Source organism: Dryobates pubescens, chromosome 3 (assembly GCF_014839835.1).
Source record: "Dryobates pubescens isolate bDryPub1 chromosome 3, bDryPub1.pri, whole genome shotgun sequence".
NCBI lineage: Eukaryota > Metazoa > Chordata > Aves > Piciformes > Picidae > Dryobates > Dryobates pubescens.
This window is the reverse complement of record NC_071614.1, coordinates 24,586,629-24,730,807: the sequence shown is the minus strand read 5'-3', so window position 1 is coordinate 24,730,807 and position 144,179 is coordinate 24,586,629. Positions and strand designations below refer to the sequence as shown.

At 40.5% G+C, this 144,179-nt stretch overlaps 1 protein-coding gene across 2 annotated transcripts; it reads right to left on the bottom strand.

The window, feature by feature from the left end:
• Nucleotides 1-87,391: 87,391 nt before the first annotated feature.
• Nucleotides 87,392-143,964, bottom strand: LPIN1 (lipin 1). Of its 2 annotated transcripts, none has more exons than XM_009909475.2 (20): nucleotides 143,945-143,964; nucleotides 123,553-123,753; nucleotides 121,732-121,827; nucleotides 120,150-120,484; nucleotides 119,364-119,483; nucleotides 113,193-113,322; nucleotides 110,437-110,743; nucleotides 107,881-107,974; nucleotides 106,381-106,568; nucleotides 105,166-105,259; nucleotides 104,295-104,364; nucleotides 101,427-101,519; nucleotides 100,075-100,151; nucleotides 98,807-98,951; nucleotides 97,045-97,193; nucleotides 95,339-95,425; nucleotides 93,147-93,299; nucleotides 91,176-91,290; nucleotides 89,428-89,531; nucleotides 87,392-88,896 (listed from the first exon to the last, which is right to left on the bottom strand). In XM_009909475.2, the coding sequence occupies exons 2-20, from the start codon at nucleotides 123,742-123,744 to the stop codon at nucleotides 88,737-88,739; spliced, it is 2,709 nt and encodes a 902-aa protein (XP_009907777.2). In that variant the 5' UTR covers nucleotides 123,745-123,753; nucleotides 143,945-143,964; the 3' UTR covers nucleotides 87,392-88,736. The 2 variants fall into 2 exon arrangements, with proteins under 2 accessions (XP_009907777.2, XP_054035838.1); XM_054179863.1 differs by lacking the exon at nucleotides 143,945-143,964 and adding an exon at nucleotides 133,283-133,362.
• Nucleotides 143,965-144,179: the final 215 nt, after the last annotated feature.

Here is a 144,179-nt window from a genome sequence, read left to right as displayed (position 1 = left end):
CTCCCTGTACCACTGAAAAGCAGATTTTGGTAACTGAGTGGTTGGTTCAGACATGTTTTTTGGAGATATATTTTGGTTGCTAACATCTCTTCTTCTCAAACATAAACATCTGTGTAAGTGCCTGAAAGGCAGAAAGACTGCATAAATTACAGAATACCAAGCTTTGGTTTCTTAACTTCTACCATCTACAGACGAAAAATATTCTCATTAAGTTTTCCTTCCCTATATTTCCCCTTTGTAAACCAGCAGCCTAACCTAATTACAGCTGTCAATCATCAGTTTCCTCTGGAATCATGCATTTCTTTACTTCAGTTTGGCTCCAAATTAATTCAGCTTTAATTAAAATGTCTCACTATACTTCACCTAGAGTTCTAGCAAGTTCACTAGGTTGCCAGTAGGTGAGTGGCTCTGTAGAGCCCCATTTCACAGTCCTGCTTCCCTCCACTCCCCCTGCATCTCATGCACTAGCAGATGAGGTATCACTGCCTCCCTTCAGATTTGCCTGAATGTCCCATGCCTGGAGTATAGGAATTTGAGAAGTCCACACCTGTAGCCCAGCACCTTAACTACAATGAAATGTACTTTCTTTGAGAGCTTAGAAACTGATCAGTGACAAGCAGCCCCAGACCAAGGCGTTTGTACTCTCCTCTGCACAACTGAAAGAGAGAACTGCTGTAACTGGTAAGGATACAGTCATGTAGAGAGCAGTGTGGAATTTGAGGCCTTGACTCAAAATTTTTCAAAAATCAAAAGGTAGCTCAAAGCCTCTGTTTAATTTATTAGAGATGAACAATTCTCGAAGATTACTATCGAAAAAGCAAGACTGGCTCATGATAGACGGAGAGAGGTTCTAGGAAAAATAGTAACAAATGCTTAGCAAAACCAGGGTGGGCCAATCACCCACAATCACGAGGCTGTATTCAATGGCTCTGACCTTTTGTCTGTGCTTTTTCTTTCTAAATGCTCAGCTTTACACATCAGAAGAGATGCTGCCTTTCGCTCTCTTAGAAACACTGTGCTGCCTACTCAGCCCCACGCAAGTGAGCTCAAAATGAGCAGTTAAATTACAGATTATTTTACAGCTGTACATTTAAAGTAACTGATATTTTATTCTATTTTCTTAATATTTCCCTGACAAAACAATTCTAGATTGTTTTCTTTGGAGTTTTTTGCCTTATCTCTGTATACTGTTATAAAAAACCCCACCTGGAGTACTGCGTCCGGTTCTGGAGCCCCTATTACAAGAGGGATATGGACATGCTGGAACGTGTCCAGAGAAGGACCATGAGGATGATCAGAGGGCTGAGCACCTCTCCTATGAGGACAGACTGAAGGAAAGCTGAAAGCTGCACCAGGGGAGGTTTAGACTTGAGGTGAGGAGAAAGTTCTTCACTGAGCGAGTCGTTCGTCATTGGAATGGGCTGCCCAGGGAGGTGGTGGAGTCACCGTCCCTGGAGGTGTTCAAGAGGAGATTGGACGTGGCACTTGGTGCCATGGTCTAGTCATGAGGTCTGTGGAGACAGGTTGGACTCGATGATCCTCGAGGTCTCTTCCAACCTTAGTTATACTGTGATACTATGAATTGGGGCTGTTCAGTCTGGAGAAGAGAAGGCTCCGAGGTGACCTTATTGTGGCCTTCCAGTATCTGAACAGGGCCTACAAGAAGGCTGGGGAGGGACTTCTCAGGATATCAGGTAGTGATAGGACTAGGGGGAATGGAATGAAGCTGGAGGTGGGGAGATTCAGGCTGGACGTGAGGAAGAAGTTCTTCATCATGAGAGTGGTGAAGCCCTGGAATGGGTTGTCCAGGGAGGTGGTTGAGGCCCCATCCCTAGAGGTGTTTAAGACCAGGCTGGATGAAGCACTGGCCAGCCTGATCTAGTGTGGGGTGTCCCTGCCCATGGCAGGGGAGTTGGAACTAGATGATCACAGTATCACAGTATCACTGAGGTTGGAAGAGACCTCAAAGATCATCGAGTCCTTGTGGTCCCTTCCAACCCTGACTGATTCTATGATTCTGTGAACAAAAACTACAGCTCAGGCTAAATAAAAGGTGTTGAACCGATCAGGCATACAGGTTTTGATGAATAATATTGGGAAATCTACACTTTTCTCATAGGCAAGTCAAACACTTCAAGCCAAACTAAAGCTGATTTTCAGGAGGCAGAAGAATTTGTTTTCTTTTTTGAATAGAGAACTTTTTGACACGAATACATGTGGGATCATTCCTAGATTCAGAGCCAAACCTAAACCTTCTGTGGTTTACCCAATCCTGTACTTCCATAAATAAAGACTCAAAGCAGAGAAATTCAAAAGGCTGAAAACAGAGGAAACAAAGCAAATGCACAGTACGGTGATATGTCACTGTAAAATTGTCATTAGAGACACAGAATAGAAAAGGCATGTTGGGTACTGAAATTATAGGGAAATACTTTCAGTGCATTCCTGATTTTTTATATAACTGTACTTCCTAATGTTTCAAATTTCTTCTTTTCTCCTGTTACATTTAGGAGGTTTCCTGAGAAGATTCATTCTGAATGCAACAGAAATATTTTCTTTGGTGTTTTTGAAGGGAATACATAGAATACATAGAATAAAGCAGGTTGGAAGAGACCTTCAAGATCACCGCGTCCAACCCATCAACCAATCAAACACCACCCAAACAACTAACCCACGGCACCAAGCACCCTATCAAGTCTTCCATGAAAATAATTTCCAAACAACTTTGCTTGCTAAGGATGTTTAGATAGATCAATCAGATTTAACAATTTGCAGCTAACAAGATTTCCAAAGGATTTTAGACAAATGTCCCTTGCTACAAAGAGAAAAAGAATAGTGCACAGCAGAAACCAGTAGCTCAGCTCCTCAAAACAACACTGAAAACCTCCTACTGTATATGTTGATACATCTGCTGGGCTTACATCAACCAAGATATGAATTAAGTATTAATAGGAAAATGAAATGTTCTACTGGGGGGACAAAAAAAAAAAAGAAGCTTTTTTTAGAAGTACAAGATATATTATTTTGATGAATTCCAGTAAGTTAGATGCAATCATTCATTGTCATGGCTTGTGTTTGCCACATACACACATTTTTTTTTTTTCTGAAGTATTGAAGAGAACTCATAACATAAGTGCTGGCTGTAAATGGTAACTGCAGGAAACAAATACAGATATAAGCAGATGGGGATTATGCAGAAGCAGCCCTGTGTCGGTGGAATAAGTTACCATCCTCAACCTGCCGCCAACCGCTTATCGTGCCCTCATCTCAAAGGTTATAAAATCTTACAGCAGAGCTGCTGAAGGGAAAACTGCTGTACCTGCTTCAGTTGAGATAAGGCAAATTAGCAAAATCCTAGTCAGGTTAAACTCATTTTGACTGAGAAAGATTAGGAGCTTTGCACTAGACACATGTCTCTGTGGGCATGTAAAAGCAGTGGCCTCCAAAAGAAACACATTGGGAAGACCTTGTCTTCCTAATATATGCAGCCGATATTAAGAGGCAGAAAGGCGAAGAGTGTATAAATTGTCTCAGGGAAGCAGACCTGATAGACCATGTTAATATTCCACATACTGAGTTTAAAGCCATGTACATGCTGGTAGATTTTACTGTATAGGAATATTTGCAAATCCCTGCTGTGTTTGGAAGTCTTCTGGTATACTGATATAAACAGTTATTATTCTCCATCTGTATCAGACGAGCAATTCTTGAAGGAAAAATATCAGCTCTTCCCAGAGACAGGGAAGTGTTGCTAAGGCTTTAGATTAGAGGACTGTTTCACCAGACCTATACCAAGGATTTTCAGCACTGTAAGAAGAAATTAGTTATATCAATCTAAAGAAGAAAGAAAAGGCTTGGATGGAACAGAGCTTATACTGCCTTGGGAAGGAATAACAGAGTGGTACAAAGAGCAAGTGAAGTGACATTGAGAGCAAAGTAGTCTTTTATCTATTGATATAAAAAAGGTAGTTGGGATAAAGAAAGAGGAATAAAGAGGCTGCTGCTTCTTGTAAAGCCAGATGTCCAGCCTCTTCTACATGAACAAGGTTATGGGGAAACTAGAGGGACTTTGAGTCACTTCCAGATTCTTTACTCTGAAGAGGCAAGAAATAGCTTCCTTTCCTGGATGCCTCTCCACTGCCATTATTTTCCTCGACCCTTATACTGCTGTAAGAGTAGACAGCATATGTAAGGAATCTAAGTAAGGCCAGGAATAAGGTCTCTCAGCCAAGGACATCATGTCAGTTTTGACATTTTACAGGAGATACTTTAACTTGAAGCTTTGTTTCTTCAGCCCCAAATTTGTAGAGATTCAGCATGCAGCAATTTCAAAAATCCCACATAACTCAAGGGCACTTTTAGTCAGCATTTAATTACAGACCAAACTGCAGTAAGAGAAAAAGTCTAGCTGGCCCCCAGAGCACAGGCATCATCAGTTTTACGTCCCAGAAACCCTTCAGGAGCATATTCTTAGCCTCTCTGAGCTTCTGTAACATCCCTGAAAGGCATCCTGTTATGAAGTAGATAGCAAGAAAAAAAGCACATGCTGCTGACATGCAAGGGCCCAAAGCTGTTATTAAAAGTAAATCCCCCCTCCATCTCTCTCAGCAATTCCTCCCTCTCTCCTTTACATAAGGATGTGAACTCAAGACAGATTATTGCAAAAGTGTATACTGTTGGATTGTCAAGGCTGAGACATAGCAGACTATGACTACATCTACACTAACAGAATTAAATGGCATTAGAGTGAATTCTCTGACCTAGAAGACAACCAGCACAGTCTGGCCATGTTTGTATACTCAAAAATCCAAAATAAGGTGTCATCCAAATTGCCTCTTGGGAATTAGACTTGGCCCGTGCCATCTCCCAGACTATTGACTGGGAATAGTTTGGGAAGCCTGCTGGAAGTATATCTTGCTAAAAGTTTAAGATATTATTAAACTTAGTTGCTTGTGCTTGGACCCTACCACAGTTTAATATATTAAAACAGTTGTAATTAGAGTGGCCATTACAGAAATAATACAAAATTATTCTGGGGAAAAAATTGCAATCAGTCTGATTGTAAAATCACATGGACAACTGCATCATTCTTGTATCTAAATCGGGCTTTCCAGTTGGTTTTTATCTCCCATACTGTCCTGTAACAAAGGAGTGAGAGAGGAAACTGTGGTGACCCATGGGGAGTGCCTTCCAGCATGGCAAGTACAAAGTCAACACACAGAGATATGCGAGGTATCCAAAACACACCACACAGCTAAAAGAAATGTCATTAATTAGTGCTATGTATTATTTTAATCAATAAACCAAATGTTAATCTGTAGAGATATTCAGTCTGCAAAAAGCTTAATTTGCCATTAAAAATATTTTGACAGAAAATTTCCTGTTTATTTCAATGTGTCGTAGTAACTGACTGCCACAGGGCAGAATAACATTGCCTAAAGCCTTTCTCCCTGTGGCATCCATTCTGCATGCAAGGCAGATGAACATTTGCTTTTCACTCTCTCACATTTTCTGCCACATTTCCTTCAAACCTTCATTTTCCTGACAGTTCTAATTTGTTATATTTTAATCTTTATCTTCCACTGTGCAAGAAATTTTGCTATTTCACCTGGTAGAAGAAGGAATGATTATACAAGACATAAATTGGGCTAGTTTCAAATGAAGCACCTATCAAAATATTCTTGCCTCACAATATACACATCAGCTTTATATTGCTCTCATTCTCTCATTTCACTAAAGCAGTTAGATTCATGTCTCCAGCAAACCTTAAGTGCTTGTTTAGAATGGAGCCAGACCCAGCTTTGCTGAATAGAGATAAGCTTCAGTGACACCAAAAGGACTGTGGTTAGTGAGTCACAGAGGAATCTCCTTTTAATAAAGTGATTTCACAAAAGGTAATAGAACAATGTGAGTTCAGCATGTCCTCTATTGTTTTGGCAAATTGAGGCTCTAGGGTACTGTTCAGCTGCTCCTGTTCCCAGTGAAATGTCCTAGTCAACATACAATGAATCAGTGGAGCTATGAACATGAGAAATCTCTCTCTTTTCTTAAAGCAAATAGAATAAGACTAACAGCAAGCAGGAAAAAAATAGTACTCACTCTGCCCTATCGAAGTCAGGAAGAACTGTCATAATGATTTCCTTAGTTCTTCAAAACTTCCAGAAAACAAAGCTGAAAACCAAAAGCTGAATGGTAAAATGTCTGGAATTAAACAGAAATAAAATGGGAAGAAGGAGAGAAGTCCCATCAGGATTAAAGAATAAATCTAATCTGGCAACAATTTGAACAGACTTCATAAAAATAGAGAATATAATTAAGTCAGAGTGAAGTTCAGTGGTTCATAACACTTTAACAAGACCATAGTAAAAAACACTGACTGATAAATATCAGTTTATCCCTGAAATCTTTATATTTTTCCTGAGCAAGGATGTTGAGTGCTATTCCTTATACTGATTGATTTGTAAAATACATTTTGAGAGAGCACAGATAAGCAATGCAACACAGATATGTTTCCGTTTAACTTAATATTAAAAACAATTTAATTGTCATAAGCTAAATTCTGAAATTGCTTGGACTAAAAGATATAGTGGTGAAGTAGCTCTGGATTTTGACAAATTAGATATTTCCTTTTTAAAGCAAGTGGTTTAAAAATGGCCAGAGCATGTTTGTCTGGCTCCACTCTGCTTGCCTCTAAGTGAACCCATCTGCAAGTTTCAGAAGAGGTAGTGAGTAGATGCTGATCCGGGGGCAGTGGAAGAGACCACAGCCTCACCAACAGAGTCAAGAAGGAGTCAGGAAAATGGTGTGACACTCAGAATGTGGTAGTGCTGGATATTCCATACCCCTAGCTCACCAGACAAAGTATGAATTGTTTCAGTTGAAGTTCTTGATCCTTTCAAGGTATTGGGTCAAGGTACTGACTGCCTTGCAATGTCAGGGTGAAGCCTCTGAAGAAGAGGTATTACAAATCATAAAGACGCTTAAAACCCACCTGGATGAGTTCCTATGTGACATACTCTGGCAGAGGGGTTGGACTAAATGATCTTTTGAGGTCCCTTCCAACCTAAACATCCTGAGATTTTTGTATCTTGCTTCAAAAACCCACTAACTTTTCCAAGCCTTTTGTCACCTTTTTCGGTCACAGTCTACTCTTAGATTGCTATAAAACTAAATTTTTGCCACTGCCAATACCAAAGTTAAATTCTCTAGACTTGAGACTGTTTCTGTCCTGTCTTTATTTCAATCCATGAGTCTTCTCCCTCTCATCTTTACTATTTTCTTTCCTGCTCCTATCTCTGTGTGGGGGGAGTGATCAAGAGGCTATTTGGGTGCTTGGCTGTGAGCCAAGGCCAACCCTCTACAGTTGCACTATCCATCAAGATGACAAAATTCAATTTTGTCTACGCTCTGTAGCAGCCTAAGATTGGTTCAATATAATGTTCAATTACTGTATCTCCCATGTGGTACCAAGGTATTTGGTGATTCAAGTCTTTCTTATAGAGGAAGTGCTTTTAAATTATTTCAGAAGGAGAAATTGAAAACTCTTCTTATTTCGATGTTTTTGTGATGGAGAAGAGATGATCATACTTCAGCGTGATTGCACTGGGAAAGATGGGGTTATTCAAGATCTGACCACATTATCACTCAGTTAGGAATCTGAGTCAAGGTATTCTGTGCTAACAAAGACACATCATGGTAAAAATAGTACTTTCATGTAAAACAGGGGAAAGCAAATTTCTACATTAAGAAAGTTAAAGAAAGCAAACCTAAGGAATTAATATCTCCCCACTGTATCTTAAATAGTCCTCTCAAGTACTGGAATATATTTACAGAGTCACTGAATGGTAGGGAACTCTGAAGATTGTTTATTTCAAACCCTCTACTGGAGTGGGATCACCTAGAGCAAACTGCACAGGAGGGTATCCAGGTGGTTTTTGAACCACTCCAGAGACAGACTCCACAACTTCTCTGGACAGCCTCTCCCAGTGCTCTGCCACCCTCAAAGTAAAGAAGTTTTTCCTTACATTTATGTGGAACTTCCTGTGTTCCAGTATGTGTCCACTGCCCTTTGTCCTGTAAATGCACACCACAAAGATTCTGGCTCCATTCCCCTGACACTCATCCTTTAGATATTCATAAATATTACTGACCTCTGACTAGATTCTGCACCACTGACCACAGCCCTGTGAGCTCTATGCTTCACCCAATTCTCAATCCATCTCACTATCCAATCATCCAATCCCTATTTTTCAAGCTTGGGTTTGAGGATGCTGTGGGAGACAGCATTGAATATATTCAGAAACATGCAATTACTATACCAAATTCAGCTGCAGTATATGATAAATGCCAAGGTTTTAATGGTATATGCTGGTAGAAAATCTAATATTGGCTTATTTATAATTAAAGTTTATCAGTAACTAAGGTGTGAAAATTACAAGACTCTAAGCAAGGAGTTGAAATATATAATTACTTTCCTTGCCAAGTAAAATGCCAATACTAGATTATCTCACATCATCAGTGTTATATAGATGTTACATATTTAAATCTTACACAGTGTCTGAGCCCAAGAGCATGTAGAAATCAAATTGTTTCTCTGGAGAACTTATTCTTTAAATCAGTCAGATGCATATAGTTAGTGGAAAACAACTTTGAAATGACTCATTCTTCATCATACAGTAGATCAGTAATGGTAACAGATCTCTCAAGTCCATATCAATCACCCAGTCTCAAGAAGAACTTTTAGTTCCATTTTACATGATGTTAATCTAGTGAGTCTTCAATCTGATAAACACACAATTGCCTCCAGCCTTATTCAGTTATCTCATCCTTCTAAAAGTAGAAGCAGATCTGCTGACTTGTACTATTGGATTTTTTTCGTGTGGGCATCTTTTCCCAATAAACTTCACTGTGTCTACCAGCACATTTTACACAGGCTACTAAGCATCCATCAGATGGAAATGATTCACAGTCTCTGCTGATTAGGTCACATTTAAGCCAATGACCTAGAGTTGAAGAGCAATGACAGCTTAAATTGCTTTCCACAATACAGTCAGATGCTGAATAGTGTTGAAAGATGCAATTTTGCATACTTCAGTTTTATAACAAGCAGTTATCTGTTGCAACTCTAATTCAGCCAAAGTAAAACCTTTGGCAGTTGACTACTTACAAAGCACCAACCAGACATATATAGTTATGAGGAACTGGAAATGCAAGCATTTGCATGCTAAGGTCAGCAGTGATTTTGTGGATTTTTATTTTAAAGAGCTACAGAGTTTTGTCAGCACACCAAATGTTTCATTTCACTCTTTGATGTTAAGATCAGGAGAAAGAAGAAAATTCTGTGAAATAATTACAAGAAATGTTGTCAGAGTTGCAGCATTCTTAGTACAATCAAGTCAGCTTTTTGGGTTTTGAAGTATTCCCAAATCATGATTCTATAGGGTTTGGGGTTTTTCAGTTGATCCTTTCACAGACTGAAATATTAGACAGAGGCCAGCAACTGTTATTTACTGTATTATCATCATTGTTGCTAACAGTGGCTTTCTAGATGGTACGCATTGTAAATTGAAGTGGAAGGTGATGTGATCATATTAATAAACTTTTAGGGAAATTATTATAGTACCTTCCATGTGTAATATTATCTAGATCAAAAGGCAACAGATCTGCAAAGAAAGAACTTCTTTTCAGACTTCATTTATAGCATGCATTCAAATCTGATTTGCATTCAAGATAGCATACGAATTTTCTCTTATATTCAATTCCAAGGGTATTGAAGGAAAGTAAATTTGGTTCAGTTTTATACAGACCTGAATATAAAGCACAGCTGTACTTGACACTTCGTTGCTCTCCTACTGAAAATATTCTCATGCTGTTTGTTCAAAAGACTTTTTCTGCCAGCTGTTGTTTGCACACTATTTACAGTAAGAAATTTAAATAATAATAATAATTTAAAAATCACACAGAACAGCAGAAATCAAGTTGTAGTCCTCTGCAGCAGTGTATTCTGTAGCTATGAAGTGAAACTCTTGTTGCTGTCTCTCTTCACAAGAAGTTCTTCACAGAAAGAGTGATTGGCTATTGGAATGGGCTGCCCAGGGAGGTGGTGGAGTTACCATCACTGGAGGTGTTTAGGAAGAGACTGGATGGGGTGCTTGGTGCCATGATTTAGTTGATTAGATAGTGTTGGATGGTAGGTTGGATTCGATGATCTCAAAGGTCTCTTTCAACCTGGGTAATTCAATTTTATTTTATTCTATTCTATTCTAGCATTGGCAACTGCATCTACTCTAACAAACCAGACCACTGGTAGTACTCCTTATTTAATGATATTGGCTATACTCCCCGGTATACTGTTGGCAAGCATGTAGGAAAACCTTATTTTCTACCTTGAAGGCAAAGCATAGATTGTACCGGGGACACATTTCTCCCCAGGTATCTAAAGTAAAGTTTGTCATTCCAGTGAAATGCTGCATATTACTCAATAAGATGTGGATTAGGCCACCAAGAACAGTAGTCATTCAGAAGGAAAGCTCATGTAGAGATTAAAGCATTAGTTTGGTGACTAATTTCCTGAATGGTCATATGCCAACAATTAGTATATTTGTAAACAGATTCAAGAGTGTTTATTCCCACAGCACACTCTAGACAGACTCCAGATTTCTAACCTCTATAGAGTTTATGTACGGTATCCACACAGAGACTAAACCAAAAAAAATTGAAGGCTATGTTGGCATTGTGTTGATTTGGGTAATGTTCTCTCTCACTTTCCCCTTGTAAAAACATCATGTGTTTTGGTTTATAGTCTGCCAAGGTTACTCCAAAAACCTTCTCTACCATACAGCATATTGACTGTTCTACCCTGTCAAGTATCATCTGTGATGTCACTAACAGATGGTAGACTGACCAGCCTCAAGTTCCCAAGATTATCCTTGTTTAGGTGTGACAGTAATGAGCAGCATCCTCTAATCATCACAGTCATCTTGTGGTGACAGAAAGCAACTTTTCAATGACATGAAGTCAGTTCCCTGAGCACTCTTGGATATATCCCTTCTTAGTGCATTGACAGATGTATGCTCAATTTGTTTACATGTTTATTCAACCTTTCTCTACTGTGGACAGTATTTCACAAGCCCACACTCCACTGCTAAGCTCAGGGATGCTGAAGGCATGAAGGCATAAAGCAAAAAGCATTGAGTACCACAGCCCCTCTTAGGCTTCCTTTTTCTGATGCTGTATTTACAAAGCCCTCCATCGTAGTATCATAGTATCAATCAGGGTTGGATGGGACCACAAGGATCATCTAGTTCCAACCCCCCTGCCATTGGCAGGAACACCCCACACTAGATCAGGCTGGCCAGTGCCTCATCCAGCCTGGTCTTAAACACCTCCAGGGATGGGGCCTCAACCACCTCCCTGGACAACCCATTCCAGGGCTTCACCACTCTCATGGTGAAGAACTTCTTCCTCACGTCCAGAGTCATGAGTCTAAGTCATGATGTCCTCCTGTGCTAATTTCTGATCTAGGGAATGAGGCCACTTGCTTATAGCAGAGCTTGCTGCACCAAGATGCCCTGGCACAGCCCAGCTGTCCCACTCAATTACCGTTAGATAGTGTTGCCAAACCCCTGCATGAGCTGCAGAAGGTTCAGCAGTACTCTAAGATGTGGCCTGAGTATGCTGTACTTTGATCTTGTCCATGAGTGCATGCTGTGTCAGAGCCAAAAGTCGTAGACACACTTGTGTTTTCCATGCAAAAATAAAGCACCTAGATTAAATTTCCATAAGTAGGCCACTGACTAGCTAAACTGGGTGATTCAGAAAGAGCAGAAGACAGCTGTTCACAGTGCAGAGAGACATTCTAACACAAGATTTGAGGAACAAGACTCTGAGGAACAAGAGTATCACTTGCCTGTAACAAGTAATGGTGAATTTTAGAAAATAAGAGCCACAAGTATTTAGCAAGCTATGTCCATGCAATGTCCCCTGTGATCAACAAAGGCCTGGTAGATCAGGAATTTATACTCTTTCTAAATGCAGTAGTTGTAAATGCTGGTGTTGGATATGATACAGCATGTGCACAGATAACCTGTGCACTCTTACCCCAGGTTTCCTTGAAAACAAATGCAAAACCCCCAAACTCCCTCACTTTTGCTTCTGTTCCTTCATTAGGAAGCTGTGAATCCTACTCACTGTAGTTTTAAATACTGAATTTTCCCAGGCACCTAACATTGCTGTTCAGCACAGACCTGGAACTCCCTTTGTCTTGCCAGATATGATGCCTGCATTGCCATATGCTCTCAAACACAAAATGGAGTCTAGAAATGAGACCATCTTCTTTCTACCATTTTTAAGTGTTTCACAGGCATGCTCTAAGTGTAACCAGACAAAGCTGGTCACACACACAACAGATTTCTCTCTTCAAAGTTCTGCTTGCTCAAGATAGCTCTTACTGCCCATGCAACAATACTACTATGCTGACATGAAGCAATACATAATAAAAGCAAAACTGAGAGGGAGAAGGAATGGCAGTTAACAGTTTAGTACATCCCAAGCAACAATACTGAACAATACTGAAAAAGATCATGTCACCAACAGGTTTAAAAGAGTCTTAAGCATCTCCCCTGGCAATTCCCCTGGCAAGAACAGAAGACCAGTATTATTAGTTTGGGACAAATAAGTACAACAAAAACATCTTTGAAAAAGTCAGTATCTTCAGTAATAACACACATGCTTAAGAAAGCTTTCCTCTGTTCTCCCTGTCCTATTTCCACAGGCATCAATGGAAAATCTTACTCCTTCTTCTGTATTTCTCTGAATGGAAGTTAATCAGAGAATATCCCTGAAGCTGAGCATTCAGTTTGACAGTCTTACTTATGAATATGTTTCTCAGATGCTGAAACCCCACTGAGACTTGTATTTCAGTATGAGTCATATTTCATCACAGTATGTTAATTCAGTTATTCGTTTCCATTGAGGGATTGTCTTATAGAACACGTCAATGGAAGCCTTATTGTTTCCAAAAGAATATTATGTCATCTTAATGCAGTTTAGATCCAGTGCCTGCAGCTGCCTTCTGTTTAAGACTTGTTTCATTTAAGTTTATAACATTCTGAGAGACTTAATTCCCATTCATAGCTGCTTGGATCTAGGTCTTTAGTTTTATTATTGATGTGATGCAGCATGAGCTATCCCTCTAAAAGCTGTTCTCAGCTGAATGGTTAAGCAAAACATCAATCCGGCCTCAGGGCTCAAAGCTAATCTTTCAGCTCATTACATTTTAAAGATTGCAAACAGTCAGAAGGCCTGGAATTTATATAACTAGGGTTATATACAGTAAAAGCATGTAAAAGTTATATAACTTAATGTTCAAATCAGATGTTGAAAAATAATAGGTATATCAGACACAGGAACATAAGAAGAATGTCTCAGAGGAGCACTTAAGGTTATTCTTTGACTAAACACACAAAGAGCAATGTATTTTCACATATAATTAATTTTCTCACCCTTTCAAAATGAAATGCATATTTTTCCCCTATTTAACTTTTATAATAGCATTCTCATAAGTACTTTAATACTCTCAAATCCTTGCAAGTTTAAATTGAGTTTATGAAAAGGCTAATTAATTTTACTGTTCTCATTATGGAAACATCAAAGTTCCTATTTACCTGGGCTGTTAATATCTTGGCTGTAGAAGAGGATTACAACACCAAGTTTCATCATAAAAATATCTGAGGAAGCGCACAGTCAGATTTTGAAGTAGAAAGGCAAAAATTATACCAATTCAACAGCAAGATCAAGAATCACATTCTCATGCCTTTGTTTTTACCTCTTAGGACAGGTTGCAAGTTATGCATTCAGTGGGTAGAATTGCCCTATCAAAATAATCCAGGCTTCTTGTATTTAGTTTAGAATAGATATATCTTCTTTAAGATATGAGGCAGATGTAGAAATTCCTGTGTTGTCCTTGAGGCTGTTATTAAGGAAGCCAAGTGAGGAGTTTCTAGGCATCCTTTCTGACCTTAAACTCTATAAATCCCAGCCTGACACTCTCCATGCTTAAAATAGTAAAGATTTTTTTTTAAGTGCTTTTTTTTCTTCTTCAACTATGTAATTTACAAGTGATCTCCTATTTTCCCCACTGAAACAGCCTATTTAATGAGACAGATGAGTCCAGTCAGAGGAACTGGCAAGGCACCACTTTCAAGAGCCACAAGCTGGTGCCCACCTCAAATGCAGTACAGCACTGTTATATCTCATGTGATAGTTGGGCACTTGGCCTAAAATAGCTTATATTCCAGCAAGCAGGCTGCCACATGCATACCTGGACTACTCATTTCACCTGAATCTCAAGAACATGCTAAAACAGCAGGACATTGGAAAATAGAACAGTATAAAGGACGTGGGTGAAGCAACCATATTATGTTTACCCAAATAAACATCATTATGCTCCCTTTTTCATTTTTTAGATGGCACTAATCACAGAATCACCTGATCGAAAGAGACATTTCAGATCTCCAAGTCCAATCATTAATCCAGCACTTCCAAGAGCTGGTAGTCCTGAGCATATGCTTTAGTCACCACTAAACCATGTGCCTCAGCAGCACATGTATACATCTTTTAAATACCTCCAGGGATGATGACTTCCCTGGGCAGCCTGTTCCAGTTCTCTAGAACCCTTTTGGTGAAGAGATTTTTCCTAACATTCAATCTAGACCTCCCATGACACAACTTGAGGCTGTTTCTTTTTGTCCTACTCCTTGTTACTTGGAAGAGGAGACTAACCTCCACCTCAGTACAACCTCCTTTCAGTCCTTTATTCCTCTGAACTTTGAGGTCTTAACAAGAGCTAATTTAAACCTATCATCCCTGCAGAATCCCTACCTCCTCAATGTAAAGAAAGCGCTGCTACAGAGGGCAGTTCAATCCAACAAAAATCCAAACCAGTTCCCAAGATTCTGCCACTATATAAAGATTTATTATCAAAGAGCCCCTTCTGCTTGGAATTGGAAGCCTTTTTGCTTCTGCAAGACCTCCTCTAACAATGCCCAGTGAAGGATTCAGTAACGGATATTGTGGTTTTCAACATCTCCAGCATTTTTATGGCTGCTTGCCATTACGTTCACCTACACAGGCAGAAAGCACAACGTTCAAAAAAGGTTTCACTTAAAGTATGGCTCTCAAGGAATCCTTTTTTTCCTACATGGACAAAATGTATCTCTGTTTCTAAAGCATATGAACAGACCTGCCCACCAAAGACACACTCACAGCAAGCAGTTCTCCAACCTCCTACGTACATTAAAATCTGTTTCAGAGGAAATCAAAGCAGTCCTTTCATCATTTCAATCTTTTTAGATACCTGGGGAGGGGAAGAGTTTTGGACTTAAGGATCTGACTCTATTCCCATTGAAGTTAATGAGGGATTTGCTATTAATTTCCAGAGGAAGAGGATGAGGCCCCAGACCTTTAAGAAAATTATGTAATAGTGCTTAATGGATTGTACAGATCTCCTTAGTTGAAAATACCTTTGTGGTTCCAAGTTTCCATCTACCTTTCCTGGATAAACATGGACACTTAGTTCTTTATTTCAAATTGTTTCCAACTAACATTTACAACACAGTCACATTCCCTTTTTGTCTTCTGTTAAAAAAAGAAATGCTTAGCATGTTCCATGATGTTAGGAAATGCCAAGGAACCATTCCAGCAAGCAAAATTTCATACATCTTAGCTGGCTAGGAAGAATAAATAATGACCTTTTCCACATGCCAGCAAATATAAAACATTCATATTTTCACAGGCACAAGCTTAATGGCCATCTGAGATGTCTGATTCATTTCTGATTTAAGCAGTGTTTATAGAAGTTGACCAAAGAATTTATTTGATACCACTGAGGAATGCAAATGCATGAGTAAATTGCAAAATGCAGCCATCCACATGCAATTCACCGGAAGTGACATACAGCACATTTACACTTAAAACTAAACTTTTGCATGCACGTTTACATTTATGCAGTCATGTCATCCTAGTCTCCATCACTCCAATTCTCAGTTTTTCAGTTAGTATATTACTACATTACACTAGAAGCCTGAATCTAACCTGCCTCTTGCTTTCTTGAGTTTCTTCCCGTTCCACTACTCTCTGGCTCTCTGTGTTGTGCCTATGTTTACTACACAACAGCTACTGAGCACAGACTTCATCTCCTGCTGTAGCTCCTGATTGTATGAGGAGCATTAGACCTTTGTCCAAAATAGCCATCAAACCCTTGTCCAAAATAGTCATCTAGAGTCATTGGAAATTGGCTGCCTGGCTGGAAGATGCTGCTGCAGAAGGGTTTGGAGCTCTACTGATCATATGGCATATTTGTCAAACTTTAGCAGGTGGCACAAAGTACTCCATCTGTCCACAGGAAACAACGAACAGAGATTTATGGGTTTATGTTAAATAGGACATTTAAACTCTGCCAGTGTACCCATAGGGCCTCAGTCCACTCAACACAGGTACCTCCAACAACAGCTTAACCCCATTTATTGTAGATGATGCAATGAATTCATTTCTGGAAGTATCCATCTCTCTCCAATGTCTATGGTTAAATTTAAATAAAGAAAATCATCAAAGTTAGTGTACATGGTCTATTTCTGACATACAATTGCTCATACCACTTAATTGTTAGTGTGGTCCATGGTGTTGTTTTGACCTAGGTCAACCAGCACTCTTCAAAACAAAGTCTGGACATATTTTAGGAACTACACAGGAATTCTTCCCAGTAGTGACAAACCAATGCACCTGTCTCATTTTATTTACTGCAATACCTGTATCCTATGTAACTAGTTTGGATTATGTACTTACATGACTCTAGACTAGGTGAGATGAGGCCCATGTAGTATGACTGAAATATTCAGAGCTGGCCAGTGACTGCAGATATTCTCTTAAGGACAACAAATTTGATCCTGCAGTTCCAGACAGAGTCAAGAGTTTGCTATTTCAAAATCTTGTCTGACTCTAAAATGGTTGTGATAGCAGTTTTCAAACTTATTTAGAACTGGCCTTATTGCACCCACAAACAAAATCTAACAGAAAACATCAAAAATATACTAAATGAAACAAAGAAGAAAAGGTGAGGGGAAAGATGGGATATAAACTGATACAGTATTTATCAGCAGCAGGATGGACATTTCAGTTAAGTAGTGTATGTTTTATAGAATCACAGAATGGCTTGGGCTGAAAGAGACCATTAAGATCATCTAGTCTATCACCTACTCTAGGTGTGGCCAGGGACGTCATTCACTAGCTCAGGTTGCTCAAAGCCTTACTTACCCTGGCTTTGAACACTTCCAGAGATGGGACATTCATAATTTCTCTGGGCAACCTCTTTCAGTTTCCTACCACCTTCATCATAAAAAATGTCCTCTTTCAATTTAAAACATCAATTTAAAAAGCCTGTTGTCCTGTTCCTACAGGTCTCAGTATAAAGTCTCTCTCTGTCTTTCTTGTAAATACCCTTTAGGTGCTGAAAGGCTTCAATAAGACCTCTCCAGAGCTTTCTCAAGGCTGAGCCACCCAACCCTCCCTAAAATATATATGTCATGATAGAATCAACAAGGTTGGAAAAGACCTCAAGGATCATGGAGTCCAACCTGTCACCACAGACCTCATGCCTACTAGACCATGGCACAAGTGCCACATCCAATCCCCTCCTGAACACCTCCAGGGATGGCAACTCCACCACTTCCCTGGGCAGCCCATTCCAATGGCTAACAACTCTCTCAGTGAAGAACTTTCTCCTCACCTCCAGCCTAAACTTCCCCTGGTGCAGCTTGTGTCCTCTCATTCTGGTGCTGGTGGCATGGGAGAAGAGACCAACCCCCTCCTGCCTACAACCACCCTTCAGGTAGTTGTAGACAGCAATAAGGTCTCCCCTGAGCCTTCTCTTCTCCAGGCTAAACAATCCCAGCTCCCTCAGCTTCTCCTGTACCAGACACAATACCATGATGCACAAACAGGCACACCATCATGAAGACATTTTCTTGAGTAATCTGCTGGGTGCTGAAAATTAGGCTGGATGAATGAAGACTGCTGTGACTGAAGGGACCTTTTCATGTTTGTCCTTATATTAAGGATTGTCATGTAGTATGTGACAGCATGTCAAAGAAGTATGAGCAATATGCTTTCCTTTATGGTCTCTCACACTAACCATAATACATGATTTCCCCCATAGTGACTTCACCAAGGCGTTAGGCAATCTGTATGTAATTCATGGGGTTTACATTTTACAGGATAGTATTCTCCCATGTTACTGCTTTGCCAGAAAGGGACTGCATAAAGAGCAGCCCAGAACACAGACAGGACTCAGAAAGCAATTTTTCCAAAGCAGTAAGCTGGCTACTTATTAAGGCCTATTCTATGGAACACGGTCAAAAGGTACAAATAATCTGAGCATCTAGCTTCAGTTGAGCGGAGAGTGGGACTTGTTTCATGGTCAAATACTTAGACTCCCTGGAACAATTTCTTTGATTCCTGGAAGAGCTGACTTGGATGTTGAGATTTCCAAGGTTCCACTTGATGCCATAAAATTCACTGTGGGAGCAGCCACAGCCTACCAGCCAAAAAAATTAAAATCCTGAGGTCCTCTTACTTGTGGTAAACTTTACACACTGACAGGTTTCACATGTCTCGAATGAGTCATGATCCATGGCCAAAGAAGTACTTGTAGTCAGCGGTACAAAGTATGCCATTGTGGTTATCTGGCTACTTCTCTCCTCCCAGCTGGAGCTCTAGGTCAACACTCTCGATGATTAGTTATAAAATACATTTTAAGATCACCTGGGATAAAAATAGTTCTGAACTGGTGCAGCATTCAGAGGCATTGGTACAAAATGTCCCATAAACTTCACATGGGTTTTAGCTCAGGCCCTGTAGGGACATAAGTGGGTAAGGAAAGTCGGCTGTCAGGAGGTGAATATCATCTTCATATAAACCTCAAGTCTCACTGCTGATAGTAGGAATTCCAGCTGGGAATGTTCAAGCCACTGTCTATGTTGAAGCTATGTCATCAATAATGTAGCTCTTGGCTGGAGTAATTTCAAATAATAGAAGATTCTGAGTTTATATAATTGGATTTGGATATATATAAGACAGTCTAATGTCTCAGTGTTGCTCTCCAAACATCATCTTTCACTCTAAGACAGTTAAAGGCCAAATTCGCAGTGTGGCTTCAACCCAGATTCTAATATTGCAGCTGTAAGTTCTGCACAGGGTGAGTAGCCATCTAAATATTCTGTTCTTGAGGAGTGTACAGTTTAATTCACACACAACCAAGCAAGGCATGGCAATGGGTCAGCACAGAGAGTGAATGATCATAAATAAGTCAGAACATTCCTTTTGCTTTTTTCTTTTAAAAAATGTCAGGAAGGTTACTGGGGATATTTATTAGAAGGGCAGCTGGAAACAAAAATGCAGCAGATGAAACTAAAAAGAGCAAAATGAGGCTTTTCATGCATCATATTTCATAGTAAAGTTTAAACCAAGCAGAGAAGCAACATATGATGAGTCTGAGAGTCACTTGTGGAAAAAATAGAGTCATAGAAAGTGTAAGAGTGTCCTCTTTCCTGCTCTGTAGGAACTGTCAGTTCCTTAGGATTATTGCTCAGCTACCAGTGCATTTGCAGTATGTACAACCTTTGTTCTAACTTTTTGAAGTTACAAGCCAGTGTAGTATGCTGTAACTCATAATCTATTTCACATTGTCTTTGGAGAGGTGAAATGCATTTGATTAATCTCAGAAGGGATACAGTTTTCCTAATTCAAGCTATGCTTATAAGCCAAGCAGTGCTAGGGCATGGGCATGAACAATGGAATTCAGCCATACCTATTTGTTGCATGACTCTGACATGTTTTCAACCAGTAGTGTTCTTCCAGGCATAGTTCAGGCACTGACATGCATCAGGAACCCTCCCAGCAGGTGAAGTGTTATTTCAATGGGAAGACACAAAGGAATAAGAGACAAAGGGGCATGGCCTCAGAGCTGGAGAACAGGCCCTTGCTCTGCTCAGTTTATGAGCTTGGGTCTTGTCTTAAATGCCTGAAGGAACAGAGTTTCCTTCTCTCTCTTGAGGTGTTTCAAGCATCCAGCTCTCTGTGCAGGGGGCATTTGTAGCATTCTGTTTAGTATTCAGTATTTTACTGTGCAACCATTTCAATAAGTCATCAAGGTCCATACCTTGATTTGCTAGAACTGAGCCAGCACCAGAGACTATCTGCAGCTTCTCCCACCTCTCTAAGAGCATGTCATGTTTCCAGCAGAAAATGTGTGGAGATCTGATAACATCAATGTGCTCCTAATAGCAGTGATATTAATTAATGACTTATTAAATATTCCCAGCAGAGAAGAACATGTTCAACAAAATAATAAGTCTTTTCTTTGAATTAATTATTATAATAAAGTTGAAGATTTTTCTTAACTCAGAGCAAATTACTTGAACAAAGTGTATCATGTAGAATAATATAAGAAATGAATAATTCATTCAAGGCAGGAAAAAAACAACACTGCTTGTATTTAGGGAGCTATGATGTTATCTTTTCTCAAACCTTCAGAATCAAACTCACTTCTGACATAATCCATACTCTGCTTTTGACTTTTCAAAAGGTTCTCACAAGATTGAAGAATTTCTGGGTTTTATATAGAGGGCCCGAATGCAAACAACAGGTGGGGGGTTTAAAGTCATCTGTATGCTCTACCATCCACCATAAACTTTTCTTGGCATCACATACCTCCAAGCTTGTCTCAGCTTTAATCCCACTTGTAGCCAGGAGCAGCACTTTTAGCAGGTTTGCAGCCTTCATTAGCATCAGTAACTGAAATTGTCTGGCGTAAGATACCAGCAGTCCTCTTGTTCAGGGAAATGTTACTCTCCATATGTAGCAATAGGAGGTTTCCACTGACTTTACTGTAATTTGAGCACCCTGAGGGAAATTTTAAGAACAGCATTGTTTAAAGCCTGCCTTGTCATTCAGACAAATTTTCATGAAAGAATGTTGCTATCCTTGTTTGTAAGGCAGTAAATAAGACATTTCAAGTCTTTCAGCAAGACATTTCTGCAGAGCCATTCTCTGATCAAGTTTTTCCTGTGATATGCTTGAATTCACCTATGGGGATCACTCAGACCTTGTGAAAGGTAACACTAAAGACAAGGAAAAGTCTTGTGCTACTTCTTTGGCATATGGCAGCTGTGGTAGCTTAATAGAGACAGACACAGCGCTGCAGAGCTCTTTTAGCTAGTTGATACATCCTAACTCTTTGTCCTATCCCTTAAGACTCAAAGTGCTGACTCTATACCTGCTGTAAAACAGCAGTGTTTATCATTCAGAGGGATGATGATGGCAGCTGTGGAAGGCAGATATGCAGTATCCAGCATGTCTACAACTCTTTGAGAAAAGAAAGTAGAACAGAAAATCTGAGGCTGTTCAGTTAGTAAAGTTTAGGCACTGATGAGTGCAAAACAAATGAAATGGAGGGGAGATGAAGTCTATGTGACAGCTATTTGTCACACTACTCAATACAGTGCTAGATGCTTCAGTGATAAAGACAGATTGATTCTAGCTTACATATGCAAAGTGTTGGGCATCCATTCTATTTCTGCTGTATTAGATTGCTAATCTTTCTCAGCCTCCCAGGCTGATCTTGAGACAGCCCTGACATAGGAAGGGGTAGGCACAAAGTAATGTAGGCCCTCTTTCTTATGCACACAGAAAAAGCCTTTGATTCACTTCAGTAGCATCATTCAATCCTCAGACCACAATCAGGAGTGAACACTTTCTGTGTTCAGACACAAAATGGATGGTGATTGTAAGCAGGATGGTAACCATCCCACGTCCAAGGGGATTGAAAGAGAACGTACTGACATGTTTTCATATTTCCTCCTTTAGGAAAAATATCCCACCACACCTTTAAAAAGTTATTAATTGCCTGCATGTCAATTAAAGTTAATTGCAGGTTTGAGGAAGTGATTGTGTCCCTGTACTTAGCCATGGTGAAGACACAGCTTGAGTATTGTGTTCAGTTCTGGACTCTAGAGCACAGGGAAAACATTGAAGTCCTGGAGCATGTCCAGACAAGAGCAATGAGGCTGGTGAGGTGTTTGGAGGGTATGTCATATGAGGAGCAGCTGAAAGAGCTAGGGTTGTTTAGTTTGACAAGAGAAGGCTAAGGGGAGATCTTAGTGCAGTTTACAACTACCTGAAAAGAGGTTGTAGTGAGGCTGGTGTAGGTCTCTTCTTCCAAGTAACTAGTGATAAAACAAGACAAAATGGGTTTAAATTGTACCAGGGGAGGTTTAGATTGCACGTTAGGAAAATCATCTTTACTGAGAAGAGTGGTGAGGCATTGGAACAGGCTGCCCAGGAGGTGGTGGAGTCGCAGTCCCTGGAGGTATTCAAGAAGCCTGTAGATGTGACACTGTGACATATAGTTTAGTTGTCACGGTAGTTGGGTTACAGTTGGACATCATGATCTTAAAGGTTTTTTTCCAACCTTAATGTTTCTATGATTCTATGATTTGGTGTTCAAGTAGTTGTAAAGTTAACAATCCTTTGTGAAGAAAAGAGAAGTTCTCACCTTTCTAGATCCTCTCAATATAACCTAACCACAGAGAAGTTAAGTCTTTGAAAGAAGCCTGAATAATGAAAAATATCTTTATAATAACCATTCAGGATAAACCCTAAAAACTCCAACTATGCCTCACAGTCCTCTAATGTTAAACATAAACCCTCCCATGGCCCAGCTGCCCAGGCTGTCTCACAGGGGAGACTAAGATGCAACCTTGTCAGAAATTATTGATTATTAATTTATCATCATATTTTATTGTAGCACTCTTGCTCCATGATAGATAAGCTGTGTCAAGCAATTTATAGGTCTTTTGAACTCCCATGCTAAAGTGATATTGGCTATTAAATAGTGAATTTATATAAAAGAGGCTGAGGCCCCATAAAAGGAGTCAAATGGAATGAAAAGTGTCTCCACAGATCTTCATCTCATCTCCCATAGACATATACAACTCCACTGATTTCTGATTAATAGCTCATTAGGGGGTGAGGTAAATTTCTAGGAGGAAAGTAAAACCCATGTTAAAACGCCACAACTTGCCAAAAACAGCAGACACGATCGCCTTCTTCTAGGGGCAAGTAAACAAGCATTTGGTGGTGAATCAGTATGGTCATTGAGCAGTGACCTTAACTACCTTTATGCTTACAATCCACAGTTATGTGAGGTGAAATTGGAGAGATCTTAAGCCTTCCGTTACAAGTTATCAGCCTTCCAAGAAAATTTCTGAGCCAGATTAAATAAATCCCATTTTGTTTCTTTGCACATGTATGCCTGGGGGACAAAAAAAAATACAGAATTGCAGGTACATTTCATGTCACTTGGATACTTGAGTTACCACTATTTAAGGATATTCAGCACACTACATTCCATCAGCTGTGTGGGTGCAAAGACGGTATTGGCAAAATGAGGTTTTATAGGAAAAAGATGTGGTGCTTCATTTCATTTTATAAAGGAAGAATCAAAAGGGTTTGGGTTAAATTATTTTTTCCCTTTTTTTTTTCCTTTTTTTTTTTTTTTTGTTCCCTTATTGTTAAAATAAAACAGCTGGATATTTCTAGTGGTTTTTAGTTTGCTTGGTGGTTGGTTGGGTTGGTTTATTTGGTTTGGGTTGGGTTGGTTTGTTTGGTTAGGGTTGGAGTTTTTGCATTGAGAAAAAAAGAGACAGAGCAGCCACTGTTTTCACTTAATTTAAATTCATGAATACTTTCATGTGAGATGAGCCTGCATCTTTAAAAAATGTACCATTTGGTCCCCAAATTTGTCTTCTTATAAGCGACTATATCAGCACAAAAAAACAGCCTCCACCTGTCTCAATTTATTCATTTCTTAAAGACAGTGGATTTGAAATTAAGTTCATAGAACTATAGTCTAAGGGAGGCAAAATCAGAGTCCCACTCAAAATTAGTCATCTGAAGCATTCATAAGATTTACCTATTATGTGAATTCTCCAACAGACATACAATCTATCTCTACTGGCCCAGTGGCAAATTTAGCAGAATTCCCAAAGAAGTGTTAGTCAAAACCATACATATTCAAGGAGTAGCATGTAGAAGATGTGGAGGAAGATTGCATGCTGTGGTTCACTCCTGTGGCCATGTTTTAGCCTTCTTTACAAACAACCATTTCCACAAACTATGGAGGAGTCTGTCACAACCATTGTGCTCCCCCAGGCAGGTGTTTGGTTTCCCAGGCCCTCACAGGGGGCAGGGCACCCCTCTTTGCCCCACTTTTCCCCCCTCTCCCCCTCTCGCGATGTATGTCTTTCAGTTGCTTATGTGAATGCAAAACCATCCTAATTTTTCACTTTCATAAACATCTTCACTGTGAACACACACATATATATACATTTTGAAGTAATTTCTCTTTTACTAATTTGTTCAGTGCCTTACATCTACGCATATTTTAAACATCTAAAACTTTCTCAAATACCTACTGCATGACAAACCATCTCTTTTCGTTCCTTCTGAACCTGTTTTAAGTGGCTTCATTTGACAGCCCTTTACTTGCATGGGACAAGAGAATAGAGGTAAATGAAATTCCACCCTATATGACTTCCCTATGTTTGTTCAACAGAGGAGCAGCATGTCTGAAGAGGAGGCATTCTCCTTCTGTAAAGTACTTTCCTATTTCTGTAGAAAGGTCTATCTTACTTTTTTTCTGACTCATTTGTGAAGCTAGTGAAATTTTCTTCCTTTTTCAGAAACATTCCTTTGCCCAAAGACCTTCTTCTATCAATTAAAGGCCATCAAGGGCCCTTGCTTGCAGACTTTACTGAGAGGGAACAAGCCCATAGCACTGTCGCCATAATAGCAAAGCTGACTTCAGCATTCTGTTAAAGCAGTAATTGCAGCAATATTCAGAGTGTGTCTGGCTTTGCATTCACTTTTATGCTTATTCTCCAACCATGCATGAGCAGGAGCTGCTTTGGTCAGCACCAAGACACAACTCACCAGTGTTTTTGATCCTCATCTTACATGTACACAGCAAAGACACTGTCTTCCCACAGCGGTTTCTATCCAAACATCTTACGTTTGAGCCCTGCTGTTCATGTCTCTATGTGTTCATGTTTAAATGAAACCTCTCTTCATCTTCTTTGATGGTGTCCTAGCTCTGTGTTGCTCACATCATTGTGCCATATGTGCAGTATGGATGTGTTGTTCCTAGTGTAGCTGTTAAACCCCATATGCTTCAGTCTGTGGCAAAGAAAATATTATATACACCACCACCAGGCTATTTCTCAAGTAAGTTTTTCGTCAATGTGTTAAAATGGACTTGCCTGTGAGATTTAATAATCATTATTCTTGATGTATTCAAGCAACTTCTGCAACCACATTTGAAATTTGTTTATTTTTTTTGTTCCCTAAAAGTCAGGAACAGTATGTGCCACTAAGATGTGAACATTCCACATAACCAGTGACCAGTACACAAGATAAATAAGGAGAGCATGGTCTCTACAGTCAGCATGTGCCATCTGATATTCTAAATTGCTATCCACGCATGCTCTCCTTCTGAAGGTTATCCTGCTATTGCATAGTGTGGAATTTAGTGCAACCAAGTAGCAGATGATGTAACTGAAGTTCTCAATTAAGGTAGATCTTTACCTCTGGAATAATGTTTAAGTATAATTCCTTGTTGTTCCATAATCAAGCACTATGTAACCTAACACTCTTCCTGTGGAAAGAATATAAGCAATAAGACAATATTACAGTAGGGAATTTGTTGACATAGTTTAGTAGGCTGTGCTCAAGTCACTTAATGATAAATTGCCCTTTTAAGAAGTGATGACCTTAAAGCAGCAGAAGCTAAAGACTCTCAGTTGTCTTTTAGGGTGACCTTAACTGTAGACAGATTTCCTGAATAACCAGGTTAATATGACCTAAGTAATATGTAAAAGAACATTTGAAAATTTATGAACATATGTGATATTTGAGACCATGACATCCATGTTCCCAGTAAAATCACATGGTAATTGCTTTTCAAGCCTGTTCTTGATTCAGATTCTAGAAGGCACAAGAAAATATTATTTAAATGACCACAGTTAGATGCTCTGTTAAAGGGCCTGCTAGCTGCTCAAAGATACCAGTGCCTATTGTACTATTCAGAACAACCAAATTTTAAATTTCTTCCTTGATATGGCCCTCTTGGATTTTTTTTCAAGGATTCCTCCAATGTCTACAGTTAAAGTCTTCAAAACCATTCAAACATAGCCCATAAGAGAGACAGATAGCCCAAGCTTGTGTCTTGTAATCACTAGCAGAAACAATCTTAAGGGAAACAATCTCTTCCTTTAGCACATTGCTTTTGATCATTATTAACTCATGGATGATAGAATACATTTTAGAATCTGTTCCAAGTCCAATGCTATTTAACAGCCACCAATGAGGAACATCTATTTAATCCCCAAACTGGTCAAATTAACTGCCAGTCTGACCAAGAAGGAGGCTGAAACACAAGACTACCTAAAGCCTGCAGACTGCTTAGGCATGTGTGGAGAGAAAAATCAGCAGACCACTTGGGGCCATCATTTTCTTCTGCATAACCTAATGGTGTTAATGAAAATCAAATGAAAAGCAGCAGTGAATGAATGAAAAATTAATCCTCAATCTATGTCTAGTAAATCTAGAGCATTAAATATATATATATATATTTAACTTCCCACAATTATGCTTTCAGTTGTGATTTTTGGCTCAGGTCAGACAGGTAGAGTTCAGGAGCTAGCATGGGCCCGGCATCTTTCTCAATCAATAGCTGCATATGACACATCTTGTTTTATACATTAAGACATTGAGATAACATGGATTTGGCCATAGCAAAATGTTTGCCCTCAGGCTAGAAAACAGGTCCTGACACTTCTTGGTTTACATATCTCAGTTTATTTTAATTTACCTCTGAGCCACCTGGAAAACCTGATACACTGCAATAGGAAGATAATAACAAAGCAAGTTATGGTGTGTGAGTGCCTGTGTAAATTCACCCACCATCCCCAGGAAAGAGAGGAAAGGGAAAGGAATGAGATAGCAGCACAGTCCTGGGGAAACCATTTCTGAATAGAGAGCACCAGGAGGACTTTCACAGAAAGACAATGAGAGAGACGCCGTCACTTAGCTTCTCACAGCTCAAAAAGCCCATGCAGCTCTCACAGCCTGTATTCAGGCACATCAGTCAATATTTGTTCCAAGCACTCTGCAGGAAAGAGGGAAAAAATGGCTATTGAAAATAACTGAATAGCAAGGAAGATAAAGGTGACGATTTTCTCCCGCTCCATGACAATCGAGTTTTCCTCCAAACAATACAGCAAGAGAAAGGCTGAAATTCAAAATGGAGCTTTGTTTGGCTTAACCTGAGGAATTGATGCTTAGTTATTGTGTTAGGAGGAGGTTGTTTTTCACTTTTCATATCACATAGGGATTTATTTTTGTCAGTTTTTGTTTTTACTATCAGTGATCCAAAAAATCAGCTAATGATGAAGCACATTCTGGGATTCTTTGGTACTGAGCAAGCTGCAGAACTAGTGAATCATCGCAGCAAAAGCTCTGCATTGTCAAAGCAGGTCCACTTGGGCTCACTGACTCTGAGATTATAGTTCTGCAGTTAATGAAGGGCCTGATCTCTTTGGATGATGAGGCCAGACGGAGAGCACGTGAGCCTGCCTTGGCAGGGACTCTGGCCCAAATTCTGCTTGCATATTAGATAATTGTCCAGTGCCACAGAAGGAATTCTAACCTTCCGTTTGAAATATGTATGTCTGTCTCTTATTCCTACCAAACTCCTGGGGTCTCAAACTGACCTCTTTTTAATCTGGTCACTCATGTAGACCTCTTTACTGTAACAGGAACAGTGAGGGAATGAGCAAGTTAGAACACATACACGTGCATGCAGGTACTCTTTGAAAAGCACATTAACAGAAGACAGCATTTCAAGCTGTATGATAATACAGTGCATTAAAATGCACACCTAATACATTATTTGTTGTGTGACAGAGTAGAAACAGCATATGCAAATTGATTCTAAGCATGCAGAGTATTTCCCATGTATATGAGCTGTGCTAATGGGGATTCAAGTTTGTTATGAGCACTGACTGAGACATGATCTTTGCCTCTCTCATTTTTTTCCTAACTCTGAGTCATCAGTCTCACTGCCTGATAATGAATTTGAATGCTAGTCTGTATAATACTTTCTCATTCTCAATCACGTACCCTCCTGTCACCATGTCATTTCCAGGGAAATACAGTTCATATCACATCTCACAGTGATGAGGCGAGAGATTGCTTTTTCTGGAGGAGGAAGAAATATTTGTCTCCTTAATAACTTAAAAATTGATGCTTTCAAGAACTGTCTGCATCACAGTTTCACTGAGCCCAGGAACATTGTGCCATTTGCCTGGTGTGTTTCATCTTCATGGCAACTGAGAATGTGCCCAACAGGCTCACAGAGGGGAACACGATGTGAGCGAGTGAAGTGATACTGTATGGTATGCAGCCGTGAAAAGCAAATACAAGATGAATCATCAGTTTGCAGGATCCACTGATGTCTATGATGAAATGTTGAGCATGCTCTTTTTAAAATAATTCTGATGGCTTGGAGTGGACTCTTTCTGTACATCTCCTGTTACTCTATTTTTCCCCTCACAAGTTCTTTTAAGTGGGTTTGTGAATTTATGAGCATAAAGACAATGACTGGCCTAGAGTCACCTGTGGGGGATGTATGGCATATTTGCTACCAGAAAAAGAATATTGCAGGTGGGATGACAGATCTATGGACAGACTGTCTGTTCCCTAGAATAATCTGCTGGAATAATCCTTGGAATAGTCAGCTGCAGACAGAAACAGGTGCTCAAGTAACAAATCCAGGATATATTACTAAGTCTTGGAAGTCCTAGGTTTGAGAAGCCATGGAAGGCTGATAAAAACTGTATAGACTGCCAGCGAGTCTGAATGACAACGCTCTTTTTCCCTATATGCATATCCCTCTAAATTTTCTTTAAGAGCAGCTTAACCCATGATTTATCCTGCACAGACTAATCAAGTCTCCAGCACATTTCCCAATATTTCTAATGTGAAGTGGTGCTTATGAAAGGAGAAAAGCTGGCAAATTTAAATTGAAAAACTTGCTAGCAGTAAAGCATGCTTGGCAGAGCCAGAGGAACAGCTTCCCATCCCTAGTCACAGGCACTAAACCGCCTCTACCTCCTAACCACAACTGCACTTCTTGCAGCTGCCTGCAGACAGCAAAGATGACAATTTCTTCCATCTGTCTCCAACATCAGTGAACAGTAGTATCTGTGTGAACATGGAGAAGCCTCAAGCTGCCAGGTGGGGAAGGTCCCATACAAGATTATCCTGATGTGTTCTCTGGAATTCAGGATCTTCAGCTGACTGTCATTCCAGGACCTGGCAGTCTTATCTGTGATCTTCTCATCCGATTTCATACAGCAGCCTGAGCAGCCAGACAGCAAAAGGTCTAGGCTTCAGCCTTCCTCTGCCACAGGTCAAGATATTTTTACCATGGCCCAAACAGCTAAGGACACCCCCCACTTCCCCTGAAGAAGTTATGCTACTTAATACTGAAGTTTAGTGGTTACAACACCCAGGTTATGGAAAAGCCTAACTAGTGGCATCTAATTATGAATTTTTAATTTACTGTACCATGGATCTACACTTTAGGCACAAAAACAAGGACCCAGGCTTGGTTTTTTTCAGTGTCCTATCCACTAGCACAGATTTTGAAGTACCTTCTTAACTCTTGTTTTACTCTCCCTATGACTTTTGCATTTTTTGTGTGCAGGCCAGGGATGGGATGGGAGCAGCTTCCTGAGGAAGAGGCAGAGAAGGTGGATGGAGAATATAGAAGATCATGGAAAGGCCAAAAGCAAGGATGGGAAGAGAGAAAGTAGACCCCTTGGAGAATGCAGTTGATCAGGAATTGGAGACAGACCACATGCAAAAGGGCAGACCGTTAACTGAAGAACAGAAGATGGTAATAATGGAAAGGAAGGAATGTGGAGAACTACCACAGTGACTTAAGGGCCCATAATTTAATAAGCAGAAACCAGAGGGAAGGTATAAGAAGGATGTAATGGGAATGGTAGAGCAGTACCGCACTCTTCTTTCAATAACTTGCTAATTAATGTCTTATTCTTCCACTTTTGCTTTCTAACAAATTTTGAGACACTTGGGCAAAAATGTGTGTCTCCATCGCCCTCTAGTGCCAGGTCTGCTTTAGAGACGTGAGGAAGCAGGTCAGAAACAGAAGCTTCTTGGTAACTTGCATAAAGGGATCAAAATGAAGAAACTGGAAATTTTTTTCCCGCGTTATCAACAATAAACATAGGATATTACATCCAAAATCTGAAGTAAAAGATAATTGAGCACAAAGAGCTATACACATAACCACTTAACAGCTAATTGTCATTCAGTTCTGTGATCTTGCTTGAATTTTTACTGGGTAATATTCCTGTTCATTTAGCATTATCTGTATAGACATTGAACAAGATGCATTTGAGAGAGAAACTGAAATAACAACAAAAAATTTGCCCACTTTATTTATTCATTTATTTATAATGGACGTGCAAGCTGGGCTTAAAGGCCAACTGAAGAAACAGGAGGATGGAAAGTAAGCAGTGGAGGGAGGAGATTTGCAGACTGTTTAAAGGTCTTTGATCTTCATTTGGCCATGTTGCTTTGTTGATTTTCTTATTTGAATTCACTTTTATTTATACAAACTTGCTGCTAATCAGCAGAATACTGTGCATTCACATAAAATGCAGAAGTGTGTACTTTTGAAACTAATGTTTATGCATTTCAGGTAATGATGTGGAAACTTTAAGGAAGACCCTCTCTAAACAGGGTTTATTGCAACAGGTGCAAATTCCTGGTACTAAACACATTGCTGGGATTTGGGTTAGTCTAATCTAGTGAAAACTCTGCTAAATCACAGCAATTCTCAAAACACCTTTAAAACCTGTAAAACAACATGTTCCTTTATGCTTCCTCCTCTCACTCAGCTGTCTTACTATGATTGCTTAACCCATTGCACAGTGTCTCCACTTCTCTGAACCAGCTTAAATTTCTGCTCCTTGGAACCAATGAGCAATGAACAAATTTGTATCAGCTTGCAGTTTTGACCTGCTATATCAAAGGGACTCATTTCAAAACCAAGAAGTCTACATGGCCACTTTGCAGGACCAAAGCTGATATTCTCTGGAGGGAAAGACGTCTCCAGTGCAGATACACTGGTGGAAATGGACCTTTGTTTTACACTATGACTCCTGCATTCAAAATGGGAACGAAGACATATTAGTTTCTCAGGCCCAAAAGGACCTTTCAGACTTCCACGACTAGTCACACACCTTAGTGTTTGTTAATCATCACTTGTAAAAAGAAAAGCATGAGATTGACAACTGGGAGTCATTTCTAGAGCCCAGTATTCTAAGTTTTTATTCATATATTGCAGATGCTGTTGATTTCTGATCTCTACCAACTCCCCTGGGATGCTGGCATTCTTGATAGTCCTGAAGCTGTAAGCCAAGCTGGAAAAAAATAGTCTGAAAGCTACTGTTCTTTCCTACTTCCAATATCACAAAACAGGATAGCTGAAGTGGAAAGACACCCACAAAAATAATTTAGTGCTCTTTTGGCATAAGGAATGCTCTGTTTTTTACAAATATTAAGGAGTCACTATTATACTATGAAAAACAAGAAAACTATTTTCAACAATCTGTCTCTGAAATAAAAAGATAGAGAGGATTCTAAACACTGTGCACGCCCCCTGTGTGTGTTTTATGAAACTATGTTTAACACTTTATAGAGCCTGAAGTGGCCATGCAGACTTTATGAAGTATGTAGAAACAGCTGTTCACAATTTAGTTCTTTAGTCTTCAAATTCCTACTACTGGGCACAGAACTAACTGTCATATGGACTCCAAGTCAGTGATTTGTATCTCCATGTAGGCATACTCCACAGTGCTCTTAAACTCTTTCTCTTTATAATAATGTTCATTTTCCTGCATAGTAAAAAAATGGAAACTGAAAGACTCATTCTTCTCTCATTCTCACCAGCATGAATCAAAGCAATAGAGCTCTGTTGATTAAAACAGATGTAAAATAGGAACATGATCAAATTCCCAGAGCCCACTTTAATTTTTACTGGTTGCATATCTCAAACTAAACCAAACACCTAAGAAGTAACTACCAATAAAAAGGGCTACTCTTCCAGAGAGCAGAAGCACTTCTCTTTAGGACAGATATCCTTTCCAGATGATGGAGAAAAATGAAAGAATCTCTCTCCTATGAAAAAAAACTGAGAGATGTAGGGCTGTTTAGTCTTGAGAAGAGAAGGCTGAGAGGGGATCAAAGGCTGAGAGGGGATCTTATTAATGTCTATATATATCTGAAGAATGGGTATCAAGATGAAGGTGCCAGTGTCTTTTCAGTGGTGGCCAGTGAGTGGACAAGGAACAACAGGTACAAGCTAGAACACAGGAGGTTCCACCTCAACACAAGGAGACATGAGGATGACAGAACGCTGGAACAGACTGCCCAGAGAAGTTGTCTCCTTCTCTAGAGACTTTCAAAAGCCTCCTGAATGTGTTCCTGTGTGGCCTGCCATAGGTGATCCTGCTTTGGCAAAGGGGTTGGACTCATTCTCTGGAAATCCCTTCCAGCCTCTAACATTATGTGATTCTGTGAAGGAGGAATTAGTCCACCGCTGCTACACATAAACCATGGGAATGGATAGCATTAGCCTGGACAGAGAGCTGATTTCCTTAACTATACATACACCTTTTCCCTTGGCATTATTAAAATATGCAGCAATGGAATATTCTGTTACTTCTGCAGAACAAGATATGCAAAGGAAATGGTTCGGCAAACTTGTTTCCAAGAGTAAAGGGCTTTCGTAGTTTCCAGTAGCCCTGCCAACAAAATTAAAGCTCTTTAAACAACACTCAAGTTGGTCTTTCCTTAGGATGCATTTAAATGTTCCTAAGTCCACTAAGGTACTTCCTTTCTTTGGTATTCTTTGTGTCCAAATGTCAAGTAATGACTAAGGATGAATGTGTTCCAGCACATGTTTAGTATGAAGCTCAGGAAAGTAACTCTTTATGTGTTGGGACTCTCAGACACTGGAGGCTGACTAAATCGAGCAAGATATTTAAACAGGTGTTCAGTTTGAACAAACTCTCTTGTTTTGCCAGCCAGGCTATGCAGTGTTTAAGATTACACACACCTCTTTGCATAGCTCAGAGCAAGGTAATTTTACATCTTGTATTGCTGGTGCTTTAATGCTGTACCTTGTGAATTATTGTATGATATTTACTGCATTGATTCCCAACTTTACATGGATCCTGTTCTAGCTCAGACTTTAGGTTCTGTGTATAATTTGCCAGAAAATTTTATCCCAGAATTAAAATCTGCTATTAAATACACAGAATGTATGCTTGATCCTTGGAATCAAAGGAATAGCACTAATGTTCATGTGATTTGGCCTAATAACTATCTTGACATTTTAAAAGGATTTCTGGCAAGTCCTTCAGCTTTGCAAAAACTAGCACTGTCTGCTAAACAATTAAATCCTCAACAAACACCTCTTCCTTCTCAACTGGACAACTTTATTTATCCAGACAATTTTGATCACTTCCTTGATGAAGTGAATGGAGTCATAGGTACCACAGAACCAAATTTTCCTGTTCCTGCTAGAAGAGCTGCACGTGCACACGTGTATTTCAGTGTTAGCAGTTTTCTTCAAACAGTAGGAGTGCAAATCAGTATTGGCAATCATACTCCTAATCCACCACACGTAATTAAATACTTTGAATACCTCATCAAGGACAGAACAATTGAAGTTCCTAATGAACAATGGAAGAAATCAAAATCAGTCATCAAGAAGATCATTGTGGCATGGGAAGACAATTTCAAAATTCTACAAAGACTTGTGGGACATTTAAGCTTTCTACTACCTTTTACAGGTCTTTACAGTATCACAGTATCACCAAGGTTGGAAGAGATGTTCCAGCGGAACATTTGAAACCAGGGTATGATGCTATTGTACAGAAATCTAACGTTGCATTTTCTGAATCATACAAAGGGTTATACGTGTGCTGATAGGCTAAGATTACAAGGCAAACAATTTTATTCCAGCCCATGGCTGGCTACAGATGCCACCCTCGAAACTGGAGCTGTTTCCCATCTCACTGTGGTCTCATGTCTAGTTTGAGAAACAGAAACCAATTCATCCGCATGAATTACTGATGACACTAACAATGGTGTTAATGATCAGACCACTGCTACCTTATCTGATTCATCATTCATGTGCCATCAGAAATTTGGGACAAGAGTGGAAACCTGAATCCACAGTTTACAGAGGATGTGTGTGCTAAAACACACATCAGTAAGTGAGAGTTCAGTCACTTGTCAGCTTCTTAGCTGTGTCCAGCCCAAGACAGTAGTGAGCACCAGAAAAGCAGGTTTTGTGACATGCCTTCCCACCTGGGACTTGCAACAGGCCCTGCATCCAGCTCTCCTTTGGAACTTAATCTCCCTGGGACAGGATAAACAAAGCAAACACTGACCTAAGGAGAGATGGTTCCCAACCAGTATTCTCTGTGAGGTGTTCAGCTAGGGTTTTCATAGTGCAACACCTCAAGAAATCTTCAGCCCAGAGCATTTGAGATTTCCCACTGCAGACTGAGCAGATTGCTGTAGCAATGAAGGGACTACAAACAATACTGGTCCCAGTTATGGAAAACTCTGGATTAGGCAGGATGCACACTGACCATTTTAGCTATACTACAGCACAATCACATATACTTGAGTGATGATAGTTTAGCAGGTAGTTTAATACTAGCCAAGTGCTAAGCAATACAGATGCAGCTGCAAGGAGAAACATCTGGACAGAGGCATTGAGTCAGTGTCTGCCAAACTCACAGAATTTAACCATAGTAATGAAGAAAAAGAAAAAAAAAAGGATGTTAGCTCATGTTTTTCATGCTAATTTCCCTGATGAAACTATGTTTTAGAATAGTTAGACTAACACCTCTTTGGTTGCTCTGATGGGCTGAAGTCGTGAAAATTGGTGTTTCTTTGAAAGCTAGGAGGAAATTCAACATTAGCTGCAAGGTTCTTGGAAAAGCAACACAAATCTTCATTAGGGCAGTAATGAGCATTAATGCAGTGTAACTAAAATGGTCTGTTACCTCTTCTTGTTAGAAACAGGATGATAGATGGAGACCATTTCCTCTTTCTGATTACAGTTACAGTTCAAATGGCTTTGGTGAATAAATACATGATTGAACTGATCGTGGAAAAAAACAAGAGCATGAGGCAGTGATTTGGTCGTTTGGCCTTGCTCCCTCTAGAGACAAAGCCTTTTAATTTTAATGGCTAAGGACATGAATGTTACATAACAACAACAAAAATGTTCTTGTGTCTTCCTTTGAATTTTGGACAGAATTTTTTATGTCATATTCTCTCTAACATTACGAGATCTGTTCTAGACAGCAGACCTAAAAGGAATAAGCTTCATGTTTTGACTCTTCCTTTTAATGCTTCTTATTTCCTACCATTCTCCTGGTTCCACTTCAAAACAGATTTGCAATTGCATCTTATGGGGATTTCATTTAGTGCCCCCAGACCTAGTCCCATGCTCCACTAGTGTGTAGTGCTTTGTAGTACTTAAGCAAATTATGGGATTTTGACACATGGCAGTGGCTTTTGCATTATTCTCCTTTTATAGTAATTTTTTCATAACAACCAGAAGAAATAGGAGTTGTAAATAGCTGGCTTGCATCAGCTATGGTGTGACCAGCAGGACTAGGGAAGTAATTGTCCCCTGTACTTGGCACTAGTGAGGCTGCATCTCAAATATAGTGCTCAGTTTTGGGCCCTTCACTGCAAGAAAGACGTTGAGGTGCTAGGCTGTGTCCAAAGAAGATCACTTAAGCTGGTGCAGGGTCCAGTGCACAAGCCTTATGGGCAGTGGCTGAGGGAACTATGGGGTTTCAGCCTGGTGAAAAGGAGAGTGAGGGGAGACCTTCTCAATTTCTACAACTACCTGAGAGGGTGTTGGAGCTAGGTGGGTATTGGCCTCTTTTCCAGAGTTACAAGATGAAGGACTACAGGAACTGGCCTCAGGTTGTGCCAGGAGAGGTTTAAATTTGATATTAGGAAAGATTTCTCCACCAAAAGGGTTGAAAAGCAATAGAGTAGAGTAGAGTAGAGTAGAGTAGAGTAGAGTAGAGTAGAGTAGAGTAGAGTAGAGTAGAATAGAATAGAATAGAATAGAATAGAATAGAATAGAATAGAATAGAACAGAACAGACCAGACCAGACCAGGTCAGAAAAGACCTTTGAGATCATTAAGTCCAACCTATCATCCAACATTATCTAATCAACTAAACCAGGCTACCCATTCAAATAGGCTACCCAGGGAAGTAGTTGAGTCATCATCCCTGGAGGTATTTAAAAGATGTGTAGATGTCACACTTATGGGCATGATTTAGTGGTGGATTTGGCAGTGTTAGGTTAATGGTTGGACTCAATGGTCTTAAGGGTCTCTTACAGACTGGAGGCTTCTACAGTGTTATGACCTTTACTTTGTTTTGCTGATACATAGTAACATGACCACGTAGCCTTATCTAATAGCCCAGTTAGTTCCCCTGCTTTCTAATTCTCCAATTCTCCATTAGCAGGGCTGCCAAAGGTAGTAATGCCAGCCAGACATCAGTATTCACCACATTCCCAGCAATCTCTGCATGCTTAGCTGCATTATTTTTTCCTGGCACTTTAGGTCAAGTAAGGAACCTGTGGTTTTGTCCTTGAGGAAACATGCTGAAGTCACAGTAAGTGAAGAAAGCAGGTGACTCCCTACATCTGCATGCAGATACAATGTAGGGTACATTTTTACAGCACCAGATAAAAAGGGAAAAATAGCAGCAGCCTTTACACCTAGATTCTTTGTGTCTCAGAAGAGGCATTTAATCCTGATAAATTTTCACTAATATATCTTGGCGGGTTTTATGTTCCAATATCTCACATAGAAAGTTTAATGGAAAAATCCCTCTGCAGGTAAATACCAGTTCAGCCATGGAAAATTACATGTCTTCAAGCGGTCACTGTTGTGGAGTTAGTTCTTGAAGCGATCAAGGGAAGTGTGACCCAAGTGAGACTAATTTGGCCCTTCACATATGGCATATAAACCTATGCATAAGAGACCTGTAATCTGGGGAAGAGGCCAGTCTAGCATTAATTGTGTCTCTAGGCTACACATTCTTCAGCTGATGGAAGTGAAAAAGTACAGATGTCATGTTGGCCCGTAGACAGATCCCATATTTTTTTAGTGATGCTACAGAAAAGCTGATCATGAACAAAGTGGCTAATAAAAAAAAGCATATAGCATAAAAGCTCTCAAGTTTAAGCAATTCACTGCTTCACACCAAACCATCCATACAGATTTTTGAAAAAGCAATGACCACATGTAACTTTATGTGCCATCAAAAAGCTGACATATTGTGGCTATAAATTTCTTCATAAAAAGGCACCTATTAATAGAAATTTTATACCATATTAATGTACCAAAAAAATCATAAATAATTATACCATGCAATACAATTTTCCTTTGTGTTGTGTCTTTCCTGTAAATTGTGTCCCCAAATCATTTACAGAATGAAATCATACTATTTAATTTTATGATTTATATTACTAGTTCATATAACTATTAGGCCATGTACCTGGAGTTTTCTATAGACTTAGCTGGAAAGAGCCATGCAGTCACTTTGTCTAGTCTCAAGAGGCTAAGCAGACAGAGGCTGGGTCAACGTGAATGTTCCAGAGAACTCTTTTTGCCCTTTATACCTCCCTTCTCTCTCTTCCCCTCAGCTGCAGCCAAGAGTTAGTCACAGCTGCCTTTCTTCAGGCTTTATAAGCCTGTCTTAAGCCCTGCTTCCAAAAGGGAGAAGTCAAGCTTGGGCACTGCAACTCATTCAAATTCCACTGGCACTAACTATAAGTTTAATCTTTTATTAAGGACAGAGTCGTGAAAAGAGACTGAACCTTGAAATCCTTTTGTTGCTGCTAGGTAGGGCACTAATAGGGACACATGATCTGTTGTTAGGACTTTTTGGTAAGTGCTTTGCTGTGGCTGTGACTCCTCTCCTGCTAGGCAGGACCTCTTGGTGGCAGATACACATGAAATTCTGAGACATTCCGCACACCAGAAATATACTCCCATGCCGTTACTCCTGCAAGCATCACAGGAGACCAGTAAAGAGACTTCTCCAATTTCTTTTTCTCTTGTTTGTCTAAGACTGCCATTGTGTCAGCTGCAGCATATAGCAAATTATTTACTATATAGGCAATCCAAGATAGGCAACACACAATACCTCCGTCACCACGAAACAGAGACAAGCCAACTCCAAATTGAGATGCTAACTCAGCGAGTCCCATGTTTGTCCTATCTCTCAGCTTCCTTGCACAGAAGATAAAAGCAAAAATTCATGCTGCTTTCAATGCTGCAAACAACCTTGACAGGCTTTCACCTGGCTAGCTGACCTGGTGCTGTCTGGAAAAAAAGATGACCTTTTATTTCCTAGCTTCATGCTGCAGAGGCAGCTGGATGAATTATTTACTTCCTACCTTAAACTACCCTACAGCACCGCTTTGAGCTGCCACACAGCTGGTATTTTCACCCCAAGCACCATGGGCAGATGAGAATAGGATCTTTGGCCAGCATCCACGTGACAGCAGGGAATCAGGCACAGGGTCAGAGGAAACGCAGCCGGCAGCATCACAGCACACATGGTTGCACAGCCCTTGCCATCTGCCGAGTGGGCCAAGGCTGGCTCACACTGCAGAAGATCAAGGACTTTGCAGTGGAGGAATGAAAAAGTGGGACTGAGGTAGGTGTTCCACAGCAGGGACTGAAAACCTAAGTTATCTTTGAAATTGTGGCCAGTCTAAAATCCATTGGGTTGCTCTGATTCCTCCCTTTTAAGCATGTCTGCTTCAGTGGAGTGGTATCTGAAAAATGTCTTTGTCAAGCAGAGAGTACAAGCATGAGGTGGTAAAGCCTCTACTGAAAAGTAACTGCCCTACATAAAAATGAATTATTTTTTAAATCCTCTGCAATCCTGAGCTATAGCAATCACATGCTATATAAATGTATGCTAATATTGTGATTTACCCAACTGTGCCTCTTTCTTTTTCGCTCCTCCTTTGCCTGTCACCTGGAGAGCTCAGTACAAAATTTTACAGCCACCTCTGTGATTCACAAGCAATAATTTAAACTTTTTTTTTAAATTATTTTTATTTTTACTCCCACTTCTGCCACACATTATACCAAGCAAGGCTTAGCTTCCCCTGATCATGTACAGAGCCACCTAAAGCCCTTGCCACCAGTGATGATACAGAGATAATCTCTCAGAAACTGTGGCTTGATTTAAATTCACTCACTGCAGCTCTTCATCTCAGCTGGTGCCCTGCTGTGTTTAATTGGTCCTCTGAAAGTACATCTTGATATCTTGATTATTTTGAATGGGAACTGAGAGGGGAGGAGAGAGGTGAGGGGGAGTTTGCAAGGAATGGAAGAAAAGGACAGAGAAGTGGCAATAGGCAAGTGCTGCAGCAATGGAGTGAGTTACTGCAATGTGCTCCTCAGAAACACTATAGGGCAGATCCTCAGAGGAGTTAAAGAAATGTGGTTAGGAATCAGCTAATTGCAGTTCTTCCTATAGGAAATAGATTCTTTTAAAGCATTGAAATAATTCATTTAGTAAAGTTTATCAACATTAGCAAATGGAACTGCTATAGTGTGTCCTAAAGGTATGAACTTCATTGCCTATGTCCTTGACACAATTTTGGCCTGAGCTGGCACAGCTCTGGAGTTATCAAAGACAAGGGTTTCATCTCCAACAGGCATTCTGGATGCAGATACCTGTTTTAGACAGCAACTGAGTTCTTTAGAATGAAATTAACTAAGCCAGACCAGGACCTTATGCTCAAAAGAAAGAGGCTCTGGTGCCACTCTGTTTATAGATGTAAGTGATGCAAGCAGTAAATCTCATCTTTAATGGATACTGTGCTATTTAGGGCTAAAAGTGTCTTTATAGCTCATCAAATTCACAGACAAGTCCCAAAAAGATCTAATTTACAGTCAAAATCTGTTTGAATCTCCTCCAGACTTACCAAAAAAAAAAAAAAATCACAAATCTTACTGCACCTTTTCCTAGGTAGGTGCTGCAGCCTGGAAACTATTTTGAGGATGGTGGGCAGAAAGTCCTCCCTAGAGACAACTGAGGAAAAGTGAAAACCTCTGCCACAAGCCATTGCAGAGGAGTTGCAGGATGCCAATTCGCTGGCTCGCTGCACAGCTTCACCTCTCTTCTCAGCTTGGACTCTTCAAGATGCTTCCATCTATGCACCAATGCATTTAAAAATCAAGGGCTGGATCCACATGAGGTACAAACATGTCCTCCACATGCTTCCATGGGACTATTCACATCCTTCTACATATATATTTAGATGACCTGTAGAGGTGTGATGGACTTTTTTCCAAAATGAAGTCCCAAGTCCAGCAAAAAGCCATATTTCTATCTTCAAAACCCCATACTGGTAGCATATCTTCATGCTACAGGGAAAATCACTACTGTAATTAATTTAAGAATGTGCCCTTTCAAAACCACATTTAAATCGAGTTGTATTTTTGAATAATTAAGCTTTAAAAAGAAAGTCTAATGAGACTAATGGCTATCACATTACTAGATTTTGAAAATCATTGATTTTCTCATTTACACTCATACATGGCTGCTAAAATTAATTGATTTCATTTGCATATAGAGATTGCATTTGCTTTGACTTCCAGAATGTTTCTCTCCCGAGTTTCTCATCAAATTTTCAATGTTCATTTTCATAAAAAGGCAAGTGATCCTTTAACTATGCTCATTTGCATAGCAACTGAGACATTATCCCTCATCTAAATAAGCCCTATTTTAATTATCCCTTTTTTTAAATAGATATTCTATCCCAGAGTGCTCAGATATTTCAGCCATGCTCATTACCATGGTATCTGAATACCTCACTAAAATTATAATAGGAAACTCTAACTGCAGATTATTTCAAACCTTTTCCTTTCTCTCTTTTCTTAGAGAAATGTTTCTCATTCTCTTTTCTACCACATCAGCTAAGCTACTTTTTCCACACATTACTGACTTTCCACTTTCTGTCACATAACTTGCCCTTCTTCTGCTCCTTCTCTAACTCCTTGGTTGAATAGGAAGGCTGAGCTGTTCTGTATTTGGAAAAGGTTATCGTGCCAAATGACTTGTCTTTCTCCTCCTCTAAAAGGTAGCTCTAAGGAAAATATAAATTCTTTCCAAGAAGACCTATCCCTAACAGAAGAAAAAGAAATATATGTCAGTTTAATACCAGTGAAATATGTTGGTGCTAACCATTCCTCCAGAAATAAGTCTACCTAATATCAATAGCCAGCTTCTATCAACCAGATGCATAATGATCAGTACCTTTCTCTATGTCATCTCTCCCTCATTCTTTAGGGAAGAGTCACAAGCACCAAACTGTCTGTCCCCTGAGACTGAAAGTTGTAGTGCCTTGACAGGCTGTGAGCATCTCCTTGAAAGAGCCCTCCCAGACAGAGCTTTGAAGAAGATTCCTGCAGTCAGTCATCAAACCAAGCTATTCTGCACAAAAGGAACATTTCTCTAATGTTGGTAGAGTGATATCTTGAACAAGTAGCTGCTTTTTCTCACCACACAGCTTTATGCAAAGATGTAATTTATCAGAGGAGGATACAGGGATGACCCGATGATCTTAGTTTCTCCTGGCTCCTGGTACTCTCATAAAAGAAGGCCTTATTGCTTGGCTATCCAGTATTTATAAGGAATAATCCAAGTGAATATGCATCCAGTCCTTTGCCCCACTGCAAGGAAGTGTATCACATTTACAGAGGTTGTATTTGTGATGCAAATACATTTTTCTGATATCTCAGTGAGTGCTGAATCATGGAATCCTGACTGTTTTGACTGTCAAAGTGTTCATATACTTTTTTTCAGTTTTGAAATCAAAGTTATTAATCTCTTGCCCTTCATATTGGTTTACTTACAGCTATGATAGATTGAATGCACCCAGTCTTCTCTCACCACAGCTAAATAGTTCTGCGCTTCACTGAGAGACCAGCTGGGAATCCCTTGCCATGGTAATTAGCCAGAGTCATGGGGAAATATTAGACCACAGAAATAAAATGAGTAGGAAAGTTGATTAGCTGCATCCTCTCTGCTGAGATGGTAGATGGGAACAGAATAAAAAAAGTTTAAAGAAGTGAAATAAAATAGTGTTTGCCTTGCCAAAGGAGAACCTGTTGAAATTATTCTCTGTCGCTGTCTGCGCTGTCTTTTTGATATTATCATCTGTGCTTGCACACCTTACCTAATCTGAGCAAGAACTAGTATCAGATGATCATCTCATTTTGGCTACACAGAGACCAGTGCTTAGAAAAGCATAAATGTAAGTGATATGCCACAAAGGCAGACTGTATGGACCATAATAACAGATGCAATTAGGTACCTAAACCACTACTATTTTCACTGGCATTTGGTTTGTGTATCATTTAGGAACTGGGTAACTTTTTAATATCTGTGAGTTCTCTGTAGACTGCAAGAAACATATTTTGACATTTGTAGGGAAACTGCAGAAAATATCTGAGGGGCTATGTATTTCAGAAAAAAAAAAAATTAAAAAAAAAAAAAAAAAGTGAAGGGGTAAATTCAATCCTAAAATATAAACCCAAAGTCCTGCTTCAACCAGATGCATGAACGTGTATGCAACCTGTCCTGGATTGAGTTGAACCTGCTGTAGTCATGCCAGTTTCAAAAAGTGAAAGTACTATCTGGAGCAATGTATTATGGAGCTTGAAGTTCAGATTGCAACATGGGAGGCTTCCTGTTCCAGTTGCTGCTTCTGGGTTCTGGTTTCTCGTGCTAGAGTCACCATCCCTGGAGGTGTTTCCTTGGTCGTGCCATGGTTTAGTCATGAGGTCTGTGGTGACGGGTTGGACTTGATGATCTTTGAGGTCTCTTCCAACCTTGGTGATTCTGTGATTCTGGCTCTTTTCTGCAGGCATAGAGGTAGAACAGATGGGAGTTAGGTAGCTGCTGGGTTTGGTTTTTCTGGTTTATGCTGTTTCTGGTTTTTTCCCCCCTGTATATTTCACTGTGCTTCTTCTACAAATAGGCTAAGCTAAGGTAATCACACATTGTATTATTAGATTAATTAGATTATTAACTAATGTAATTACGCATGGTGCTTATGATATCTTAGGTTATAGTAAACTCTTATCTCTTTATCTTAGCCCTGAGTTGTGTGCCTTACTCTTGCCTTCACTTTTGCATTGGGGCAGCAGGCAGATTAACCCTTGCTCTAAACCAGTATATAACATAAGGCTCAGAATTCTTACTATTGACATTTAGTTTAAGAATATTGCTGAAATCAAGCTTTTCATTACTATCTTTTCCCCACAACTCTCATGTATCCTTTTGGTGTTCACTTATGCCCTGAACCAGATTTCCAGTAAATCAGTTAATCTGGGAAAAAAAGAGAAAAAAAGTCACTGAAGAGTTATGAGGAGAGACTGAGGGAGCTGAGGTTGCTTAGTCTGGAGAAGAGGAGACTCAGGGGTGACCTTATTGCTGTCTACAACTACCTGAAGGGGGGTTGTAGTCAGGCAGAGGTTGGTCTCTTCTCCCAGGCAACCAGCACCAGAACAAGAGGACACAGTCTCAGGCTGTGCCAGGGTAGGTTTAGGCTGGAGGTTAGGAGGAAGTTTTACACAGAGAGAGTGATTGCCCATTGGAATGGGCTGCCTGAGGAGGTGGTGGGGTCACTGTCTCTGGGGGTGTTCAGGACGAGGCTTGACAGGATGCTTGGGTGCATGGTTTAGTTGATTAGGTGGTGTTGGATGATAGGTTGGACATGATGATCTTGAAGGTCTCTTCCAACCTGGTTTATTCTATTCTATTCTATTCTATTCTATTTTCAGACCTTTTGGCTGTCTTCTTAATGAAAACTCCTTTCAGCATCTAATCACAGAACTTCTAGATGTACATGTGAAGAGAAAAAGGAGGTGGGGGAAAGTTTAGTCTTTTGATAGACACAAATACATTTCCCTGAAGGCACTATATTAGGCTTCTCCAGAAAAAGCCCATGATGACAGTTAAAGGAGTAGAAATATTTTTGTTGCAGATAATGATCCTAAACACTTTCTTTACATGGTTAATATTAAAAGGAGATGAGTCGTTTTTTGCATACCTACATACACATTTATTTGATCAAGGTAATTAGCCTTCAAAATAAGTGATTTTCTATCTAGTTTGTGAGGACATTCCAAGTGAATGAGGGCTGACAACACTCTGCTCATTTGATGAGCAACGCTGATCATTATAAGTAATGGAAAATATTTCAGGTTTTGTGTGCAGTGTGCTAGACTAAAATGCATGCAACTTAGTCATTTCTAAACAACAATGTTTCAGATAGGCTGAAGGAAGTCAATTATTGGTCGGTACAGTCTCTACAGGCAAAGAAAAGAATGTAGAACAAAGGGAACAAACCCTACTTTTTGAGACTAGAGTCAAAGTTACAACTTACAATTTTGATGTGTTAATATGGGAACAACAAGGATTTTTGTCCAATTTAGAGTCAAAATCTAAATACTGCAGATTGAATCCTTTGCTTCAAGAGCAATATTGTTAATAAAGAAAAGTAAAGCTTTCTGTTTAAAAGTCTCAGCCTGGGAGTTCTTTGTTTCTGTGAATGGTAACATTTTCTTGTGTTGAAATTGTTCCTTTTTTGGAAAAGCAACTGTTAAATCCTGAGTATGGTCATTAGTAGCTCTTAGAGAACAAAATGCAGAACTAAATGAAGCATGAATAGCATCCAGAAATTGCTCTGAAGATGTACTGTGAGCTATAGATTTTTAAACCAGCTTTCCTGGTTTGGGTGTGATCCTTGTATAGGGGTTTGGTTGGGGGGGGCGGAGGGGTGTCGGGTGGAATTGTGTGAAGGTATGTAGTGGAACAATTAAACAGGGCATTTTAATGAATAGCTTATGGCATGGCTATTGATCATCACAGCCATCAAAATTTTTACATAGACAATTATTTTGGGATTGAGAAATCACCAAAAAATGCATGATCTGTCACTGTCAAATGAAAAGACTGTTTTCTGAGTTCATTCATGCAGTCATGTACTCTGCAGTAATAACAAGAATTCTTAATACATCTGTATCATTCCATTACCAAAGTGTAGGCATTGTGGACTGTAAATTGGGACTCTGAGGCACCATCTCACCTAAGAGAAAAAGGAATAGTCTTATATTCCTGCAAGAATGGTGGCCTTAAGGCATCAATGGGAGCCAAAGCACAAGCATATATCCAGTGCACAAGGAAGATTTCAAGTAAGGATCATTAAGGACCCTGGCCCTTTTTCAGTGTTCCTTGGAGACTCAAGTAATCTTTTGTTGCAGCGGAAGGGAAGAACAACTGCAGACATCTTAAAAAGTTGCAAGCAGACCTACAACAAAGCTTGATTTTACTTTTGGAAGAACAGTGTAAATTATGCCAAAATTTCAAAAGATTTATTTTTTTTTTAATTTGAAGAAAACTGAAAAATCAGGATAAATCCAGTTTAGAGCATTTATGATGTTTGATTTTTTTCCTAAATAAAGCTATTTTGTTGCAAATATAATAATTAAAAAATAAACTGCATTCTTTCAAGTTGTTTATTTTTTAGGTGAGGAACAGGTTGATTTTAGCTGCAAGAGAAAACTCAGGTCTGAAGATAGAATAGAATAAACTGGGTTGGAAGAGACCCTCGAGATCATTGTGTCCAACCAATCATCCTACACCACCTAATCAACTAAACCATGCAACCAAGCACCCTATCAAGTCTCCTTCTGAACACCTCCAGTGATGGTGACCCCACCACCTCCTCAGGCAGCCCATTCCAATGGGCAATCATTCTCTCTGTGTAGAACTTCCTCCTCACCTCCAGCCTAAACCTCCCCTGGTGCAGCCTGAGACTGTGTCTGGTGCAGCCTGAGACTGTGTCCTCTTGTTCTGGTGCTGGTTGCTTGGGAGAAAAGACCAACCTCTGCCTGTCTACAACCTCCCTTAAGGTAGCTGTAGAGAGCAATAAGGTCACCCCTGAGTCTCCTCTTCTCAAGGCTGAGCAACCCCAGCCCTAAAAACTAAAGGAAAATATCACAAGTACAGAGGTAAAGGCTCTGTCTGTGCCCTCACAGTTGAGACAAGTATAAGAAAAACTTCCTGCATCCTGTAGTTGTTGTTCCTTCATCTGGTCCTAAATAATTAATTAATCGCTAATTAATATTTTTCAGCTATCAAAAGTTACCCAGGATCCTACAAACAGATCTTGCTAATAATGAAATATTAAGAAAAATGAGTCATTTCATGTATTCTATGTTAAGTGCCACTGCTGGTACAGACTCAAAAACCAGTTTTGATCTCTCTTTCATTCCTAGAAGTGTGTTCAGTTCCACATGCAAGATCATCATGTCTCACTTACTACATTTGCTCCAATTCATAGATTCCTAGAACAGTTTGGTTTGGAAGAGTCTTTAAGTATCATCTACTTCCAACCCCACTGGCACTGTCAGGAGCACCTTCCACTGGAACAGGTTGCTCAAGGCCTCATCCAACATGGACTTGAACACCTCTAGGAAGGAGACATCCACAGCCTCCCTGAGCAACCTGTTCCAGTGTCTCACCACCCTTACTGTAAAGAATTTCTTCCTAATATCTAGTCTAAGCATAACAATATAGCAGTGGGCTTTTCTGCACAAAGGCCTGAAAGTAATTTTCTATTCAAGATCATCCATGTTAGAGCAGATTCTGTGACTGTGCTTGGGACATGAGAAAGATCAAGCGAGGTCCTAAGCAAATAATGAATAAATAAAATACTTAATTTTCTATCTCTTACTGCAAAAGGCCCCAGTGTTCAGATTCCACTGTGATCTACACAATGGGTGAAGGGAGACCATATTTAAGTACAGGTTCTAGAAAAAGCTGTCTCTCGATGGGAGTCTCTCAGCAGAGCAGCAGGATGTGTATTAGATTCTTCTTCCTAAGATTGAGGTTCTGAGTTCTGGACTGTGACGTGGGAAACCTGGCTGTGGTTCTCTCTTCGCCATGTGTGAATTACACTGGGACTCAGCTGCCTAATTCAGTGCTCAGGCTATGACTTCATTGCCTGTACCCAGCATCTAGTAACATTTTATGAGTTTAGTATATCTCAGCGCTATAGCTCCAGAAGGATGGAGGTCTCCCCTAAATCCTCCATCTCATCTGTGATCCCTGAAGAATCCTGGAATGACAAAGGCTGTCTCCAAAAGCAGTGAGCATATATATCTTGTCATCTATATCCTATTCTCCATGCTCAGTTCATTTGCCCATAGACATATAGTGCTACTTACATGATCTCATGTCTTTCCATTGACTATGACTAGAGTTTAGACTCTTCCAGCACAAGCAGAGACCTCAGTGTACACAGATATCTTAGGATGAAGGCAAAATCCTCTGCACACAGTTGAAAGCTCTAACCATTAAGCCATGGAGTGATCTGATTATTGGGGTAAGGCTAGTATCAGGGCAAGAGGTTTCAATCCTCCTTTAGAAGCTGAAGCATTTTGCAGGGATAAATAAGAAATCACTGTACAATTAAGAGGTGAATAAGAGATTTGTACTCGAGACAAAGAGCAGTTCAGGAGGCTCTTGAGGTAAATAAAGATCATCTATTTCTGCCTAAAAGCAAAAAATGCTGTCAGGGCTCCTTACTTTCAGGAAACGTAGATCAGTCTGCCACAGTTAAATAGAATGGTCAAACAAGAAAATTAGAACAGAGAGATCAGAAACATTAACTCTAGGCAAGCAATGCAATATTCTCTAAGTACTCACTTCTTAAAAAAAAATAATCAGGACCTGTTAATTGCCCCTGCTGGTTTTTAAATGGTTTCCATCTGAAGAAGTAATCCAGTTTTAATTGGACAACTTTGGTGGTGGTGGTTTCATTTGTTTATTTGTTTTAAGTTAGGCTACAGATCCTTGTCAGCTGTTCTTAGGAGCAAAATAGAAATGCTGCCTGCTTAACATCTGTTGTCAGATTATGTTGCCTCTGCTATCAGAACTGAATGCAGCAGACCAATTCAAGTTCCTGTCAGCTGTGATGCCTTTTGGACATGTTTCAATCAAGCAGCAGGCTTTTCTTTACACTTAAAGAATCATTAGAACAGCTAAAGTCTTAGAGAAAACACATTTTGATTGCAATTGTAAGCTAATATCTAATTCATTTAAATTATCATGTATTAAGTAAATATTTGAACTACTTTGAGATCCATCACATATAATTGTAGCTCTGTCTTGAGCTTAAATATTTCTCCCTCCTTCAAATTCTAATCAATAGAAAGCAAAACATCTCTTAGACTTAGTGCTGCAGCAATCTGATATGTCAGTGTATATGCCCACACATTCTCACTAATGGTTACCTGATACTTTGCATATTAACTAGTGATGGTTCCCACACCTTAGAGTGCACTTGGTAAAAATTAATGATAAGCCTGAACATAGCTGATACAATTAATATCCATCTGATTCTGCTGACCCTACGTCCAGGCAAATCTTTAGGGTGCCTCTGGGCCCACTATGTATGGTATAGAGACTTGCAATGTGACTCAATCTGAATTCTCCTCACGTCAACCAATTGTCACAACAATCTGAAATCCATCACAGTGATGAATAGGAATGAATCAAGCTTGATGTTTGAGAAAGAGCTGTATGGCTTCCCATGTGATTCACCTTTTTCCTATCCAAGAACTCATCAACAACTGCAGCTCTCTCATTTTCCACACAGAAAGAAACAAAATGTTATGACACCTATTCTAGTAATGTAATTACAACATTTGGTGTTCTCCCAAAAATGTCTATTTCTAGAGCCAAGCGATTAGCCAAGTATCTCAGTTTTCAGTGTTTTTTACAGAGGCTTCCAGGAGAAAACTTAGGAATGTTATGTTACCCCCTGCAGGCCCACAAACCAAAGACAAGTAAAAGTAGTTAATAATGCTTCCCCTTTTTTAAAGCTCACTATTTGAAATCAGACACATATCTTCAGATGGCTCTACCTCATGATATGATTTCAGCTATACTGGTTTCAGATGTAATGTTGATGTTAGTATCTATTCCACACAAATGCAAAGGGAACCCTCCTACTGTGGGATTTTCCTGACCTGTAAAAAAATATAGTACTACCTCTTGAAATTAATAAATCTGTTACATCTGAAGTAATCAACCAAAGTTGAGTTCTCATTAAATAATGTCCAACTGATCCCATCACAATGGTGCTGTCATTTTCACTGTCATTCAAAGTTTTTCATCAGACCTACTTCAGATTTAGAGACTGGGTATGTCAGGCCCAGTCTATGCATCTTACTAGGAAAGAGTCAAGCAAAATGAGTTGAAAAGCAGAACAAGTAATCTCAGAACAGCTATGTTCAGATACATAAAAAGCAGTTGAAGAGGAAAAGTTAAAAAACAGGGGGAAAAAAAGAAGCAGAAAAAAAAAAAAAAAAAAAAGAAAAGGTGAGCCTGGGGTAATAGATTGCCTGGGAATGCTATGAAGCTGCCCTAATAACTCCCAAAAGTCAAACAGATGTCGGTGATTTAGTGCTAGGAGGCTGAAATATATGATTTCCTGAGATCCTTTCAATCCTACTTCTTTATGATTTTATGCTCTGGCTGTGAATGGCATACCTCTTAGGTGGAACATATCCCAGGCACCTTGGGCTAAGAGAGGAAGTGTTAAGGATGCATTCAAGGGTTGTGCTGATTGAGCAACCCTCAGATATAAAAATGCTACTCTTTGCAAGCCTAAACTGAGATTTCTGCAGCTAGTAACAATAATGTACTAAATGTGAGGAGAAATCCAGTAAAAAGCGACCTATGTGTCATATAAAAACTGGTATATCACAAAAGAATTGCATTCCCAAATGCACTATTAAAGGCAGTGCTAGGAAAAGGAGACAGAGATTTAAACTCCTTCAAACTCCAGACCTTCCTCACACTGAGGCACCTCAAGGTTTCAGACAGAAGCCACTCTAGCTGTTTTTTCCCTCCAAGTGGGTGGGAGTGTTAATCTGCTTGAGGGTAGGAGAGCTCTGCAAAGGGATCTGGACAGGCTGGATTGATGAGCCGTGATCAGTTGTATGAGGTTTAATAAGGCCAAGCGCCAATTCCTGCACTTGGGCCACAACAACACTATAGGCTTGAGGCAGAATGCCTTGAAAGCAGCCTGGCAGAAAAGGAACAGGAGGTGCTGGTTGACTGCTATCTGAACATGAGCCAGCAGTGTGCTCAAGCAGCCAAGAAGGCCAACAGCATCCTGGCCTGTATCAGGAATAGTGTGGCCAGCAGGAGCAAGGATGTCGTCATATGCCTGTACTTGATGCTGGTGAGGCTGCACCTTGAATACTGTGTTCAGTTTTGGGCCTCTCACTGTGAGAAAGATATTGAGTTGGGGGAGCATGTCCAGAGAAGGGCAACAAAGCTGTTGAAGGGTCTAGAGAACAAGTCTTGTGAAGAGCAGCTGAGGGAACTGGGGTTGTTAAGTCTGCAGGCTGAGGGGAGACAGTCTCAAACTGCACCAGGGGAGGTTTAGGCTGGATGTTAGGAAGAAGTTCTTCACAGAAGGAGTGATTGGCCATTGGGATGGGCTGCCCAGGGAGGTGGTAGAGTCACCACCCCTCGAAGTGTTTAAGAGGAGACTGAATGAGGCACTTGGTGCCACAGTTTAGTTGATTAGGTCACGTTGGGTGATAGGTTGGACTTGATCATCTCAAAGGTCTTTTCCAACCTAGTTAATTCTATTCATTGCTCTCTGCAACTCCCTGAAAGGAAATTGCAGTAGGATGACAGTCAGTGTCTTCTCCCTAGCGTTAAGTGATAGAACAAGAGAAAATGGCCTAAAATTATGCTAGTGGATGTCTAGATTGAATATTAGGAAAAATTTCTTTACTGAAAGGGCAGTCAAGCTCTAGAGTAGGCTGCCTAGGGAGGTGGTAGAGTCACTGTCTCTGGAAATGTTCAAGAAACATGTGGACATGGGAGTCTCAGATGTGGTTTAATGGCCATGGTGGTCTTAGGTTGATGGTTGGACTCAATGATCTTAGAGATCTTTTCCAACCAAAACAATTCTACGAAGGATGGAGTAGAGGAGAGCAGTATGTCATCTTCCACACATGACAGCATTGTTTAGCGGAGAGAGCATAACGATGCTGTCATGAGTATGTTTCTGGAGCAAGTAGATGCTGACAGAACTTTAAATGTCTCCAACTAGTGGCAGTGCATCTTGCTGGGTCTGGGTACTGCTATCCTCTGTTCCCTGCCCCCAGGCTCCTGGCTGCTCAATGCAGCGCCTTGCTCCTGCTTCACTGGCTGAACAGAGGGGACTGCAGCCTCAATTCAGGTTGACAAGTTGAGTCAAATTTTTTTAATTCAGGCTCATCATTTTCACTTAGATCTTACAAATTATGAATCTAAATGTACACCACTGCTTCATGGATGCTAATCATTCAAACCCACCTTCTGTTTATCCTGTTACAAACAGCTAATGCTGACATACACATCCTTTACTCTTTTTTCCTTCTTCTAACCCCTGTCTGTCCTTAAACCTAGATGAATAAAACAGAGGCTCTCTTTCCAGGATAATGGAGAAACATTTAGAATGTCCCACAGGGAAATAAAGCATTTCTCTGCTAATTCCTTGAAGAAGACGAACAAAGCAGCAAAGCAAAGAGACTTCATTTTCTGGTATGGGAGCACTTTTATTTTCTGAGAGCCATAATCCAGTGACACTTTCACTTGCTTCACAGTTTGAAAAGACACATTATCTTGTTCTTGGCTCAGACTACCAGCTCTGAGATCTTGCTGCAGCAGAGTGGCTGGGTAGATCATAGCAAAAAGCCAAAACAAACTTCTAAGACAAACTAATTTGTAGCATTAACTACAGAGAATCACTCCTCAATAATGTTAAAAACAGAATCAGTGCTAGTGAGTTCAAAAGGACAAGATAAATACTGTACTTGTTAGAAAACTAGGTCTCTCTGCTCTGCTGACTCACAGCTTAACATCATACAAGTCAGGTGACACTACCACAGTGATAAATCTGATCTGTATCTACAGGAGAAGACTCCTGAGCCAATCCTTTGTTGAATACTAAGGAAATCATTGCCATATGTGAACATTCTTTAGTGGTGCCTTCTGACAAAATACATATTTTCCATTCTTTATTGAGCTGTTTATCTAGACTAGAATTATGAAAAACTTCTCAAATGGTTCATTTTCCCAAGATTCATATGGAACAAATTAAAAATAAGTTTCCATAACAGAAATTACTCCGTGGTAAAGCTATGAGGTCTCCCTCCCTTCCTGCTCTCAGACAAGCTTCGCAGCCAGACAGATGTGAGCTGCCCTGTTTGTGCCTTCCCAGCACTCAGTTGCACGTGCTGGAGAGGCAGCCCCACTCCTCTATGAGAATGCACAAGGCCAGGCATTGCCCTTGAGAGGCTCCAAACCTCCACTGCAGTATGACAAATCCAGCAGGATCCTATCTATTCACTCTTTCCATTCCTTTTAAGGTGGTTTACTCCTTAGTGAGCAAAAGAATCTGGCTGTGACTCCCAAAAAGTACACTGAAGGATGGGTAAAGGCATTTCTTTTGTATCTACATGCCTGTATTGTCTTAGAGTACTTGAGGATAAGGACTAGAGATAATCTGACTTCTAAGAAATGTTTTGACTAAATAATGTGTGGATATGAACATACATAGCAGGTCCCTTTGTGCGTCAACTTGATGTCTATCCTTGCCTCCTATCTAAGGCTGCTTGACATTTCTGTATAACCATGCCTTCATCTGAAGCTCAGAGAGACTTCCTGAGATTTCATACTTGGCATCTGTCATGCTACCTTATAGTTTTTAAAATTGCTAAGACCTTTGAAAAATAATGCATTTTTTTTAAATGAGAAAGAAAAACAACTTCTAAACAACATTTTAAAGATGTAGTTTCAAAGCTTTGGAACACTTTATTTTGCAAGAACCACGCGTGGAGGAAGGGCACAGCTTTTGTTAAGGTTAAACTGTATTTATTCATTTTTACTCCCTGTGAAATACATCTACATCCTAAATATGCACACGTACTTGACAAGCAGTAGTTTACACATACTTCATAAAGACTTGCCAAAGTTTAATAGCTGAAATCCCCAAGCAGTCTGTCTTCACTGCGCACATCCCAGCTCCTTACACATTCTCTATGTCACCGAATTGTATGTTCTTCACAGACACTTAAAGAAAAATTTTAAAACCTATTTTACAGCACAGAGATACAAGAATTCAAATAATTTTCCTCTGTATGGCTGTCTCCTTGTGTCCTTAACTGGAGAAGTCCTGGACACTGAATATGGCATCAGGCAGGTGGTCTCACACTCTCAGTCCATACACTGCTGAAACAGAATCACAGAGAATGGAGACATTTTTCTCCTGGACAAGAGGTAGACAAAAAGACTGTGAGGGAGGAAAAGGGAGGGAAAAAGTAAGTAGAAAAAGATGGTTGTTTTTTTGAAGGAGGACACTAATTCTAGATGTTGTCAAGGAAAAGAGTCTGAGACCAAATCAAGGAGATCTATGATCACAGAATGGTTTGGGTTGGAAGGACCTTTAAAGGACATCTAGTCCAACCCCCCTGCAGTGAGCAGGGACATCTGCAATCACAACCTTTTCCAGTGTTTCACAATCTTCATTGTAAAAAGTTCCTTCCTTTAGTTCAAACCTACCTTATTTTAGTTTAAAACAATTATCTAGTGTTCTATTAATGGAGATCCTACTGCCTGGGAAGGACTCAGCAAACTCAGAAGCCTGAGGAGCAGTAGGGTGTGTAGCTTAGGAAGAGCAAAGCGTGAAACAGGTACAAGTAGTTGGTATGGGAATACTAAAGGAATCGTTGGGACACTGTCTGTCTGTGTAATGATATTGTGCTACAGAGTGCACAAGGATGAAAACCCCAGAAGCAGAGACTGAGTGCTAGTGCACTAGGATGGGACTGGAACAGGACCTCGATAGGAACAGGCAGGCCAAAAGTTCTGCTTAAGGAGCAGAAAGTCTGAATACAGCCCTCCTCAGAGCTGCAAACTAAGCCCTGAATCTTTCAGCTCTGTCCCTTCCCTAAGTGTGCCATGCTCTGCTAAGTTACACACAAAATTTGTAGCATGCCTGTTATACCAAGCAGAAAATCTCTGCCAGATGCAGTACTGCTGATGAGCAATGAGGTATCTGCATGGAACAGCACAAGGGAATTGCTGGGAAGAGTACATCAGCTCCAACCTGTTTGATGTGAACAAAACCTGATATTATTTAGCTCTCAAATCCAAGAAAAACATCATAAAAATGGTGAGCTAGTACTGTGTTTTCTCTAGTCCCATCTCTCTTAGGACCCTCTGGCCTGTCCTGAGTTATTTCCAGGACACAAGTTTTCAAAGTGTCAGAAACCATGTAAGGCAATTTCCAAGGTCCTAACATAGTCCTTGCTGGATGAGGGGAGTCATCTCTCTAGTATGCTCACTAGAGCAAAGAGAAAGCAGGAGGGCCAGAAAGGACTTGGTTGTAACAGGGAGATCTGTGAAGCAACTGAAATCCCTGTCTGGGCAATAGGAAGATCAGGATGTAATTTCCACGTGTTCATGACTGGAAACAACCACCCTGATTTAAATGACTTGCAGAGTTTCTCATGTGATCTTTGTGTCAGAGGAAGGGATGAAATTCAGTTGTCCAGGTGACATTCATCTAATCCATCTCATCCACCAGGCAACCTGCTTTCTCCCTGCTGTCCCCTATCTCATTCATGTCACATCTTCCAACTTGTGCAACAAATGAGCCAGGAGGCTTAACAGAAAACAGATGATTTCACAGCACAATTCTGATTCACCCCCTGGCAAAGTGTGAAAAAAAAAATAATCATATGTGACTAGTTAATTCAGGACTGCAACCTAAGAAAGTGAAAGAAAAACCACAAACATTAATTTTGTTATTTCATTAATTTTTAAATCATTGCATCTGAAACCATAGAAATGTTCTTTTAAGAGTTGTCAGATACTGGGCAGAGAGGTTTTACTTTTTTTCTGGTAAAACCTAGCTTAGGCTGCACCACATAGAAGCAGCTTTATAATCCCATGGCAACAAGAGCACACAGCTTTACTCGGATTTATCTTTTATAATTCACTATAAGAAAAAAAATCTGAAACTACTAATTTGCTGTAGTCCTATCCAAAAAGGTAGTGAAACAAACAAAAAGATACCCAAATGATCTAGCCTAATTTGTTCTTCTATATGTACCTGATCTGCTTATCCTTGTTCTATCCAACAGCATCTTTTTTTCATATGTGCTTTTACAGGACTCCTAATCCCTGAGGACTTTGGGGGTCTGCAGTCTGGCCTGGTGGAAAATGTGATGCACAAACCAAGGAACAGTTAAACACTCAAAATTGGGTAGCTCTGTTATGCAAAGCTTATGCACATCCAGCTTTCTACTGTATAGGTATCACTTAAAGCAATAAACATTAATATGGACCTGAAGCCACACTAAGTATTTTGTGAGAAGAGATATAATCAACCTATCTGGCAAGAATGTGGAAAAGTAGTTCAGCATTTATATATAAATTTTGTTTCCCCCCAGAAGTATTAGTATTTGCAAAGTGTTACCTAGCTTGTCACAAGTGGTCAGTTCCTTTTCTTTATTGGGAGGCACTGTAGCCTGCTGACTTAGTGCAGGAAACATGATAAGTCAGACAAAAGATGAAAACATAACTCCAAATCAAAGCTGTTCCCTGGCAAACAGGAGGAGAATAACTTGCCAAAGGGACATCTCATGGCCACAGAGTCACATCCAGGCTAGCTTTGTCCACTCTGCAGGCTGATGGGGCACACTGCAGATCTGGCTGCTAAATTTGTTACCCAAACATTGTCCTTGCATATTACAGGTGTCACTGGCTTACACCATTCATCCAAACTACCTCCATAGAGTAAAAAGGAATCCTTTTCATGGGAGACAGACTTCTGAAGGAAGCAGAAGCCCCAGTATGCAGACTAGATACACATTTTAGGGAAGACTACTACCTCCCTGGTGTTAGGCATAGTGGTCTTGGCTTTGTAGTAAAGGAGTTGCTTAGCTAAAAAATAAATAAAAAGAAAGGAGTTAAGGGCATTGCTGTGGTTATCACACAAGATGCAAACACAGGTGAGCCTTCTCAAGACCATCCTTGTGGAGAGGCAGAGACACCAGGACCAGCTCTGGCACCAGGACCATCCTCCACCCTGTCTAACAGCACCTGCTTCACCATCACCATTTTTGCACCCACCCCAGAGCCAAGACCCTCAACCAGCCAAGGTACCACACAGAGGAGCTCAGCCCCAGGAAGGAGGCCCAGACAGCACCCATGGATAATATTGGAGGAGTCATTGAGCCTATTCCTACCTAGCCGGGGGGCCACCAGGCCCCCCGGCCTTTGTTGTCACCACCACCATCACCCAGTGTGCACCATAAGGACTCACCAGTGATGAGAGGAGGATCCCTCAGCCCAGATGGGCTCAGCTTAGGGCTTCCCCATTTCCTGGTGGGGATTAAAAAGGGGAGTGGGCGGGGAGGACAAAGTAGCCACACCTGGGGTGGGAGGAGACTCCAAAAAAAGCTCAGGTGCTCTGGGATTTGAGGGGAAAAAGGGGTGGAAAAGGAGCAGACTGTGAAACCAGTGTTATTGAGAATGAATGGATATTAAAATACTATTCAAATATGAATTATTGACTTTTAGTGATTGCTAGATGCTTAATATGGCTAGTTTCAGGATGTTCTACTACTCTTGGATATTGGATAATTTATTGACAAACCCAAACATGATTTTGATAGGCTAATATTAAGCTAAATAAACAACCAGGCAACCAGTACCAGAACAAGAGGACACAGTCCCAGGCTGCGTCAGGGGAGGTTTAGGCTGGAGGTTAGGAGGAAGTTTTACACAGAGAGAGTGATTGCCCACTGGAATGGGCTGCCTGAGGAGGTGGTGGGGTCGCCGTCACTGGGGGTGTTCAGGGCGAGGCTTGACAGGATGCTTGGTTGCATGGTTTAGTTGATTGGGTGGTGTTGGATGATAGGTTGGACATGATGATCTTGAAGGTCTCTTCCAACCTGGTTTTGTTCTGTTGTTCTACACACCTTGAATATTGAAATATTGTGCTCTACATGATATGGGTAGGTTTCTTGAAGTTTCTTGGACCATTAGCTGCTGAAGAACTGGAGACCAACAAAAGGCTATACTGACAAGATCTGCTCAGTTTTAACTAGTGACTTCTACTCTGTGTCTGACCTACTGACACAGGGGTGGATTTGGATCCAAAAATCCTAACAACCAGTTCATAAAGTAAGCCAAGATCATAGCACAATAAGCAAGTGAATCTTCTCAAACTGCATTATTTCATCCACCCTTTGATTAAGAGAGGACAGAGAAGTTATTTCTACTATCCTAATTTTGCTTTCCAGTTTCATTTGCTATTAACAGAGGGAGAGGAAGAGGCTTTTTACTGGAAGACTATACAAAGCAGAAAGCTGACTTACATACCCTGAGATGAGATCGGTATCATCCTCCACAGCAAGGCTTGAGATCCAAGTACCTGATGCAATAGTATGCTCAGTAGGCTTAGAGCTTGGAGAAAGCTCAGGAACTCTTCTTCCTGAGTTTCCCTGCCTGAAGGACCTGCCAGCTTTCACAAATCTTGTGCAGATTCAGCTTAGGTGTCAGCTCACACTCTGAGGGTATCTGACAATACTGAAGGTGGTTTATGAGCATCCTAGTCAGGCTTTGCCTTTGAATCACTTTCCTGAGAGCTTTTCTTATCACTGAGAAGAAAGAGAGCCTGGGGGTTTTCCCAAGTAAATCAGACTTGAGTTTGTGAATGCCCACACTCTTCCACTCTTATTTACAAGGCAAGCACGCTTTTAGCACAGAAACCAAGCCAGAGAAGTTCAGATATCCTCAAGGGTGTTTAACAAAGGTTTTAACTTCAACATCTCCTACAATATCAATTGATGGGTCTTCAAAATAAAGCAGTTTCTTTTGGCCTATCGTGCAATGGTTTCTTAACTCCAACAAACTGCTGTTTTCTATTAGTTGTTCTGCTGGAAATATGCATACATTGCCATAAATACAATGCAGATAGAAAAAGGGCCATCTTCTCATACATATTCTACTCATTACAGAAAATGAAATAATGAGGAAACATCAAGTCAAGAGCAGAAAGGGATTAGGATGCAATTTCTGTCAAATCTCCAGCATGCCTTTCACCAACTCTTACATTTTCACTTTGTAGGCACACGGTGTGTAGTACATGAAGTGCAAATGTCATTGATCTACTGTTTACAGTCTTTCTAACCTGAATGGCTAATAAGTTTAACACATTCATTTTTTTCAGTACAAATTAAGCCTGTCAGGGTGACTCATATGTCTATATAAAGGAAGTTCTAAACATATTTAGGGGGAAATTTAGCTGTCAAAGTCAGTTAGCTTGTTGAAGTAAGAGGAATCCCATGTTTCTTTGTAGCCTTTCAGAGAACATGGTATTTGGGAGATGCAGACCTGTGCAAGATAAGTGGTTTTTAAACTTGTTTACGTACGTATGTGTGTGTGAAAGAAAGCAATTACAGACTCTGGAGAGCAATTTCAGAGAAGCTGAAGACATATTTCTTTCTCCTGTATTACTAGCTGGGGCATTTCCCTGAGTTAAGTTAGAGAGGTCTGATGAAGGCTTTCATGTCTGTTTTTAACCCCAAATAGAAGTTGATAGCTGAAAGACATTGCTCTCCTTACAAATCTTGCCTTGCTGGTTTGAACACTTATGTTTGTTGCCCTTCAAGATCATCTTTCATCACTAGTTTCTGGAATGTCTTATATAAATATCACAAAATATCACAGAATCAGCCAGGTTGGAAAAGACCTTCAAAATCATCAAGACCAACCTATCACCCAACACCATCTAATCAATTAATCCATGACACTAAGTGGCTCATCCAGTCTCTTTTTAAACACTTCCAGGGACGGTGACTCCACCACCTCCCTGGGCAGCCCATTCCAATGGCCAATCACTCTTTCTGTGAAGAATTTCTTCCTAACATCCAGCCTAAACAGCAAAATTGTTTTAGAATCATAGAATTGTTGGGGTTGGAGGGGACGTCAAAGATCATCTAGTTCCAACCCTTCTGCCATGGGCAGGGACACCTCACACTAGATCAGGTTGCCCAGAGTCACATCCAGCCTGGCCTTAAAAACTCCCAGAGATGAGGCTTCTGCCACCTCCCTGGGCAAACCATTCCAGGGTGTCACCACCCTCCTGATGAAGAATTTCTTCCTAACATCCAATCTGAATCTAACCATTCTATTTTTTTCCCATTCCCCCTAGTCCTATCATTACCTGACACCCTAAAAGTCCCTCACCCACCCCATTTTTCCCCCTTTTTCTCCTCAAATCCCAGAGCACCTGAGCTCTGTTGGAGTCTCCTCCCACCCCAGGTGTGGCCACTTGGCCCTCCCCAACCACTCCCCTATTTAATCCCCCCCAGGAAAGGCAGAAGCCCTAAGCTGAGCCCATCTGGGCTGAGGATCCTCCTCTCATCACTGGTGAGTCCCTATGGTGCACACTGGGTGATGGTGGTGGTGACAAAGGCCGGGGGGCCTGCTGGCCCCCCGGTTAGGTAGGAAGAGGGTTGATGGCTCCTCCAATATCATCAATGTGTGCTGGCTGGTCCTCTTTATTGGGGCTGAGCTCCTCTGTGTGGTGTTTTGGCTGGTGAGATCTTGCCCCCAGCTCTGAGATGGGTGCAGAAATGGTGGTGGTGGAGCAGGAACCGTTTAGTCATAGGATATTACACTAGTTACACTATTTTTACCTGGAGGCCCCTTGAGTCTGCTCTCGGCATTCAATAAATCTCTGCTTTTGTGCCTCATTTACAGACCATTTCTTCCCCTTCAGTGCTTCCTTTCAGAAATAAGGAAGGAAAGGTACAAAAAGAGAGCAATAAAGCATCTCTGGAAAATGCATTCACTTATCAATCAACTCTGAACAGGAAGCCTTCAGGAAGAGGGGCAGGTTGGAAAGTGAGAATCACTTCTTATGAATCACTAGACAAATTTCATATAGAACAGACAGGAAAAGACTGCATCTTCCCCATTGTGGTTATGTTTCATGGTGGTAAATGCAGAGGGGGAAAAAAAGTTCAAGCTGGCCTGGAAATCTCAGTCCTACTTCTCTACAGAAAGAATCACTGAGAAAGGGACCTTGTGATAAGTGAATACCCATCTTTCATATAGAATTAACCAGGTTAGAAAAGACCTTTGAAATCATCGAGTCTAACCTATCGGGCAACACCATCTAATCAACTAAACCATGGCACTAAGTGCCCCATCCAGTCTCTTTTTAAACACTTCCAGGGATGGTGACTCCCCCACCTCCCTGGGCAGCACATTCTAATGGCAAATCACTCTTTCTAGGAAGAATTTCATCTTAACATCCAGTCTAAACCTCCTCTGGCAGGGAGGTGCTCAGAATGATCTTTGGGGGGCGGGGGAGGGGAAGAGGGGGGAGAAGGATTTAGCAAAGCACAGATCTTGTAAGGGAAAAGGTGGCTGAAAGCCAAACAATTGTACTTCTATCATTTCTCCAACTAAATGGGAGTTAACTTAGAGCAATGTCATCAATTTCAGTGGTTAGGAAGCTAAGAACCTAATTTTCTACTCAGGCATTATTTCAGTGGAAATATTCTTAGTATCTATTAAGTTGGACTGGATGATCTCAAAGGTCTTTTACAACCTGGTTAATTCAATTCTATTCTGTTATGTTAGTTCCCTCCCCTTCTCTCACTGTTGGCAAAAGGAGACTTTAGAAAGATGAGGTGGTGTATTAAGAATGCAGAGCAAGTTTGTTGCTTCTCCTGCCATGGGTATATCCCATATTCCACAAAGAGACCTGAGGGTACCTCCTACCTGCTTTAAGCTCACTATATAGCATTCAGTCCTCCATGTCCCTGTTCAGACTTGGAAGCATTGGATGGATTGTTGCCTAAAAGGCACACCAGTAAATGGCAGTATGTCTCTCACCAAACCAGAGGCCTCTGTGCAAGACTGAAATCCACAGCCTGACATCCTGTCAGAAATTAAGAATGCTAATTGAACCATAAGTGCAGAATACGTACAAAAGCCCTGGGCCAAAAAGAGAAAGCAGCAAGAGGAAGTCTAAATCTGGGGCATAAAGGTGAAAGTACTCAGCTGGGAGGAGTATGCTGCTATGGGAAAGATTAAGTACTGGAAAGATGAGGGAAAAGAGGTCAGTATTTTTGCTGACTTACAATTGGCAATGCTCCTTCATTCTGGAGGGCTTGACAAAGAGGGTCCTATGCTCCTTTCCCATACTCCACTCCTGGATTACAGCCCATATCCCTGAACTGAAGTGATTTAAAAAAGAATCTGAGAAATACAGGAAGTCTGAGCTATCTGGGAAGAAATCTGGCCTACTTTTTAAAGACAGTCTGCCCTAAAGGGGTAGCCACCTCTAGGTTATACATATAAGGTGGTTCTTCAGTTTGCTGCCTTTAGGGAGCCCAGGCATGCCACTTAAGCAAGCCAATGAAGCCTTTCCCTAGATGCCTAGAAAACGCCACTAGTGAAGGCAAGTGATGAGTATGGGCCTTGTGATTTGAATTCTTGATCCTCAAATACCTATAAGCCATCACAGTCTGTCCTTAGCAGCCTGACCTTTTGTGGGTTTCAGCACTTGTTTAACTATTAATGCAACATGTTCAAGAATGCATCTAGAGCTGCAGAGGGATGTGACTTTTCCTCCTTTGCAGCATCTCTTTGAAAGAACAGAAAATGTTCAACAACTTTCTTTTCACCTAGGATCATGAGAAGATCACCTCTTAATACAGTAGAGGATTAAAGTAAGATACAGATTAATGATAAGGCTAATTAACTAAGTTGCTTTGGATCAAAGGAAGCTTTAACATGCCACTGTCCTCTCTATCTATGGGCAGCAATGCTGAATTCACACAGTATCGGAATTCTTGCTTTTGCAATAGCACATTTGGTCTCTGCATTTCCATTCAGAAGATGCTAAATAAGATGGTGTTCTGAGATGGATGGGCACAGCATCCTTTTACAAGGATAAAACATTTGAGCCCATTTTCAAGTCCACTTTTCTTTAAACTCTCTTCCTTCTGACTGAGGGTGTTATTAAGCCAATATGGCAGCAACAACAGGTTGAGTGAGACTGCCGTTACCTAAGCAAAAGAAGAATTTCCTTTCTGAAAGATTATATTTAGCTCCTTTTTTGGAGAAAGGAAAAGAAGCTCAACATCAGCTGAACTGTTTCGGGTCAGGCCAGTCACCATGGCAACAAATTTTTCTGGTATTAGAAAGCATCACTTTGGAAGTGTGATTAGTATAATAGTATCATGGATCACTTTCATACATTGACCTTAGACTTAGGACTTAAAGGGACTAAGTCTTTCTGAAAAAGACTGCAGCAAAGCGTGCAACATACAGATCATAGCTTTAAAAAAAGAACTGTGCATATCAAAGAAAGCAGGTGATCTCAGCCAAATGCAGATCTTGAAAAATTTGGCTGGCAGAAACCCAGATTTAGCTATCTAATAACCCTATTGACACACATAGCTGTCCTAGCCCCATTTTTCCGCGCCCCCCCCCCCCCCCCTGTTGACTAAGGTGTGACAGTACAGATACAGAACATTTCTGAGCAGTGGAATATTACCATGAGAAGTGATCTACTCAAACTGTTTAATTTCTTGTCACATCAGACTGAGCTGTATTTAAAATAGGCAGGTTCTGCATTTAACAGCAAGGATAAAGATGTAATTTGCCTACATTCAGGGATTTTCAGTCTGTAATGATACTGTGTTCACTTTTTTCCCCTCTCTGGAGGTAGGTACATAGCTTCTAAAAATGCTTGAAAAGAGATGCTTAATGCTATGGTAGATTCTTAAATTAAGTCTTTTTGGAAGACTTGCTCTGATGACATGAGCAAGTGCTGGATTCATTGCAGATACTGGGGATGAAATCTGATTTGAGCAAGGCAGAAGGTCAGACACATCTGTGAACTGCAATAAAAGTATTGAAGAGTCTTCCTTGTCAGCTAAACAAGTCCAAAATTTGTGATTGGTTCAAAAAGGCCAGTTACTTCAACTTCACCATTTCAATCTGAACAATGTACCACAAATCCATAAATATGTATCTTGCACCTTTTTAAACAGAGTACAGACTTTCCAATGGTTGTCATATAGTGAGGAAGGGTGAGCCAGATTCTGATTTTTCTTTTATCCATGTAAGCCCTGAGGTGCCAATTGAAACTCCTCAGGATTTACAAGCTGGGAAAATATGCTCAGGATACAACCCAGTATATAGCATGAGGTAATGCTCACCCATATATCTGGATGGAGAGTTTCCTTATGTACTGAGGAAAAACTTCTCAGTCTGTGCAGGAATCATCAGATGAAGCCTCATGGCCTCTGAGGTCAGACTAGATAATCAGAGTGCTCCCTTTGGGCCCTGAAAGTTATGAATCTATTAAATGAAAACAAATGTTATAATTAAACGAGCTGCTTTTCCTCTGCTCTAGCATGCAAGGTTAGTCATGAAAAACTGGCCTCTCAAGACATACTTCTTCATGGGTATTTTGGTGGCTGTTTGGTGCAATGCTGACGTGAATTAAAGGCACAAGAGGTGTCAATCTTTTGGCTTCACTTTTGCACCAGTTACCTGCCATAAGTGAAATCCCTAACTCTGGGCACTGTTCTGGCTTAGCTGAAGCTCAAATCAGGTTAGAACTTTGGAAGGCCTAGATAAGTAATCTCAGGGGCTAGATGTTGTCAGGCTGCTAACACAAAGCCTGTAGTGGAAACTTGTTTGTCAGTTGCAGCCTGCTGCAGTAGGATGCTGAATAATGAAGGGCGTATGTCACACATGTGGGCAGTTTAACCTCCTAAAATGGAAACCTTGTTGCATCATTTGTATGTAGAAGATTTAGAAGATTGAATCATTGTAATCATGTATGTGTAAACAGGGTGCATGTCACATATTTTTTGCCCAGATCCTGCACTCATATATTTGGAATGTCCATAATCCATATCCAATGCATGCTGCAAGACCCAACTGTAGGAACACAAAAGACACAGATTATCCCATTGCACAGTGAAAATGACATCTTGACAGTCTTACGCAGTGATTACACTGTCCTGAAAATAACTGTTCTCAGTTGTATTACTTGCTCAGTGGAATAGTTCAACTTCCTTCTGTGAGTGTAAATAAATAAATGCTAAATCTGCCTACCTGAGATGTGGAGTAATTTGCCAACAAAATGTCTAAGTCACAAGATAAATACAGACTGGTTGGAAAATGTGGTCACAAAGCCTTGCTAAATGGGATTTAGGAAGCTAAAGCTTTGCTACGTGTAGTGTGGGTTGTTTATTGAGTTTGATACAGTGATCTGAGTGAAGATCTTTGCAATGAAGAAAATCTTTTCAAAGAAATTTTTTTAAAGCTTATCTTCCATGCAAGACATAAATTGAAAATACATTATTCCTCCTTTTCCCCTTAAATGTGTGTCAGCCTGTGCTATTTTGAATCACCATAATGGAGTAAGAGATCAGAAACTTTCCATTGTTATGAGACAAAAATAGAAAACAGGAGTCATAACATAGGTTGAATATGGAAAAAATAGATCATTGTTTATTGCTTAAATCTATTATATAACTTTTCCTGTCACTTTTTGAATTACCAAACATATTGGTAGAATATGACCTGACAATTCAATGGGTACATTTGAAATGCCGGTATCTCCTGTGATTATGAAAACTAGGAATGCTTGAGACAGGCTTTCCTACCAGATTAAATGAAAGCTTGTAACTATCATCTACATGAACATATTATATGAGTGATTCATAGAATTTTAATATTTACATTGCAGTGACTTCATGTGTGGCATCCCATGATCTGTGACAAAAGGCAAAGCTCTGGTGCCCACATGTAGCCAGTTTACAATTTTTTTAAGGTCTCATAGGATGCCTGAGGCATCCACATTGGACCAGCCACAAAAACTATTAGAGTATTGGAGTACCACTCCTATGAAGACAGGCTGAGATTTGGGGTTATTCAGCCTGGAAAGGCTCTCAGGAGGCCTTCGGTACCTGAAGAGGGTCTACAAGAAAGCTGAGGAAGGACTACTTATGAAGGCATATAGCAATAGAACAAGGGGAAATGGTTTTAAACTAGAGAAGGGTGGGTTTAGGTTGGATGTTAGGAAACATCTCTTTACTGTGAAGGTGGTGGGACACTGGAACAGGCTGCCAACAGGAGGTGGTGCAGGCCCCAGGCCTGGAGACATTCAAGGTCCTGCTTCATGGTGCTCTGAGCAAGCTGAATTAGTTGAGGATGTCCCTGCTTACTGCAGGGGGGATGAACTGAAGGGACATTTAATGGTCCCTTCCAAGCCAGTGCATTCTATGAGTCTGATTGCATCTGCTGTTGTTCTGGGGGCACATTTTGGCATGTCAGTTGGTGCTAAAACCATAAATTCAGCCAACTGACCGAACCATAACACCTTGCCTTCCTTCCATAATGCCTTCAGCAACTGCCAGTACATTCTGGTTTGCAAAGCCTACAACCCCTTATAAGGACTAAGCATGGTTAGTGTAACATTATATGTGGAATTAAGCAATTAATTAACCAACTTCTGATCTAGTCCTGGTGCTGTGAAGAACTCAACCCACTAGAGCTTTTAGCCGATGGCAGTCACCATTCTTCCTGTCTCATCATCCATCGCCACACTCATTTAGTGGTATTTTAAATCTTTCCTGTCCACGACTGCATTGGCAAAATAGATTCAGGGGCAATCAACCTCAGACTGCCCATAAAATGGTCAAATTAATAACTGGGAAGGGGTAGTCCTAAATTGTCAGGGGCAATCAGAATTAATGCTTGAGAGGAACTAAAACCAAGGAGATGAGAACCAGGAAACTAGGATTTCCCTGAGGGATGACAAAAACACTTTAGAATAATGGCCCAATTATTTAATTCTGAATTTCAGTGAAAATCCTATAAGAATACTTAAAACACCCCCATTAACACTAAATGAGCTCATCTTGATTGATGCTATTCAAACAATCACCAGAGATTAGTAATGATTAAATCTTTTATTTCAGGTGATAAATTCTTAACATTCCAACTACATTAGGATAAAGCATAAATAAAGAAGTTTATTTTCATTTTATTTTTTTCTAATTTGCTATCTTCTTTCTTCACTCCTCAATCAGACCAAGCAACATGTGCACATTTTCACCCTAATCTTAACAAGTGTTGCACAAGAAAATTGTGCAATAATTTTCTCACTGCTTTGGCTGGGTACTGGGGTGCTTCAAACTGTTCTTCCCACTAAGTTTGGGCACTGTTCAAGGCACCAAATTAGAATATTAATCTCTCTAATGACTCTTCACCGTTAACAGCATGGGATGGGCTCAATTAGATAGCCTGACTCACTGTCTGACTGTATCTGTCTCTTCAGACTGATTTACCTTAGAGATCTTCATCAAATACCTACATTTAAGTGGTTGAATCTCAGTCTTCAAACCCTGCATAAACACACAATTAAAGTAAGAATGCAAGCCCAGCTGAGGCCACCTGTAGACTTCAATGCTGAATTTGCCTAGACATACTGTACTGAGAATCATGTTTGATAGTTTTCACATCCACCCAGTAACGTCCTGGTTTTCCCTCTCATGGCCTTAGAAGAAAAAAAAAAAAAAAAAAAAAAAAAAAAAGGAAAGAAACAAAATGTGGGTTTTGCATGTGGCACTCACATGAAGGAGCCAGGACATGGGAGTCCTGAACCACCTCAGAACAAACCAGCTCAAATATGGGGAGGGTTTGTCTTCACCCACCTACATCCCCACTGAGGCAACAGAAAAGAGAAGCTGAGGACACAGCGATGCCACTGCCCTCCTCTGCAACTGCTGGTCATGGGTTACAGCAGAGAAAGCCAAGCTGTCTTTCTAGGGTAGCTCTTCTGCCACTGTGGATCATGACAGCCAGGGAATCTCCAGCTACACTGTTTACAGGAGCTGAGATCACAGTATCGCCAAGGTTGGAAGAGACCATGGAGGATCATTGAGTCCAACCTGATCTCACTCTCAACTTCAAGTGCTCAGAACCTTGGTATGTTAGTGTTATTTTCAGAGCACAAAATATGCAGGAAGTATTTTTGCATGGATCAAATCCCAGAGTGCACAGAAAATTATCTTTGAAGAACATCAGAAGTTCTTATATATGTGTCTGCATGTGCAAAATCCCTTCCTTCCCTCCATCTCAATGACAAGTGCACATTGGTTGTCACCTTACTAATATTTGGCAAGAGTTTTGAGGTTCTTCAGGTTCCAATGGTGTGGTATGCATGTCAGAATACCTTGAGAAGATCCTCAGAGTCCTCATGTTCCACTGACACATTAGCAGGCATTTTCCTTCAGCCAGGGCTGAGAGCAAATTGTGACTCATGAGTACTCAAGCTGTGTTGCATGAAGAATGATAACAGACTGCTTTTCCTTATTTTGTTACAGTCTAGTCTGGCTGCATCAGGGCACAGACCTAAAAGAGAGACTTGGGAGCCTGTCTTCTGTGCAGTCAGGTGAGCTGTAGCCCTTATCACTTACAAATACCTCTGTGAAAGCCTGGAGACAGGTGCAGAGAGCACCACTGATCTTCTGACTGGTCTTTGTATATGTGGCATTTCCTCCTCAGATACCTGGAGTATCGTGCCTATGTATCAAGGAGACGTAAGGATAGGAGATGGAGACAAGATGGAGGGAGCTATAGGTAGCCCAGGAGACATGGACAAAATGCACTCACAGCCAGCAGCTGCAAGCTCAGAATCCTGCATATGCAAATATAGCCTCTAATGAAGCTTGCATGGCCACAGGTCGTCTGTTCTAGCTGGTTATGGCACATCTACACGGACTTCTGTCACACCTCTGCAATGTGTTGCAGACCTATCTTCACACCACACAGTGTCTCCAGCTCTTTGTCCAAAGCCCTGTAAATGTCAGTACTTCCTTGTGTTTTCCACAAGCAGTACACAGGGCAACCCACCGTGGTTGGGTACAGCAATGCCTAGGATAAGTGTCCTGCTAGCAATTCCTTTTAGTGACACCAAGAAAGGCTGAAGTGGAAAAAAAAGAGTGACTTCAATCCTGTTAGGTCTCTTAGCCAGCCTGCTTCCACATATTGGTTTCAAGTTGTTAGAGATCATAGAATCATAGAATCAACCAGGTTGGAAAAGACCTCAGAGATCATCAGGTCCAACCTATTACCTAATACCTAACACCTCATGACAACTAAACCATGGCTCCAAGTGCCACATCCAATCCTTTTCTGAACACCTAGGGAAGGGCTGGTGGGTGATGTAGTGGTCGGAGGCTGTTTAGGAGCCAGTGACCACGAGATAATTGAATTTTCTGTATTCGGTCAAGCTAAGAGGGACAGCAAGAAGACCTCCACTCTGGACTTCCAGAGGGCAGACTTTGGGTTGCTCAAGGAACTAATTCAGAGGGTTCCTTGGGATAAAGCCCTTAAAAATAAAGGAGTCCAGGAGGGCTGGACCTGCTTCAAGGAAGAACTGTTGAAGGTGCAGGGACAGGCTGTGCCAGTGTGCCAGAAGATGAGCTGCCAGGGCAGACGGCCAGCCTGGATGGGTAGTGAACTTTTAATAGAACTAAGGGCAAAAAAGAGGGTGTATCATTTTTGGATGAAAGGTGAGGCAACCCACGGAATATTTAAGGATGTAGCCAAATCATGCAGGAAGAAAATTAGGGAGGCAAATGCACGTTTGGAGCTTAAACTGGCCTCTGCTGTGAAGGACAACAAAAAGTCCTTCTATAAATATATTAATAGCAAGAGGAAGGGCAAGGACAACCTCCACTCCTTGGTTGACATGGAGGGAAATGTTGTATCAAAGCATGACGAAAAGGCAGAGGTACTTAACACCTTCTTTGCCTCAATTTTTACTAGCAGGACAGAATGTCTTCCAGACAGCTGGCCTGCAGAGCTGGCAGAAGGAGCCAGGGACCTGCATAGTTTCCCTGTGTTCCATGAGCAGGTGGGTTGGATTGGTTGATGGGTTGGACGCAATGATCTTGAAGGTCTCCTCCAACCTGGTTTATTCTATGTATGTATTCTAACCTCCAGGGATGGTGACTCTACCATTTCCCTGGGTAGCATATTCCACTGGCCATTTACTCTTTCTGTGAAGAACTTTCTCCTCACCTCAAGCCTAAACTTCCCCTGGTGCATTTTGTATCTGTGTCCTCTTGTTCTGGTGCTGGTTGCCTGGGAGAAGAGACCAGCCTCCATCTGCCTACAACCTCCTTTCAGGAAGCTGTAGAGAGCAATAAGGTCTCCCCTGAGCCTCCTCTTCTCCAGGCTAAACAACTCCAGCACCCTCAGCCTCTCCTCACAGGGCTTATGCTTCAGATGCTCACTTGAACTGAAGTGATCTTCACTCAAAGAAGTTTTTGATACTGTTTGTGCTCCTGTACATGGACCAGCTCTTGGACTGTACGAAGAAACCTGAGCCCGTAAACACAGACCTGGGACACAATAGGAGCAAGGGATTTAAAGAAATAAAAATAAACCCAAGCAAGTTTTAATTGCTTTGTTTTGAGTATGGTTTTTTAAAGTGACTTGTAAGTTGTGCAAAAGCTCTGATCTTCCACTTCCTGACATTTCTCCAACAACTTGAAAGAGCTGATGAATTCTCTGGAAATGTACAAAGCCTGAGATGTCCTCAAGTTTCACAGATCTCTTCCTTTCTTCCCACATTTTGCAACATGTAACCATTATTGGATAGCAGTTTGCAATTTGCTTGTCTTCACCAAAGATTTTGCAAGATGTCCTTATTTGTTGCTGTTAAAAACAAACAAAACAAAACAAACCAGCCTTGGCATTTCAGTGGTTTCTCCCTACCTACCAATGAACTAGCAGTAATGCCTTCTTGGGGTCCTAGCAGTACCTTCTCAGAACCTCTGCTCTGCTGCATTTGTGCAGAAAAAAGCAGGCATACTGAAGGCTGTCCTGACCATCAGATGTGTTTTCCATCCATTGAAAGGGATGTGTGCCCACATGAATCTGTGAACAGGTCATGAACACTACTTGCAAAAGCAGGTGTTCCTCACTCAAATTCACTCTGTCATGGATTTTCCTGAACCTTACTGCCCACACCAACAAAATATCCTTCAGTATTGCTGGATGGATGGATGGATTGTGCCAGGCAACTACTGCGATTCAGGTGCTGGTAAATCCCCACTGAGAAGTAACGTTGAAGATGTTTTTCCCCAGGTTTGTGCTTTCTGCATGGAGGGGAAGAGAGCATGAAACACAGAAGAACCTCATTCAATTCCACAAGCTTCATGAACAATTAGCAACTGAGAGAGGAAAGAAATTATGAACCAAATCATAGGAAATGGCAATGGAGCAGCAAAGATGACCTCATCATTCACTGGAATTATTTAAACATCTTAGACATATGCGCAGAGCTCAGTGCAGCACTACAGCGCTACATGCCAGTGAAAATCAGCTTTTCATTCAGGATCAAGTCAAATATCCTTCTGACTTCATGTTGGAGTGCTTTTCTCATCTTTTTATACATGGCATCTAAATAAAGCCTCTGCCACAATTAGCTGCACTGAAACAACCTTGGGTATCACATGATGATGCATATGCTTTAGCTGATGTGCATCCGGAGAGAAAGCTAACCAGAACCACAGGATATTTCAGACCTCGGGGGGAGGGAAATGAGCAACTCTGCTGTGGAAAGTAGCTGGAAGGTATCCAGCTTCCCCGGGCCAGTCAGTCATGAATATCCTGCTTTGGCCACAGAGGGGTTGTGGAGGAAGCAGGCTCACAACAATTGGGAAAGGTTTGTAACCACAGGAGTCAAATGAATGAAGCCAAGAGGCCGCCAAGTGATGCAATTCATGGAAGAAAAAAAAAAAAGAAGATGAAAAAGAAAGAAAAAAGAAACACCAACCCTCCTCAGCTTCTACACAGGAGCATTCATCATTCACTGCGACCTTCCAGGAATGTGCTGACAGACACAAAGCATTTTGTGTGACATTGTGCCAGTGAACTGGAATGACTGCTGCTTGCAGCATTGTTTCCTAACAGCAGGGCACCATCTTCTGGAGGCTGCACAGGCTGTCTCCTCTGCTCTTGAAGCAGCGAGGGGTGGGCTGGAGTGGGGCAAAATGATGCCCCAGCCCTCTGAAAGCAATTTAGGATCTTAAAAATAAAAACAAAAACCCCTACCGAACAGTGTTTAGACCTCATATTAAAACCAGCCACTGCCTCAATTAGGCATGGTGGCCTGAAAGCCTGAGAGGGGTGTTGGAATGGAAGGGGATGATGCTGTGCTGGAGCTGGGGTAGCCCTATCAAAAATGTCATATGTGCAAGGATGTCCAACAAATACCTTTATGTTGCTCATCAGCACAGCACAACCACCACTGGACAAATGGAGAAGTAAAAAAGACCTAAAAAATAAAAAGAGTGTATTACAAAGAGAACAAAGTGTATTTCTTACCTTTATTGGGCTTTGCTGTATTTTCCAGGTGCAAAGATAGACCTCTGTATTGGTTGGGCCAAAGGAGGATTGATTCAATTCACCACCTCCCACTTTGCTGCCATCGCTCCTGCTATGGTGTTTATAGTGCTGGCAGCAGCAAACTCATGTCCTTAAGCCACCAGGAACTGATATCTATTACTTCTCCCTAGAAAATTTCAGAGTAAAAGATATTTAGTTTTAGGTTCATTAGGACACTATTTCCCATTTACATGTTAATTAGGCTATTGGGCTATGCTATGTGTTATTTCTGCTTCCACAGCTATGCAGTACTTTGTCCTCACTGTTAGCATAGAATAGAGTAGAGTAGAGTAGAATAGAATAGAATAGACCAGACCAGACCAGACCAGGTTGGAAGAGACCTTCGAGATCATCGTGTCCAACCCATCATCCAACACATCTAATCAACTAAACCATGGCACCAAGCACCCCATCAAGTCTCCTCCTAAACAACTCCAGTGATGGTGACTCCATCACCTCCCCAGGCAGCCCATTCCAATGGGCAATCATTCTGTCTATAGAAGAATTTCTTCCTAACATCCATCTTAAACCTCCCCTGGCACAGCTTGAGACTGTGTCCTCTTGTTCTGGTGTTAGTTGCCTAGGAGAAGAGACCAACATCCACCTGGCTACAACCCACCTCAGTCCCTACAAGCCAAAGTTCTGCTCCCTGCTCACAGTCACCTGTTTGGAAAGAGGGAAACCCACAGTTTTGACATTGCACAGGGCTGCAGGGTGAATGCAGCAAAAGGAGGACAAGCACGCATCCAAGTCACTAGCTTGGCAAGCAGCCACTTCACCAGCTTTTCACATGGATGAAAGAGACTGCATGGGGAAGGGACAGGTAGGGTGACTGAAATTTTCCCCATTTTTATTGTATGAAAATCCTTAAGGCGGCTCCAACATCTCCCTATTGCCATGAAAACAGTGTTGTACACACCATGGAGATATACAGGCACTCCTCTAAAACCTGCAACCAAGCAAATAGGAAAACATAATCTTTGAGTCTCAGTCTATACCAAGAAGTTCAGCTTTGTCTGACAGGAACATTCATAAATGCTACCGAAATCACTCTGGAAACAAAAGCAACACTGAAGGGGACACAGTTGGGGTGCAGGGTGTCTTCCTTTTGGGTGACCTCTGCTGGGAACTTTGCTGCCCTGGGTGCTGCCAGTGGGGCTGCAGCAGCATGCCCACACTCCCAGCGCAGGCTTTACCTCGTTACTAGAAAGAGATGGGGTCATGAAGGTTCAGAGGTCATATCAAGCCATGCTTAGTTCAAATGACAAAGTCTTATTCTTCAGAAACAGCTTCAAGATGCTATTCATTAACTTATAGGTGAGGTAAATTTTATTCCCTGGTGATAAGCCAGGCAACAGATTGTTGGTTTTGTTATGTTTCCAACTCCATCTCTCAAACCCTCTTTGTAGAGTCCATTGGCCTCCATTTTCTAACCCAGTCCAGACACTAGCTCAGTACAATGTACGTTCACCAGAATACATAGGATAGTTTTTTTCCTCACCCTATGTGATGCTGTTGTCCAAACAGATTCATAAACAAGAAACAAAAAATATCTACTCTATTTCATACCTGCAAAATTCATAGTTCCTAAGCCCTTTGATGTCTAACAGATTTGTCTTTCTGTTCTGCTCTTATTAAAACGGAAGTCACATACTTTAGCTGAAGGACAGTGCCACAGCCAGGAAGATAAGGTCAGTTGGTATGAAGACAAGGGTTAGGAAGGTAAGGAGCCAATACAGGAATGAGTGAGCATTATGAGGGACTTTTTAGGGTGTCAGGTAATGATAGGGGGAATGGTACAAAAATAGAAATGGGTAGATTCCAATTGGATGTCAGGAAGAAGTTCTTCACCATGAGGATGGTGAGACACTGGAAAAAGTTTTCCAGGGAGGTGGTAGAAGCCACATCCCTGGAGGTTTTTAAGGCCAGGCTGGATATGGCTCTGAGCAACCTGATCTAGTGTGAGGTGTTCCTGCCCATGGCAGGGGGGTTGGAACTAGGTGATCCTCGAGATCTCTTCCAGCCCTAACAATTCTATGTTTATAATCCAGGCTCAGAGAGGTAGGATGTGGGGAAAGGATTGGAGGAAATAACAGATGTCGCAACCCTTTTAATAAAAAGAGAGTAAAGATGCCAAGATTAACTTATTTTTCCGTACTTGTCTGAAGGTAAATTTTCAGGGCCATCTAAGTAATGAAATGATCACTCATGCAGAGATAACAGATTCAAAACATCTCTCTGTGACAGTATCACTGTAAAACTGGCTGCTTAATGATGTCCAGTGTGCTTTAGAGAAGCGTTTTGATTTCTTGCTTCAAAACCAAACATGCTGCTTCATTTCTCACTGTCCAGTTGCAGCCCTCAGTCTCCCACCACTGCTTTTGGCTGCAGTCACAAAGCTGTTCCCCTGTTCTTCACTAGTTTGTTTCTTGGCACCCACTTCTGGGAATGGCCATCCATGCGTCCCATGTATCTGGGAGCATGTGATCGTGGGCAGGTGTCTTCTACCCTGCATGTTGCAAATCAGACTTACTGGGAACAGTTCCCAGGGACATTCTGAGTAATTGCTCAGTGGTGTCTTACAGTGTTTATTGGAAAATGGGGAGACAATCAAAGCAAACCTGTAGGGAAGCATAAAAAGATCAGATCTAATCTGAGCTGTGGGTAACAACCTGGCTAGACACAGTAAAAGCTTCCAGTTACAATTCATTTAAGAGACTAACTTCCTCCCATTCTCTGCCTGATGCAATAGCTGATTTTTATGAGATAATCAGCCAGAGCTCTCCAGTTATCTAAGGGGAAGCTTCATCCCCCAGTGAGCAATGAAACACTAAGCCCACCTGGTGTCAAATGGCATAATTAAACGGGTGGTGGTTTGCACCAGTGGATATCAAAGAAAGATCTGACTGGGTACCTGCAAAGGCAATGTTAATGAAAGGTAGTATCTGTCCACTACCTAACTGTGGGTTGTGGTAGCACGGCACCAGAAAGTCTGTGAAGTAAAGACTATTGTCAGCTTGCATGAGGCTTTCATTACCAGGTATCCCGAGCCTTTTGTGCTTCCTGCGTGCTGTGAATGATTCCTCCCAATACGGAGACAACAGAACTGTATCCACCCTTGCAAAACAAAGACTGAAGTCTCACAACCACTTCACCAGTTTTTGCTGAAGGGCTAGAAATTGGACGCAATGCTCCTTAAAAACACTGTTATGGATCTTAGAATTTATCAGAAACACAGGGCTATCACACTGTAGTAAGGAAATGAACATAATGTTTCCTTTATCATAAACTCAAAACATGCTGCATTCAATAATTGCCAGTTTCTTTTTTTTTTTTTTTATTTCCTTCTAATTCCACACATGTTGGGACATGGAAAATTTGGTATGGGGAGGCATTTAAGGAGTAAATTGCATCTTAAATTTTTTAATACATTTCCGCAATGTCCAAGCTATTCAAGAGTTCCTGATGGATTAAAGAATCTCAATCTTGAGAGCTGACTTTAAAAGACCATAAAAGGACTTAAATTTCAGATGATGAGTGCTCAGCCGTTCTGAAATTCAGGCATAATTATAATGTTTCCAGTTAGGAACCCAAGGTCATTAGTCACTTATGAAAACCTTGGCATAGAGTAAAAGAGAAAATCTCCAACTGAACTAACATCTTTCATGAACAGTCTCGTAAAACAAAACCTAGGGGAAAAAAATGTCCTAAAGCCCATGAGTGAGTCAATCTCATTCATTGTGACTGTGGTAAGCTGTAAATTGTTTTTGTTTAATAAGAGCTAATACCTGGCTTTTATACAGATACTTTGTTGTTGTTGTTGTTGGATTTTTATTATTTTTTTTATCAGTGGGCTATAAATGTATTATAATCTTTTAATGCAGCATCGTGGAGCCATTAGTAGAAGAATTTAGTCAGGGTAGACAGACCATCATAGCTAAAGAATCCAGCTAAACAAAGTGTACACCAAAGCATTTGGTCCTTAGAAGACAATGGGAAATTTTTATCAGGCAGAAATTCTGATGCCTTTCTCACATGCATTTTGCAGTCAGATCAAAGACAGTTGTGTTGTTGTTTCTTTGTCTTATATTATTTCTCTATTCTTTTGGTTTCTGCCATCAAGCCAAATGGAAGGTGGCTGTATCACAGCTCTTAGCATCAGGTCTTCTATCCTATCTGCAAAAATGCAGGAGATTGCATCATGGTTCTACAGTGTCTCTAAGGACTGCTTTCAGAGTGGTTGTTTAGGCATTTACCCAAGGCTGTAGCTGAAAAAATCTTCAAGACCGTATAACACAGGAACTGATTCAACAATCAAGGGACCAAAATTATCCTCAGCACCACTCTCAGACTGAGGTATTTAAATATTTTGGGGTACTTACTGGGGTATCAGCAGTTTGCTTTCAGGAGCAGACTCATTCGGGATGTGCTCTCATTTTGTTCCTGCTGGCTAGACTTGGAGCGACCTGCTGCTGACCTACCACATTCCGGCATGGACCCGATCAAGCAGAGGAGCCATTAGGCAGAAAGGTCTGGCTTCTTTGAATTCAAAAAGGTTTCAACCTTGTTCAGCCAGGAAGCACCAGCACTGAGCTGCAATGCAGAAAACCAAAAGCAGAGGCAGCTGCCCATGCTTCACTCACACAGCAGGTCTGTGCCAGATCCATCACCCTGTGGCTTAGATAAGCCCCAAACTGAGCCTAAGCTGTGCTGAGCTCTACTTCTGTCATCACGTATTTGCTCTCTGGAGCCAATTTTCTGAACAATTTTACATGGGGTTGAATGTATGTGCAAAGCCAGGCTAGAGCTGTAAATGGAACCAGTCATCTGGATCCTTTGTGAAGGCCTGATAAAGGTCATTCTATAACCACTTTTGTAAGTGATGTTATACAGCTTTTCTGCACAAACCTGTTACACCATTACTCCTAGCTAAATCTGGATGCTGGACTGGGCAGGCTAAGGGTTTATTCAAGTGCAGCAGGACTGGCATTTTACAAGAGATTAATAAAGAAAGACTTTGTTAGCTCTTTGCAGGTAGCCTTGGTACCACAAGCTGCTGTCATTTTGTTTCTGCCACAACTCTATCGCTAAACCTCCTGACAACAGAGAAGCAGATGAACATACAGGCACGATCAGGCTCAATGCAGTCCCATTTCATAGTCTGTCTGAATTAGAAACAGGTCCTGACACTGGCATGAAGAACAGGAGGCTCTTCAGGAAGAGAGTACAATTTAAAATGCAAGCAGAAATCTCCAGAAAATGAGGAAGAGGTGGATGTAGTCAAAGAGAGATGTAGGTAATGGACGAGACTGGTGAGAGGCCTCAAGCACAACAAGCACTACGGAGGAGAGGCTGAGGGAGCTGAGGTTGTTTAGCCTGGAGAAGAGGAGGCACAGGGGAGACCTTATTGCTGTCTACAACTACCTGAAGGTGGCTGTAGCCAGGAGGAGGTTGGTCTCTTCTCCCAGGCAAGCAGCACCAGAACAAGAGCACACAGTCTCAAGCTGCACCAGAGGAAGTTTAGGCTCAAGGTGAGGAGAAAGTTCTTCACTGAGAGAGTTGTTAGCTGTTGGAATGGGCTGCCCAGGGAGGTGGTGGAGTCGCCATCCCTGGAGGTGTTCAAGAGGGGATTGAATGTGACACTTGGTGCCATGGTCTAGTAGTCATGAGGTCTGCGGTGACAGGTTGGATTTGATGATCTTTGAGGTCTCTTCCAACCTTGGTGATTCTGTGATTAAAATAAATACTACTTTTTTAATCTCTAAATGCAAAATATGAAATAGTCACAACAAAATATTTTACACACACACACACCCCCCAAAGAAAAAGAACATAAAAAATTATTATCCCACTCCTGAAAATAGGCAATGGCTCTGCTTAACTTATGTGCTTATACCTCTTGAATTTAGTAAGTGTTTACTTACCACAGGGGAAGGTCATGCTTGTGATTAGTGCTGGTACATGCAATCAGTTTCACAGGTAAATCAGTAGGTAGCTAAACTGACCAGACAGCTGAAGTTTTCTCTTTTTTTAACTAAGAATTTTAATCAGAGCATTATTTTCAGGAATTGCTATTACCTGCATTATTCCCCTCTCTTTTCAAAGCCAATGTGTAGAAATTCTCATTAGCTAAAAATCTCATGCCACGTTTGTCACTGGTATGTTTTGGCAATGTTATCCCTGGGTCAACATTCATCTTGCTGCATTCTAATGAAGGGTGTAAGCCCTTCTGATTTGTATAATAGCCAATGTTTTTAAATCCAGCTGGAGCTAACACTATATTATCCCCTTTCACAAGAGTACCTGCATAGCAGTGACCTGGACACCTCACCATTGCCATTATTCAGTAGATGTCATAGGTGCTCAGAGGTTCTGAAAGCCAGCCTGCATTTAATAGGTAACTAAAAACATATAGGCACAGGCTTGCTTATGAGCCAGAGCACTTTAGTCTCCCCACCCTGCCTACACACCTGTGCCCCTAGCTATTTCATTTTCTTCTCAGCAATAGGGGTTTTGGAAATGCTCTGATACAAAACTGCATTGCTGTCACTTAGCAACCTTTGCTGTGTTCCCCAGACAAAGTGTTGTATTGAGGAATTGATGTAAGTTCAGCATTTCTAACCAATCAAAGGTTTTCTCCTCTGTCACCAGATAATTAAAGTATAATAATTAAAGATTAAAATAAACCTGTGAGGGCTGTTTCTCACTGATAGAAATAGAAATAGAAACTAGGAAAAACTGATCCAATGTTCTGCTGCCAGTTACAGAGATTGCCTTTACTTAATTTTTAACCTCTTGCCTGCTTGTTGTGAAAGCACATTGCTGAGCTGGGTGGCTTGCCAGGAAAAACTGCCTTGGAAACTGCCTCTTGCCAGTCTCCTTCAAGTCTCAGCTACACTTGTAGTTTAGTACAGTAAGAACAACTGTAGTGGGAGATGTCATTGTTTCCTGACATTTCTATCAGCGTAACTTTTAGGTTGAGTTTTAGCATTATGTTTTCTTCCCCTTTCTAATGCAGATAATAATACAGTATTGTCAGGTATACATAGAGAAATTTCAAGAAGCATAACTGGATGATAGGCTTGTCCAGATGTAACAACACATAGGTGGGTAATTCACCAATATGTTTTGCACACACCAAGCCAGTGACTATTTTAAAATATGGCCCAAAAGCCCTGAATGGCTGAAAATGGCTACAGGTGCATGCACCTCTGCTGAGCAGATTATGGGTGATGCACATCTCTCTCCATCTCTTGACCCTCTCCATCAGCAACCAGCCCACCTTGGCTGCTGGACAAGTTTGGGGTAGAGAGGAAAACCAAGGAGGGGCTACACATGTGTGTATGTAACATGGGTCTGGCAGCAAGGAGGGCCTCAAGAGGACCATGGATGTTTGGTATATGAACCAGAATGTTGGTGCTTAAGTCCATCAACAAGGATCAGGATGCAGCTGGGACTGAAAGCCAAGAGCTGGCTAAGCTGTCTCTGTGGGTACACGTTCTGTTCAGCCCTCTTTGCAGGAGAGGGTCCCCATCCATGACTGAGAATTTCCCCTTGAGCAGCCCCAGGAAGCTCCAAACAGCAGACACAGGTGAATCAGGCTGTTTGGGTGAATTCCCGCCCCCCCCTCAAATACAGCACTGAAAAAAGGAAATGAGAAACAGCCTCCTTCGTGGCTGTGATTCGCTCTGGAGAGCTGCTTCTTGCCTGCCGCTCTCCCCTATGTTGCAACACAGGAAATTTGCTTCTGCTAACACCTGGTGTTTTTTCAAACAGCCAGATGGTTCTAACCTCAGTCTCCTGTAATTGATGGCCTACTTGTCTAACCCTGTAACTATCTCTCACTTTAGACACAGATGCTGCATCTCTCTAAATACTGTTCCACATTAAAACATCCTACCTTCCTGTTTCGCATATCAATCAATGCAGCAGTTCTTACAGAGCCCAGCAATGGCCTGTGTAAACCAGGAGGCAGTGGCAGGCTTAAATTACAAACTGGATGTGCGGTTGAAGGATTTAGACTCACATTGCAAAATTAGCTGGAACGTAACCAGCAAGCAAAGAAACATTAGGCAGTGACCCCAAGAGCACATCTTCTAGCTGTTTGGACTTAGCCCACAAATGCCAGCATGCCCTGGTATATACTACTCTCTGTTAAAATGACTGATGTTCATTTGGTGTTTCTACACAACACAAATCAAAATAGTCATATACTTCCTATATCAATTATGTCTATTTTCTCAGTTCCTCTGCTAAGTTATTCTCCAGGTCTCTTACTGCAGGGATCGTGATGAGCCATGCTAGAGGCCGCCATAGTGCCAGAAGCCATTAGCAAAGCGGTGACACTTCATGAGATTGAAGGCCAGAAGACTTGTACTTGACAAATAGGGGTCTGCCCTGAGCTCTTTGCTTCCTCTCAATCCACATTCTGAACAGACTGAAAGCTGACACAGTACTTTGGGACTCTGACAATGGAGTCAGGAAACTGAAGTTGAAGCTATTGAGACTACGGAGACCTTTTGTTTCCCCATGCTAAATGGAGACAGCATTCTTCTCCCTCTCCATGGGCTGGCAAAGACAAAACTTGACTATTAGCTCTTCAGAAACTGAGCCACTGGTGGTGTTTCAAAGACATTTCTTGCATAACCCCTCAGATTCCTACTGCACAATCCCATAAATATTAATACCATGTTCTCAGAGCATGCCTAGAACAAAGGAACTGCCATCATCACTATCTTGTACATGGAGAAGTGCACAAAGTACATTGATGGATTCACACAACACAAGATGTCTGTGTCAGGACATGGGATGGATCCTGTTCATGACCTGGGACAAGGATTTTTGCTTCCCAATCAGTCCTTTCATCTCAGGCAGATGGTTGCGGTCACGCAGTTTCTTTACTTGTGGTGTGTCAATGCTCATGATCTCATCTGGGTGTGGTTATGATCATACTCTCAAATTTACTAATAGACAACAGGCACACCACTTTATAAGGTCAGACCACAACTATACGACAAGAACAAAGAGATCAGGTGTAGGATGAAGATGGACATAACAAAATGTAGGTTGAAGTTTCATGGGACGCAGACAAAAAGAAATGGTCCTGCTTCCCTCTGAGCTCATTTAATGCACTAATGCAGAATAAAATGATCCTAGGATTACAGCAAGGGGGTGAGATGGAGAATTAGGAGCAAAGGAGGAGACAGGGAGAGTGACTTTTTCCTTTAGGCAGTAAAAAAAGTAATAGATCTGATCAGCTGCCCATGAAACCACAGCCTTGGTTTACAAGAATTTACTAGGTCAAAAGAAAATGGAAGTGATTCCACACCAATTATTTGTGCAGAGAAGCAGTCCAGAAAGGGAGAAGAAAGGAGCCTTGCAGGGAGGTGTAAGACTTAAGTTCTCAGGTTGTGCAGCGAGTGCATTAGAAAGCATCGTGGGTGTGGAAGAGCTGAGCTGCTCCCCAAGTCACCATATCTCAGTACAATCTGTTACTGACAAGAAACAAACAGCCCCTAAAAAAAACACCCCACCACATCACACTTTGAGAAATGAAAACATTTCTCATGTTTTTTCCATTCACAGAGTACATGGATCAGAAGTGAAGTCTGTGATACAGGGTACTGCATTTTCATATGACGTCTGAATCCCTACAGGAAAGTGAGTATGAGAATACTGCATCTCCATCTTTCCTCTCAGTGCTTTGCCAAAAAAGCTGCTTCAGTCTCTGAGCCTCACATTTTTCCTTCCAATTGTCTCTGTCAGCTTGAACCTGGTTAACTTAAAGGTCACATTTTTAACATGATCTGTTGAATTTCTGCTTTCCTGATGTGTTTATTTGCTCTCACGTATGATTTTCTGTGCATTCCCATCCACACTTTGTGTCCAAGAAGCCTTTGCTAGCAGAGCTTTTAGTTTTTTTCTATCCTTTTTGCAGAATTGCAGAGATGATCCTTACATTCTTTACTATTTCTCAAGCTTGCACTAGTTAAAAGCAGCTCAGGACCAGATAATGCTTCCTCTTGAGACAGAACTGAATTACAGAAGATCTGAAGCACCTCCTCAAGTTCATAGGAAGAGCCCAGCTCATGCCAAAGCCTCTGGAAGGAGAGGTCTCAATTTCCATTATCCAGCCAGATGGGATGCACGTGGGGAAAACAACTGCAGCCTGGAACTAAGACCCAGACCCAGGTGTTCTCAGATAGAGCGTGGACATGTCAGCAAACTGGCAGGGCACACAACCTGGCACACAATCGCCTATCCAGTATGCTGCCAGCATGTTCCCAAGCATGACCTCAGCCAGGCCAGCCAGTGCTCCTCCAAGCAATGCCTGGGCACAGCCTGAGGCCAGTGATTACCCCAACTTGGCACGCAGGCAGCTGGACTCTTGCCAAAGAGTGCCAGGTGGCGAGGGGGCCAAAGAGCAGTCCCTGCCTTTTCCTGGGCCGTGATTTATCTGCACAGGCATAGTCACTGAGCCTGAAATATAAATAGTTGTATCTAGCAATGGGGAATGGAAACCATCCTGGTCGTTGATTTTGATGTATTTATGGCTGCTTTTAACGTAATTTCAAGTTTACAGTGCTAACGGTCCAAGCCTACAGAGGATCCCCTCCCTCTGTCACCATACTTTTGGCAAAAGTTAGATACAAATGCATTCACATCTCCTGCCTCTTTGCCTCCAGCATCCTAAAGGGATGAGAGAGATCAGGAGGTGGATCAAATCCTGCAGCACTCTATTCACACTTCAGATTGCAGTCCTAGCTGTGCATATCTGAGCAACCATCGAGATGCTAACAGAGTTTCTCCTGTGTCAGTAAGATCAGAGAAAGGCCTCCACCATTTGATTTGTAGATATTTATTGGCTATAAATCAAAGGTCCAACACACATTGAGATACCAAGGGAAATATCTTTTTTGCCTGCCTTAATGGCAATGCTCTAAGATAAGGCTGTTAAAACATGACCTATTTTCACTTTGCACTGGTCTTAACTGTTCAAAAAGAGGGCTGTTTCTACATTATTGCAAGGAAACATGAACTGTTCTACTCCATTTACATTTCTTTGTTCCAAAACATATCCCTCTTGTTGAGATTCCAGCAGACAAGGAAAGCAGACACAGCGGTTCCTTTCCAAAGTGAAACTTAAAACCACAACCTCCCTCTCAGAAAACACAGAATGAGTCACAGGAAGGGGCCACTTGCTTGCAAAACTCATTAAAAGCAAGGCAAGGCAAAATGGATTTCCTGTATCAATAAATAGATTGCTGGCAGCAGGCAGAACACCTAGCAGTGCTGGAGGCTAAAAACTGGTCCAGGCGTAACCATTAGAAAACCCAGATCAATTCTTCAGCTCGGAAGCCGTTTCTCCCCAGTACACAGTTTTCTTGGCATTAGTTGGCTTAATCCAGCAAAGTGCTTAAGAATGTGCATAAATTTCACTGGAGGGAAGGGTGACTTAAGCACATGCTTAAATAGGCTGATAAATTACATCTCTATTTATTTGCTGAAGCAAACCTTATTAAAAAGGTTCACCCATGGTACTAGGGAGGTGTATATACTGCAGGTGAAAACTCTGTTTCCCGGGTTTGTGAAAACAATAAAGAAGCCCTACTCCTTATCTAAGCTTCAAATTTAGCTGCAATTGCAATTTGGTTTTGCTGCTAGCAGCACCCCTTACATAGATTTCCTTTTGGGTCTCCTGTTTAGCAAATGAAGCCAAAATGGCCTTCTCACCTCTCTGTGAAATGCAGACACATGGGACTTCAGGAAAGACTGCTTAGGAGGCCAAAGGCAGAGCTCAGCATCTGACCTCATAGCACCTAGGTTCAGTGTGGGGATGGAAACAAGAAGCTGAGTTTTGGCCATTTACTCTGGTTTTGTTCCCTTTCTCTAGATCCTCCTAGAAGAAAACTTACTCTGCCTTCATTTTCTCCCTCAATCTCAATGGATGGAAAGGTCTTGATGAGGATATCTTTCCCAAAGCATCCAGCAGCTGTAATTCCTCTGAAGCACTGCTGGCTTTTCTTATTCTTTCACCTCTCATTTACAACTAGCTCTTACCTTGAATATCTCCAACATTCTACAGAATAAAATAGAAGGTCTGGATTTTACTGCAAGCAAAATAGCTAGGAATACCTGAGGCTGCAGCACTGTGAGTACTCCAACACAAGACTTTGCTGGACTTTTATGAAAAGAACATAAATAAATCAATAAATAATCCTTCAGCAAGAACAACCTCTAGGCTACACCTTTTTATGCATTCACAGAAGAGCTGAAAGTTGGATTTGTTATAATTTTAGACACCAATGGTCTTCTGCCTCTTGCAATGAACTATACTGGGGTGCTTGATGGCATCTGCAATGCATATTGAATTAAGACTATTTATTTGTAAGGAAAAAATTAATGTAGCCTTTTGGGAATATCAGCACCAAAAAAACAACCAACCAACCAACCAAAAAAAAATCCCAACCCCCAATAAAAACATCCTCTTTGCCTCTCTGGAGGTTTGCTGGCTCCAATTTGGTGTCAATGGGCTAACTCCAGGAGCAATGAATATATTAATATAAAGACTGGTTTGCTGATGCAAAAGAGACATTTTTCTATCTTCTAATTAAAAAGGCACCTTCATTTCAAAACCTGTCTCCAGAGCTCCAGTGTAAATGTTTATACAAGCCAGAGACACACAGAAAATAAAGAAGATTGAAGAAGCACTGACTGCAGGCTGCCCAAATACGGCTGCTCTTGTATTTTTAAACACAGAACTTCTGCTGCACAGAGCCTTATCAACCCCAAACATCTTTGTTTTCATACCAACTAATACAAGCCTGTCAGTATCACTATGCTGCAGTTAGTTTGCTCAGCAAACCAGGCAGAGGGAGCAAAAGGTAGTGCTCTGTTCTCACAGACAGGAGGAAAGGGTGTTTGCTTCTTGCCAATAGAATAGCCAATGTCAAGGAGGAGAAGAAAGAAAAAGAGAAAGAAAGGGGGAAAAAGGCTATGTGGTCTCATTGCTATGAATCACAACACTCCTCCTTCAAAACAGATGGCTGGTTTTTCCTTTGGTCACACTAGGAATAAGATTCCAAAGCATTATGGGGTGGGGTAGTACTCCTGATTGGCCCAATTTGCTCCAGTTCCCATCTGACTGCTCTTGGATCTGAGGTGCTGGTCCCATACTTCAAAAACAGGCGTAGCCCAGATCCTGGTTCTCTCTCCCTCAATAAACTCTTTCCATTTGAAGAGGTTCTGGGTCCAGCGCTGCAACTGAACAGCAAAAATGTTGCAAGTGCTGGAAGTTAGACCAGATAACCTCAGCAAAATACAGGCAATTGAGACTAGAGCTACAAAAGCCATACTTCAAAGAGTTCCAGCGGTTCTGCAAAAGCACTCTGACATTATTCAAGCATACAGAAAAAAACAAACACCCAGAAAAGTCAGGAAAAAATTGTATTTGCCTTTATTACAATATATATTTCTACCCTCGATGCATTCAGCAGATCAAAATGAGTTGTTAAAAGGACTTTCATCATAGCAGTAGCACATGCATATACAGAGTAATACTGTATATAAATAGGTTTTGAAACAATAATCCGTATCTACAAATAAAAAAATACCCAATATCCTCTTTCTCCTCCCTCCCCATTATTACAGCAGTAACATTTTACCTTCCACATAACTAATGCAACAAACACGGTATTCTTTACCTCACACGACACAGCTGGAACAGTATGGTCATCAGCTTCAGAAAAAAATAAATAAACATTAGTCACTCCTCACTGCTGCATATTCTGGTTTATGTGTATTATATAAATAGAATATACTGGGATTTAATGTGTCTGCATGTTTGTGTTAGCCAAATAGTCTTTCTGTAACGGAAACCAGCATTACACGGCAAGCGAGGCTGATACTTGTTCTTTCACAGAAAGAGTAGGAATTTCTTAAACTATCCCTTTTTCTTCTATATGAATAATCAAAACAGATCCAATAGTATGCATAAAATTGCTCAGCTACCAAATCAAAAGATCTTAATACTCTGAAGAAGCATGGTGGTGTTCCTGGCAGTTCAAAACTTTGATTTTCAGTAGTCTCTTCTGTGAGCAAATCTGATAAAGATTAGGGAACGACACACATTGGTTTCACTGTTAATCTCTCTTTCAGCCTGCAGATACAAAGGTTATACAGCATGTCAGAAGTAAGGCAGTTAACTTCACAGAATCACAGAAATGTTGGTCAGAAGGGACCCCTGGAGGTCATCCAGTCCAACTTCAAGCTTGAAGCAGATGATTGCCAACACTTGATCAAGTGAGCCATAACTGTTTAACCAAGTCTTGAAAAACTCCAGGATGGAGATTCCACAGCATCTCAGGGTCACCTGTACCAGTGCTGCATGAAGCTCAAAAATCTGACAGAATTAAAATAGCTACTCATTCACATTATGATTTGGTTTGAAATACTAATTTAAAAAAAACCAAACCAAAACCTGGATTAAATTGCAGTTAGGTTATAAATAAAGTCATAAATAAATACATCACAGGCTTTAATTGCAGAGAACTTCCAGAGACCATCTTTTCTAGAGGAAGTTACTGGGTGTCACACCTCAGGAAAACAGACCTTAACTACTGTTAAGAACAATAAAACTCACAGCCACTTACTGATAGGCCTTTACTAAAACTGAATTAAAATAGGATGCATTTAGGATATTCATCTGTTCACTGAATCATTAGTGACAAGTAGAGATACTTAAAGGAAAGCATGGCTATACTTAGAGATGCAACCATTTCAGTTTGGCAAGTTGCAGCCTCCACTGATTGTCTTTCAGAATATCCATACCACATTTCTTTCATTTTTAAATAAAAAGGTATATTCAAGAAAGCATGATCAATCTAGGTCTTTAAACATGCATTTCTTCCTCCCTGTCTAAGAGGAATCTCCAAAATTTCTGGTATCTCCAAAGTGGGCATGCACCTTGCCCAAAGCAGCAATGTTCATGTGAAAAGGAAGACTTCAGGGAGGGCTCACCACTGCACACTGCAGCTGTATAAAGGATTGCACTTATATTCTTTATTATTGAAGGCACAGAGAAATCATAAATTGGCCCCCTGACATCCCAGATAAAGTCTGCAGCAGTAAGAGTTATAAAACCCCTACTACAGAAATACCATCCTACCCATGTTGCTATCACTCTTGACATGCAAAACCAGAATTTACTGAAACAGAACCAATGTGGTACAGAGCAGCTGTTCCCAAACTTTTGGGTGCTAACTGACCACAGTTATATCTTAATAGTTCTCCTAGACCACTCTGCCTTCCTATTATTAAACTCCTAATGGAGAACATTACAAAGCAACTGCAAAAGGTACCACGGCCTCTCAGGTCACAAACTGGCAGAGACCACAGCCTGTGAACCACTGTTTTAGCCATATTGAAATACAATATACATGGAATTGGAATCCCATGATACCATTTTCAGTGTTTCAGAGAACAATTAGACTTCTAAATATATTTTTAAAGGAGGGGAAAAAAAGTTTCTTTCTTTGCTAAATGCACATAAGAGAATCATTTGGCATACAGTCATTTGATGTCTATATTCAATTAAAGTACTGCATTGTGTAAAGGCAGACCATTTGCAAAACTGATCTGCAGTATTGCTTTTAGCACGTACAGTCAGGTCTTAAGGCTGTCAGAAGCAGGTAGCAAAACCAGTAGCTACAGCTTGTGTCTGCACAAATAAGGGAAAAAAGAAAAGATGAAGAGAAGATTTCAGTATCTTGGAGGAGAGTAAATTGCACTAAAAGTATCCATTGTTTATGATACAGAAAAAAACCCTAAATCCATACGGTAAAAACCTGAGATGCATCATTCACCACATCAAAGTTCACATTTTAGTCAAAATAATGCTTCAAATAAAACTATTCCACTTTGACAAAATCCTCAGTGTTCTTGGCTCAGTACAATCTTGAAACTCAACACATTCTGTGGGTAAGATGTCTTTACTGAAAGACTTCAGGAAAATGGGCACTACCCACAGCAGCCCTGCAACTGCCACTTGGACGCTTATCCAAATTGCTATTCTTGAAGCATGGTACTTTTAAACTGAGAAAATGCAACCAGATTCTGGCCATCTTATTTCATTCGCTTTCTATTTAGGTTACACGTCATTTTTAACCTCAGAAAAGTGTTACCATGTCAAAACAACGGGCTGGAATAAATAAACACAACTCAAGCTGCTTTGATAGCTACACTGATTCATAACAGCTGAGAATCTAGACCAGTTATTCAGTCTTAAACAGTTGTTGGTCAAGCAAGGGGAAAGTGGAAGAATCATTTGTTCCTTCAGAGAAAGGAATTTTCACATATTGAAATCCCTGTCCATGTCACCAGATGATATCAGGAATAGTGAGCACTTTCAGCTCCTTTACTTGCAGAGGGCTCCAATGAGAAAAAGGATGACTTCAGTGATGCTAAAGATACAGAACCACTTTATGACCTCATGGCATTTTTAACTGCAACTCCAACATTACTTTTATTTGACCTTAAAAAAGGAAACTATGGCACAACTTGAGGAGCGGAATGAAGAGCTAGAAATGCAACTCCTATTCCTAGTAAGATTCCTCTTTGTCATCTGGAAACGTGGCTAAGTACGAAAAAGCATTTCTAAATTTGCTCACAGCAAAAGAATATAATGTCCACAACATCACAGATTCCAGCTGAACTGTCAACAGCAACAGCCAAGTGATGACCTTTCAGTACAATCTAATTTATGCTTTGAGCTGAGGCAAGCAAGTTGGAGATGCAGTTAAGATGAGGCGGGATGCACATCCTGAGTTTCAAAAGGCGGCAGAGGTTCTCTCCAGAAGGTGAACTGGCTGTAGGTGTCAGAACAAGGGAAGTCTGAAGAATTGCTTCTTTTCAGCAAAGGGAAAATGTGATCTACCACTTCACACAGTCTGACATAGCTGCAAAGTAAATAAATAAAAAGAATGGTGAACCATTTCAGTTCTTCTTACTTAGAATTGTTTCAAGTTATAGAATCACAGAATGGTGGGGGTTGGAAGAGAGACCTTTGGAGATCATCTAGTCCAACCCCACTGCTAACACAGGCACACCTAGATCAGGTTGCACTGATAACTCCTTTATATAATTGAAGTAGATAGAATATATTAAACTAAACATTAAAGCATTTTTATCAGGGTTTTTTTGACCAGTTTAACTGATAGAAAGTTGAAAGTCTGTATTTTATTCTATACTTTTAATGTTTCATTTGAAATATGCTAAGGAATTTCTCACTGGTAAAATCAAATGCATATTTTGGCAACTTGAGTTATAGATTAGAATGGTGAATTAATTTACAGAATGGTCTGGATGGGAGCAGACATTCAAATGTCAGCTAGTCCAACCCCCTCTGCAGTAAGCAGGGGTATCCTCAACCAGATCAGGCTGCCCAGAGCCCTGGCAATTTAGTCTATAAGGAGTTAGAAGTTACTTACGATGAGATATTTGTCTTCGCGTGCTCTTGTATAAGTTCTCCTTTAGGGTTAACTGTAAATATCCTGTTTAAGGAAACCCCCACCTGTTTGTATGAATAAACATCCTAAACAGAGTGGAGAGAAAAAAAAAATAAATCATTATTCACAACAATGTTTACTCTTGCTGGAATACAGAACTACCTAGTTATTGTGCATCTGAAATGCTCCATTGTTACAAATCATGGAATCATAGAATCAATACGGTTGGAAGAGACCTCAAAGATTATCAAGTCCAATCTGTCACTCAACACCTCATGACTACTAAACCATGGCACCAAGTGCCACATCCAATCCCCTCTTGAACACCTCCAGGGATGGTGACTCCACCACCTCCCTGGGCAGCCCATTCCAATGGCTAACAACTCTCTCAGTGAAGAACTTTGACCTCATCTCAAGCCTAAACTTCCCCTGGCACAGCTTGAGACTGTGTCCTCTTGTTCTGGTGCTGGTTGCCTGGGAGAAGAGACCAACCTCCTCCTGCCTACAACCACCCTTCAGGTAGTTGTAGACAGCAATAAGGTCTCCCCTGAGCCTCCTCCTCTCCAAGCTAAGCAACCCCAGCTCCCTCAGCCTCTCCTCGTAGGGCTTATGCTCGAGGCCTCTCATCAGTCTCGTTGCCCTTAAATGAGGTCAGTCTAAGAAAATGTTCATGAAACAGACAATCTGAAGCCAGGTAAGGAGTTTGCCACTTCAGTTTGAACTACCAATCAAAATCATGTTATCTTTTTTTTTTTTTTTCCCCAGGAACTTCCCTTAACACAAAAAAAACGTTAAAAAAACCCTAATGATATTAGTGTAAAAGCAATTGTTTTTCTTTCAGAGAATATTTAATTTTCTGAGTGTGCTGTAGCCAGTATCTTGCAACAATGTACAGAGAATAACATAACTGACACCCAAAATAGCAGTTAGTTTGTATGGAAAAGGTCACAAAAGAAACTAGTAACAACTGTGTCTACCTTAAAACCCCTAGAAATATTTCTTCGCTCCACAGTTCAAATTTGTGTCATACCCATACATTGACTCCATGTCACAGCAAGGGGCAAAGAAGAAAAAGCAAGGAATATATGCCAAAAGAGTAGCAATGTGCCCCCCACCAGCAGATAACACAGATGCAACTCTGGGAAGTACAATTAGAAACAAAAATTGGGAATGTGTTCTAAGAAATTCAAATTGTTAAGGGAAGCACTGAGTAAGTTTTGATCTGAAGAAAAGCTTGAAGATTCAATTTTACTCATATAAATCATGGTTTTAATAGCTGAAGTAGTGAAACGTTGGAATGTTATTTAAAATATAAAGATCCAATTTCTTTTAGGTGTACTTAAGAGTTTTTCATTTAAGTCCTACCACTATTCATCTGAAAGATTTTCTTTCTATCGAGATGTATCTCCCTGACACTGTATCAGTATGAAGTAAAATGAAATCAATGCTTTCACACAAGTGTAAGGATTTTTTCACATAGGATTAGGATTTCAACCAGTCTTTACTGTTATGCTCATTTATGCAGATATAATGTAGTTACTTTGCTGCTCTTCCATCTATACTTGCATCCTACATTGTGAGGTCTTTGAGAAAGAACTTCTATACTTCCTAAAGTTTAGGGCCTAAAAATAACTCCCATTTAAAGCTTCTAGGTGCTAATGCAATAGAACTAAGAAATAATAGCAACCTTTCAGTTCTCTGCAACAGAAATGAATTCAACTATTACTTACAGCAGGTCTGTTTCCAAAGGCAGCATAAAAGGGTTCTGTGTTGGGATAAAATAAATTTTTGATGTCTGTCAAACACTGAACTTTAAATTTTTCTGGCTTCTTTTCTATCACCTCCCTGAAACGATATAAAAGGCAGGCTGAGTAAATATACACAAAACACAGCAAAAAACTTTTCATTTGCTTTATCCAACACTTTTCACCTAGCCCCACCCTACTGCAATAAATCTTCATGTGGAAATCATAGTGCCCATAAAGACAAAATAACATTTGCAAGCTTCCACAAAGGACACAATGAATAAATCCTCCAAAAGAAGGGAGCTTCTATTGAAACCTATGTTGTAAAGATGGCTACTGAGCAAGGATGCTTGACTACATGGAGTAGGTGCTAAATTAAGACTTATGAAACACACATTGTCATCAAGTAAACTGCTTCCTGACAACTGTAGAATTGTTTCATGGATTACACTAGCCTTCACTGTGTATGGCTTCTTTTTTATTATTATTATTATATGTAAAAAAAAAATAAATATTGCAATTACCATATGTACTAGAAGCACCTCAGACAGTTAAAATGCTTCTACAGTCAGGGTCCTCCATCACTGCTAATTAGCAGAAGTAAAGGAATAAAGAAATCTTCTATTTTTCTTCAGTTGCTCCTTACAGAATATGGAATTCATTAATGAACAGAGGACTTCTCATCTCTAGTAAAAAGTCCTTTCACGACAGCTTCTCTTGGCAAGGAGACTGAACAGGTGGCAGAGTATGGAGTTCCCATAACGTAGGAAGATGCCAGCATGACACAAAAGCCCTTAAGAAGCTCAGAATCCCACATCCTAGCACCAACACATATGTCAAAAAAGATGTGAATAGTAGGGAAGCTTCATAGGAGAATATAGCCCTTTGGAAGGGCAGCTCTGTGTAAAAATCAGATTTTGAGACTGTGCAAGAGAGGAATAAAATCATCTTTCCTTAGTCTTACACACACCTGATCTCAGAGCCCTCAGAATCCACAACAGTTACAACTAAGGATAACAATGAAGTCATTCATTGCCCACACGTCACAGCCATTACAAGAGTGTACACTAAAAGACTGGCATTCTTTAGTCTAAACAAGATACCAAAAAGTGTATTACTTTAAGTACACAGAAATTTATGAAGAGCATAAGGTGACAATAACTACACTTTCACTGCATTTTTTATTTAATCAGTCTAAGAAGTGCACTGTAACACCTCCAGGGTTTCTTATATGTAGAGCACAACTGCTAAGACAGCCTGCAGTATGTCACTCAATCAGGAGAACATCTGAACAACCTTCCATTAAAAATTCTAATTAATATATCCTGTCATGGCAGCTTTTAACAGCTTAAAATATTTCCAGTAATCACTTCACATTCTTGACTGAATTAGGAAGAAGGTGTGATATTCATAATTTCTGCTATTATTATTCACTTATTACAGTTTAACACTGTCCACAGAATATCACATACAGTCAGGAGCATAAAAAGTTCATTTTCACATCAATTTCTTTGAAATCCACCAAGTAATATTCTTCCACACACAAAAAAAAATTGTGCCAATCAGAACATCATACAAGTAAGACAAGAATGACTGTTACTACTGCGTGAACACTGTTCCCATAACTAAATACTAACACATCAGGTTAAACACGTGAAGTCAACAGGCAGCACCTATTGGTAAGCAACGAATACACATATATATTGACACATGTCTAAGAGCAACCTGAGCAACTAAGCAACCTGAATATCTATTGTATTTTGGTCTTCCTCTAACAAAATTACTCCTTTATTAAATTTTGCACCAAAATGTAATTAAAAAACCAATATGAATTATTTTCGGCACTCCCATAAAAAAACCAAAACCAAACCGACCAACCAACACCACCAAAACCCTGAGAATTCAGCCTTTACCAACATCTCAGTTTCTTTCTACATAAAGGTGAAATTGCATTACCTGTGAAAAGCTGAGAATAAGCTGCTTGGACTCAGTAGCACTGGCCCTTGAGGCAGCACAGTTCCTCGTTCATTGACCCAGTGCAAGTATCCTCTGGTCATGTCTGCCATTCCAATAGCACGTGCTGAGCAATACAAAAATTTATATCCATTTCTGTAAACAGAAATAAAATAAGAAATTACTGTCAAAATAAAGCAGGTGCTTTGACATCAATAATTTTGTGGGTTTGTTTTTATAACCATAAAACAGACTCACGTTTAGCCCAGACTTACTTGAAAGTAATAGAGACATTTATGCCATAAACTTGGATAAGTACAATCCATCTAGCTCCACTGCAGTTACTGATTTACACTTAAAGTGGGCTCATTTAACTGTGGTCTTCCCACAATTCATGTCTTTGTGTAGTTTTCTATCCACCCTTGCATAGGGGAATTCTACTCTTTAGAACTAACTGCAATGACATCTGCTAAGAGGAAAACACTCAGCATAAAGCAGACAATGGTGCATTCTCAGCCTTTGCTGTATAAGCAGTGTTATACTCCTGCTTCCTATGTCTCTGCAGTAAAAGGCTAGTCTGTGTGCAGCAGTAATATTCCTTCAAGCTGAAGCAAATCTGAACCTCAAAACACAGTATGAGAAGTGACATTTGACTTGACACTGAAATAAAAGTTTCAGCAGAAGTCACCTTTGGTTCTGTTCAAGACAGAACAGAGTCCAGTGGTTAGCTCAACTTAATAGCAACTTACTTTGCAAGTCCTGCAAAGAAATTACTGTTCGTAAAATAAATACTGTATTCAGTGCACACAGGGTCATTAAATCCAGCTATTGAACATTTATATGGTGTTCAGCTGTAAGATCTAGCCACTACATAATTAACTTGGTAATTTGAAAAACAACATGGCTCAAATCTACTTTACTCCCCTATTTTTACCGTCAACAAAGCCCTAACAAATGACAATGCTGGCAGGCATAGAAAGAACAACTGCCAATTTCAAAAATTAATTAACTTTTTCACCAAATGTAATGCAGAGGTTATGCAGAGAGCTAAACAGTGCTCAGCATATGAATTTCCAGGCTATCTTGTCTTTTTTTTTGTGACCACATATGCCTATACATAATAAAAGCACACAGAAATGTCGCCGGCATAATTTAGATTCCATCATCCGTGATTTACAATTCACCATTCACTTAGAGCAAAAAAGCAACAAACGAACGTTAGCCCAACTCTAGTAAACAGAACAAAAAAGATTAACTAAGAGGATGGTTGAGATCTGTACCAGAGCTCTTCAAACATTTATGGTAATTTGAATATATAAGAACAGTTAATTTAATGTAATAAAAGTAATTTCCTTTTCTGTGTAAAGCAGTAATAGCAACCTAAGCAGACAGCAATCGGTGATTCTCCTTGTAAAAGTTAAAATCAGATACTTTATCTGATCTCATTCAGACATCAAAGAATTGTTCTCCTTCTTTGCTTTTCTTTCCTCAATTGCTAACCACGAAACACATCATACTCTGTCTTTGATCCTCTAGTGTGCACAATGGCTTGACAACATTGAAAAATTTATCCAGGGAACCAACAGCACACCTGCACTCGTGAGTGTTCCCACACATCTCTCCATCTGAGTTGGTCCAGTCTGCTTATTTTAATTCTGCTCCTATTTATCAGAGGAAGCACTGACAATTTTTGGCAGAGATTGTTCTGGGTCATAGCAGCATACTGTCCAGGTGAACTAAATTTGGCAAGTAGAATTCTGCCTACAGTGACCACTCCAGGCTGAACAGTCCTTATGCACTTTGACAGTCTCCTCAACAAGGAGAGAAGGGAAGCTGCATTAATATCTTATGAATTAATGCTTCTGACAAAGCCCAGTATGCAAAATCTCCACTTGCAACTGCACAACTTGTTCAAACAGCTACAGTTTTTGGAACTAGCTGTAGCTATCTACTTGGAATGGTTGGGAGAGCTATCATGGCTCATTGATGAAACTTTAGCTTTTGACACCAGAAAGCAGGTTTTGCTGTGGATACCACACGGCAGATGTTTACACTGTTACAAGCATACTGAAGTGATGAAATATGGATGAAATTGTCACCCTTATAGGTTAAGAGAAGCCTAGAGCAATTTTAAATTTCATGTGCAAATGAACAAACAAACCACAGATGCACAAACAGATTTACTGAATACTCACTGGCTCACTTTATGGTACAACTTTGCAATCCCTTGGTGTGTCCAGTCTTTGCCCAAAGTTGGCAAAATATGACCTAAAGTATCTGACCTGAAGAAAGAAAACATAAATGAATTGAAAAATCCCCACCACTTACAACAACAGCTGAGGCTAATACAAACCCTACTAACTTATTTGGTTTCCAGCAAAGGAAAATGAGGCTTTCTTAAAGGTACTAATTGTGATGAAAAACAGGATGGTCTTTTCCAACTTTCTTTTGAGATGTACTACCATGCCCACTCTTGGCCATGTCATTTTAATTATTCTTGTGCTCCAGGACATGAATAACCTTGGGATCCGTAAGGTAACATGGAAGTTAAAGCATACAGGCTATCAAATCAGACCTGTGCAGTAGGCTGGACAGTCCTAAGCCTACTTTTTGAGGTTGCCATTAAATATTTTCTAAATACACAAAATGCATCCCATGAATATACTGCATCTTAGAGACAAGAACATTGGGCAGTGGCTTAGAAGGGGTTTGCAATGGTATTGTACTCCCCAGTCAGCTCGAGAGCACAGAGAGTAGATCTTATTCACTTTAGTGAAGCTTAAGGAAGAGCAAGGAAGGATATTAATTTATGTTGGGGGGAAAAAAAAAGCTTGCCCTACTATAGATAAATCACAAGGAAGAAAAGAGTTTCATTTTAAGCTATTTCACTTCACCTGGATGGCTCTTGGAAATTATTATTTTCCTGGTCTTTGTTTCCAATTAGATACAGCTAAGTCTGATTTTGAAAGAAATGGATTTTGAGACAAATCTAAGCATTTAAAATGTCAAAAGGTAACAGTTATAGTTATATTATGGGTTTCCCTGTTCAGCATATAGCTTCTTTCCCCAGTATTAAATAAATAACTAAATATCAATGAGTGAGGGAATTCTTCTGGTCACTTCAAAATGGGGAGATTTACCCAAAGTTCCAATCTGAAACTTGCCATCAAATTCTGACATTTCTTTTGCAGTCATCTTCTAACTAATAACACCTCTCACTTGAATAACATCTTTTAAACCAAAATTCACTTGGTGTTTTTAATGTAGCTAGTGTACTTCAGAGGTGTGATGCAGCAGAAAAGTTATGATTTTGTAGAAGATCCTCTAACACTACTGTAAATACTATCATGAAACACCAATAGGTGACAAATGAAGGACACACATGGCATGCCTCTTTCTTAAATTAAGAATTCAGATGATTATTACACTGTTGTCTCTTCTCCCAGGCAACCAGTACCAGAACAAGAGGACACAGTCTCAGGCTGCACCAGGGGAGGTTTAGGTTGGATGTTAGGAAGAAGTTCTATACAGAGAGAGTGATTGCCCATTGGAATGGGCTGCCTGGGAAGGTGGTGGAGTCACCATCATTGGTGGTTTTCAGGAGGAGACTTGATGGGGTGCTTGGTGCCATGGGTTAGTTGTTTAGGTGGTGTTGGATTGGTTGATGGGTTGGACGCGATGATCTTGAAGGTCTCTTCCAACCTGGTCTATTCTATTCTATTCTATTCTGTTCTGTTTGAAAGCCAAATTAACAAAATAGAAACCATAAACATACACTCTTTCCCTCCAAAACACGAGAGTATGACAATACTGTGATGCAACATTCCCTGTTCATTTTTTCCTTTAGACCAAAGGACAGTTTGTTCTTGCAGACAAAGCTTCTCCCTGTTCATGAACTCACCTTGTGATTGTTCCATCAATGTCAGAAATAACAACTTTATCATCCCAATTCCATAGGTAAATGGTGCCCTCACAGCGGCAAGTGCCTTGATACTGTGTTGTAACACTAAAGGTCACATCATTGGGGCCATTCTTGAGCTTTAGGCTTTTCTGCAAGACATTATCAGCAAGATAATCAAACTGAGTATGTGAAACTGACACAGTGCAAACACAAGACACAAGTGAGCATTGATTTGATCACACACTGAATCTTACTGTTTTCAGCAGAGCTGTTGTCTGAATAAGGACAGCAGAGGTTGTGTTGTGTACATCAGCCATTGGTTTATAGAGCAGAACAAGACAAAGTAAAAAATTCTGGTTTGTGGTTGAGAATACAAAAGAAGGGAAAAGGGGAAAAAAAGGGAGGAAAAAGGGGAGGGGGGGGAGTTTTAAAAGGGGGAAAATTTAAAAGGAAAAAATAAAAAAAAAGAAAACAGAGAGAGAAAAATATCCCCAAAAGTTTACATGAACAATAGTGGAGTAGGGACAATTGATGGTGGTTTTCCATTCTGAGATACAGATACATATGCAAAGAGAAATGTGCATAACAAGGAGTCACATGAGCTCTGAGAGAGTTTATATGGAGATTTCTGTTCCATTGTATTACACTCTTTTCCTGTGATAACCCACCTCTCATAGCATAGGACCTCTCCCAAACTTGCCCAACTCTCCCTCTTCCCTGCCCCTTCTTCCCACTGTCTCCTGTGTCACTTAGTGATATTCTGGGCAAGACACTGCTGATCTGATTCTAATTGTGGACCTAATTATTTTATTTTTGGAATTAGTGAAAAGGGGAAAAGGAGGTGAGAATGTAGAATAACTGACGGATAACTGATGAGTCTCACACATTGTTTCATCAAAAAGCCAATCTAAAAGTAATTTTGCTTGACGCAACTCCTGAGATGTTCCCAAATCTGCAAAGTATCCATATATTGGTGCAACACTTGCTTTCTGTTTGCTATAGAAAATTCCCAATGCATCCCATCTGTCTCTTGGGAAGAATTCTACTTTCTTACAAACTATACAGGCAGAAACTGATAGGCTGTTTTGTGATGTATGCCTTGCTTGGGTTTCCTTAAGAAAATAAAGTGTGTGTAGATAAAACATGAAGTATTTCCTTTAAGTTGCCTACTTTTCCAGATAAAACTAGAATGTGCAGAACACAAAACTGTTAAGAGTTTTGTCACCATTAGTCAAAACACCTCTGTCACAGAGGAAAAGAATTGGCTCCAATGAAATTAATAGCCTGGCCTCATTATAAATTCACAAGCAGCTTTTTCAGCAGTTACTAGCAGACAACTATATTTATGTAAAATATGACTGTCTGCCTATGAATGAGGGGAAAGGAAAGGACAGGAGGAATACACTTAAAGGAAAGGCCTGTGGCTTAACATATGCACATTATACATAATACAAAAAGGACATGGTTCCAGTACACTTTTTCAGGTGACAAATACATACTACAGATTTTAACTACTTTTCTAAATGGGAAACCATGTCTCTTAATCTCTGAAACCCAGCACTTGCTGCAAAGTACAACATTCATGCTTAATACTGAAAAGAGAAGAGAAAATACTGGGTTTTGAAAATATTGGGTTTTTTAAATACAAGATAAAGAATTGAATGCAAGGTGTAAGAGCTAATTAAGCTTTGCAAGCCTGAATGAGAGGATTGTTCAGGTATGAGAAATGACATTTCAGAACAAGGATGTAAAGTTAACTCACAAGCTGGTCAGAAGTGAGTCGAAGTGTTTTTTTGTAACTGATTCCAGGCAACATTGAGACATGACTTGAGTTGTTCTGTAATGCCCCAAGGTTTTGTTTAGCAGCTCTAGGGTCTTCATCGCTTGAAGAAGATTCATCTTTTACTCTGGAACATTGCACACACAGAAAATGATGTTATCATGTCAGTAAATGCATCTCACTAGCCATTAAAAATGCATTAACAGTGAGTCACCAGATAAGTCATTGATTCTGTGCTCCCAAGCACTGTCTCACAGGAGGTCATTCACATCATAGTTTTAAATATGTCAATGAAGATCTGAATTCTCATTCACACATCTTTCCCATTATTCATACTTGAACTGTTCTAGCCATTAACTTGTCTGTAAGCCAGTTTTCATGTGCCACATTGTCTCAAAAATCTCATAGTGGTAAAGAATAATACTGATTAGATACTGGAACCACAAAAATTCTTCACTTTTCAGAAGAAGAAAGGTGTTTGTTATGCTTTCTCTTCCCCTCCTCTCCTCCCTGCAGATAAATCAGCAATTATAAAAAAGAAATCCAGGTGATGGAAATTCTAGCAAGTAACTCCTCTTCTCTTTCAATTAGCAGCTTTAGCCCAACAGATTCTTCTTTTCCAGAATTTGCAGGATTATTCCATTCATATCATAGAATCAATAAGGTTGGGAAAGACCTCAAGGATCATCAAGTCCAACCTGTCACCCAAGACCTCATGACTACTAAACCATGGCACCAAGTGCCATGTCCAAACCCCTCTTGAACACCTCCGGGGATGGTGATTCCACCAGCTCCCTGGGCAGCCCATTCCAACAGCTAACAACTCTCTCTGTGAATAACTTTGTCCTCACCTCAAGCCTAAACCTCCCCTGGCACAGCTTGAGACTGTGTCCTCTTGTTCTGGTGCTGATTGCCTGGGAGAAGAGACCAATCTCCTCCTGGCTACAACCACCCTTCAGGTAGTTGTAGAGAGCAATAAGGTCTCCCCTGAGCCTCCTCTTCTCCAGGCTAAACAATCCCAGCTCCCTCAGCCTCTCCTCATAGGGCTTGTGCTCAAGGCCTCTCCCCAGCCTCGTTGCCCTTCTCTGGACACATTCAAGAGTCTCAATGTCCTGCTTAAATTGAGGGGCCCAGAACTGGACACAGTACTCAAGATGTGGCCTAACCAGTGTTGAGTACAGGGGCACAATGACTTCCCTGCTCCTGCTGGGCACACTATTCTTGATGCAGGCAGATAATTTCTAGCATACCTGTTTGTCATATTCATCTGTGAAGAGTCTTCTCCTGTAAGTCCACTCCTACTCGTACCTTGCTCTGGCTTTGTTTCCTGTAAAAATACAAATATGAGAAGCTATGCATCTCCCATGCTTCATGGTTTTCTTAAAGAATAGAGGCTGCATAAAGATCTAAAAACTGCAAATATAAAAATCTGATGAAGAATTAAGATTTAGTTTTGCATGGAAGAAGTACTGAAATCTCAGATTTCACATCTAGTACAGATGAAGTTCTGGGATCAGTCCCATAACTTCTCAGTTCAAGCACCTCAAATTGCTTTTTCAGGTCAAATCTAGCTAAGTATGGCTCCAGAGAAGAAGAAAAACCACAGAATAGCCAAACAAACAAAAAATTACCTTTCACCAAATCATTACAATTTTTAATCCAATAAAACTTTCCAAACTGCTTCCATCTTGGCATAAATGCTAAGCTCTATCAACTTCATCCCACAAGATTTTTAAATAGCCGATGATTTTGAGACACGCAAACTACAACATCTCCCCTTACTCATTTATAACCACTATAGCTCAAGAGAGGACCACATACTTCCTCTCAGAGAGAAATTCTAAGAAGTTCAAACTGTAAAAACTAAAATCTCAAACCCAGAAGCCCATACCCACACATCAGTCCAATGCTTCTTTCCTGTAAGGCTAAAAAAATTCAACTGAGGCACAACCATAAAAATGTATTAGAAGTCATTTTCTCCCCTCAAGTATTAATGCTTCAGTAGAATAAATTAATATGAAGAGGTTTTATTAGCCAACTTTAAAGATTAAATATGTCTAGACAGGAGATCAATATTTCATCTAAAGTTTTTCCTTTTTCCATTGTTCTTTAATGTTCATCCATGGCTTTGAGATTGTTACCACACACTTTTAAAGCTCAGAAAAGACATTTGAAAAGACTCTAATACAGTCAGTTTTCCATCTTGGGTTTTGCTGAGTTTTACAGCTCACACTATTCATAAACATGTCCATACTTCAACTATCAAAGGGAACTGCATAAAGGTAGGTACTTTGCATGAAAACATTAAATTATTGGCACAGCTTTTCAATTCCAGGTTCCCAAACAGAAATTTAACCCATTAGAGAACCTGCCTCAGGCTTGTGTAATGAAAATAAATGCAGAACTGAAACACTGCAGGCAGCTGTTTCAGGAAGGGTATGCTTCAAAGCTTTCAGAAGTCAAAAGTCAAACTTCAAACCCTTTTTAAGTATCTTTTAATGTGTATCTCATCAAACTAAGATCTGAGTGATGAATATGGGGCTATCCAATCTTCCCACTGTAAGCTGAAGGAAACTCTGATTTGTTTGGTTCTCAAACTTACCTCTTTAATAGTGCTGTTCCTCCCTCGCCATGAAAACCACCACCTTCCACCTCTTTTGGGCATCTTGTCCCTCATGATAGATTCCACAGTGGCCTGTGATAAATGGATGGTAACAAAAAAAACCCAAAACAAAGGACAACCTGATATATGTAAATGAAAGAAAGTGCCAAATACACAATTTTAACTGATAATAAATAGAATAAAAGTAAACATACTGTCTGTGGACCATAAATTCTACTAAAGCAAAACCTAATGGTATCCAGAGCTGCTCTGAAGTAACTTAAGCATGAATACTTATGGTAGTTTTAAAAGGAAAATGAAAAAGAGATAAAATCAAAGAAACAGGAAAAAAAAAAAGGCATAAGTAGATATTAGTATAATGTCTAGAATGGAGAACCTACTGGTTTTTAGTTGAAATTACTTAGTGCAAATTATATTTAAAATCAAAAAAAAGAAAAATACTACTTCCTGAAGGAGCTCACATGCAAAACAGCAACCAGACCACATGCAAGATTTTGATTTTGCTTTGAAAACAGCTGCAGCTTACATTTAAATACCGCTTTGTGCAAAAGTAAAGACAACATTAGGTTTTATGTGTTTAATATGACTGTATGTACTTGACTGACAATGTTAGAACTGTATTTTTTTAAAAGCCATGGATACATCAGTTTCATACAACAGACTTCAGTACAGAAAAGTTTATTTCAATATCCCTAATGACTGGAGCCTTACGCATTGCAACAAGGAGAGATTACTTCTTTCAGTCAGGAGCAAGTGAAAGACAAAAGAGGAAATTATTACAGTAAAGGTGGCCACAGTCTTTGGTATGCCCTAGAATAGCTTGGCCACTGCCTTTCTGAAATGACAGCCTCCACCTTAAGTAGTCACCAAAATAAACCTGTGATGCTGAATAATGATCAGAAAAAAACCCAACCACAAATAATTGAAAGAACTCTTAGTAGTTAGAGAGTTAGGCTTGAGTTCAGCTAGTGTAGAGGACACTGCATCCCTTTTCTCAGTTTTCCATAGGTTCTCTATACTATCTAAAGCATATAAGGAAAGAAAGGACAGAGGAATAAAGTCAAGCAAATAAGCTGAGAACTTTTCTTAACAAAAATAAGAAAAACAAGGAGAAGATGGAGCTATTGAGAATAGAGTGCCACAGCTGAGAACAATGACTACAATTTAAGGAGGTTCTCAAGCATGGACAACTTCAAGCAGATGGCCTATTGACTTTTAGTGAGATAATTCACATGCTTACAACTAGAAATGGGTTTCTGTATTTTAGGGAATGTGAATGATTTTTTGCAAAGACTCTAATTTTCAATCATTTCATAAAACCTGTTTTGATAAACTACCTTAGTATTTCAGTTCCTTACTTCCATTGTTACAGCAAATCAAAATTCTAATTAACAAGTCAATAAGAAAAGCAGTAGAAAGACTGGTAGCATAAATGAGTAATTTTAGTTTCAGGGGTACAGTTCAGCCACATAACCCTTCCCAATCATACAGACTATTACAACTATACACACAGGCTTCTCCATTAAATTAAAAGTGCACTGTCTTGAAAGTCATTAGCTTTTGGAATATAATTTGATCATTTTTAAATGAACATAATGAATTTCACACTCATGGAGTTTATTGATAGCCTATATGAATAATGGTGTAATCGTAATGCTGTTGAAAGAACTGGCATTTCCCTTCACAGCAAAAATATTTCACATCAGTTCTTTCCATTTAGCCATCCTAAGTAAAACCTAAAACACTTAGCTTGGCCATCAAAGTATTTAATTAAAAATGCAGTTACCTTGCATTATTTTTATTGCCACTAAGACCCAACAGGCACCTATCAAAGTCTGAATCACTTGGTGGAAGTGCCCAAAAAATACAGAGTAGGCATTTGAGCTCCATGGGATTAATCCCACCTTGATGATTGGTAGAATATTTGCAATAAAGCACAAAGTTTTGGCTCATTGACATCCTTGAAATTCAAGCCAAGTTTACCATATATGCAGGTAACAGGATCAATTCACTTAATACTGGGATACTGTGGTGCAGCTACACATGACAGCCTATGTAGCTAATGTGCACTATGGAAAAACATGGCAGTAGAGTGGATTCTGGGCTTTGAACAAATTTTTGCTCCACATTCATGGCAATAGAGGTAACATTTGAATACATACAGATTAAACCCAAAGACATATGAAGGGTTGCAAATGGCAGAAATATTAGGTTCCAAAAATGTATAAAATCCATGGCTTACTAGGATACAAATTGTGCCAGTGGTGATACCATTTCTTTATACACATTTATACAGCAGTTTGCATTTCTGTACTGAGCATATGTGTGGTATCAGGTCATGCACAATTGAACTGAGATAGATAGGTGTCACATAGTTGCAGGTATCTCACTACCTACCTGAGTTGATAATGAACAACTGAGGAACAAAAAAACAGCAAGCTACAGGCCTTCCTTATCGAGTAGTTAAAGCTTATTCATTGAGTTTAAAATTCCTGACCTATATTTTTATTCAATAATATGTGCTGTGTACAGTACATGGAAAGCAGTCAACAAATATTCAGCTGCAGGAAATGCCAGAAGGGGTCAATATAATTTATGCTTAGAATATACATTAATGAAAGAAAAGAAGAAACTTTCCTGTTTCAAAATATTTGTAATGATCTTAGCCTTGCAAACAAACACAGACCAAATTTAGCTCTCTTTAGCCCATAAGATACAACGAATGGTGATGGGTGGACAGATATTACTGATGTTCAGATGCTTTTGTTTAACAGCCCTCTTTGCTGTTTTAATAAATAGCAGAATACCTCCATTCCTCCTCTGACCAACCTTCATGTTCAATCTCACCTTTGGCAAAGGTTTCTGGAACGCCTGCATTGCCAGCAGAAGGGGACCAGCTGTCGTCCAGTTGTAGTACCTTGGCACGCAAGAGAGACAATTACTGCATTTTGTAATCTCAAGGTTCCAGTTCACAATGTATCTAGTATTTATTATCTAGCAGATTAAAACATGAAGCCTCTTTAACTCAGGTCAAACTCTCACCTGCAACGCTAATAAAAGACCTACAATGCCATGGTCTCTACTCTGAAACACTGTACCCAGGTACCTGGCAAGGAGCTCTCAAGCAAAAACACCCTCCAAAAATATGCTTTTGGCATAGCCCATAGTGCTGCACTGCTGCCAGCAATATAAACACACAAATAGTGTTTTATCCTTAGCCTTTCAAAACTGGTTCTCACTCAGTGGGTGAAGTTTGACAAGCCTTGAAAAGTAATGCCTCCATAGAGGCATATTAGCAAAATCTCCAGTATATACAAAGTGCTGAGCACATAGTGCTTGCAAGCAGACTGACATATTGCTGGAAATATTAATTATTCAAACTGACTCAGGGCAAGCCTTAGCAAGTTCACATCCTATTTCATTTTCACTCAGACAATTGAGTGTGAACACTATTAGTATTCAATAGTAGCTCCTTGAAATTCAAATTGTGTAACTTCACTGTAACAGGTCATATGAAACTGCTCTTTACTTTCAATTTAAAGGAGGAAGCGTAACTAGAAGAGCCTGAATTCACTAGAGAGTTGGCTCTTTCTGGATGAATTTAATCTATGAGCATTCAAAACCTATCTCTTAGCTACAGTTAAACTGATCTAACTCTGAAGTGCCACAGAAGTGGTTTTGTCACAACAGTAAGAATTTTTTTCTAAAAAATACTTACTTATTTCCAATCTTAACCACAAGGTTAGGGTCATCAATAATAGCAGGATTGTCCACAAACTGCTGATATGTTACTGCATGTTCCAAGAACACTTCTGTGGGGGGGAAATAAAAATACATATATGAATCATGCATTTATAGATGCCTGAGATGGGCAAACCTAAACCTCTTAGTATCACTCAGACAAACAGTTTTCACATTCAGGGCCAGCTCTTGGTTACTAGGGTGCTGAGATTAGCAGTAATATGGAAATAAGATACTCAGAGATTCTCAAGCTCAGAAGATGTTGAAGGCATCTTTGTTAACTGCTGGGTGTCTTTCCTGTTCAAACTACAAGTGATAGCTCAGGGGTGGAACTGTGAAACAGGAAAATCAGCCTTCTAAATAAGGCAAGGAAATACTTTGTCATGCCTTTCCCTGATGCACCGTCCAAGTAAAGATCAGGAACTTAAGGGCTCAAAGTACAGGTACATCCACAGCCAGAAAGTTAAGGAACACTTGCTCATCACAGGCCTGCAGCAAAGTGAAAATGGCTATAGATAAATTCCCCTTCCAGTGGCTGTGATGCCTGTCACAAAAATCCATATAATTTACAAGTGATCCAGATAACAGAACAACTCTGGTGAATCACAGAGTGTTTGAAGAGTTTTAATAATCAGCTTCTGAACAGCAATCAGTGTAGCATCAGGCTCCTATAACTTTACAGAAAATGGAAGTCTTATTAACATATTTATCTTCACATTATGCAGCTGGAAGTTTAAGCACAGAGCATTGTAAATTATTTATGTAAAAGCCACACAAAAAATTAGAGGTAGAGAAGGAATTTAGGTTAAAGTTTCAAATTCCCCTTCCTAGTCCCCATTTACAGGCCACCTTTTTCATTCCTGACACTGACAGCTGTAAATTTCCTAGCTATATACTGCACCAAGTGACAAAAATAGAACTAACACCATTGTGATACAAAAGTTTATACTATCAGGAAACAAAGATACCAATAAAATACTTTAAAAACAATTCATATCGTGAATTATTAAAATACGTTAAAAATATTAAGTCTTCTATCAGTGTACTATTTTAAACTAAGAAATTTACCAGAGCAGTTATGTATCCACTCAACACATTCTACAGGACAGCCACAGGAGGGCACTGCTTCCTCGGCCTAGGATGCTAAAACGGCTGTCGGCACATGCCTGGCAACCCAAAGGGGATTCCGTACCTTTGGTAATTTCTTTGTTGTCCGCGAGGCCTCCGCAGAGAGAAATGGCAATGGAGGGCAAATCTCGAATTCCATCCGAGGTGCTTTCAACCCCACTGTCAACACCTGAGCTCCCGACAGACTGCGGAGAGTGGCTGGCAGACTGCAGCCCCATGTCATTCGTGTGCTTGCTTTGGGCATTATCCCCACTGGAGAAAAAAAAAAAAATAATTAAAAAAATCAGGAATTAGGTCTTCCTAAATTCATTCCCAAATTTTCTCCCCTCAACAAGCACTTGCTTCATTTTGCCATAAAATTGCTTCTACTTATTTGTCTAAACTAGGCATGTATAATTACAGCTTCACTTGTTTAGAACGGATAGGAGAAATAAGGTAATAAACTCTACAGTCTTAGCCAACAGATTAACCATGCTGTAATCAGAGGCCATACTAGAACTATTCCCACCACAGAAACAAGAATAAACAAACCCATTTGTTATTTGTGTTCATTCTATAAACTGATAGCTAAAAGCAAAACAAAGGATGTAGATGTTTGTGTACTTAAGTTGTGCACATATAAATAATATACTCTACATGTAACTAAGAAGATAAAAAAAAATAAGAAACAATAAATCATTAGACACCCTTAAAATCTGTCTGTAGTTGTGATTACTATTATTACAAAGTGCAGGCTCATCAAACTCTGCTTTCCATTCCAGATTTATATGAATGCATTTGAGAAAGGAATTTTCAATACAACTTTTCCCTCCATAGTAATAATCTGTATGTTTTGTTGAAATGCTAATATTACAGCAGCTGAGTTCAAGCAAGCAAGCAAGAAAAATAAAATATGCAAGCTACTTTATTTGTTGCTCAATGACCTCTGAAATGCCTAGAGCATGATGTGGAAAGAGGACTATAAATGTTATAAGAGGCTCTAATAAAGACTTGTACAAGTTGGACATTGTATGCTCAGGGTGCAATATTTTCATAAACACGCCTCTCATGTGTCTTCCAAAAGTTTCTTTCCAACATTCATGTTTGCAGGTGATCAGCCACAACAGAACAACAATAGAGCAACAGCTTTTTGCTAATACAGAAAGATATATGATTCTATGATGATATGTTCTTCATAGTAATAAGCAAGGACATGGGGATAAATATATCCCAAGGCCAATGGCTTGCCCAGGGCACATGAGTAACACTCACAAACTTCACTGTACATTACATAACAATCCACAGTCAACATATGACCCTTAACTGACAAAAATGGAAAAATCAATTTCAAGTACACTTCTCAGGCCCAAATGCAGGGCCTTCCAAAAGCTCCCATATTCCTCTCTACAGAGTTTTCTTTTCCTTCTGCATTCACCTATGCTTGGACTCTGAAAAATAAATAAATAAACAAAACCCAAAAGAGGTCCTATCTGGTTGGCAACCAGGAGTTTGATCTAAATTTGGAAGGTGACAAAAGCTCTTTAAATAGTAAAAAAAAAAAAAAATATAAGCAAAGGACTTATACTTCTTGGGGAAATAAAGTGCAGCAACTTCTGGATCCATGTCAGTGAGGTCATCTAAATAGACACCATCAGTACCAAGATGCCGGCTTCGTTTGTCTGTAAGGGATGGCACAAATAAGCCTATTAATGAGCATTTTCTGAGTAACAAGCCAGAACTGTTATTACTGTTTAAATATTAATTTTAAGATTGAGAAACCAGACAAGTTATAACCCTTTGTGAACCATATTTGTATAAAATGGTACTGCCAAAAACTTCAAAACAAGTTGCTCATGTACATTGTTCAGACTTTGAATATACAAATGGGACAGCAGAGGACTACTTCTGAGATATGCTAAGGCCTCCCTACTCCAGACAAAACCACTAGAAATTAGAAGTCAGTGTTCACTGCAGGAAAACATCAAAAGAAAAACTTTTAGTCTATTTGCATAAGCCTATGATCACAGTAAGCCAATCAAAGCATTTAGTCTTTGAAAATTAATCTTCAGTCCCCACTTGGAAAAGAGAAGTAATGCAACAGAGCAGTACCAACGGCAATGCAAAGTGCACAGCTACACTCAGCCCAGCCAATTGACAGCGGTCATACTGCACAGGAGAGCCAGAGGGAAACAAGGCCCTGCAGGGATGGACAGAAGCAGGAAGAGAAGGAAAGGAAGGAGCAAGAGGTGTCCCCATCCTCAGCAAAACTTGGCCCTTAATGCTGAGTGTGATGTTTCTGGTCCTGAATACATCTTTGAGCCAATTCAGATCAGCTGTCCTTGCCAACTCCAAACTGCCCATGACCTGCAGCCCATGGCTGGCCTATGGTCCTGTCCCAGCACAACCAGCACAGGAGTGAACACCAACGATCCTCAGCTCACAGGATCATCACAGATTGTCCAGACTTTGCTGCAACAGAACCATAGAATCAATTTTCTGTTCCCATAAGCTGCATTTTTGAGAAGACTGCAGCACCTAGGTTGGTGAGAACAGAGCTGATCAGATGCTTTGGTTTTGTTCATGACCAGTCATGGTGTGCAGGTCTCCGGTGTGACCAAGATCTTTAGCACTTCAGTTAGCCAGGTGCTAAAGCAAGAAGGAGTGAAAGCCAGCACAGCTGACCCAAGCTGGCCAGCAGAAGGATTCCATACCATAAACATCATGCTCCCTATGAACTGGAGAGTTTACTGAGGACTATCTCTTCTGATGGCTGCCACCTGTGGAGGCTCTTGCCCATCATTCTGCTTGCAGGGGCAACTCTCCTGTTTGCTGTGACCATCACATTTTCACCAGCCACAGCCACTGGTACTTGCAGTGCTTGAGATCTAGGACTCATTGGGTGACAGGACAAGTGGCTGAACAATGACAGATGGGTACAAGTTACTCCTGGAATGTTATCGCTGAACACAAGAGGAAAAATTTTCACAATGAGGATGATCAGCCATTGGAATAATCTCCCCAGCAAAGTGGTGGAGTTGCCAACATTGGACACTTGTAAAATTCAGATGGACAGGGTGCTGGGCTATCTTGGCTATCTTCTGCTTTTGCCAAGAAAGGTTGGACCAGATAATCCTTGAGGTCCCTTCCAACCTGGTATGATAACAGATTATACTACACTGCAACTGGCTTGTTAGGAAGACAACTCACTGTTTAGCACATACAACTGTTGTATGTGCACATACAAGACAACCTAGGTCTGTCACGAGTACCAACACACAGTCATCACTGGCACATCTAGACAAGTAACCACTGTAAGACCATAGCTTAATTTGGAATTCATTCTAAAACCTACAACTTCTCTCTGATCTGATTTCCAACATCAGAAATGCAATTAAGACTGTCTAGTAAGCAGAGGAAATGTTGCTTTTTCCTCAAAGACAGTGGAATGCATGGGCATGTGGGTAGGAAACTTGTATTTTTACTGATTAAAAAGCTAGAGTTGCATAGGACTTAATTACTGAATAATCAGAGCTCTAAAACAAAACACTTGTAAGCAAATTAATTTCCTGTGGAGACAGAGTAAGATACCATGGACATAAAGTCCAGAAATTAATTAGTAGAGAAGTAGATGGAGTTATATTTAATGAATTCAGACAGAAATTGTACCACAAAGAACTGAGATTGCCCATGTCAAATAAAAACACCTTACTTTATGACAAATCTGTTTGTGCAAGAGATATACTGCAAGTTTGTACTAGGACAGAGAGTTTCCAAAATTACCAGCAACACAAAACAGCTTGGAAAGTAGTTGCAGCAGGTGAACCTGCAGATCTGTAGTGTGCTTGTACGAAAAAGTGAAATCTCTGAATATGTCAAACATGGATGGATTTGCAGCAAGTTTTGCAGTTTTGGGCAGCACAGAGCTGCCAAAAATCCTACATCAAGACAAATCTTCTATCTTATTACATGACTCCTGGGAACAGCCTGATGGCAGCTCAGGTTTTGAAGACTTTTTCCAAAGTTTATTCCTTTCCAGATCTGAGAGTGCCTTCAGGGCACAGATGAATTTATATGGCAATGAGGTGCTTCATTATCATTAAAAGATGAAAATCTTACAAAAGTGTAGAACCAACAGCTGTACCTTTTTTCCTGGAAGGGGAATCTGTCTTGCCAGGTAGTTGGGTTGAGCAAGCTGCAGCTTGTTTGATTTCTTCACTGGCAGCCAGAGTTGGTACAGCTACTTCTGGAGATTCTGTCAGCTTATTTGTCTCAGCTGGTAAAGATTCACTTTCATCAGCAGTTGCTGCGTCTGCTTGTCCAAGGGCAGGCAGAGGAGACACAGTGTTAAACTCCTCTGTAGTGGAACTTTGGATGACCTGGAAGTGATCACTTTCAGAAGGATTTACATCCTCCACACTGGGTTCCTTTGCTTTGAGCAGAGAACTGGCCTGTAAGGAAAATAAACAGATTGCTCTAAAGAAAAGCTCTTAAAACAATTGGACAGAGTTCTAACCATTACTTTAAGAATCTGACCTCACTGAAGTTAACCAACTAGAGCAGAAAGCCACCAACATAACTGAAGGCCTCAGTGTACGAAAGACTTCTCTGCCTTGCATTGGCTTGCACAAAATTCAACTTTATCTTGGGACCATAAAGATTTGTTCTGAAATGCACTCTATAGTCTTCATTTCCCACTCACCTGCCTGAGAGCATATCAAAGCTGCACCTCTGCTCTCCTCCCTTCCTGCACAAATGCTAGTTTTCCTTCAGAAGGTAATCCTGTCAAACACACAAAGGGAACACAGACTGGAGTCCTTACATCATCAGGATGCTCTCAAGGACCAGGACAGGGGTACTCTGTCTTTCACCTATATCCCCAATTTAGATTTTATATCACTTTATAGTAACAATTCTATAACTCCTCTGAACATGGGACTGGAGCCGTTTCTTGCAGAGGGAAGCTGAGCTCCTACAGCACCAGCTGTATAGCTGCTCTAACCCTCATGTCATAGCAAACAAATGCTTCCACAAAGTTTAACATCATCCACAGCATGCGCCTCCATTCAGCCATGGCCAGACCAATTCTGAGTAGATTGGCTAGGGACACAGGCAGGGACTGCAGAGGGAAAAGCCTCCAGAAATAAGATTTACAATACACACCAGGATGTGTGACTGGGATAAAAATAACAGAAAGCTCATTTTGAGACTCCTACCTGAACCTGTGCACTTATGTCACTTCTCTAGGTACAGAAAATAGTTCCCAGTTCTCGTGTAAGGTACATAAGGCAGAGAATAATGCAGAGGTGATGGGACAGCTCATATTTGACTTAAAGATGAAGCCAGAGCTCTTCTGAAGGAATTAAGAATTCTGGATTCCCACCCTTGCTTATTTCACTAGATACCAACAGTGAATTAAAGATTGTGGTGTTTCAGGCTGGATGCCCCCCTGCTGCTGCCACATAAGACACACTTTCAGTGTCCCAAGAGTTCAGCCCAGTGAGTGGACACAGGCAGCTGCATATTTCATCCCATAATGTCCTGCTCCCTACAAAAACCACCTGCAAAGTCCTGCACTTAGTCTTTCTTCCCTCACTGCTCCTATGGAGATGGTCCCTGTCTGGTACTGGAGGGGGAGTCATCTCGAGGTCTCCTGGGGCCCGGCCAGGCCTAATGCCTGGAGGAGAAGGGGGAAGGGCAATCTCAGATCTGGCCATCTGAGATTAGCCTAACAGTGGAAGAGGGGGGAGAAGAAAGAGCCCTGGGGGTTTTGGGTGTACCCTCAGGTGGGGAGAGGGAAGTGTCGGGATACTTCTGGGTATGCTTTGGGATCTCCTTTCATCACTGTGCTTGTGGTTCTCTGTAAAATATTCACTGCTTTTCCATTTGAACTTTCCACCACTTCTGCAATCTGTTTGTCTGAGTCTCATTTTTCCGCCCTGGTGGGAGGGAAGGGAGGATCAGCCTTTCAACCCACCACACAAAGATAAACTACAATAGTGCCATTGTAACTCTAGCAAAACCAATAGAACATAAAAGTCTTCTTTCTGAGAGGATACCAAATACCCTGTCCTGCAAAGCAAGAATTTTGTTTCTTTATGCTGTTGCTGACCCTGTCACTCCTGCTTTCCTTTCTGTAGTGAAGCTAACCTTCAGCAGAAGGGGCAAGCCCTGCCCCATAGTTGCACTATTCTACTGGAAGCTGACCTTTATTTCTTACACTGACAAGTGTAAGCAGTAAGTCTCCTTTTCCTGTATGTGAACGTTGACTCCATAGCTACCACAAGGAGCCAGGCAGTACCTGACTGATTTGCAATGTACACAGCTGCACGTGGCTACTGTGCACCATGGGACACAATGTTGCTGGAACACCACAGATCTGCCATCTACCTGGGCCAACTGGCTTCACGCAGCACACAGGCATCAGGCCAGTTGACTCAGCCAAAAGAACAGCATGTCCCAGCGTACAAAGATACAGAACTGCAGGTGTTTCTGAACGCTTATGTGTTCAAGCAAACAATTTTAATTCTTGTGAACCACACCACTAGCACAAGCACCTCATTTGCATCTAAGACCATTTATGAATTTCAGTGATTTCCCACAGGAGATTGGGATTGATAGGATATATTATTTCTATAAGTCTAGGTCTCAGGTACTTTTTCATTTTCAACTGGCTATCATTGGTGTTGAGAACATCCATGGCACAAGGCTCATTTCTATGCCTCCTCCTATTCTATTCTATTCCTACAGAGGAGGATGCAATTCTCATATAGAAAACATTGTAATTTTCTGTAAAAACAGGATCCATTCCTTCTTCAGCAGTGTGCACTAGAATAAGCACATGTACCCAATTAAAACATAATAGATACAACCAGGAGTTAAGCAAATTATGTTGAATACCTTTGCAGCCTGGGGCAGTTCTCCCCATGCCCAGTGCATTTGAGGATTATTCTTCAGTCCACTTCTGTCCACAGGTTTGCTGACTAGTTCTGAGTCACTTTTAGGTGTAGAAGGACGTGAATCTGATGGGCTGAAGAAAAACAAACAAAATATTACAAACCCAGAAGCAACCACAATGCAGTAAGTACTTTCCACCAAGCTAAAGCACTGAAGATCTAAGTAAATCATTAGCCAACTGAAAGTGTAAAAACATGGAGAAAACTGTTTAAACAGTTCAGAATCCCCTTAAACTAGCATTCAGAGGTCTCACCCATTTTTCAGTAAGGATTTGAGAAGCTGAAAAAGATGGAACAAAAGCACTGTAATGGAGCATTTCAGGAGGATTTCTGTTTTTCTGTGTGGCAAAAAGAAGGGGGATGGTGCTAGCAGCAGCAGATTAATAGATGTTAGTATCATTATAATAGATGTGAAATGCAGAAATGACTCAGTCACACAAACAAGACACTTTCTCCTAACACATTAGTCTAAGGAATTCAATTGGTTATTTCCTTCTACTAACTTGCTCAGTTCTACCCTTGGATGCATGTTTGCAGAGAAACTATACAACCTGAGCTCTTTCAGTTCAAAAATACTTAACTGTTTTGCTGACTACTCAAAATATTTAGTAACTGATTAGTAAATTATCCATTTGCAGCATATCTTTAACACGTTCAAGTCAATAATGTGATGTCAAGTTCACCATTAATAAATAATGAATTTACTAATTCCATGGATAAAATGAAAAACTCTGATTCTGGCTCTACCTTTCTGCATAAGTCACAAAATTTCACTCAGAACCCCCAAACAAAGCCCATTTTTTTCTGTGTACGTATTTTGGTTTCAGGCTGGTACTTAAGCCAAATGTCTTACTCATAAAATAGTATCTCTTTGTCTTGTGCAATCCTGAGTTAAAAATTACTAGCAACGTTCCTAAATCCAAGGTACATACTTTGAATATGGACAAAGGCTATGACTGGTTAGCTACAGATAATAACATTATCTAACTAAACTGTACCATTTTTAGCCAAAACCACTGTGGAAGACCTTTTTTGGTCCTAAGAATTTCAAATTTTTATTAGGCTTTAGAGTATAACCTACCATTTGACAGATAAAGAAATCAATGCATTGTCATTTAAAATGTATTTTCAAGCTCTAAGGATACAAGAAACACGTGGTGGGGTTTTACTGACTTCTACACGCTCCCCTGACAACCTTGCAGGATTTGCACTGTTTTCCATTCATCGAGAGGCCACTGAAACCCTGGAAACCAGGATCCTGGGTACTTCAAAAAAATCTCAGCAGGCAATAATGCTTCTACTGCTGCTTTAAGCCCAAAACATCTGGATTTAAGGATGCCTTTTCCATTATTTTCCCTGAAAGAAGGGGAAGAAGCCTGGGCTGTTACTGAGTACAGGACCCATGATTTATATTTGCAGACACAAGCGTTTGCATATATATGCATGCTAAAACAGGTGAGGTTCTGCTCACAGAAGGCTCTCGCTGTGAAAGGCTACACAATGATCCAGGCACCCATCTGGGTTATTGGTTCAGAGTAGATACAAGTGTAACCATGGTACACAAAGTAAACATCTAACCCCCTAAGTATTACCCACTCTCCCAAAACAAAGTACACCAACTTCTCACTATCTACTGAATTTTCAACACAAGCACAATGGAGATACCTTGATTCTCATTCTATAATTTTCCACACAATATAGGGATTTAGTAGAAACAAAATGTTAGAGCTTCAGAATTATTATCAGTTGATTTCTCCTTGTAGGCTAGTGTATGAATGCCAACACAATCTCAGGGTAGACCGGAGTTACTGCAATGGCATCTTAATATAAAAGTCCCAAAACCAAATCAGACTGCAAACAGCACAAAGCAAACAGCATACAATGTTTTGTTTGTACAAAAGGATACTAAAGCATTCTCATTCTTTATATCATCTGGAATATAAAATGAAACTTTCTGTGTCACCCACAAACAGAAATTGGTGGCCTCTTGATGAAAGTTGATTTTTCATTACAGAGAAATACCTTTGCTTTTTAATTCTTCATATGCCATATTGTTATCTGACACTTCATAGCTACTCTCTCTAAATATGATTCTGGACCATATAGAATCTGTCACCCAGTAACAATATCCTGCCAATGTATCCATGGATCGGACTCAAAATGTCTTCTTACACCACCAAAATGTTTGCCTTGGGCTGAACTGTACTTGCAACTCCCCTGTCCTTAAATTAAGCACTGACCCAGCCCAGATGAAATTCTCTTGCCTTACATATATTGCTGAGATATTGCAGATGAAACTGGAGCCACCCATTCTGTTAACACTACACAAGAAAACTGAAACTTCAGTCACTTAGATCAGTATATTGGATTCTGAGAAAAAGTCCTGTCTTCACTGAGGCCAAACAAACCAGGACAAGACAGTCAGGAGAGAGGCCCACATCATATACTTGCCACAGTCATAGCTGAGAGCCTTTGTACTTCCTTTGAAGTAGACATAATAGAATTTCTTATTTCATAGAGGAAAATAGTTGCAACCCAGACAGCATCTTACTCAGACAAGAAATCTTATGCAGCTAAGATATATTTAGCTGTATATCTAGACTGCAGAACAGGTAACTACAGAGTAAAGTTCATGACGCCACCCAGAAAACATCACCGCTCTATCTCAACCTGTGTCCCTGCCCTTCCTTCCCATTAAATACACTGAGAACAACCTTGAATATCCCAGGATCTCCCCTTGACTTGGTACTGCAACATGATCAGGTTAAAGAGAGCAGTCCTAGAATCTGGGAAAACTTTAGACTATGTTTTGCATCTAGTACAGCACCTAGGTTAAGAAAAATCAGGCTACATTTCCCATTGTTTCTTACTCAAAGCTTCCTCAGCATTTATGGAGAATTGCAGAGGTCATATTCAGCCACCTACTTTAATTTTTTTAACTGACTTTCTGTGACTTCCTCTCACTTAATGGAGAGAAAGATCTTGGTTTAACAATCATGAGATACCTCAAATTTAAGATAGCACAAAAAGGTGTCTGTGGTCCCCTTTTAGCTCTACAGATAGAAGTCCAGAGTTAGAGGAAACCTACACTGCAGCAAAGTCTTACGGCTGGGTCTCTTAAACCTTAAACAAGATGCTTTATCTGTTGTGTCATCTTGACACTAAGACACTTCACCCTGCAACCCAACATACAGAAAAGTCTCCCGTTCCCCCAAAGAAAGGAACAAAAGAAGAGAAGTTCTGAGGCCTCTGTTTTCCTTTTGCAGTTTATGCACAAGCAAGTAACTCTGGAAAACCATGGGATTAACGTGTCATTAAAATATACACTGACTTTAAAAAGCCATATGGGAATGTCAGTCTTCAGAGCAATGTTATTTTCACTAGCTAAGCTTTTCCTATTATTTTTTTTAACCTCTTAATCATCTTCAGTTTTTCACTGCCCTGATTTTATGTTAGCCATCCTCCCTCAGATGACTCAAAGTAACTTAGCTCCACAAAGAATCAAGCAGAGGAATCGGTTTTCAATGTCACTTTCTTTCAAAGCGTCTGGGTTAGCAATAAATGCAGTTATAGTTTAGCAAAGATCACATATTAATAATGCGTTAGAAATGTACTGTTAATATGTTAAAAGGATTAAAGAGCAGCCCAAAAATGAGAGATGACAACTATTCTACCTGTCTGGAGAAGAAAAGTGAGAAGATTGTTGAGGACAAGAATTAGAAAGGCCTCCATCTGCTGGAACAGTGAGAAGATAAGATTGCCCTGTGCAATCTATAGACTTTCTGGACAGCACAGCATGTTGGCAGAAAGACAAACAGGGTGACATTATTCACAAGTGCTGATTAACATAAGGTCTTTATGCAGATACATGAATGCTGAATTTACATGTAGAGTTTTCAAAGTCCAGAATACTGCACTCAAGAAACAAACAGAACATACAGTTCAAAAAGCCATTGAGGGAGAGGGGTATTGACACATGCTATCGCCAGACTCGTGAAGCTAATTGCACTGAGCTTCACAGTCAGTGGAGAAAGTTCTTCCAGAATGCAACTCAAAACATTTAAGTTAAGCCCTTGTTCTGAGATACTCTCCTTGTTCTCCCTTCCTCTGCTCCTCAATTACAGAGGCAGAATATTGATTAGACTTCTTTGGATAAGGTCTTGTGACTATTGCTCCACTCCAAAAGAATAGAATGGAATTAACCAGGTTTTTTTAAAAACTCCTTCCATTTCTCTAGATAGTTTTGCTATGCTTACTTCTGTATAATGTTTTCTCTGTTATCATTCTGAGGAAACAATCCTATTATACATTAAGAGGTGCATCTTTGAACAAAGGTGCCTCATAGAATAGAATTAACCAGATTGGAAGAGACCTTTGAGTCCATCCTATCATCCAACACTATCTAATCAACTAAACCATGGCACCAAGCACCCCATCAAGTCTCTTCCTAAACACCTCCAGTCATGGTGACTCCACCACCTCCCTGGGCAGCCCATTCCAATGGCAAATCACTCTCACTATTAAGAGCTTTGTCCTAACCTCCAGCCTAAACCTCCCCTGGCACAGCTTGAGACTGTGTCCTCTTGTTCTGTTGCTGGTTGTCTGGGAGGAGAGACCAACCCCCAACTGGCTGCAACCTCCCTCCAGGTAGTTGTAGAGAGCAATAAGGTCTCCTCTGAGCCTCCCCTTCTCCAGGCTAAGGAACCCCAGCTCCCTCAGCCTCTCCTCATAGGGCTTGTGCTCCAAACCCCTCCGCAGCTTTGTTGCCCTTCTCTGGACACCTTCCAGCAAGTCAACATCTTTCCTAAACTGAGGGGCCCAGAACTGGACACAGCACTCAAGGTGTGGCCTAACCAGTGCTGAGTACAGGGGCAAAATGACTTCTCTGCTCCTGCTGGCCACACTATTCCTGATACAGGCCAGGATGCCATTGGCCTTCTTGGCCAACTGGGCACACTGCTGGCTCATGTTCAGCCTACTATCAACCAGCACCCCCAGGTCCCTCTCTGCCTGGACATTTTCCAGCCACTCTGACCCCAGCCTGTAGCCCTGCATGGGCTTGTTGTGGCCAGTGTGTAGAACCCGGCACTTGGATGTGTTAAATCTCATGCTCTTGGACTCTGCCCAATCTGTCCAGCCTGTCAAGATCCCCCTGCAAAGCCCTTCCACCCTCTAACGGATCAACACCTGCCCCCAGCTTGGTGTCATCTGGAAACTTACTGATGATGGACTCAATCCCCTCATCCAGATCATCGATAAAGATATTAAAGAGGATGGAGCCCAACACTGATCCCTGGGGTACACCACTAGCGCCTGGCCACCAGCTGGATGTGGCACCATTCAGCACCGCTCTCTGGGCTCGGCCCTCCAGCCAGTTCCTAACCCAGAGCAGTGTGCTCGTGTCCAAGCCATGAGCTGACAATAGTCTGCTTGAGGATGTTGGGCACTGCATACAGGGACACATATACACATGCAGAGGTTTCTTTGGAATTGAAATGCAATGGACAATGAGTAAAAAATCGTCATGTTCCACAGACACAGGAAAGGAGGTCCAAACTAATCAGTTTTGACGTCAGAGGTACACAAATGCACACAAAGGCACATACATTACAAAAAGTAGGCAAATCAATGTATATGTTAACACAAAATAAATACTTACACATCTCACTGTGCAATTTGGTAGATTGGTTTTGAAAGAGACAATAAAAGCTCTTATTCATTTAAAAAAACCCTACATCTTATTTTCATACATCAACTCCAACTTTGGAAGTTCTTAAAAGCCATACACCCAAAAAATGAAATATTTATATCCCTGCATTCATTGAAGTCCTTTCAAGACATGCTCATCAGGCAAAGACTCAGATTTCACAAAAAAAGTGGCACAGATATAAATATTCTTCAGATTTTGTGGACCTGCATTTGTTGAATCAAGAACAAAGCTAACCTGAAGGTTTTGTACACTATCTGATTACACATACAGAAAACCATTCATCTAGCCATTAACAGTGACCATGTTTAAGAATAAGAGTTTTAGTTAAGACTTCATACAGCCCTAGCATAGAGTACATTAATGGAATGAGGAAGATATTTGCAACTGTACTATCAGAAAAAGTACCTTTGAAGAGGTGACCATTCTCCATCTGAATGAGGGTAAGATGCAGACTGGGAAAATGTAGAAACTGCAGGAGCATTTCTATCAGATACCTCATCAGCACACACATCTGGAACAGGGATCCTACATACAGGAAAAGACATGCCATTTAAAACCACACTCAACTACTGCATTGTTATACATTTCAAATTATGAAAAAACCTCCTGCAGAGAAGAATTAGCATAACCTGAACTAAAAGGAGATAGAGAAATATTATCTGATTTACACCTTCTAGGTCATGGAGAGATGGAAAACTGTTCTTATGCTGTCAATGTAATTTTCATTAGTTTTGATACCAAAATTCATAATAGTTTTCCAGTCTAAAGCTTTTTTTAAAAGAAACATGTTCATAAAGGTGTCTAGCAACAGGACAAGGGGGAATGGTTTTAAACTGAGAGAGAGTAGGTTTAGGCTACATCTTCGGAAGAAGTTCTTCAGTATGAGGGTGGCGAGACTCTGGAATAGGTTGCCCAGGGAGGCTGTGAATGCCCCCTCAGGATGGGGGTGTGTGTGTGGTGATCAAGGTGAGGTTGGATGAGGCATTGAGTAGACAATTGAGTAGACAGAAGCTTGCCTGCCCATGGCAGGGATGTTGGAGTAGATGATCTCCAAGGTCCCTTCAAACCTAAGGCATTCTATGATCACCCATATCTACCAATTCAGATAGAAAAAATTCTGTCAGAAGGTATGGAAAGGAACATTAACTCAGCAGTAGTTTTCCATTACATATATCAATTTCACTGTGATACCTTGAATTGTCCATTGGTTCTTTTTCTTCCTCTGAGCTAATCTCTATAGGAAACATGTCTTCATCTTCTGATGTGTCTCCACCATCTTCTCGTTTTAAGCTGTCTATTTTATGGCTAGACTTCCTCCTCTTTTTCCTCCTTTTTTTCATAGAGCTACAGACTGGAGATGTTTCAGTAGAAGCTTGAGATCCATGAGACTGAGCTTGTACTTGTGAGGATGGACTAGTGTCCAGGTTTCTTATCCTGTCTATGGAGTTCCTCTTCAGATGAGCTTCCATTAAAGCAGTTCCCTCAGACTGAATAGGAGACGTGCAGAGATGATAAGGAATTACCTCCTGAGAAAGGAAAAATTGAAACCATGCAACATAGTTAGTTCCTCCACCAGTCATAAATCTGATTCCAGAAATCCATGCACAATTGCCAAAACCTAAGCAATTTATTCCTCAGAAAAGTTACAAAGACTAGATATCTGGATGCTCAGTATGATCCCACAGCATATAGAAATTGATCTATAGTTCCATCTCCTTAAAACAGCCAGGAACAATAATCTGAATAATGAGAATTCTCTCAGCATTTATTATTGGCCAGGTGATGGCATGAGTCTCTATCTATCTAATGCTAGATACAGAACAGAAACAAAATCCTATTGTATAACACAAACATTTTGTAAAATCCATTTCTCCTTCACAATTCAAATGGCAGGTAGTAGTCAGATAGGTCAGCAATTTAAAACTAGGTCACACAAACATCCTCTTATTCAATCATATCTATACACATCTCTAGGTACTTGAGGAAGTACTTCTTGCAATTTTTCAGTCACCAAGTAAATGTTACCACACAGAATATAAAGATCAGAAGATTTAAACATAAAGATGTAGAGATTAATACTGCACATACACACAGCTGTAAGCTAAAACTAGTAGTATTGTATGAAAACTCACCCTGCTATGGATGGTGATAGTTAAGAAATTACTGGGGCTGAGGAGAAATGCCTGTAAACAGCTTTTTCATGTTACATTATGCACAGACTACTTAAAATTAGTGTGACTGCACTTTACATAGGCTAGTATTTAATCACACAGCTCAACAGCAAGCATTCTCATTTATCTATAATTCCACATGAGTAACAGCTGCAAGATCACATCTTTGGTGAGTAGCAAGATTACTGTGTGCACAGGCATTTATAGCGTACGTGCACTTTTACTGGCACTCTTCTGAATACATATGTTCAAAGTAAAAATTTCTGCTAAAACCAGTCCATTAACCTATGCTGTACACATCTTCTGGCCATGTGAACTCTGCACATGTTATTTCTGTTCCCATTCTGTCACACACATAAACTATGATTTCTTTTTCAGTTATGTGATTATCTTTTTAAGATTCCTCCAAATCTCAGCGAGTCAAAAAAAAAAAAAAAAGAAGTAATGGCATAGTATTGAATTTCCATAGCAGAAAACAGCCTGAAAAACTTTCAAACCTATAAATTGTGTAAAAGTACATTTTTTTAAGCAAGAATTCCTAGTACAGGCTCTGAAGAGTGGGCATTGAATTTCTAACAAATTAAAACAGTTTTGAATCTTACCTGATCGTTATCCATCTCTTGCACAAAAAAGGCCTCTCCATTGTCTCCTAGTTTCATGTGCAAATCTACAGCCTCTCCATTAATTTCTATGTCAACCTGGAAGAAAACACATTATGAAAAGAAAGTTATTTTAGGTAAAACAGATCCTGTTCAGCTATCCTATGCCTATCATTCAGCAAATGCTTCTCAGGGAAGTGTAGGAAACTCATCATCATAAGCAGATAATCGGTTGGATGCGATAATCTTGAAGGTCTCTTCCAACCTGGTTTATTCTATTCTACTCCTATTCTATTCTATTCTATTCTTTAAAATAGTGACCTTCTCTGTTTCAAGGCCAACAATTGTCAAAATGTTCTTCTAATTCAAAGACAGATAATTGCTGTCTTGGTCTTCTACTGGGAGAAGGTTCATAGTCATTAAATAATGTCCTGAATCCTTTGAAAGGTAATTCTGAATACTTCACTCGCCACACAAATATTTTTGCTCTTTCAGGTTATAGCCTGATTTTGAATTGTGCACAAAGTTCTTCCACAGGCAAATTAATATGCTGTCTTTAAAATTCATTTAACAGACCTCTCTTTACACCAGAAGTAGCACAAATAAAGAAATTTAGTTTACATTCTCAACACAATTGATGTGTCTATTTCTTCTGTGCACTTATCTCACCACTATACAACCACAAACATTTCCATTTCTTCTCAAGAGGATCTCTCTCTTTGCTCATGATAGTTCTTGACACCATTGGGGGTTTTTGTTTGTTTGTTTGGGGGTGGGAGTGGGGTTGGTTGGTTTTTTGGAGGGGTTTTTTAGACTTGCACAAGTCTACATTTATGCTCTACTGCAGGATACAGTATCTTACTAGCACAGTTAACATTTTCAACTTTTATCCATCCTGTATGTTGGAATTATGTAAGAATTGAACAATATCTGTGATGACTATGGTCTATGGTTGTCTATGGTGAGGGACTTTTTAGGGTGTCAGGTAATGATAGGACTAGGGGGAATGGAGCAAAAATAGAAATGGGTAGATTCAGATTGGATGTTAGAAAGAAGTTTTTCCACCATGAGGGTGATGAGACACTGAAACAGGTTGCCCAGGCAGGTGGTAGAAGCCTCATCCCTGGAAGTTTTTAAGGCCAGGCTGGATGTGGCTGTGAGCAACCTGATCTAGTGTGAGGTGTCCCTGCCCATGGCAGGGGGGTTGGAACTTGATGATCCTTGTGGTCCCCTCCAACCCTAGCAATTCTATGATTCTATTACATTAGGATCTTTCTGCTACATTAGAACCTAGACTAGATGTTACAAATTATTTCCTAAAATACTCTGTCCCGCATTACTTACTGGCAACATCACACCTGATATATATTGCCAAGTCAATCAGGCTGGTTATATTTATCTCAAGGTCCTCACTGCTTTTCCTAGCTTCAATTAACCTCAACATTCTGCTATCTCAGAGTAATACTTCATTATTACCTCCCTTTTTTGTAGCTATCATTGAACATGTTTAACAGAGGGGTCTTAATCCACAGTCACTAATGAAATCTGCTATAGACTATGAGTACATTCTAATTTTGCTTTATTGAAAACAAATGTTACAGGTGCCATGGTTTGTTTTGGTTTTATTATAGCCAAATTCTGACATATTAAACAGGAATCAATAACAATGTTTTAAATTGAACCTTGCTGCGACTTGAGCAATTCATAAAGAGCACCTAAAGAAAAACCTTGACTAGCCTACGGCAGAACGTTCAGTAACTTCCATGCCATTAGAGTTAATTCACAGACAGAACATGTCCAAATCAAAACTGCTACTTTTCTTACCACTTTCTCCCTAGAACGCAGGACTCCCATTTTCCCAAAGCGCACATGGAAAGGGGAACACTGAAGGTTTCCATCTGGCTGACGTACGACAATTATATCAATACATCCTGACAATGTGGCTGGGTTTAGTCCCTTATAGAGCTCCTTCACAGTCACAAACACTTGCCCTGCTAACTGTCCAACGTAATTCATGGTTTGGACCTGCAAGACAAAAAGACAAACAGTATTTTAATCCCTGCTTTATATTTTAGGGACATTTGCCCCTCAGTTTAGGAAGGATGTCGACTAGCTAGAATGTGTCCAGAGAAGGGCAACGAAGTTGGCGTGGGGTTTGGAACACAAGCCCTATGAGGAGAGACTGAGGGAGCTGGGGTTGCTTAGCCTGGAGAAGAGGAGACTCAGGGGTGACCTTATTGCTCTCTACGACTACCTGAAGGGAGGTTGTAGACAGGCGGAGGCTGGTCTCTTCTCCCAGGCAGCCAGCACCAGAACAAGAGGTCATAGTCTCAAGCTGCACCAGGGGAGGTTTAGGCTGGAGGTTAGGAAGTTCTTCACAGAGAGAGTGATTGCCCATTGGAATGGGCTGCCCAGGGAGGTGGTGGAGTCACCATCACTGGAGGTGTTTAGGAAGAGACTTGATAGGGTGCTTGGCTGCATGGTTTAGTTGATTAGGTGGGTTGGATTAGTTGATAGGTGATGACCTTGAAGGTCTCTTCCAACCTGGTTTATTCTATTCTATTCTATTCGTGAGACCAAGTTTCCAGCAACAGGGTATTGTCCTGTTTCACAAATTAACAACTTCCCATAGAATCAGGATTTCTCAACTAATTTATTTACAGCTGACACATCTTTGTAAGAGAACTATTTAAAGACAAAAGCAAAAGAGACCTTGAAAGTGACAGAATTGTAACAACCTTCAAAAATTCATTAAATCAGTTGCATGCAAAAGCACTGCCAGACTTTTAGACTCTGCAGCTCATAAATGTCTCAAATTATGTCTGAAGAGAAAAGCACTCCTTCCAAAACAGCATCTCCTCCTATTATGTATTGTCCTCAACACCAAATACAATTTTCTGTTGCATTTCCACTAGCTTATAAAGGCAGGACAAGTGAATAGTTTTAAACAGATGCAATTTTCTGCTGAAGTTAAAGGCTATTTTCTCACTTTACAGGGATTTCTCTCATTACAATACTATTATAATGTACACACACAAGAGATGTGCATTAAGGTTTGACAAGCAACTTTCAATTCAGAGCATCTGAACTTCAGAGTGCTTCGTAATGCAACTTTACTGTTCTCTTAAAACACCTTTTTACTATCAGCAGGGTTGTTAAAAATCAGGCATGTGTTGATTGTTAAAGTGACTGGCTTTATTTGCACTGCTACTGGATTTGTTTAGTACTTAGTTTCCTGCTTTTACTTTGTTAATGCACATCCTATTTGTGATCTGTTAATACACTTAGTCCCCTAGACCAGACAGCATGCATACTTAGATTTACTGTAAAGTTCAAAAAGTCTTTCAAGGGCTCTCAAATTATGAATTCCTGAAGAGCACAGATTTTAAGAACTTCCAGTGCCATTTCCACAACTTTCCTAACACCCCCTGGCAGATTCTAAGATACCAATCTCAGCAAAGTACTTTGTGCACTCAGTCTAAAGCACATGCTTCACATGCAAGTTCTTTGCTAGGCCGTACTATGTCTCCTGGACATCAATAAAAAAGACACTTGCAGCATAGGCAAGGCTGAAACTCCCACTGATGGCAGTGAGGACAGAACTGAGCTCAGCGCCTGAGAGACAGTCACTGCACTGAGCTGCGTGGCATGTGTTAACCGGCATCATCTGCTACAATAGAGACTCTCTTTCAGATGTGTTTTCATAAACAAGAAAGAGACATAAGTGTGAAATGCTATAATAATAGCTCTAACTCTGATTTATACTTAGAAACAAAAAAAGTATTAAAAGAATACAGTGAAGGCATTACAGTAAACAAATGGAAAGTTAGGCAATGCTCTAAATAAGGATGCTTTCTTCATGTATAGCTGTTCTAATTAATGATCATCTGTGGGAGTTTTTCCTAAAGTTCCCTACATAGGATAGCCTGAAGCTTTGCTTTCATCTGTTTCTATTACAATACATCTGTACCAGAACACAAACCATGTTCTGAAGGAATAATTGTTTAGGTCTTTCTGGGCCTTATGATAGTCATCATGTGCATTGCCCCTGAAAAGCAATGATAGTCTCCCCATCTGACAACTGGGGAGCTGAATCACAAAAATATCAACATTACAACTGGGTAATAACTTTGGAAACCCAACAGACTTCTTTCTGAAATATTTAGTACACAAGTTTTTAGATAATAAAAGAATAATAAATACTAAATATTAAAATCCCTAAATACTGTTGAGGAAGCACTTCTGAACAGCCCTTAATTCAGGCATCTTGAAAAAGTGTCACCCTCTGAAAAGTCAACATACAAAAATCTCCTGGCAGAAAGAGCAATTGTATTTAGTTCTCCAGCATTCAACTGCTATTAGCACTTCTGGGCTCCTACTACACAACAGAAACATGGCTTCCAAATCTAGTGGCAAGCTGTTTCATAGGAAACTGCACTTGAAACTCATGCTCTACCCTAAACTCTGTCATGGAACAACAGGTTAGAACAGAGCGCTAGAGGTCACAGGGTCCAGAAGTCTGCCCAAAAGGGGGCCAGCTTGGCCCAGGTTTTCCACAACCTTGGTCCTGTTGAGTTCTCACTGTCTTCAAGGATGGAGATTTCTCAGCCTCCCTGCACTCCTCTTTCTGTGTTTGTCTGTCTTCAGAGTAAAAAAATTTCTCCCCAAAATCTAATCTAATCTAATCTAAACTTCCCCTGTTCCATTGCCTCTGTGCACCTTTAAGACCATCTCTCTTTCCTCTATATCCCCCTTCATGTAATTGAATATCCAGAACACTCAACAGAACTAGCTCTCTCAGTCACTCAAGTCATAAACTGCTAGCCCCTTAATTATCTTGGTAGTCATCATCTGAATTCTTTAAACAGCTCGCACCACACAGGCACAGGCCTAGTTCAGACACAAGCCTTCAGGGTGACAAAGGTAGGCAAACTTTTAAAACTATTCTACTGCTTCAGAGAAGTACTTCCATTTCTACTGAGGATTTTTCAAACCGAAAGTACAATAAGAAACACATTTTTTACTGCACTAAGATTAAATTTAAAGGCTACAATTAGACTCAAAATTGCATGCTGCAGTTCACGCCAGTTAACGCTTGGTCTGCTAAAGTGACAAAACGTCTAGCTGCAAAACTGCCACAACTTCCTTGGTGGGGAAGGAGTTGATGGGACAGTACATACACCTCACTGTTTAGAAGAGTGTTGAGTAAATAATCCAAGTATGAGGACTCATACATCCTCTTAACAAGCTATACCAGCAGGTCTCCTAAACTCTTTTGCAACTATTCTTGTTGACAACAAGTCTGAGCTACACTGCCTTCCCTGTCTCAAGACACAGAGATTCTTTTTATATTCACTAATTAAAAAAAGTTAGATACCATCCTCAAGCTCTGAGGCCAAGTAGCACAGCACAGCTTGCTCCCATGCAGAGAAAATCTCTTATCCCTTAAAAAGAAAGCACCACATTCAATCTGTCAGCTGATGATGGACACTCCTTTCAAGTTGGGCTGAACCTGGCCTGTGCAATAAAAATCACTGCAGAGCTAGAAGACAGGCTGGGAGGCTAGCCACATAAAAACCACTTCCTCAGGAAGTTAGACACAAAACAAAAATAAAAATATTATTTTAAGTGTAGGAAATGAAAGATGCTGTAGTTAAAATGGGGGAGAGTTCAGAAATTGGAGTCTGAGGGATGCAAGCCCTTTATCCTAACTTTTATACGTGCCAGACAAAGCTGAGATTGTTTGGAGTCTGAGGTTTGCGAGTTTATATTCCAAACATAAAGTCAGTCCATACTATGTCAGTACTCCAGGAAAACAACATTCCTCAAGCCCCAGAGAGACTGCGTGTGGGTTTGGAGCAACATTTTACTCTGGCCACTCCAAGAAGTCTTTCACTTACTAACCAGACATCAGCAGCTTCAGCAATAAACATGAGTTCACATCATGGCTTAAGCACCCATTGTCTATCTGTTAATTATACTACATTTAGTAAAATGTTTGTTCTTCTACCATGCTAGTGGAGGTGGCTAAGTGTTTTATGCTGCAGGGAAAATTCAGAATCCTTTAGATCGAAGCTTACAACAAGTAAGGACAGTCTGTACGACTTCTGTCAGCATTTTCAACTGGTTTGAGCTTGTTTTCTCTGCCAGGAGACACTACACAGCTCTACATTATGCATCAATTATGAAACTGAAAGTATTTTCTAGTATAATTTTTGTCAATTTGATTATCATCACCTAAGCAGAAGGTTCAGAAAATTTCCAACTCTTCTGATTGTTAAAGACAGGAGTCATTTTTCTTAATGGACCATTTCATGGAAAAATTATTGGGAAAATAAATTATGTTCCCTTATTAATTAACTATTCATTAACTTAGCACCTACAAAAATAAATTCTTTCAAGTCCTGCTCTAATGGATACCACAGTAAGATCAAATGCACTGCCATCTAAATAATCCACTTCTGTGATATAGGCACACCAGATGATGGCCTAATTCCGCTAGAAAAGCCAGCAATTCTATACTTTGTGTCCCACTTTTTACAGACCAGCTCTTTCCCATAGTATTTCATTTTTCTTTACCATACTTTTTTTTTTTTTAAAGAATTAACCAGGTTGGAAAAGACCTTCAAGATCATCAAGTCCAATCTATCACCCAACACCATCTAATCAACTATCCATGGCACCAAGTGCCTCATCCAGTCTCTTTTTAAGCACTTCCAGTGACGGTGACTCCACCTCCTCCCTGAGCAGCCCATTCCAATGGCCAACCTCTCTTTCTGTGAAGAATTTCCTCCTAACATCCAGCCTAAACCTCCCCTGGCACAGCTTGAGACCACGTCCTCTCATTCTGTCAATGGTTGCCTGGGAGAAGAGACCAACCCCCACCTGGTTACAACCTCCCTTCAGGTAGTTGTAGACAGCAATAAGGTCTCCCCTGAGCCTCCTCTTCTCCAGGCTAAACAACCCCAGCTCTCTCAGCCGCTCCTCATAGGGCTTGTGCTCTAAATCCCTCACCAGCCTTGCTGCCCTTCTCTGGACATGTTTGTGTAACTCAACATCTTCATAAAGTCATAGCAACCACTTTGCAAGACCCAGTGTTTCCTCAGGTGCCACAACACAATGAATAAGAGGTTAGATATCCATACACACTCAAATTACTTATGGATACAAGTGCTATTCAGCATTCTTTAAAGATGGGTTTTGAAGAAAAACATTATTAAGGTAGCTTGCTGTAAAAGCATTTAAAAACTGCAAGAGACTTTCTCCAGAAGATATGAAATCTCTAGTACAAAAAATTGCAAAGAGCAGGACAAACACCTCTGGGGACTGGTTTAGGAACAGGCAATTGTAATCTTTGCAACTGAGACTGTTGCTGTGCCCACATCCAAAGAAGTAAACCGAACTGTATCATGTCACAGCCCTGACCATTACCATTTGATCATCTCTAATGAAGCTTACTGAATTACAGAATCTGCTTCTGGTACATCTCAGGCACAACCCAACAAGCAATCTCCCAGACATTCCCAGGTACAGCTAAAGAGAGAAAATGAACTGGGGACTATTCCAATAGCCAATTTAGGAGCAGTCACCTTCTTTTAAAGGTTGAGAGCTTTATAGAATAGATGTGAACATATGCTGCTATCTGGTCTGGCCACCAAGAACAGATTTTGGCACAGCGTCATCCACTAGCAGGGATGTAACATTTAGGTATGTCTTAAACTCTTTCCTCAAGTTCTACAGTTCTGACTGTGCACTGGTCTTGTAGGCCATGAGAGGAAGATCTGCAGCAACGGCAAACGTAACACAAATCTGATCCATCTGCTCCCATAATCTGCCCTTGGATTCTGTTTTGAAGCTTATGAGAGACAGCACTATATTTGGGAATCAGAGTGGGGACCCTTCAAGATAATTATTCCTTATTTACAAAAAAAGTAAATGACAATATTTCAAAGACTCCTAAGTAAATGCTTACTGCCATTCTTTTATTACATATCAAGCACTTGTTTTCTCTACTCTGAAGCTATTCAATTTAATTTGCAGTACTGAAGACCAACTCCCTCTACAGCAATTAACGAAATTTTACTGTTGACATATTCTTTACCACAAAAGACAGCATCAAAAGCTACATTCTAAAACAAATGAATGATAAAAATGTAGAGAGAAGGAAATACTTCAGATGAAGATTCCCTAAATGGCTTTTCGGTTTTTAACTTATTAGTAAATGGACAACACATTGTGAAGTCACTAATGCTGTGTGACTCTAACATTCAAACTTACTATGTTAGCTCATTTCAGGTTGGAAACTGAAAATCACTACAAACTTTTGAAAGTATTTTTTTAACTATTTGTTAGGGTCTACATCAATCCAACCCAAGGTCACTCATGAATTCCCATCCCACTTTGAGTAAACTAGCCAGACCCCTGAAGTTGTGCATTTCTTAGTGAGAAATCAGAGCCTAGATTTACTTTCTACAGAGGCACTGCACAGGACTTTAGGAGATGTGTCCCTTCTTTTCTACAAGATTTCCACATGGTTTTGAGCAAGAAATTGAGTCTTAAATCTCAGAGGGTGTTTGATTTCCATTGGTTTCAAGTAGGTTCAATCACTGTGGCTATATCCCAACTACAGCACACCAGACTCACCAGAGTGAGACACAGACACTTTCCTTGCATATCCTTTTTTCCTGGGAAAGGAAAGCTGGACATAAGACACTGAAGGGAGTCATAAGCAGCCATGACCCCAGTTGGAATTGTTGAGGGAGAACTCCAGAGCACTGTTAAACAGCAACTCTGGTTGTTCTGTAAATAGGAGGGCAAGCTCTGTCCAAACCTGATTATATGCACAATTTTTTCCACACTTCCCCACAGTCAGAGAGGCAGGGGACAGACTATGCTCCTGCAGATGATTTGACAGTATGTTTGGTCAGTAAGGAGACAGGTGCAATTCACTTGTACTTGCCAAATCAGAAAACAAAACATGCAGCACGTGGCCTGTGGGCTGTACACCACAGTAAGAGCATTTTGCTTCCTGCCAGCCAAATCTCCAGAAATATTTTAGGGCTGGGATTGTTCTAGGCTTAATTCTATTAGGAACTATGTGACTCCTATTCCCAGTTAGCCAACAGCAGTGGCAAAAACTGTGATTTCTTATGACAACCAGAGTCAAACAGACCAGATGTCAAACTTATCCTTCAAGCTGCCAGTCCCTCCCAGAACCCACTTACTCACAGATATGGATCTTGACTATATGATGCCTATTCACTTGGTACTGGTATTGCACTACTTTTCAAATCCATGACTCAGTCCAATACTTCACAAAGTCCCTGCAAAGGGCAGGGTACTTTCTTAAGAGCAGCTGAAATAAAAAATTCAAACTGAGAACTCAAAAGTTGCTTGTAATGAATCCTCACATTTAAATATGAGGGCTGGCCTACAGTCCCACAGTCAGGGTATCAGACTGGCACTCAAGAGTCCAAGAGAATTATTTCATGTCCAGTTGAAATGTGCAAGTATGGTCCCCATACCAACCTCCCAACCACAGATTGCCGACTCTCCCAAACTTTGCCCTTGTGTCAGCACTGAAAACTAACACCACTAAAGCCATGCAAAAATAACTTCTAGCTGCATCAGTGAGGTGATCTGACTCACCACATACCCATACAATTGCTAGAATCAACTAAAGAGAGAAGCCGAGAAAGAGTCAGAGGTGTGGAGTATGAAGGACACCTCTTTCGGCATTCCAGGCGATCTTTGAATTATGTCTCAGAACTGGCCTTCTTTCCCAGAGAAAAAACCTTCCACATCTCCCTTGATCTGCCCCTGCCTCAGCTTCCCAACTATACAGTGCTTCCTCCAACAGGGAATTGAGGCAATGTACACAAAGGCTGACATTGATAAATAGGAAAAATACAAGCTGACGCCTGGAAAAGAACTTTCTAAATAAATGAAGACTATATGATAGGTCATGTACTGTGCTACTGTGTTCTACTGTTCTGATGTCAGAGGAGGAATATAATCAGAGTGGAAACACAGCAGTAGCTCTACATTATGCTAATACCTCATGTGACTTGGCATCCTTTCAGTAGGATTGAAAAACAAGTTTGCTTGTTAGGCTATAACTTTACATTTTCCGCATTCTCAGAGCTCAAAGTAAGCTCTTACTGTGTTTCAGTTGGTTTTGATGATTGCTGTGTGTTCACAGATAAACAAATGTGTGCACCTGCACATACTCAGGTATGGAAAAGGCCCAAAAATAAAACTTTCCCAGCCCTCTTACAGACTATGCTGAGTCAGGTAAGCAGATATTACCAAGTAGTCTATTTTCGTGCATTAGTGAACTGGAGCTATCAGGACAGCAGCAAGTATCTAAAACCATTACAAGCTATTTTCATGGCTTTATGCCTAAAATCATAACAATCATGTTGAGTCTTCCTTCATGTTGAGTCTTCTCCTTCACTGTCTCCCCACTTTTTCCTCCAGCCCTTTTCACAGAATTAGGCTTATTTTACTGTACTGAGAGTACATCCCTCTGATTTCTAGTTGGGCACACTGATGACACCAAAACTTTTATCTACGTACACTAAATATTGGCCAGTATTTGTTTCTGAAGATAGCAGAGACATAGATAAAACCAACCAGAAAATAAAATATACAAAAGGACTCCAGACCACCCTCCAGACTGTGAACCAAATCAGAGGTTAATAGATCTAGCAAGGTCAATGACTTCACATGCGAAAAGTACAATGATCTGCCAGTTAGTCTGCAACAACAATGCTGGCATCCTGTTAGTAGGACAGGCCTCTTTATGATGGAGATGACAAAAATGTTGCAGTTTTGTCTCCTCCCCACTCTCCACAAGATATATTTTCTCTTTCTCCACTAGAAAAAGCAATAGCTGACCTGAAGCAAGGGTGAGAGGAAGGGATAGCATACCCTTTTTTCACATAAAATAAATCCAAAACATCTGAAAGTTTCATTTTTGTATGTGGCAAATGCACGACTGCCAGACAGGCTCTGCTCTGCCGTTAAATCTCTCTGGCCTGCTACCACTGCCATTATTCTATCACAGGGGAAGTCCTAGCTAAGCAATGGCACTAATTTGCATCAGCAGCCACCAGCCAAGGGGACACAAAACATCATCCTCAATGCAAAACAGGAAGAAGCACATAGAGGGCCAGGGAGCTCCCGCAGCTCTGCAGGAGCAGGGACCCCAAACAGACACCTCCCCGCAACTGCCCGGCTCCCTCTGCAGGTAAACCTGGAAGGCATCAGATCTCTTTTCATCCAACCCCAGCGCACAAAGCACTGCCAACCCCAGATAAACCCAACAGCTTCGCTGCCTCCTGTAGCTCCCCAGATCCAGACTCTTCACCACGGAAAAGGAGATGCTGCAGCCCCCTGAGCCCCCGGCAGGACCGGAGCCGCCTCCTGCGGCTCCAGCTCTCGGCGGGGCAAACCTGGCCTTCTTCGCCCAACTCAGCGCTGGGGAAGAATGCTGCCCTTCCTCTCTGCTCCCGCTGTCCGCGCAGAGGCCGCGCCGAGCCCCGGCACCCACCTCCGCCGCCCGCCGCCTCTTGCGGGCTCTGCTTGCTGGCCGCCGCCGCTGCCGCCGCCTTTGTGCTCGCCACCCGCCACGGCCCACAGGGACACAACCGGCTGCCCGGCGGTGCCACCCCGGAGGTGGGACCGCAGAGTCCAGGGAAGACGCGGCGGGGCGTGGAGCAAAAGCAGGGCGGGGACAGCGGCCCGGGCCGGCCCTACGGTTGGGGTTGGGGCTGGGACCGGGACTGAGCCTTCCGCGGGCGCACACAGCGGTGAGGGAAGCCGTGGGCAGGCCTGCTACCGCCTACCGATGGCGGGGGAAGGCGGGCAGCAGCATTGCCGCCTCCCCTCGCACCAGGTAGGCGGCTGATGGCACAGCGGGCGTTGGGCTGGGGCCGCCGGCAGCAGCCGCGGCCTTGAGGCGCTGAGTCAGAGCGGGGGGCGGTACGCTAGCGGCATCCCGCCGCCCGCCTCGGGAGGCCGACCTCCGGCTCCACACTGTCTCCGGGTCTCACCCAGAGGGCTGCGGGGCCAACCTCCACCACCTGATGCTATAGCTTGACCAAGCGGGCAGCTTCAGGTAGCATCTGTGTTTCCTTCTTTAAGCCACTGCTTCTCTCTCGAAACAGTAATCACAGAAATGCTTTTTTTACCAGCTCGATTCTGTGTCAGACGTGTTTAACAAAGGAAGCATCTTTATTCAGGTTTGTAGATGGGAAAACTAGAGAGTCAAAAAGGGAAGTGTTCAGCCCACTCTGATGGGCAGGTCCCTGAAATGCACCAAATGGAACTAGAGGTTCCCAGAGTACGGCACTCAGGCCACTTCCTTCTGCTTTATATGCTTTGTGACTGTAAATAGATGTGGTGAAATAAATTTCCCCCCACCAGACAGTGGTTCACTTCCACTTAAGCCATATTGTAATCTCCTTTCATACAGAGTGGCTTATGCAGCTGAACAGGGAAGTAGATATCCAGGGGGAAATTCACTAATAGAGGAACCTTCCAGGCTTTTTCAAGTCTCTACAAGAAGGCAGAAGAGGGTGGTGCTAAGAGCAAAACAAATGAGCAGAAAATGGAGTAGCATGGGGGGTGGGGGGGTGGAAATCAAAGTTCATTAGTTGAAGAAGAGCCTACTAATTTTATACTTGAAAACAAGTTTTTTCGTAGCTGGCTTTCATGCATCTACATGTTCTAGTCCCCAAAATTTATGCTGAAGCCTGGGAAGAGTTTGTTGTCAAGTAATTAGTGCTTATGCCTTCCCTTTTCTGTTAAATTCCCAGTTATACTCTAAAAAATCTCAGTGCTGTCTCCAGTAGCTCATCAACAACTGTAACCCTTCGAACTGTTTTCCTCCTGCATGCTTTCCTCCTGTAGTTCTGTCTCCATTTTGGCTCCACAGTGCACTACACCAGGACCACTGTGTAGTGGGCTCTGGTGCACACTCACAGACTCCAATTCCTACTTCTTACTATCTTTCATTTACAGTTACACACTCAGTTACACTGAATTAACCTCAGTTTTAGAATAAAAAAATCAGTGGAGACAGTTTCTGCCCAGACACAGCAATCTGAAAGATTAAAAAAGGTGCAACAGAGCCCAGAAATATCCACACTTTCATTTCTCAAGCACATCATAACTTATTCCTTGTCAGTAGGCAATGAGAAGTGCTAGCAAACAATCCCTTCTCTGATGAAAATACAAGAAGCTCGGCCTATGCTGAACAGTGTTCTGCCTGACACATTTGTGTGGAATATGATCCCACATTTTGTTCCCGCTGAGTGGGTGGTATCCTCCATCTATCTCTGTCCAGGACTGCTCTAAGTATTGAGTCTCTCACTACTATATGACAATAAAAATACCATCATAACACAATGAATCAAACCCACTGTCTTTCCATAACCTCAACAACACCTACCCTTTCCTGCTTCTTTTGGAAATCCAGAAGGTAGAGCCTCATCTTTGGAAATACTGCATTGTGTTTAGTTATTTACCATGCACAGCCACCTGCTGCTTGATGTAAAATAACCCACAGAATAATGCACTACATTTTTCACAGTTCCACGTGTGAGGTCATGTTTTATCTTCCTACAGAGCACGGCAAATATAACCATGATACCCGCAAGATGCTGGGGAAAATGCCAAATGCTTGCACAGCAACAGCAAGCTTCTGTCAACAGAAGGACACCAATGTCATCCTCCTGTGCTTTTGTACTCTTTCCTTACTGATGGTGTAACAATGGAATAGGGCAGTGCTCCTCAAATTACTTCTCTAGAACAATCTCTGCCAACTGATTCTGAAATCCTTGCTTATGCTGCAATTCAGGTCATAACATGTCTCACCAGTTACTTCTCTATAGAGGGCCAAGAGCTAGTTCATAATCTTCCTTACCATCCAAACCTTAACATGGTCATGGCTATGGTTTTGGCTCAACCTAACGCAAAGTTTGGGGGATAGTCAGGGGTGGTTCATAAAAGGTAATCTGAAGTTACACACAAAACTAGATGGCTGAGGGTTTATGGTCAGAAGGCATGTTGTGCTCTTGCAAAAGTACAGTTTGGTGTCATTTCCAAAACACTCAGGAATGATGTTTGGACCATTTTCTTCCTGTAACCTTTCCCCCTTGACAAATTTCTTTCTGGAGGCATTGTGTTAAGCAACACAAGTTTGTTTCCCAAGATTTGAATTTAAACAGTCCACAAATCTTCGAAGGACCTGCTCCTGACAGGTTTTCTTTCCACTTCTTTGCTGGTACATTTATGTCAGTCCATTCTTACCTAACTCTTGATTCCTGTCCCAAAGAATCTATAGTTTGTGTTCTCACTCTGTTTGTACAGTTGTGACACTCTGAAGCTCTAACCTCTGATCTAGGCTCCTAGATACTATGTTACTGTAGAACTGGTTACTTAGTTACCAATAAGACGCAAACTGAGCTGCGTAGTCTTCCCTAGGTTAACAAAACTCAGTCATAAATAAATAAATAAATCATCCAGTACAGAAGAGTTTAGTAAAATTCCAGAACAAATTCCTAGAGAGCATTGCATAAGTTCATTGCGGGGGCAGAGGGAATGGAAGCCATCTTCAGTTCTAGCTTGGGATACTAAATTTTCCTGGCAAATATGTTGTCAGGAAGCAAAATAAGCACTCAAAAAAATATTTACTTTTTTTTAATGCATTATCAGTAATGTCTGGCATTTCCTCACCACAAAAACTGGAGTGCATGTTCAGGCATATAGTATCTAGGTTCTGAATGACTGTAATTGTCAATGCGTACACATTGTGCATGTAAAAAAATGATTCGGCAAATAGCTGAGCTTTTAGCTTTTAATTGATGGTAAACTCACAAGGAAAGATGGCTCTGGAGTCTGGTGCTGTCATTCTCTTGTATTAGTATTAAACTCAGAGTAAGTCAGGCAATATAAATTAAGAGTTGATCTAGTTTTATTCCACTGTAAACATCAGAAAGTGGTTCGACTCTGATTCTATAATTACCTAATTAAATGCTCCAGCATCTTAACAAAGGAATAGTTCTCCTAACTATAAGTGGAAATTTTCATATCCTTGTGATAATCTACTGACATCTCTATCTGGGTCACCTTTTTTTTCCCCCCCTCTTTTGTTTTCCTTTTCTTTCCTTTTCCTTTTTTTCCTTTTCCTTTTCCTTTTCCCTTCCCCTTCCCCTTTTCCTCTTCCCTTCAAGTCCAATCATCTAGTACTTCATTTTGTCCTTCATATGAAGGCAGAGTAGACTAGTTATTGTAGTGTCTAAATCCTGGGATTTCATCTACCTCTTAATGTTTGCTTTATTTGAGCCTTCTTTCCTTACTTGAACTTGTTGCCAGTTTTGTCTGTTCTGATAGGTTTGATTATATCTGTATTCCTGGCATGGACTGTTCCTGCTATTTCAGTATTAGATGCCTGAAGATCTGAGAAGTGGACAATTTACATTGAAAAGAGAAAAAATGTCATCCTTGTGCATCATAAAGCCACACAGAACATACTTTATTCCATATGAAACCATATTGCTTTTGGCAGCATCTTCAGTCTGTCACATTTAAGCAGATGCTCCTGGCTGCACTAGCCATTACATTTGCCCTGCCTGTGGTCCTTTGCACTTTGCCCACTTTAGCTTTTTGGATTTTTCTTTCCATATGGTCACAGTTCCAAAATATCATAACTATCTGCTGACAGTCGTGCATGCTAGCCAATATGTTTCTGACATAATTTCTTATCTTCCCTCTTTGACCTGTCAAGAGGTGAGATGATGACATCTTCAGGAGAACTGTGATGTCATCAGAAGTACTATAGTAAACTTTAAGGCATCAGTGAAGAGGAGTGACAAGTGAAAAGGGAAATTGGGAGGATTATTTCATGAAATAATCAAGTACAGGATTGTCATTTTCCAGGAACTACTGCAGCTGGACACAGAAGTAAGCAAGAGGCTTAATACACTTACTAGCTATCCTGCTGTCATTGCATTGCATAACACAATTTGATTTTGAACCAAGTACTTCTGCACATGGTTTCGTGGCAGATACATACACAGTTTCTCTTCCCTCACTGAAAATATAGTCCAAAAAAATAGGATCTGTAGCAAATGAACTACCAGACAAGGTTTGCTTTTGGTTTGTTTTGGCTTTTTTCCTTTTCAGAATATAACAATTCTTGCTGAAGATTCTCAAAAGAGCCTCTTTTTTTCCCCTCTAAATTCACATCCAAGTTTGAAAAACCATAAAAACCTCAATGCTTCTTTTATATCCCAGCAGCTGTTTCCACAGTCAAAACTCAGTTCTCTGCTACAAAATACTTGGCTGCTGAGAAACAGAGGCACCTATTGACGCCTATGATCCAAACATGGCCAAAGTAAAAGCATGTAGGAATATTTAAATTAAGAAACAAAGAAGCTAAATAGATCAACCCCGCTGGACATACAGTTCTACCAGTAGAGTAATTTATCTCCAGATCTGTGAATAACCAAGCTTGAACTATCTAAATATAATCTAAAGAAGCCTAGAAAATCCCAAGCCCACATAAAACAAAGCAATCACAGTGTATGAGATTAAGGATATAACAGTGAAATCATCAACATGTTTTTTCTTCATCCAAAGCCCAGAATTCCTGCATAGGCATGTTCAATTCAGATCTGTACTCAGCCCAGGCAAAATACATACTGGTATTCGAATGTACACACACACAAGAAGAGAGAGGTCATACACAGCTCCATGGAAAACTTCTCTGTCCTGTTTTGGACTGAAATCCTTTCCAGCCCAAGAGCTAGCTTTTCATCTGTCCAGTAAATGTGTGTATGATGAGGAAAGCTTTTGTACAGAATATCTTTTCAAAGCACAGCAAATCAAAAGCAAAATCATCAGTATTATTTTTTTAGGACAAAATGGTTTCAAAACGTGCTTTCAGAACTTCAAACAAAGCTGCTCAGCTTCCCAGGATATAGTCTTGTCTTTACTATTCCTTCAACTTTTGCAAACTAAAGTAGCAATTTTAATCCTGAAGAAGAAAAGTTATTTGAAAACCAGCTCCTGTAGAGAAGATTGTCACTTTTGTCTCAGCCTCACAGCCTCATGTCTGCAATTTCTACATCAGACTGCCTACCAATATTGAATTATCCAAGCAAACAGGTTCTGAAAGTTAGTGATCATGGGTTGTAAAGTAGGACATCTTGATTGGCTCACTGTATTGTAGCAAAGATGTAACAGCTATAGCAAACAAAAGACACACAGAAGATAAAGAGATATTTTGCATAAAGCTTTTTCTTCTGGTAGGCTAAACATGAAGTGGTGCTAATACAGCTCACTTTGAAGTTCATTCTGTAACTCCACTGAGAGAGTGAAGTGTCTGAATTTAGTTTTTGTAATAAAAGTAACAATGTCTGGCACTTCTCACTCTGACAATAAAAAATCTTCACATCTATACAGAGCAGGGAACAAAGGTGGTTGTTCCATGTGTGACTCCTGGTGAAGGAAGGGGCGCTCTTTTCTGCTATGAGAAGCAGATTTACTTAGCTTTAAAGTCAGAAAATTCTGCATTATCTCAGGTACTGTCATCAGTTCAACTGAAGGAAAATAATTTTAATCTCTCAAGAAAGAGGCAGGTAGAGGATTGTGAGCAGTCTGCCAGTAGAGCATGGAGACCCTGGCTGCTTTCTCCCATGCCAGTGAGCTGAGAGGGGAGGTTTCTGTAAGTTTAGGGCATGAATTCTCCTTTCCATTCCTATCTTATTAATTTTGCTTTTAAAAAATAAATAGATAAAATGTCAGATAATCAAATCCTTCCTCCCCCCCCCTTTTCCTCTTACTAAAACTCAACTTTCTTGACTATTTGAATGTAACCAGTTTAGGGTGTTGTGTTTTGTTGTGTTTTTTATTAATGTGTTTGCACATAATTGAAAAGGGCACTATTTCCAATGCAGCCTCCACAGCAGATGTGGATCCTGCACCTCCACCTGAAGGCTGCCTACTTTCCCTCTGCAAGTCTTTCTGTGACAGCAAGGCTATCACAAGTGCACACTTTAAGGGTTCAAGTCTGCCTACGAACTTTGGATCTCAGGTCTTTCCACACTGTCTTCTCATTCATTCTTACGTGCTGAGCTGTGAGGACACTTTAATCTGAGAGCACGGATTTCAGATCTTGCCAACTTTTAACCTCTGGACTCAGTATCAGGTGATTCACAGGGAGGGGAGATACTACTTTGGAATAACCTGCCTCAAGAAAAGGCATTTTCTTTGCTATACCATACTTGGGGATTTTAGTAGTTACAGTTTATGCCAAGGATTGTCGTTCTGCTTTTAAAGTACAGGCATCCTTTGAATGCTTGGGATAATTTCTTCAGGCAAAATTTGAATTGTATGGAACAATTACAATGTTTGAAAATACATCTGGCTTAAGCAATTTATTTTTTTTTCCAGTTAATTTTACTGTTGTAATTTCCTGATTTTAGCTGAGGAATTAAATAGATCTCTCATCATTACCTCTAAGTCAGGTATGTTAAAGATGGAAGAGTATAATATTTTTTAGTTTGATAGCTGTTATCTTTCTTTACATCCTCTGTAAGCACATGCATATCTATGGGACATTATCTGAGGAACTGGCACCATTTTTATGATTTCTGCACCTGATGTGCTAACAGATATGATTAGCTTTGAAAAATCATCAAAATAGTATTTCATTGTACTTCAGTTTCATGTTCAAATTTCTGTGAGCAAGAAAAATGTCCTGGGTCACTCACTAGTACATCCTTGCCTCAAAATACTCTTGATGTCAAAACGAGCATAGTCTCTCCAGTAGTGCTATAGTGCTACAATCCATGAGCATAGTAATTAGTGTTATTTTGGAGCTGAAATTAAACAGCATTTCATCTCCATCAGTCTGAAAAAAGAAATATTTTGAAAGCTAAACTTAGGTTTATAACAAAGAGAATATTAGCCAATGTGGATTTGGCAAATGAAGTATTTGATGGAGGAGCTACAGTCTGTGGATTGAAAGGAAGATTTTCCTTTTTCTGATTTTTGCTACTTTGTGTTGAAAGCTAAGCAAAAACTACAGTTTCACCTAAACAGAAATTTTCAGAATTCACGTATTAATATTTGACCAAAGATTCTGAAATATAAAAGAGTCTTGAAGTATAAAATGAGCAAAAGATTTTGCAAGTGAAACACCTGTCTTAAAGGGAACTTCTGGCTATGTAATCTGGCCAGAAAGCATGATGTATTTGAATGGCTCTCAGGAACCAATGATCCATTATAAGGAATCTAATTCAATGTTGAAGTCATAAAGTTGAAACTGTTTTAGTTAATCCTGCATTAAAATACTGTAAATGAATATGTAATCAACTCTGCCTGCTCTATATATCATTCTCTAGGTCCTGCCCATGCATAAAAGCCATACACCCAAGAACTTTATTTTTAAATGATACTTCAGAGTAATTTTGAGGGAAATGGCAGCATTCAGGAAGTGGCATGCTGTGAAAAATCATTTATTGCTGTTCCATTAATTTGTCAGAGACATTTCTTAAAACAAGTGCACAGACTAACTGGAATCCATTTCATTATGTCTAGAATGTTCTGGGATAGAAAGCTTTTGTCCTGGTGGTCGGTCAGCATTACATATTCTGTTATGCAAATCTGAGAATTCATCAGAGACTTTGCCTCATTCATGCTACCCTTGTCACAGTTTACAGTACACTTTATCTACTGCAGACAAACCTGCATACCCTGAACAGTCTCTCAAACCTAGCAGCTTCTGCCCACAAAAGCAACATCAGCTTGTTTTACTGTTATTCCCATGTCAGGCCATTGTGTTCAGCATATCATGCACAAAGAGTATTCCCATCCCAGTGAGTTTAGAGTCTGGGAGCTGTCAGGCCTGATGCTCAGTTTACACAATGCCATTCAAGCCAGTGAACTCTATTACACAAGCAGAGGGTCTTGCTCATAGTTTCAAACAGGGGGAATTTTTTTTTTAAAAAGGAAGACTAGGAGCAGGCAAACAGATTATGCTTTGTATCAAGCTCTGCATAGTACAAGAAGAGACAAAGGCCTGGCTAGAAAATAACAAGTTCTTTAAAATCTATTTCATAGAATAAAAAACAAAGTCATACCCACAGGTAGCTCAAAGCCATGTCAAGGTACATGCCTGGTTCTGATCTGAAATCTTCAGACACCCTGTTTTTCCCCATGCCCACCTCCACACTGCAATTTGTTCCCAAACAAAAAAGCCTCCTTGTGCAGTCATCCCGGTGATAGCAGATGCCACTCCCCTGCTGCCCCAGGTGACAGCCCAGCTCATTCACCCTGAATGTTTTGCATATTGCTTGTATGGGGTTGGGATCAGGCTTATTGCCAAAGCTCATCTACCTTGTCCAGGTCAGCTGTACTTCTGCTTCCTATGGCAGATTCTGTTTGATACAGTTTTCTCACTTTCTGTTTGATACGGTTTTCTCACTTTCTGTTTCATGCTGATAACATGTCTGTACAGACATAGGCACAGCTTAGTACAAATATGTCTTTTGTCTGCAACATCTGTGAGGTGTTTTTTTTATTGTTAGTGTTTTCCCACTCACCCATGATCTCCTTTCTATCTAGCACATTTTAAATACAGTATATGCAGCATATTCATGTTGTAAACATCTTCATTCTCTTCTTCATGTACTTCTGTATCATGTTATATTTAAGACAAACAGTGCAACAATGGCATATAAAAAATAATTTTGCCAGAATAAGACATAAAATGATTCTTAAAGTATAATGCAAAACTGCATTGCCTTCAGTCCTTTCAAAGGTACAGAACAAATTCATATGACATGTTTTGGCTATCCAGGAGATTTAAAGTTCAGAATCTCACATGAATGCTGATCTGAATGTTCCCACAGTTTGGAAAGGAAAGATCACATCTGTAGTATTGCTTCACTGTGTTTAATTTTCAGATTTCATACTGTCCTTTACTAAGTGGAGTTCCCTCACTGTTTGTTTTACTGGCATTTTGAATTTCCAGATACCTTTTTGTCTGCACAGCTCAGCTACTGAATTAGAGGTCCAAACCTAACCCTGCCATAAGCAACTGACTTCACCATCATTTTAGACTGCATGTTTGACTTATCCACCTGTCCAGTTTACATGACATCACTAATATCAAACTCATCATAAAGGTTAGACACCTAATGAAAAATCTTGACCTACCTCTGCCAGACCCAAACTGAAAATCTGCCAAGTTCTACCAACCACACCAAGGATCTCCATGCAAGCAGACTCCTGGATCAGAAGGGTTCTTCCCTAAAGCATAGAGCATATTCCACACTGAACTGTGTAGGTTGTGTGGAAACACCTGAGTGGGATCTACATGAGATAGCAGTATAGCTATGCTGGCAATTGACTCCACCCAGGGTAATGCATCTCCTGTGAAACCTACACAAGGCTGTACAGTGACTCCAATAGTTCAGCTAAGCGGATGTGTCTACATAGCTCTGGTTGGTGCTAGGTAGAAATGTTGTTATCCTACCTGTGATCTCAGACACACCAGTCTCTAAATATTCTACTCCACCATCACTGTAAGAGTAGGTCACTGAAGAATATAGTCCAGAGTAACAGGAAATCATCAGGCTCTTTTCCCTCCTTCTCCAGTCATTCAGCAGTAGCAGTTCTATAATTGTGCCATTCTTCCTCTCTCATTACTTCTCCTAAGTGGTTCTACTGTTCAGTTCCTGCCTGTGTCCCAGGACCAGCCCTCACAGATGTGCTCTCTGCCTTCCAGGAAAGCAGCAGCAGAGATGTCTGAGCATGTTTTTCCTGGATTGGAACATGTCTCGCATCTCACATTTGCTGCAGGTTTGGTGATTCTGTGCTTATTGCCCAGGTTAAGTGCCAAATTTCCAATTTTTTATGCTGTTTCCATCCTCATCTTCCTAGTACCAGCCACATGTGAGTACCACCAGTTTTGCAGAGCCACCCAAGTCTTTCACAGCAATAATAATATCATAGCTGGCATACAGTAACACAATGTCCAAAACGTGACATTTGGACACGCTGACTCAGTGCCAGAAGGTGGACAAGAGTTAACCACAGCCTTATACTATTTTTCACACAACCCACCAGGCTTCAAGCTAGGCCTGCCTACCCTAAAGAACTGGAGTTAAAAAGCAAATGAATAACATTTAGTTACTCCTACATTTAGATTGCGAGTCCAAACATTTCGAATCCAACCAGGATCTTTCATCAAGGGAATCTGAAAGAAAGAATAACAAAGAAAGATGTTGTTAAATAAATATGCACAGAAGTTAACGTATCCAGGCCTGTTACAGTCCATGAAACTCAGCTGCTCTAATGAATACCTCTCCTGTAGTTCCTTTGTAAGCCACATTGCGCTTGAGTCTCTTTACTATTTATCTATACTGAGAAATGTT

Bases quoted from the DNA above. Each gene is read 5' to 3' on its own strand.
- LPIN1 (XM_009909475.2), bottom strand. From the start codon at position 123,744: ATGAATTACGTTGGACAGTTAGCAGGGCAAGTGTTTGTGACTGTGAAG. The intron at 89,532-91,175 runs GTAAGTAATAGT...CACTCTGTTTAG, and splicing joins CCTTTGGAAACAGACCTGCT to GATGTTTATTCATACAAACA. The intron at 88,897-89,427 runs GTAAGTAACTTC...TTTACTTTGCAG, and splicing joins GCGAAGACAAATATCTCATC to CTATGTCAGACTGTGTGAAG.